The sequence below is a fragment of the Arachis stenosperma genome, chromosome 1 (assembly GCF_014773155.1).
Source record: "Arachis stenosperma cultivar V10309 chromosome 1, arast.V10309.gnm1.PFL2, whole genome shotgun sequence".
Classification (NCBI taxonomy): domain Eukaryota; kingdom Viridiplantae; phylum Streptophyta; class Magnoliopsida; order Fabales; family Fabaceae; genus Arachis; species Arachis stenosperma.
In genome coordinates this window covers 3611557-3755018 of record NC_080377.1, presented here as the reverse complement: position 1 = coordinate 3755018, position 143462 = coordinate 3611557, and the positions used below count along the sequence as shown (strand labels likewise).

The 143462-nt window shown below is 33.6% G+C and overlaps 13 protein-coding genes and 1 pseudogene across 16 annotated transcripts in view; 9 read left to right on the top strand and 5 right to left on the bottom strand.

The window, feature by feature from the left end:
• Nucleotides 1-3989, bottom strand: part of LOC130940159 (uncharacterized) — a 4296-nt gene extending 307 nt beyond the window's left edge. Inside the window, exons 1-2 of the mRNA XM_057868218.1 lie at nucleotides 3477-3989; nucleotides 1-628 (exon numbers count right to left, since the gene is read on the bottom strand). The exon at nucleotides 1-628 is cut by the window's left edge and continues 307 nt beyond it. Coding sequence (XP_057724201.1) covers nucleotides 1-628; nucleotides 3477-3814 — 966 coding nt within the window. The 5' untranslated portion in view covers nucleotides 3815-3989. The remainder of the gene's footprint in view (nucleotides 629-3476) is intronic.
• A 9906-nt stretch (nucleotides 3990-13895) lies between these two features.
• LOC130941399 (cytochrome P450 71D11-like) lies at nucleotides 13896-16838 on the bottom strand. Its single transcript, XM_057869887.1, has 2 exons — nucleotides 15910-16838; nucleotides 13896-14823 (listed from the first exon to the last, which is right to left on the bottom strand). Exons 1-2 carry the CDS (start codon nucleotides 16798-16800, stop codon nucleotides 14197-14199), a joined length of 1518 nt encoding a protein of 505 aa, XP_057725870.1. The 5' UTR covers nucleotides 16801-16838; the 3' UTR covers nucleotides 13896-14196.
• Nucleotides 16839-32873: 16035 nt separating this feature from the next.
• Nucleotides 32874-37499, top strand: LOC130980004 (cytochrome P450 71D9-like). Its single transcript, XM_057903625.1, has 3 exons — nucleotides 32874-33578; nucleotides 33989-34307; nucleotides 36706-37499. The coding sequence occupies exons 1-3, from the start codon at nucleotides 32893-32895 to the stop codon at nucleotides 37315-37317; spliced, it is 1617 nt and encodes a 538-aa protein (XP_057759608.1). The 5' UTR covers nucleotides 32874-32892; the 3' UTR covers nucleotides 37318-37499.
• A 1837-nt stretch (nucleotides 37500-39336) lies between these two features.
• On the top strand, nucleotides 39337-41698 carry LOC130956052 (cytochrome P450 71D10-like; annotated as a pseudogene).
• Nucleotides 41699-44705: 3007 nt separating this feature from the next.
• Nucleotides 44706-48862, top strand: LOC130962081 (serine/threonine-protein phosphatase 7 long form homolog). The gene is made up of 5 exons (XM_057888177.1): nucleotides 44706-45710; nucleotides 46311-46399; nucleotides 46479-47212; nucleotides 47299-47386; nucleotides 47463-48862. The coding sequence occupies exons 1-5, from the start codon at nucleotides 44816-44818 to the stop codon at nucleotides 47919-47921; spliced, it is 2265 nt and encodes a 754-aa protein (XP_057744160.1). The 5' UTR covers nucleotides 44706-44815; the 3' UTR covers nucleotides 47922-48862.
• A 1455-nt stretch (nucleotides 48863-50317) lies between these two features.
• Nucleotides 50318-57513, top strand: LOC130963299 (rRNA-processing protein EFG1-like). Of its 2 annotated transcripts, none has more exons than XM_057889434.1 (2): nucleotides 50318-51457; nucleotides 56695-57513. In XM_057889434.1, exons 1-2 carry the CDS (start codon nucleotides 50518-50520, stop codon nucleotides 57051-57053), a joined length of 1299 nt encoding a protein of 432 aa, XP_057745417.1. In that variant the 5' UTR covers nucleotides 50318-50517; the 3' UTR covers nucleotides 57054-57513. The 2 variants fall into 2 exon arrangements, with proteins under 2 accessions (XP_057745417.1, XP_057745421.1); XM_057889438.1 differs by lacking the exon at nucleotides 50318-51457 and adding an exon at nucleotides 54105-55475.
• A 763-nt stretch (nucleotides 57514-58276) lies between these two features.
• LOC130962123 (uncharacterized) lies at nucleotides 58277-62005 on the top strand. Its single transcript, XM_057888221.1, has 4 exons — nucleotides 58277-58510; nucleotides 58914-59063; nucleotides 59169-59245; nucleotides 60215-62005. The coding sequence occupies exons 2-4, from the start codon at nucleotides 58978-58980 to the stop codon at nucleotides 61006-61008; spliced, it is 957 nt and encodes a 318-aa protein (XP_057744204.1). The 5' UTR covers nucleotides 58277-58510; nucleotides 58914-58977; the 3' UTR covers nucleotides 61009-62005.
• A 1200-nt stretch (nucleotides 62006-63205) lies between these two features.
• Nucleotides 63206-66239, bottom strand: LOC130973838 (cation/H(+) antiporter 15-like). The gene is made up of 2 exons (XM_057898519.1): nucleotides 65352-66239; nucleotides 63206-64477 (listed from the first exon to the last, which is right to left on the bottom strand). The coding sequence occupies exons 1-2, from the start codon at nucleotides 66237-66239 to the stop codon at nucleotides 63206-63208; spliced, it is 2160 nt and encodes a 719-aa protein (XP_057754502.1).
• A 2857-nt stretch (nucleotides 66240-69096) lies between these two features.
• On the top strand, nucleotides 69097-98079 carry LOC130973830 (cucurbitadienol 11-hydroxylase-like). Its single transcript, XM_057898508.1, has 8 exons — nucleotides 69097-69293; nucleotides 93926-94250; nucleotides 94629-94790; nucleotides 96467-96715; nucleotides 96806-96898; nucleotides 97413-97491; nucleotides 97577-97685; nucleotides 97980-98079. Exons 1-8 carry the CDS (start codon nucleotides 69097-69099, stop codon nucleotides 98077-98079), a joined length of 1314 nt encoding a protein of 437 aa, XP_057754491.1.
• A 1165-nt stretch (nucleotides 98080-99244) lies between these two features.
• LOC130965946 (uncharacterized) lies at nucleotides 99245-104133 on the bottom strand. 2 transcript variants are annotated; one of them, XM_057890706.1, is made up of 9 exons: nucleotides 103526-104133; nucleotides 103186-103231; nucleotides 102928-103006; nucleotides 102778-102823; nucleotides 102591-102689; nucleotides 102021-102089; nucleotides 101590-101923; nucleotides 101309-101454; nucleotides 99245-101221 (listed from the first exon to the last, which is right to left on the bottom strand). In XM_057890706.1, the coding sequence occupies exons 1-9, from the start codon at nucleotides 103958-103960 to the stop codon at nucleotides 99827-99829; spliced, it is 2649 nt and encodes an 882-aa protein (XP_057746689.1). In that variant the 5' UTR covers nucleotides 103961-104133; the 3' UTR covers nucleotides 99245-99826. The 2 variants fall into 2 exon arrangements, with proteins under 2 accessions (XP_057746689.1, XP_057746693.1); XM_057890710.1 differs by lacking the exon at nucleotides 103526-104133 and adding an exon at nucleotides 103327-103494 and having other exon boundaries at nucleotides 99247-101221.
• A 9566-nt stretch (nucleotides 104134-113699) lies between these two features.
• On the top strand, nucleotides 113700-118338 carry LOC130965961 (uncharacterized). The gene is made up of 5 exons (XM_057890718.1): nucleotides 113700-113919; nucleotides 114117-114161; nucleotides 114261-114349; nucleotides 114650-114724; nucleotides 117675-118338. Exons 1-5 carry the CDS (start codon nucleotides 113820-113822, stop codon nucleotides 117735-117737), a joined length of 372 nt encoding a protein of 123 aa, XP_057746701.1. The 5' UTR covers nucleotides 113700-113819; the 3' UTR covers nucleotides 117738-118338.
• A 2755-nt stretch (nucleotides 118339-121093) lies between these two features.
• On the top strand, nucleotides 121094-127985 carry LOC130965172 (ABC transporter C family member 3-like). The gene is made up of 10 exons (XM_057889924.1): nucleotides 121094-123777; nucleotides 123994-124080; nucleotides 124189-124890; nucleotides 125054-125218; nucleotides 125462-125753; nucleotides 125852-126066; nucleotides 126485-126790; nucleotides 126869-126932; nucleotides 127296-127535; nucleotides 127637-127985. The coding sequence occupies exons 1-10, from the start codon at nucleotides 121417-121419 to the stop codon at nucleotides 127747-127749; spliced, it is 4545 nt and encodes a 1514-aa protein (XP_057745907.1). The 5' UTR covers nucleotides 121094-121416; the 3' UTR covers nucleotides 127750-127985.
• A 626-nt stretch (nucleotides 127986-128611) lies between these two features.
• LOC130965188 (protein spotted leaf 11) lies at nucleotides 128612-130853 on the bottom strand. Of its 2 annotated transcripts, XM_057889929.1 has the most exons (3): nucleotides 130671-130853; nucleotides 129847-130562; nucleotides 128612-129674 (listed from the first exon to the last, which is right to left on the bottom strand). In XM_057889929.1, the coding sequence occupies exons 2-3, from the start codon at nucleotides 130493-130495 to the stop codon at nucleotides 128926-128928; spliced, it is 1398 nt and encodes a 465-aa protein (XP_057745912.1). In that variant the 5' UTR covers nucleotides 130496-130562; nucleotides 130671-130853; the 3' UTR covers nucleotides 128612-128925. The 2 variants fall into 2 exon arrangements, with proteins under 2 accessions (XP_057745912.1, XP_057745908.1); XM_057889925.1 differs by having other exon boundaries at nucleotides 129847-130847.
• A 7639-nt stretch (nucleotides 130854-138492) lies between these two features.
• On the top strand, nucleotides 138493-142503 carry LOC130975068 (zinc finger CCCH domain-containing protein 18-like). The gene is made up of 7 exons (XM_057899919.1): nucleotides 138493-139241; nucleotides 140298-140453; nucleotides 140537-140713; nucleotides 141259-141350; nucleotides 141749-141919; nucleotides 141999-142098; nucleotides 142206-142503. The coding sequence occupies exons 1-7, from the start codon at nucleotides 138493-138495 to the stop codon at nucleotides 142276-142278; spliced, it is 1518 nt and encodes a 505-aa protein (XP_057755902.1). The 3' UTR covers nucleotides 142279-142503.
• The last annotated feature ends 959 nt before the right edge of the window (nucleotides 142504-143462 follow it).

The following is a 143462-nucleotide window of genomic DNA, read 5'->3' as shown; positions in this document are numbered from 1 at the left end:
AATAACCAAATTCAATCCAACACTAACCTCTCTTCCCACACTAAACCAAACCACTCCATCAACACCATTCCCTTCACCCCAATCAGCTTCCTTTCCACCCACCATAGCAAATTCTGTTTCAACAACAACATCCACTAACACCCCATCATTACCTTTACTACCAATAACACTACTATTCTTCACTGACAAAACCTTCTCCCATCTTTGCTCAAGTGTCAATGTGTAAAACATAGATTTTTCCATTTGGTCCTTGAGTTCCATTCCTTCCTTCACAAACATAAAGGGACAGTACCAATTCCCAATGACCACAGAACCAGAACTATCATTAGACAATGGGAAATCAAATGCCGGTAATTGACCGCGCAACAATTGATTTAGGCCAAGAGCTTCTTCCAAATTGTAATTCTTGGGTGTAGAAGCTGCAACATTCCAACCTTCCCTCCTTAAGAATAAAGGAGGGAACCCATCAGGAGCAACAGACTTTGCATGGAAACCAGAACTCTTCTTGATTATCTCGAATTGTTGATATTCGTTAAAAGGGTCCAAAGGTCTTGGTTTAACATCTTTCACAAAATTGAAGCATAAACAAGTTCCCATATCCTCTTCATTTGAACTTGTACATGCCTCCCTGCTCGTCGACATAACAAAACAGTTTGTTAGAATAGAATAATAATATAGCCCTTACTCATATACATAATAAAATAATGATTCCATCGTTAAATATGTCTAGTATCTACATAGTCCTATCAGTTTTTGTTTCAATAAAATAATGATTCCATCGTTATATATATATATATATATATATATATATATATATATATATATAGGTGAGGTCTCTGGTGGCCTAACAATAGGTGGCTAAGCATGGCCAAAAAGTTGACTAGCCCTTCAATAGATGACACATGGCGAAGAGTTTACTTATCATACATTTAAGGGGAATGTTGAGTGTAGTAAGTGCCATAAATTACTGATGGCAAAAAGAGAAATGCAATACAAAAAGCTATTTTTGTCTCTTGAGCCTTATAGTAATTAAATCAAAAAAATTTCTGCTACTTTTTATTTAAAAAAAATTGATAATAATAAAAGAGAGAGATAGTTTACAAAAAGAAAAAAAAACATATAAGATGATGAATTATTTTTTTAATATATTATATTTGTAAAATATATTAATTTAATTACACATTTTCATTCATTTAAGAGTAATTTTATCTATCCATAATAAATTTAAATGTTACTAAAATTTAATTTTTTTATATTATTATATTATAATTATTTGAAAATAAAGAGATTATAATATATTAAAATATTATACCTTCATTGCTTTTTGTTATTAATTATTTTAAGTTTTTTCTTTTTGTTTTATAATTTCGTCCGCTTTCAATTTTTTTCCAACGTAGATGTAATTATTGGTTTTGGAAAATTATTTTAAAAACAAAAACATTAATATTTTAAATGTGTAATATATATTCGATTTGTTCCTTTTATCTAGTCAGTTTAATATTTTTTTTAAAGTATTACTTAAAACTAAAGTGACTAATTTAAAAGGAATAAATCAAATATATATTATACATTTGAGATAGAAAAAGTCTAAAAAATTAATTCCACTATAAGTTAACTAAGTTAATTTTTTTTATTTTTAATTTTAAAATTTTAAAAATTAGAATAGTAGAATTTTTTTTCTATAACAGACCTGTTTTTCAATTAGTTAGTTTAAATTGGTTTTCTCCTAATTAATTTCCTAGCAAAACTGTTTGAGATATAATTTCATGTCTTTGTTTTAAAATAATTATCCAAAACCAATAACTAGACCTATGTTAAAAAAAATAAAAGAAGACAAAATTTAAAAAAAAATAAATAATTGATAACAAAAACAATGAAAGTATACCTTTTTTAGTATAATCTAATCTATTTATTTAAAAAAAATGTCCAAATAATATAATAATATAAAAATAAATCTTAGTAACATTTAAATTTATTATGAATAGATAAAGTTACTCTTAAGTAAATAAAAATATGTAAATAATTAGTATTTAATTATATTAATTAAATTTTTAATATAAAATCATATTTTTTATATTTTTATTTATAATTTTTATAATATATATTTCACAAATATAAAATATTTAAATAAAATAGATTCATCATCATCGTATCTCTCTAATTATTATTTTTTTAGACATTTTATTATTCTTTAAACAAGAAGTTACAAAGATTTTTGTTTCTATTTGCTCACGATACATAAGTTTTTTGGTTTGCCATTCTTAGATAATTAATTTTCAGTTTTTGTTCTATCACTGCAAAGACCCACAAGAAAAAATAAAATATTGCATTTTTCCTTTTGCTCTAACAATAAACTTTTTTTATTCATACATTCCTTTAAATATATAATAATAAGTTTACTTACTACATATCCACATGTTATCCTTTAAATGGTTAGTCAACCTTTAGTCATGCTTAGCCATTTTTTATTGAGCAACCATAGACATCACCATATATATATATACTAGGTAGCAGCAATTTTGGTGTTTTGTAACTATCAATTGGTCATCAATTATATTTTTAATAGTGTGAGATTATATCTAGTAGTGGGAGATCACTCACTTTTATTTTGATGGTTAAGTGCTGACTAGAAAACACAAAAATTGCTGGCTCCTTAGACTTTTCCAAAAAAATATAGTGACGTGACGAAAGCAAATCAATCATTTATTTATATAAAATATATATTAAAAATAAATTAAATAATATATTATATTTATATATAAATAAATTGATAATTAATTTTAGAATATAAATAATATTTTTAAAAACCAATACTTATGTGGCAATCTTACATATAGTGTCACATCAACTTTTTTTATCAACAGAAATTAAACTACTTAATTATTAATTATTTTTTGCAAATATTTTTTTAATTCTTAGAGACTAATGCTAATGCATTCTATATAAAATAAAAAGTACAGTGTTTTTTAAACTTTAAAATTTAACTCTTAAATTTTAAATTATATATCATAAAATTTAAATTTTAAATTCTAAATTCTGAATAATTATAAATTCTAAATCTTAAATTTAAATAATTAATATAAAAATAATAAATTAAAAATTAAAATTTATTTAATAAACAAAGAATACAACACTGTACTTCTTACTTAATAAAAAAACTAATCATCTTTAAAAAATATTTTTATTATTTTTCATATTTAAAATATTTTTGTCGGTGCCTCAATCTTTCGAAATAGTTTTAGTAATTTAAAAAAATTTCACACCCTAAATAACATATGTGCCAGTATGAACACTTCTCTCTAATTTCAAATTCATATATTCTTATGTGCTCCTATTGAGCAGAGAACATGATATACCGTTTTAAATTCGCAAGAAAAATTCATCGATATCCATAAAACTAGAACATATCAATTTCAAGTCAAGATCATTTTGTGGATTCAAGCATGAAGGGATCGGACAAAGATTAGCATACATACCCTTGATGGTTTCCTTTCCTCCATATAACATAGTAGCGGTTGGAAGACAAGGGCTGATTAAGAACTGGAATGAACATAACTTCGTCGTAATCCGTTGTGGACACTTGATGAACTTGATCTCCTGTTCTATGAACAGTATAACTGACGGTTAGATTCTTGCTCTGAGGAAAAGGGAAATGATTGATGTTACTGTTCTTCAACAAACCAAAGAACCAGTAGCTTTGTGCTTCTTCATCTTGGAGAACAAGATAACCTGAATTTGGACCCTCTGAAGAAGGTGTCTCAGAAAGGGCATTAACGTCTTTCTTTAACAATGAACGAGGCCTTGTTGAATACATTCTTGATTCTTATTAACTTCTACTTTCTCTTCTTATTCTTCAAGCTTCGTCTCATATATTAAAGCGTTGTATGGAATATATAATAGATGCCTACTTCTCATTAGTACCGAAAGTAAATCAAGCAAACATGAGTTATCTCAAGCTTGAGCTCAATTCTTTAATAGTTTATTAAGCTGAATTTGTGAATTTGTGAACCGAGCTTAAACTTAAAATTGAGCTCACAAATTAAATGAATCGGACTTAAACTTTGATAAACTCAGCTCATTAGTTTATGAACTAATTTGATTATATATAATTATTAATATACATATTTTATATAAATCTATATTTTTAATATTATATATATATATATTTATTGATTCCACTGTTAGTCAATAAAAAAAATGGTTCATTTTCAACGTGAATCCTTGTCAAGTTTTAATCCCAATTTCTATTTGCTAGTCAATAGAAAATATAATTAATTGATATTATTTACTCATTTAGATTTTAATGTATAAAATTAATCTTTTAAATATTTTTTAGTATGTATAAGCTATAATTTATTGATATAAAATTATAGATTATGTTTCTGTTATTTGAGACAATTTGTGAGTTCGAGCTCGCTTGTGAGTTTTTGGCGAGTTGAGCTTGAGTTTAAGAAATATGCTCGATTGTTAATGAGTCGAGTCGTGAGCCAAGCTCAATTTTTGTGAGCCGAACTTGAACTTAGTCTAACTAGACTCAACTCGACTCACTTTCAACCCTATCTGTCACTTAATGACGTACAATAAATTTTAAAGAGTAATACAACTTAATTAACAAATATTATTATTTTTTGTCAATATTTAATTAGTAATAATTTACACACATATTTATAAAAATTTTATACAAAAAAATATATAATTTATCTAGATATTTATTATTAGAGTTTGTATATATGAATTAATATAATTTATATTCGTATTTTTTAGAATTTATATACATAAATTAATAAAATTTATTTGTTAAAGATAATTTAATTTTTATGTTGGTCAAATAATAATAAAAAATATTTAAAATTATTGATTTCAAAAAGTTTTTTAATTTTAAATTCACATTAAATTAAAGAATATTCCTGAATAAAAAATCAAATGTGACAATAATTATCAACAATTTATTGTTGAACTATAAGGATTAAAATGTATAGATTTTTTTTTGTTTTTTAAAATGTATAATTTTTTTATATTATTGATGATAATATCCAAAATAATAATCGAATAGATTTATTTTTTTTATTTATTTGTCTCTTATTGTTATATTTTATTGTATTGAGTTTTTTTGTTAAAATAAATAAACAATAATATGGACGGCCAGAAAACTTTTAGACTATTCAACTATTTTTGCCAAATCCGAAAGCCAAAATGTAAAATATCCTAACAAATTCAAAGTTGGGAAATTTCTTATTGGTTGAGTAGTTGACTTTGACAAGTTGACATCCTATTGTGATTATCCTTACAATAGTGGTAGTAAATTAACGAAGCTACAAGTTAGTAAATATGGCTAGAATTTTTGTGCGGTACGATAGGGTGTAGATTTAGTCTTAGTTAGAGATGGTAATGGATAGAGTATAGTAGAATTTGGATCTAACTTTAATTTTATTTATAGGTTGAAATTTTAATTTGTGAGTATCTGACTCTATTTACGAGTTACAAAAAATAACAACATTATTATATAATTTGATGATAATTTAAAATAGAACTTATTTTTATGTAAAAAAAATATTAAATTATCAATTAATACTTTTTTTAGTGGTTAAGGATCTTTTGTATTTAGTGAGAGATCTTTGATTCAACATTCATTTAAAACATATTTTTATATAAATATATAACATAAACATATATAGAATGCGAGTTAGTCGGATAGAGTTGAGACTCAACTCACATCCTACTCAACTCACACGAAAATTCTACCCTACCAATTGCGAATCGGATTGACAACCCTACCCAATCGGATGGGATCAAATTAAGTACCCGAATAGGTACATATTACCACCACTAGTCTTAACTTTATTTGATCAATTCGCATTATATATATATATTATATATATATACTTGGAAACAAATAGGTCGTCCGGTGATCGGATTCTACTTTTTCCGTGGCGGTTCATCCATAAGTAAATGTTTCTCTTTCTTCCTTTATCTCTTTTCTGAGGACCCCTCTTGCTCCATCTCGAGTTTCCAATGGAGAAACTTCCCTTGCAACAAATGGAATGCAAGGAAAGCCATTTCTTTGGTTAATCTTCTCGGACTTTTCATCCACAAGATCGGAAAAACTAATCGAGTGTTTTGGATTCGGCTACGTTTACATTTTTAAAAGTCCACTTGACCTTCCAGAAGCTTCTTTTTCTATTGGAATTAATGCTGCACATGAAGGTGCAGGTTGATGATGTTGATGGAGTAGGATCGGGTCACCACACATTTTGGGTTTTGTCAAAGATCAATTATTCAATTGTCATTGCTTTGGCTGTTTTTCTTTTGGATTTATTTTATTATTTTATAAAATAATTTCAATACAAAATTACGATGACAACCTTGGTCTAATTACAAAGTGGGATATATTATTGAGCATTTGAGCTTATATTCCAGGTCAACATTGAAATAATAATAATCCACATGTCGGTGATTACATTCCTTGAATAATCTTAGGCACCAATAGCCATGCAAAACACCGCCACTACAGATTGAGACCTATGCATGTGTATATCTTGGTCCACAATTTAATGAGACCTAAAATGATTTAGAGTTTAGTTTATATAGTAAGAATTTAGACTATATTCTAAGACTTATCACTTATTCATTTACATTGTGTTTGAAATTTGAATGAGAAGAATTTGGAAAAAAAAAATAAAAGAAAAAATTGGATAAAAAATTTAATTTTTTATTGTTTAGATCACAAAAAAAATTGAATGAAAAATAAAAAAAAATATGTGAGACTTATGTAAAAATTTTATCCTAAACGTTGCCAAGAAAATTAATAGAAAAGGATAAACATAATTAAAATTTTATATTTATCCTTTTAGTTTTAATAGTTTTAATATATTATTATAATAAAAATTTATATTTAAACATTATATATATATATATATATATATTAGATAAATAATTTTAAATTAAATATATGAAATTATAATATTTTATAATATTTATAAAATACAACAAAATATAAATAAACAAAAATATTTATATTTTATTTTATTATAAGGGTATTAATATAATTTTATACTATTATAATTTTTTCTTCTTATTTTTCTTTCTATTCAAACAAATAAATTTTTTTTCTATTTTCTTTTTATCTATTTTCTCTTCATCCAAATAACACACAAATAACTCTATTTTTTCTTTTATTTTCTCTCTTTTTATTTTTTTCTTTTTATTTTCTTTCCTATATCCAAACAAAACCTTAGAAAAAGAGATTTTAATAACTTCCTTAACAAGAAAAAAATGGTTATCCACTTTTAAAGATAAAATTATATACTCTAAAAAATAATTATCTATTATACTATAAATACATTAATACTGTTAAGTATATTCAAAACTCAATCTATTAAAAAAATCTATTTAAAATTTTTATTAACTTAAGCATCGGAGCTTGCAGGTATCACCTCCACCTCCTCACAGAAAATTCAGATGACAACATTTCAATACCAAAAGAAATTGGACACTGTCTTAAAAGAAGTCTAGACTTCACATTTAAATTAGAAATCAACCCAGTTTTAAATAACTCTTAAATAAAACAGTCATTATATATAGCTTTTATTAATTTTCAATTTTGTATACATACTAAATTTAGTCTGTACACAACAAAATATTCTTAAGTTAATCTCCATGCATACTAATACTAATATATAGTTGAATGGTAAATACATTTTCTTTTTCTTTTTTACTTTTGAATTTAAGTTCAAGAAGGAAGTGAAAAAAGAAAAATAGGGCGACATCATAGGTTTTTCTGAAAATAAATTTTCAGTTTATTTGTTAAATAATTTGTGTCGTTGATAGAGTATAATCTTTTGACATATAACGAAGTGAGATGCGCGAATTTTGTATGAATTTTGAGGATTTACGCGTCCATATTTAATCCTTATTCTTGCTAGTAAATAGTAAAAAATTTACATATTTCTGTTAGTTATATTCCTTAGAGCTAATATATGTATGAACTATTCCTATTAATTCATAATAATTCATTATTATTCTATTCTTTGTCATTTGTATGTTTTGCAGTAATGGATATCGAAATATGTATTACCTGATATTTGATATAAGTTTAAGTTGAGACACACCAAGCTACTGTGATCCTTTTTTTTTTATCGATTGTTATAGTAATTTTTTTTTTATTAAAAGAAAAATTCGAACTCACAATCTCTTAGATGAATATAAAAACATTATGTCATTTAAATTATAACTTACTGCTAATAATTGTTATAGTATTTTCAACCACCAAAATAATGAAAAATAAATTCAATCTAATTACATTATTAAAAATTAATTAAAATATTACTATCACACGTACTTAAATACTTAAATACATTTAAATAAGTCATTTTTGTTGGTATTGTCGTTAAAAACTAATAAATTTAAACACATACACTTATTACATTATTATCAATTCACTAATATTATATTTAAATAATTTTATTATAATGCACGTTATTAATTATATTTTTCTAATTATTCATGTATCTAGATTGACCTCATAAAAATTGGCCATAACGACATAATTAAACGTGACTCTACTCAGAGGCGGAGCTACATTGTAGTCAAAGGGGGCAATGGCCCCCTCTAATTTTAATTTTTTATATATAAATTATATATAAATTTCAGTTTAGTCCCCTTAAAATTTTATTTTAGCGTTATTTTATTATATAAATATTTTTTGCCCCTCTTTAATCTTTCATCTAGCTCCGCCCCTGACCCTACTTATCTAAATAAGTATCGACTCCTACTATCTCTTCCACTCTTTTAAAAAGAAAATTTTAACAAACTCCCTGTTAAAAAGGGAATAACCAACCCACTATTAAAGGTATAACTACTCAAAAGATGGTTATCGACTCTGCACTATGTATATAAACACATTGGCACTCTCAAGTATTTTTTAAATCTAATCTACTGAAAAATCTGCTTAAATCCTTACTAACTTAAGCATTGGAGTCCCTTGCAGGTACCAACCCCCACCTCCTCACAAGGAACTCGAACGGCAGCACCTCGCCATCAGAAGATGTTGAACGCTACCACAAAAAGGAGCTTGGACCTCACGTTCAGGTCCAAACTCATCCGTTTCAAGTAACCCTCAGAACATTGGCGCTGTTGTCGAAAACCTGAAAATCAAGACCGTATGATGGCGCACGACAACCTAGAAGATGGACACACAACTTTCAGTTTGAAAATACACCGACCTGAAACATTCGGGTCAAGAGATTCCACAGATATCATAAGACTTGTCCACGGACATCAAGGTCGGCTGAAACAACTCTACCAGGAGTTAGAGCGACAATGAGAATCTGAAAAAGCCCTGAGAAGGGAAGTTCGACGACAAAGAGAATTAGAAGAAAAGCTATTGAAATTGGAGTCTGACTTCAAGGGTAGAAGAACCCGAGCTGACCGAGAAGAAACACCTCTAACGGATAAAGATTCATTCATAGAAGAAATCATGCAGGTTAAAGTCCTTAGAAATTTTAAAAACCCAGATATGGATCTTTATGATAGAATCACCGTTCCGAGACATCATTTGAGTAATTTCAAAAGTCGCATGTACTTGGCAGACACATTGGACGCAATTTGTTGTAAAGCCTTCCTGACTATATTAACTATGGTGACTATGAAGTGATTTAATAGTTTACCTCCTAGATTGGTCACATGCTTCAATGATTTGACAAAAAGCTTCTTTATCTAATTTTTAATGCAAAAGGATAAGGTCAAATATACGCCAAGTCTCGTAGGGGTAAAGCAAAAAGTCGGAGAATCTCTATATGTTTATATAAAAAGTTCCAATAAAGCATGCCTTGAGATTCAGAGTCTACCTACGAAAGCAGTTATCATGGAACTGGTCAACGACCTCAGTGAAGGACCCTTCTCTCAATCCATATCTAAGAGGCACCCGACTTCTTTGTTGTATGAGGTATAAGAGCTAGCTAAAAAATACATTAATATGGAAGAAACAATCATTTAAGGAAACCTGTCTCAAAATAACACAGTCAATATATCCCCCTCGAGATAAAGAGAATGAACCAAAGAAAAAAGAAGAATACAACTCGGACAAAACTCAAAAGTATCACAACTACACTCCCATTACGAGTTTACTTTGTTGATGTCTACACAGAGATCTGCCACACAGAAAAGATTCAATTTTTCATAACGATAAAAAATAAAAAATATGAAAACAGTCAAAATATTGCGAGTGCTGCAAAATCTACGATTATTCTGTTAATGATTGCTATGATTTAAAAAATGAGAAATTGGCTAGAAGGTCGGTTGAATAGGTATTTAGCAGACGGGTTGGACAATCAGAACAAAAAAAAGAGATAGGATGACAGAGTTTGCCAAAACTGACTTTCATGAACTTCTGAGAATCACATCCACACGATTGTTGAAGGATTCGCAGGAGGAAGAGTACTAAAATCCTTCCGCAAAAGACATTTAAAAAAGTCTACCCAGCCGGTAAAAAAATCGAGGTGTCTGACCTTTCAGTTATTGCCTTCACAAAAAAAAAATGCTCAAAGGGTAGTGTCTGGTAGGGGTGTACATAGCTTGATCCGGCCTGATCCCAAATATTTTAGGGCTAATTTGGTATGATTTCACCAAGTTTATGGTCGGGTAAGGGTCTCAAAAATAGATCTTGTCATTATTTCGAGTCGGATCCGGGCCAAGACGAACCCGACTTCACCCGACCCATATACACCCTAAGAGAACTAAAAAAGATATATATTTTAAATTAATTTTAATATTATGATATATTAATTATAAGCTTATTGTTTTATTTTTTAATCACACTTGTTAAATTAGAAAATAGATCAAAGAAGCATCAAATTAGAATTTATAAACAAATTCAAGTTCAAATATGAATATCAATTTTTCGGTAATAAATTTTTTCTTTATAAATAAGTACTCATAAATAGATTTTTTTATAAATAAATTTTTTTTTTATAAATTATTGTTAAAATTTTAAAAACCCAATTTTTATTCGATTTAGACTCGATATAGTTATGGCTCAAAAATATTTAAGTTTTATCAAATTTAAAATCGAATTAAAATCTAAATAATAGACTCCATATATATTTAAAGTTGAGTCTAAGTGAAAACAAACTCGAATTTACCCAACTTATAAACACCGTTAGTATTTGGACATGAGGATTCTGTAGTGATCACAATTATACTTCTCAATATAAAACCTCAAAGAGTTGTATGGAATAATATATGCCTACCTGTCAGTCAATAAAGTAATGTAAATTTTAAATTCACATTAAATCAAATAATAATAATATGGACAGCCATAAAACTTTCAGACTATTCAACTAGTTTTAAGTTTTAACAAATCTGAAAGCCAAAATGTAAAATATCCTAATAAATTTGAAGTTGGGAAATTTTTTATTGCTTGAGTTGTTGACTTGACATCTATCCTATTTGTGATTATCCCCTGCAATAGTGGTAGTAAATTAACGAGGCTCATTTTTTAGGTATAGATTTTTTTGAATGTATTATTTATAGTTATAGAAAATTTGTGTGTTTTTAATCAATATAAAATCAAATTTTTTTAAATTTCAAAACACAAATTGAAAGCACTGAATTGGGAGGAAAAAAAATAATGGTCGGATTTGAGGAGAGTTAAATTTAAATTTTGGAAATTCATAAATTGAAAGGTCAATTTTATAAAAGTTCACAAATCAAAAAGTCAGTTTTATACTTTAAAATTTTAAAAAAATTAAAATTTACATATTGGATAGTCAATTTTATAAAAGTTCACAAATCAAAAAAATTGATTTTGTATTTAAAAATTTTTAAAAATATTAAACTTCACAAATCAAAAAATTAAATTTATAATTTTTATATATAAAAAATATACCAAGTTTTACACATTATTAAAAATATTACTATAAACTCAATATCAAAATTAAAAATGAATTAAGGAAGCTACAAGTTAGTTATATGTGATCCTGAATTTTAAAATAAATTGTTTGATTTGCTTATTTGTTTGTTTCTTTTTTCTTGGAATTAAAGCGGAAACTACTAGGAAGTTGGATGCGATCTACTTGCTATTTAGAAGAAATAAAGAGAGCTAATGATGAGTTTGGAAGATGGAATATATAAATTTTGAAAATTTTTTAAATAAATAAAAATTATTTTATATTTGAATAATATTTTTTAAAAAAATTTAAAAATTAAAAATATCTTCTATTTTTATTTTTTTAAATAAAATATTGTTAACTTAAAAAAATATTTTTTAATAAAAATATATTTTTTAAAAATATATTTAAATATATTTAAAATTAAAAAATACTTTATTCAAAAAAAAATTTTCACTTAAAAAATCAATTCAACCCTTATTCTATTTTCCTGTCATTGATGATGATCTGTATCATCCTATCAAACGCGGCCATTAAAGAAATCGAAAATATTAATGATATAACTTCTTGACTAAGATTGATAAGTGATCCTTCTTGGGAAGCAATTCGTTTGATGAGGTTGTAGATAGAGTTAGAAGTGAGTAAAAGTAATTTATGAGAGAGTTTAAATTCTATTTATTAATAGGTTGTTGTAAATTTGTGAGCGAACTTAAATTTAAAATTTAGCTCATAAATTAAACGAGATTAGCTTGAGTTCATTAGTTCGTAAGTTAATTATATATATATAATATTATATAATTAAATTATTAATATATATATATTTTTTATATGTATTTAATTTATATTTTTAATAGAAGCAAGTATTATTTTGATTCTTAAAATTTAAGGTCAAAATTAAATTCGTCTCCAATATTATTTTTTATTTAAAATTATTTCCACGTCTTATTTAGTATTAAAATTGTCATTTTGAATTTTTACGAACAAAAATACTATTCACCACCACTACTTTTACCACCACCACCACTACCACCTTCTTTACTCCCACCAAATACCAATAATCATATTCAAGCGGAGCAGAGGCGAGAAGAGGCAGGAGCGACGAAGCGGCTGCAGTGAAAAATTAGAGGTGTTGAAAGGTGAATTAAGGTAAAGAGAAGGTAAATAAATTAAGATGTTTTTTTTTATTGTAGTAGATTTTGTGGTATGTACAACCTAATAATAATCGGCTAGAATTGGGTAAATCTCTATTAATTACCTAGCAAAATTCAATTTAAATATAGTTAAAAAAAATTAACCATTAAACATGCTTCTCTCGTTAATATAATCTAAAAAAATTAAGTCCAATATAAAATTTAAAAAATTAAATATAGTTAGAAATTAAAGAATTAACCTCGACTCTAAACAATACAAAAAAATATCACAATAACAAAATATATGCACCTAATCATTGAAAGAAATTGATAAATTAATTTTAAAATATAAAGCAAAATACAGAAATTCTTGAATTATATCTCCATTATTATTACCATTAATAACATAGAAACAGACATCATTAATTAAGTTCATATCTTTAAAAATTTTCACAAAAAAATCAGCAGAATTTTTCTTTAAATTAGAGGTCTCTATCAAATAATATTCTCATTTTTTCAAATTAAACAATTACATTATGATTTTAAACAATCAAACAATCAGTCAAATATCCAATTCTAATTGTTTCAATGCATATTTCTTTATTATTCTGCAATTTTCAACAAACAAAGTGTCGATAAAAAATTACTAGACATTCTTCTCTCATTTTGATCCTATAAATGTATTCTTGAAAAAAAAATAATCAAATCCATCATATAACTCAAATATTTAAATGTAGTTAGAAAGAACCAACTTCAAATTCCAAACTGACAAACTACACAAAAGAAAACAGCACAATCAAGGTAAATATGCACCTAATCATAGAAAGAAGTTGATAAATTAATCTTATAACATAAAATATAAAGCAAACCATTGCCATTAATGATTTGCGCGCGGCATTTCATACATCCAAAGCTATTCAATAGTCATCATATGGAAACATATTGCTGGAAAATTCAAAGATGAAAAAGTCCAAGGGCAGTAATTTTGTGTTTTGTGGCCAACACTCAACCATCAAAAGAAAAGTGAGTAATCTTTTATTATTAAATATAATCTCACACCATTAAAAACAATATTGATGGCCAATTGATGGTTACAAAACACAAAAATTACTGGCGTCCTAGTACTCCTCTTTAAAGATTACATTACATAATTTGTTGAGTATATGTTATTCATGATGCAATTAGATCACAGAACGAGAAACCACAGGAATCAAGAACAAGTCAGATTTTTTTACAACAGATGCTCCAAATAACTCAGACATATCCAAATCCTCACTTTTAATCCCACTAGGAAGCTTCCAATCAAAGTGATACAACAGCAACGCAAGGATTAACTCAACACTTGTAACACCATAGTTCATTCCGGGGCAAATTCTTCGTCCAGCACCAAACGGAATGAACTCAAAATTGTTACCTTTGAAATCAATTGAGCTATCAATAAACCTCTCAGGAAAAAACCTCTCCGGTTCAGTCCAGTAGTTAGGATCCGTTGCAATGGCCCATGCATTGATTACCATCTTGCTTTTGGTTGGTATGTGATATCCATTGATTTCGCAAGCTTGTCCGCATTCCCGTGGAAGCAAAAGGGGACCGGCAGGGTGTAATCTCAAAGTCTCTTTGATAACTGCTTTCAAGTATTTCATTTCTTCAATGCAAGTTTCATCAATAAACTCCGCTCCTACTCTTGTGTCTAATACCTCTCTTACTTCGGATTCTGCTTTCTTCAATATTTTTGGATTCTTCATCATCTCAGCCATCGCCCAGTTAATGGTAGTTGCTGCTGTGTCACTTCCGCCGGTGAAGACATCCTAGAAGGAGAGGGAGAAACATGTCATACCATTTAGTTGATTATCTATTTGGTTAAACCACTCCAAGAATGATAATGCATCTAAATTAAGGTGAATGCTATTATGTCTATCACATTGTACTTAAATTATTAAAAAGAGAAAATAAATAATATTTAATAAATTTTACATAATTTATTTTTTATTTTAAATATTTTATTTTTTATTTTAAAAGATAAATTAGACAATTTAGATATTATAACAAAAACACCATAAAACTCGTCCTAAATTAAATACGATTTTTTCTTAAACATAATGTGAAAATTTTAAAAGAAAACTGAATTTATATATATATTTTTTGGTAGTTCAATTTTTTTTCTAATAATTTAATAATATATTTTTAATTTATATTTTTAAAGAATATTAATTATTAGAATAAAAAACAATAAATTTTGCTGACTATTTAACATTTCTCAATTATAAAAGTATTGTCTACTTTCATTAGTAATTTACTTTTATTAAACCAAATTATCCTAATATTAAAAAAATCAGAATATATATATATATATATATATATATATATATATTTTTTTTTTCATAGTTATTAGAATAAATGACGTCTAAAGATTCAAAATTTATTTATCCAACACACATTAAAATTTTGATTAAAAGTAATATATCCCCTAGCTAAACGCCTAAACCTTTTATTGTTGGACAAAAATATCTACTTTGTTTTTAGTTATTTGGATAACAACATCTAAAACAAACACTAAGTAAAAATAAATAAATAAATAAATAAATAAACTAAAGACATTTTTTTTTTTTCGATGAGTACTAGGGCTAGTAGAATTTGTGATATGGGTAATGTTAGGTAGACAAAAAATAAATGCTAAATAAGGCAAGTTATGATTGTTTTTGGTTAATTTTCTTTGGTTACCAAATATTTCCATTGTGATATTTAACCATCAATTAACCATCATTAATATTTTTAATGGTATAAAATTAATCATTTTTCTTTTGATGATTAAATACTGGCCAAATTTCAACAAAAATACTGGTCCTAGGTCCTAGACTTTCTCTTCTCTACATGCAAGAAAGTGAATATACTACAAAGATGATAGCCTTGATATTGTTGTTGGTTAAGGGAAGATCCACATCACTACTACTATTCCCCTCAAATTTCAACAGAACATCAACAAGATCCTCCACTTCTTTATCAGTTCTTGATTGTCTATGATCATCGATGATGATCTGTAGTATCCTATCAACTCTCCAATGCAAATCCTCAAGCTTAGGCCTCATCCCAGTGAGGTTCTGAATCCATTTAGCCGATGGAAACAAGTCTCCAATGTAAAAACCTCCAGCCAGCTTCAAAACCTCTCTAACAACTTTAATGAACTCTTCTTGTTCATTGTACTTCTTGCCAAAAGCGGCCATGGAAGTAATAGAAAACATCAATGATATAATTTTTTGACTAAGATTGATAACGGATCCTTCCTCGGAAGCAATAATCCCTTTGATGAGGTTGTTGACCTCTTTCAGTTTCATTGGCAACTGTGATTGCACGCGTTTCGCGCTTAAAATTTCCGTAGTACATATCTTGCGTAGCAGTCTCCAGTATTCGCCATATGGCGAAAATGCTATGTTCGTGGAACCATAGAACACCACATCTGATGCTAGAGAGTACGGCCGTGATGCGAAATTCGCATCATGGGTTTTCAGTATCTCTCTAGCATACGCTGGTGAAGAAACAACAACGAAAAAGATTTCACCAAGTTGAAGATGCATTAAAGGTCCATATTTTTGTGCTAAGTCTCTTAGTTTTCTATGTGGTGCAGAACCAACAAGGTTGAGCATGTTTCCTATGATAGGTAACTTCCATGGTGATGGGGGTATATTTGGAATTTTGTGGGTTTTCTTGGCATTGTTTTGTTTGAGTGCGGCAATGATGGAGAGGAACAAAGAGAAAAGGGCTAGCAAGTGATAAATCTGAACTTCCATGGATGGATATGAAACAAAGGAGTAAATAAGGAGTGAAGTTTTTGAGGTTTGCTGAACGCGGCAATTCCAAATCTATGTATATATAAGGGTGGAAGCTACACTCCATTTGATGTGAAGTTGATAATCGAAATTAGTTAAATATAATTTGATTTATTTGACTAAAATTTTATTTAATAGCTCTCAACTATCAATTTTACGTGAAATTGACTGCACTTAAATTTTCACTATATATAAGAAAAATTAGGTGTCCATTAAAATTAGTAATTAGTGTAAAATATATTAAAATATAAATATATATTAAAAATAATTAAATAATATATTTATTTATGTATAAATATATTAGTAGTTGATTTTAATATTAGTTTTAGTGTAAACAAATCTTTTTAAAAAATGTTAATCATCTAATATTTATAAATTAATTTTTAAGAAAATAATAAGATAAATATTGAAAAATTAATTAATTTTAAAAAAATTTAGATCGAATAATTTGTTTTAAAAATATTTATTCTTTGAATTTTTTGATATTTTTTCCAATATTAGTCTTTCTCTCATTTTGAAGAAAGACTTGTTTTAATTATATTTTTTTAAAATTTAATTATCTTGTAATAATAACATAGAGATTAATATGTCTCACGAAAGTAATTTTTAAAAATGTTAAGAATAATAAAAATTTATTATAAAATAAAATATTTAATCTTAGACCAAATTAGATATTTACTCAAAATTATCTTGTAGGTTTTTTAAAATATTATGAATTAATTATTTCAAATATTTTTTATTATAAAATATTTGTTTTTTTTTTGTCTTAATAAAATTTAGAATATCTCTATTTTAGTGTCCATTTTAATTTGTTCTTTAAATACCGGCATAGAGTATTAATGTTGATATTACAAACTAACTTTTTTTTTTGTTGACTAACTAAAATACTAATTTGTTAGATCTAATTAATTTATCATTTTTATTAATTTTTCTAATTAAGTTGGTATCAAATCGAGAATAAGAACTCAAGCTAAGAAATCAGCCTTTGAGTGGACTAATATTATTGGTTCAACATCCAAATTGGTTTTAAGATCATTTTAAATTAAATAATTTATTTTTAATAAATTTTTATTCTCTTGTTGTCTTCAAAAATTATTTTAATAAAAAAGATTCATCTTTTTATCGTTTTAAAGAGAAACTAATTTGTCTTATAATGATATTATGGAACACAAGTGGAGGAGGTAAGACAACGACTGACAGTGAGAAGCGAGAAAATACGAGCGGCGACTGGTGGTAAATAGCAAAAAGAGGTGACGGAGACATATAAAGCCAATAAGTGAGATGTTACTGCTATATATGTCTGTTTTTATACCTAACCACAAGAAAGAAAGCGAGCCATTGTAAAACACAGACCGACGAGGTGATATTGAGGAGACAACAGCAAAAGTGTAGAGACGACGAATAGTGAATTTAGACAAGGCAATAGCGGTCAAAGTGCACAGACAACATGACGCTGACGGAGGAGACAGACAATAAAAGAGCTGACGGATACAGAATATTCGGCGACAGGATAGCGACCATGCGATGTTAATGATAGCGGTTTTGTAAGACTGAGAAAGTTGAGCTCCATTGCCGTTTTGAGAAGAATGCATTGAGAATACGTTGGAGGTGGAGAGGATTAGAGTTCAGAAGAAGAAAAGAAGAGGATTAGGATTTAGAAGAGAGATTTTGAATTTTTCGAGTTGGACTGGATAATTAATTAAAATTTTACTTGAATTTTTCGGTGGCAAAAAATTATTAATTTTAAAATTTCTAAAAACTGTTCCCGTCAATCAGATCTCTATTGCTTTTAATAAAATATTTTTAATATATTTGTTGGATAAATAAAATCTTAAAAATTTTTTACTATAAGACTATTAGGTTCTCTCACAATCTCACTTCTAAGTTTTAACCATATCTGTAATGTACGTTCGATCGATCCACAAAATAAAAAATAAATTAAAGAAAATTATATATAGTGCATGAATATGAGATGTGTGATTCCATTTTCATGGATATATGAATAATGAGATATATAATTCCATATTTTAAGATATTATTTGTCAGTCGAAAACTTTCTTTTGGACAACTACAAAGTAATAATATTTTAATTGGATAAAATAACGTTATATAATCCTAAATTTTAAATTCTAAATTAAAATGACTTTCTACAACCACCCCCCTTTACAACTAGAACCAAATCTAAAATTCAAGTCGTCAAATAATTCTATATGTGATTTTACCTAGGTCGTGTCACGAAACCTAAATAATTGTTTGAATAGAAGTGGTTTAATTTCTAATAATTGTTGAAATATTAAAACGTCAAATACAATGATCCAAGAAGAGAAAAAAGATGAAAAATCCCCTGTTGAAACAACCAATTTTATGATTCTTTTCTTATCATTCTTGACACTTTCTAATAAGATTCGATCAACTCAAAGACAAGGATCAAAATTATGTCTATATTAATTTGTATTTTCTTATTGTTACTGTTTTATTTACTTGAATATCGATGCAGTATAGTGTTTGTTTCGTAATGCATCATCAACAATGTTGTCAGTGTCTTCATCCCATGCTTTTAGAAGTATAAGACAAGAATCAAGATGGCATTGTTATTGCATTGTAACATTTGGAAAGGATTTAACTTTATATATTGAAACAAACAACAGTTGGGGATACAATCAATGTTATTATATTTTGGCATTTCTCTCAACTTCAAAATACCGTCCCTGGTTTTGTCTACATATATAATTTTAGAGTTAATAGCTTATTTATACAATATGTATAATAAGTTATATGAGTTATAAAATGAACAATATCTATAATATTCAGAATAACTATCTAGATATTAGGGATAATAAACATCTCTAATATAATGTCATGATACCACTCATCTCAGAGATTTACGCTGATGAAAAAAGATAACACTAATGGTTATATCTCTAATACTCTTTAAACCTCCATTATACGCATTGTATAAATATTCCATTGACTCCCTTTACTTTCCTATAATTTTATTGTATATAGCTATGGGTGCTTTACTTTTTTTTCTTTCAATAATTAAATTAAGACTAAATTTTCAGCATTTTATTTTTAACATAAATTATTAAATTATCTGTGAGAAAATTATTTTTTATCTTATTTTTTAATCTTGTCTTCATATTTTCATAGTTGAAAATGATCGTTATATAATAATTATAAAAATTAATATAATTAATATCAGACGAACCAACCTATTGATCAAGTAATATATTTTTTACTTTGTTGATTTTGCTAAAAATCTACGTAGATTCATGAATGTTTTTTAATATTGAACATTAAGAATAAAATATCCATGTTAAAAAAATAAATTAATCTTCTCTTATTTAATAAAATTTTTGAGATAATAATTGTCAATAGAAATTTTAGCAATGTAAAATTTTTGTAAGCATCCATAAATTATCGCAAAACTCAAACTTATTAGTAAATTCATTACTTGATTATTGAAATTTTGGATAAAGTATATTTTTTGTTCTTAAAGTTTGTTAAAATTTTTTAAAATATTTCTAATTTTTATTTTATTTTAATTTTGTTTCAAAAGTTTTCGATTTGCATTGAATATACTCTCGACGGCTAAATTTTCAAAAAATTTAAGACCAATCTAACAATAATGCATAAAAATTATGTTTGATTTGCTAGTGTTGAGAATTGTTCTTATGAAATTGTTGTTGAATTAGACTTAAATTTTTAAAAAAATTAGCCATCAATAGTATATTTGATGCAAATCGAAAACTTATAAGACAAAATTGAAACAAAATAAAACTTAAGAGTATTTTTAAAATTTTTGTCAAACTTTAAGGACAAAAAGTATACTTTACCGTTAAATCTTTTATGCAACTCTTGTAATTTCTTATAATTGTGACAAAGAAAAATTTCACCCTGAAATAATACTCAATTATAATTTGTCCCTGTACTTGTTTTAAATTCATCAATCTCTACATAAACGAGCAATTTCATATTTTGTTAGCATGTAACTCATTATGTCATTTACTAGAGGAACAAATGATATCGAGAATAAAAATTAATTTTGAGAAAAAGACATCAGATATAATAAGCATAATAACAATTTTTAAAAAATAATGTTTGTAACTCGTTCTATTTTTCTCTTATGTTGTTGGCACCATCATATTCCTAACCATGAATATTAGAGACATTAACACCATATCGAAAAAGAATATTACACAATTCTCATTTCAAAGTTAATACTTAAGTATCTTTTAACATATGGTTTTCATGGTGAATGGATGTACAATAAGTGGAATAACAACCTCAGAGAACATTCCGTTTTGCTCTTTTTTCAACTGTTTCACAAGTAAAGTTCATAAAAATAACAGAATATAGAGGCAAAAGTTAAAACATGATGATGTGGCATAGCTATAAGTATAAAGCGGCCAAAGAGCACCCATGCACATGTTTGTAATTAACATGGTTAGAGATTCATGCACTTGACAAGTCATGTATACCCTGTTACATTCTCAATTGTCTTCAACTTATCTTATTGCAAAATTTCAAAGTAGATCAGAGCTTATCTGCATTAAGCTTTTAGAGTTTTAAAGTTGGTGAAATTGAATACATGCACTCTTCTGAATTAGCGCAACAATTATTTTTTTTTTTCGGAGAAATTGGACGATCACAATTTTGGATCAGCCCCGGTTTTTGTGGTAACAAGAACATCTGTGTTGTGAAATATCGTATTTTTTGCTGAATTCAAAGCCCATATATGTTGGTTGGTTTATCTCCTTTTGTTGCACATTTCTTGGGCGGGCTGTTTACTCCTAATACATATCATGGATTTGGGTCTATCGTTATTAGGGTTGTACCAAAAATATTAAAATTTTCGATTTTAAACCCAATCTAAATTAGACCATTTTTAATAAAAATAATTCAAATTAAATTATATCTTTTAATTTTTTAATTTAAACCATTTCAATAATTTTAAATCATCCAGATCCATTTAAATAATAACTTTTCAGTGCACGTACAATTAAATGCTATACGCATATTATAAAAATTGTTCTCAAGCGAAAAAATATCCCCCATACAATTATTTTTATTGAATTACTCTTATCACTCAATTATTTTTTGAATAAGTGCCGACATAATAACTCGACTAAACTTGGGACTCACCATATCATTATTCACTTATCTTTTAACGAGTTATAACTCATTTTATTTTCTAAGCTTAACTTGAATCATATGATCAACAGACAAAGTTTGGAGATTGTGATCCGTCATCCTATAGCTCTCGGTCTTTATTGTGAATTATGAGTCATAACTCGACTTATTTGCCTTCATTCTAAATTTGTAACAGAAGATCTTAATAACTATTATTCTAACTTAATGACCAATAGTCATAACATCAATTCTATTCATCAACCATATGCCTATAAAGACACCAATTTCAATATCTCAAAGGAAACCATATGATAAGTTTTATTTCATATCTAACATTCTATATTCATAGAATTATTATATACACACACGATAAGTTTTATTTCATATCTAACATTCTATATTCATAGAATTATTATTATAGACCACAAGATAAGTTTATTTCAAGTTTAACATTCTATAATCATAAAATTTTTATACATCTTAAATATTTACTGACTTGAGTATCGGAGTGTCTTTTGTAAATATCCATTATCTGTGTTCTTCTTATTGAAGTATACATTCTTTAAGAACGAAGAAACAAGTTAAATTTTTTCTAAAACAAGATATACTTCAAAATTCATCCACACAATAACAAATTTTATCCTTTAAAAAATACTATCGATTCTTTTATGAAACATGTTGGGAATAGCCCTGTTATGGTGGGTAACCGGAGATTAGTCCAATGGATGGCGTTTGGCGGCCCAAGTGTATGGTGGAGGAGAACTCCGGGTATGTCCGCAGCTCGGGAGGCTCCGTCCGACTTGTGCTCGCGTGTGAATGGGGGGTGGTACCTGCAAGGACACTCCGATGCCTAAGTTAGCAAGGGTGTAAGTAGGTCTTAGAGAGTATTGGACTTAGGAATACCTGAGGTGTGTCAGTGTACTTATAGTGGTGAGCCAATAACCACCGTTGGAGTAGTGCCGTATCTTTAGGATAATAACCGTCCCATTATCTTAGGGAGGTTAAGATATGGCTTTATGAAGTGGTTAGAGAGATTTCAGGGGCGGTTACCCATTGAATGAGTATTTATCTGCCAGCTAATCTCACAACCGACTTCTTCGTACCAAGTCGGGGTTGACACCGACCTCTTGAATGGAGGTGGGTGCTTTGCTAGGCTTAATCTATTGGATCAGGCCTTTCGATTGGACCTGGGCCCTTAACATTGGGCCAGGGTATGAACAGTGCCCCTACTTGAGCCCAAATTTTCTTTAAAGTTTGGGTTCAAGTATTCAACTCGGGTTCGTAGTCGACTTGTTTGAAAGAATACGGATGGTGAGAACCGACGTGATTTTCGCGACTTTTGGTTTCTGACAGTTACGTCAATTCAAGCGTCGTGTCCGTTGAGGGATCATTTAGGGATTGAGGACTTTGGTAACGGTGCAGTCGCATTAATGACTGCCTCGTTTTTACCATTATGCCCCTTAGCCTATTTATAAATACTTTCCCTCTCTTTCCATTTTCCGTTTCTGCAATCTTTCAAACTTCTCCTTATCCTATTTGTGTTGCATTTTTGTGTTTGAAGACTTCAGTTCTCTCCAACCTTCATTTTCGGCTAAAGGTTAGTTCTGCTTTTCGCATGTCATTTTTGTTTGCATGATTTGTTTGGCGAGTAGATAGGTTGACCCGTAGATTCTAGTTTCGAATCTTTCTTCTTTAGTGGCCTTGTTTTTTGATTTTCTTTTTTCCTTTTTCCCTTTTGTAGGTTTTCTGCCACTTTTCTTTACATAAAAAATGGCTTCCGTAGACATTCTTTCTCAGTGGGTTGACGATACGGTCCTTGGGGAGGAACCGTTGGTCGACGCTGAGTTCGTCACCCACCTTCGTACTCACCATAGGCTCTGTACTTCGGACGAGGACGAGCCCAAATATGAATTGATAATCCCGGGTCCTGAAGACCGGGTCTGCTTTGGGAGAGTTGATGAGGCGACCCCTCACTTTTTCTTTATGTATGAATGCATGATCACCCGTTTGGGTGTTTTTCTTCCTTTCTCGGATTTTGAGATATCCGTTCTGCACCACTGTAAGGTTGCCCCTACTCAACTCCATCCCAATTCCTGGGGTTTCTTGAAGATCTACCAGTTTATAAGCCACGCTCTGGACTTCCCGACTTCCTTGAGAATCTTCTTTTATCTTTTCCATATGACTAAGCCCTTTAGTGGGCTAAATAATAAGCAACAATGGGTATCCTTCCGAGCCATTCAAGGTCGGAGGATTTTCACCCTTTTTGATGAATCCTTCCACGACTTCAAAAACTTCTTCTTCAAGGTTCAAGCTGTAGAGGGTCACCACCCCTTTTTTTTGGACGAGCATTCCTCCCCCCGCTTTCCCCTTTATTGGCTGCCGGCCACCCCTTGTGAAAAAATTGGTCTAGATGACCTAGACGAGGTGGAGGCGGCCATTGTAGGGTTTTTCCGCGAAGCATGGGGGAAGGCCCCATACTTGGATACGAGAAAAATCCTCCAGGGGACGTCGGTATTTGTTCAATCTTGCATAGGTAGCGCATGCATTTCCTATTTCCGAGTTGTATTTCACCGACTTGTATTTTACCGACTTGTATTTTACCGACTTGTAACTTGGTTGTTTCTTTTGTAGATATGGCAAAGAAAAATGCTCAAGAGTCCTACCAGAGGGTGCAGGAAGCCAAGGCCAAGTCTCGGGCCAGGTCCGGGGGTTCCAAGGCGGTCGTCTCTCCTCCTCCTCTTCCTCCTCCTCCTAGGAATGTGGGTACTCCGTCTCAACCTATTGTTATTTCCTCCTCCTCAAATTTGGCTCGACCACTCCCTTCTGCCCAACCGTTCTCCGAGCCAGAGAGTAAGAAGCGCAAGACTTCAGAGTCTGGCCCTTCTTGGGAAGGTGGTGTTAGGGCGGAGGCTCTTGCCTTTGTCCGAAAGAACATCTATCCACTTATCAATATGGATGATGTTTCTGTTCGGAAACACCTTGCCACTCTGGCCGAAGAAAGTTTAAGGGCGGCGGGAGTTTGTGGCAAACTTTTGGACATGTTTGAGAAGACTCCTCTTAGCTCTCTGGGGACTTCCCCAAAGGTCGAGGAGCTGGAGGAGAGGCTTCTTATGTTTGAAAAACATCAGAAGGAGTTAAAGGAGGAGAGGGATAAGTTGAGGAAGGAGAGAGACGACCTCCGGAAGAAGGAGAGCGAGCTGCGAGCCCAATGTACTATGGAGGTAAATTTGAGGAAGGTGGCCCAGGAGAGTTACCAAAGCCTATTTAAAGATATGGTGGAGGTGAAGAAGGATTTGCTGAACTCTCGGACTGCTTATGCTGACTTGGAGGACTCTATCGCCGATGGCGCCGAGGAGTCTTGGAGAATTTTCCTAGAACAGGTCAGGGTTATAGCCCCCGACTTGGATCTTTCTCCATTACATCCTGACAAAGTGGTGATTGATGGCGCCATTGTTGATCCTCCTGTTCCCGAGGTCCTTTCAGAGTCAGACCTAAAGACTCGGGGGCAGAGGATTATAGAGTCTCCTCCTCCTTCCAAAGATGATCCGAGTCCTTCCACTCCTGCTCCGACTTCCTCTTTGGCTCCTCCTCCCGGTCCTGGTGACGTTCCTCCTGGTGGTGGTGATTCCTCTGCAGCTTCCAAGAAATGACTTCTTTTTATTTTGTGGCTATATGGGGGCCCGGCCTGTGGGTCCCCCCTTTTTTAAACTTCTATTTATTTGCTGGTGGTGTTGAACAATTTGCTTCTTGGCCTTTTGAGGCCGTCAACAAAGTATTCTGTTTGTTGCCCTTTTTTGGGATAAGGGTTTAAACAAAATAAATTCCCTTTTTTGGATAAGGGTTTTCTAATCAAAGTGGGTGCCCCTTTTTGAATAAGGGTTTACGTTACTTTGCGCGTATGCATGCTTTTCTGTTTTGGATATGTTTGATCTTTTCGGAAAAAACCTTTTGTTAGCTTGCATTGTTTTCTCGAGCCTTTTCGTGCAAAGGCTCGTATGCAACCTTTAAACTTCTTCTAGGTTTCTCAATCTCTTTTGTTTATCCTTTATACTCAACTTTGCTTTGGTGAGTTTTATGACTTAGGTTATTTTTGCGATGCATTTTTCTTCTACTCGGTGTTATGTTCCGATCTGTGGATCGAAGCTTTCCGAGTTTCTCCACTCGGGATCACTTTCCGACTTATGAGTCGGGTTAGTTCACGAGTTTTTACGATCGACTTGTATAACCTCTTTACACCGACTTGTACCTCGTCGTTTTATCCTGACGACCATCTAGGTCGATTCATGGGATTTTCACGCTTTGTCGAGCTTAAGTCGGCGCGTTTCGTAGAAAGACTTATATAAAAATAGAGAAGGATATTTAAGAGAAATATATTAATGAAAAAGATCTTTATTAATCGGGAAGGTACCTTTTTGCTACTAAGGGTCTTGACAGTATATTTCCCTTAGCCTCTACTATGATGCCTCGTTAAAAACCCCTCTCCAGAAAAAACCCTTTTTTGGGAAAAAATCATGAAGCTGGGAAAAGAGTACATCAGGGAGTAGAGTTCGCTTCTAGCTGTAGTACCTTTTCATATTACAAGCATGCCACGACCTTGGTAACTCAGTGCCATCCAGGTCGGTTATTTTATAATAACCTTTCCCTAACACTTCTTTGATTTTGTATGGCCCTTTCCAATTGGCGGCGAGCTTTCCTTCCCCCGACTTGTTGACTCCAATGTCGTTTCTGATTAGGACCAAGTCGTCTACAGCAAATGTTCTTCGAATGACTTTTTTGTTGTATCTGGTAGCCATTCTTTGCTTTAATGCTGCTTCTCTTATCTGGGCGTTCTCTCGGACTTCGGGGAGCAAGTCGAGCTCCTCTTTGTGCCCCTGTACATTTCCGACCTCATCATGGAGAATTACCCTTGGGCTTTGCTCACTGATTTCTATAGGAATCATGGCTTCTACGCCGTACACTAGTCGAAAAGGTGTTTCTCCTGTGGCGGATTGGGGAGTTGTCCTATAAGCCCACAGTACTTGAGGGAGGTCTTCGGCCCAAGCTCCCTTTGCTTCCTGTAATCTTTTCTTCAAACCTGCCAGTATGACCTTGTTAGCTGCCTCGGCTTGCCCATTGGCTTGTGGGTGTTCTACCGAGGTGAATTTATGCTTGATTTTCATGCTGGCTACCAGGTTTCTGAAGGTGGCGTCGGTGAATTGGGTTCCATTATCTGTGGTGATGGAATAAGGTATCCCATACCTTGTGATGATGTTTTTGTAGAGGAACCTGCGACTTCTTTGAGCAGTGATAGTGGCTAATGGTTCTGCTTCTATCCACTTTGTGAAGTAATCTATTCCCACGATTAAGTATTTAACTTGCACTGGTGCTTGGGGAAAAGGACCTAACAGATCCATCCCCCATTTTGCAAAGGGCCAGGGGGAAGTTATACTAATGAGCTCTTCTGGTGGGGCTACGTGAAAATTTGCATGCATCTGGCATGGCTGGCATTTTTTCACAAAGTCGGTAGCATCTTTCTGCAAGGTCGGCCAATAGAATCCTGCTCGGATTACTTTTCTGGCTAGCGACCTTGCTCCGAGATGATTTTCGCAAATCCCATTGTGTACTTCTTCCAACACCTCGGTGGTTCTTGAGGTCGGTACGCACTTCAACAATGGTGTTGATATTCCTCTTCTGTAAAGGACATTTCTCACCAAAGTATAATGTTGTGCTTCCCTTCGGATCTTTTTAGCCTCTTTCTCCTCTTTGGGGAGGATGTCGAATTTTAGGTATTCGACTAAGGGATTCATCCATCCGAGGTTTAGGCCGAGTACCTCAAGAACCTCTCGTTCATCTTCTGCTTTTGATACCGAGGGCTCTTGTAGGGTCTCTTGAATCAGGCTTCTGTTGTTCCCTCCGGGTTTGGTACTTGCTAACTTGGACAGGGCGTCAGCTCTGCTATTTAGATCCCGAGTTATGTGCTTGATCTCGGTTTCCGCAAAGTGCCCAAGGTGTTCCAAGGTTTTTTCCAAGTATTTCTTCATATTGGGGTCCTTTGCCTGATATTCCCCACTTATTTGGGAAGTCACCACTTGTGAGTCGCTATAGATTGTCACCTTTGTGGCGCCAACTTCTTCTGCTAGCTTTAATCCTGCAATCAAGGCTTCATATTCTGCCTGATTGTTTGAAGCTGGAAATTCAAATTTTAAGGAGACCTCTAACTGGGTTCCTTTTCCATCTACCAATATTATGCCTGCGCCGCTCCCTGTTTTGTTGGAGGACCCGTCTACATAGAGTTCCCATGTAGTTGGTTTTTCCTCTTGTTCACCTGCGTATTCTGCAATGAAGTCGGCGAGGCACTGGGCTTTAATTGCAGTCCGAGTTTCGTATCTCAAATCGAACTCAGAGAGCTCTATCGCCCATTGAACCATTCTCCCTGCGACATCCGTCTTTTGAGGGATTTGCTTCATGGGCTGGTTCGTACGGACTCTTATTGTGTGAGCCTGGAAATAAGGTCTTAGCCTTCTTAAGGCTATTACTAAGGAGTAAGCAAACTTCTCTAGTTTGTGGTACCTTAGTTCAAGACCTTGTAGAACCTTGCTGGTAAAATAGACCGGGTGTTGCCCGACCTCGTCTTCTCTGATCAGGGCTGATGAGACAGCCCTGTTTGTGACGGATAAGTATAGGACGAGGTCTTTTCCCGGTGCTGGTCGGGTTAAGATGGGAGGTTGGCTCAAGAATTTTTTGAACTCTTGGAACGCCTCCTCACATTCCGGAGTCCATTCAAACTGGCATCCCTTCCTTAATAGGGAGAATAATGGAAGGGATTTTAGTGCTGATCCTGCCAAAAACCTGGAGAGGGCTGCAAGTCGGCCGTTGAGCTGTTGAACCTCTCTCAAACAAGTCGGACTTTTCATTTCTAGGATGGCTCTGCACTTGTCGGGATTGGCCTCAATCCCTCTTTGTGTTAGCATGAACCCTAGAAATTTTCCTGCTTCTACTGCGAAGGCGCATTTTGCGGGATTTAGTCTCATCCCATGCAACCTTATAGTGTTGAAGACTTGTGAGAGGTCGGTTAAGAGGTCGACTTCTTGCTTGGTTTTTACTAACATGTCGTCGACGTACACCTCCATTAAGCTCCCTAGATGGGGGGAAAACACTTTGTTCATCAGCCTTTGGTACGTGGCTCCTGCATTCTTTAATCCGAATGGCATGACCACGTAACAATAGTTGGCTTTTGGTGTGATGAACGATGTTTTCTCTTGGTCGGGTTCATGCATCGGGATTTGGTTATATCCCGAGTAGGCGTCCATGAATGATAAGTATTGGTACCCTGAGCTGGAGTCTACCAGGGTGTCAATACTCGGTAGAGGATAAGGGTCCTTAGGACAGGCCTTATTCAAGTCGGTGTAGTCGACGCACATTCTCCATTTACCATTTTGCTTTTTGACTAGCACCACATTTGCTAGCCATGTTGGGTATTTGACCTCTCTGATAAAGCCGGCTTCCAGGAGCGCCTGTACTTGCTCTTCTACTATGGAGGCCCTCTCTGGGCTGAGTTTGCGCCTTCTTTGCTGTACAGGTCGGGATCCTGGATAAACCGAGAGCCTATGGGACATGAGCTCGGAATCAATCACGGGCATGTCGGAGGCCTTCCAGGCGAAGAGGTCGGAATTGGCTCTTAGGAGTTCACCCAACCTTTGTTTCAGGGTTTCCCCTAGGTTGGCTCCTATGTAGGTATTCTTTCCTTCCTCCTCCCCGATTTGTATCTCCTCGGTTTTTCCCCCGGTTGAGGTCGTAGCTCTTCTCTGGTTCTTGTGCCGCCTAGCTCTATGGTGTGGACTTCTTTGCCCTTCCCTCTCAGATTCAGACTTTCATTATAGCACTTCCTTGCCAATTTTTGATCTCCCCTCACCGTGGCTATTCCTCCTGGAGTTGGGAATTTCATGCAGAGGTGAGGAGTTGATACCACTGCTCCAAGACGATTAAGGGTAGTCCTGCCAATTAGGGCATTGTAGGCTGACCCTTCATCGATGACTATGAAGTCTATGCTTAGAGTTCTCGATTTTTCCCCTTTTCCAAAAGTTGTGTGAAGGGATAAAAATCCTAGTGGCTTTATTGGCGTATCCCCTAACCCATATAGGGTGTCGGGGTAGGCTCTCAGCTCTTTCTCGTCTAACCCTAGTTTGTCGAAGGCGGGCTTGAATAGGATGTCCGCCGAGCTCCCTTGGTCTACTAGGGTTCTGTGGAGGTTGGCGTTGGCTAGGATCATGGTTATCACCACGGGATCGTCGTGCCCGGGGATTATCCCTTGCCCATCCTCTTTTGTGAATGATATTGTGGGGAGGTCGGGCGTCTCATCCCCGACCTGATAGACTCTTTTGAGATGTCTTTTGCGAGAAGATTTGGTGACTCCACCTCCCGCAAATCCTCCTGAGATCATGTGGATGTGTCTCTCAGGGGTCTGTGGTGGCGGATCTCTTCTGTCCATGTCATCTCGCTTTCTCTTTCCATGGGTGTCCGACCTCTCCATGAGATATCTATCAAGCCGACCTTCTCTAGCCAGCTTTTCTATCACATTTTTGAGGTCGTAACAATCGTTGGTGGAGTGACCATATATCTTATGGTACTCGCAATATTCGCTGCGACTTCTCCCTTTTTTATTTTTAATAGGTCTTGGGGGTGGCAGCCTTTCAGTGTTGCAGATCTCTCTGTATACATCCACTATAGAAGTCTTTAGAGGAGTATAAGAGTGATACTTTCTGGGCCTTTCGAGACCGGGTTCTTCCTTCTTCCTGACTTCCCTTTCCCTCTCTCTAGAGGAGGAAGCAGGTCCAGGTCGTGAACTCGGGTCTCTTAACTTTGCATTCTCTTCCATGTTGATGTACTTTTCAGCCCTTTCTTGTACATCACTCAGAGAAACGGGGTGTCTTTTGGATATGGACTGTGAGAAGGGGCCTTCTCTAAGTCCATTGACTAACCCCATTATTACTGCCTCTGTGGGCAGGTCTTGGATTTCTAAACATGCCTTATTGAACCTTTCCATATAGGCTCGTAAAGACTCTCCGACCTCCTGTTTCACTCCCAGGAGGCTCGGTGCATGTTTTACTTTATCCTTCTGAATTGAGAACCTCATCAAGAATTTCCTTGAGAGGTCTTCAAAACTAGTAATGGATCTCGGGGGGAGGCTATCGAACCACTTCATTGCTGCTTTCGATAAAGTGGTCGGGAAGGCCTTGCATCTCGTAGCGTCGGAGGCATCAGCCAGATACATCCGACTTTTGAAGTTGCTAAGATGATGCTTTGGATCCGTAGTTCCATCATAGAGGTCCATATCAGGGCTTTTAAAGTTCCCTGGAACTTTCGCCCTCATTATGTCCTTACTGAAGGGATCTTCTCCTCCCGGGAGTCGATCTTCTCCTTCATCGCGGGAGTTTTTGAGGGAGGATTCTAGCTGTAAGAGTTTTCTTTCTAACTCTTTTCGTCGTTCCATCTCCTCTTTAAGGTACCTTTCGGTTTCCTTTTGCCTCTCCCGCTCTTGTTCCAATTGTTCCAGGCGACTATGAACCAAACTCATTAGTTCGGTTACATGAGACGGTCCGCCTTTTTCTGATTCACGTCCATCTGAGGAATTTACCTTCGGATTCTTTACTCCGGAGGTACCCTCTCGGTGTTGATCATTGTCTTCATTGCATGGCCTACGTCTAGATTCTCTTGCTCAGAATCTGTTTCCGCATGGCCTTCTTCGTGGGATTTATCCGCCATCGTTGAATGATCTCTCGGGTCCCCGGCAACGGCGCCAATGTTACGGTGGGTAACCGGAGATTAGTCCAATGGATGGCGTTTGGCGGCCCAAGTGTATGGTGGAGGAGAACTCCGGGTATGTCCGCAGCTCGGGAGGCTCCGTCCGACTTGTGCTCGCGTGTGAATGGGGGGTGGTACCTGCAAGGACACTCCGATGCCTAAGTTAGCAAGGGTGTAAGCAGGTCTTAGAGAGTATTGGACTTAGGAATACCTGAGGTGTGTCAGTGTACTTATAGTGGTGAGCCAATAACCACCGTTGGAGTAGTGCCGTATCTTTAGGATAATAACCGTCCCATTATCTTAGGGAGGTTAAGATATGGCTTTATGAAGTGGTTAGAGAGATTTCAGGGGCGGTTACCCATTTGAATGAGTATTTATCTGCCAGCTAATCTCACAACCGACTTCTTCGTACCAAGTCGGGGTTGACACCGACCTCTTGAATGGAGGTGGGTGCTTTGCTAGGCTTAATCTATTGGATCAGGCCTTTCGATTGGACCTGGGCCCTTAACATTGGGCCAGGGTATGAACAAGCCCCATTGACAAAGAAAAGATCCGCCACCGGGCGATAATTTATCTTGAACCATCAAGCTCGTCCACAGCTATCATGGGTTGTATGATTTGCCACTCTCCATGTTGAATGTTTGTGGCTCTATTTTGACCACGGAAGACACAAGTCTTATTAATTACATGGCTCCAGCTTACACATATTACTCTAGAAATATCTAAGTCTATGGCGTTTCTTGTCTTTAATTAATTTTTTGTATATCCACACACATTATCATAAAGTATATATTTTAATATAGAGTGTATATTTAAATAGATCCTTAACAAATTTTGTATAAGACATTTTTGTTTTTAAAAAAATTTTATTATATTAAAATTTTTAAATTTTACAAAAATAAAACATATAAATTTTTATCTTAATTAAATCTGTTGTTTTTATTTAGATAAATAAATATTTAAAAATAACGTAAAAATTTATATACTTTATTTTTAAAAAGTTTAAAAATCTTAACGTAATTAAATTTTTCTAGAGACAAAAATTTTTTTAGAGACAAAAATATTTGATACAAACTTTTTCAGGGATTTAATACATTTGAGATGCATCCAAGTTAATTTGTCCCCTCACAAACCAATTATATGTCACGTTTTCATTATACATGTGCTTTTTCACTATTGAACCTTATCTTTCTTAAAACAATGGCCATTTTCTCTTCTCTTCCAACAATGGATTCTCCAATCCCTACTATTAGCTTTACATCAATGATTATCTCCCTTCTCCTTTTCATGATCATGGCATACAAAATAATAATGAAAAACCCTAACAATAAATCTCTCAAGTTACCACCAGGGCCAAACAAGCTACCAATAATTGGGAACATACACAACCTTTTTGGCTCACCACTTCCCCACCATACATTGAGAGATTTATCCACAAAATATGGACCCTTGATGCATCTTAAGCTAGGTGAAGTTTCAACTATAGTGGTATCTTCACCTGAATATGCCAAGGAGTTCTTGAAAACCCATGACCTAAATTTTTCATCAAGAACTCCTATTCTAGCTTCAAAGATAATGTCCTATGGTTCTAAGGGTTTATCTTTTTCACCATATGGTGACTATTATAGACACTTAAGAAAGATTTGTGTGTTGGAGCTTTTAAGCTCTAAACGTGTCCAATCTTTCCAACCAATCAGAGTTGAAGAGCTCAACAATCTCATCAAATTGATTGCTTCAAAAGAAGGGTCGCCTATCAATCTTTCCAAACAAGTGTTCTCAACAATATCTACTATTGCTTCAAGGTCTGCTTATGGCACCAAGTGCAGGTACTGTTGAAATTTCAAGTGTGAGTTGTTAAATTTAGATTAATAAAGAATATATATTTGAGAAGATTCATAAATTTAATTGTTTAAGATTTTGGGTTACACAATAATGTCAAATCTGCTCTGTTGTTTTTCATTTAAAAGCAAATATCTAAATTGATTCCGAAAAAAATTCAATTCAGACACTTGGTTTTTGAAAAATTTGTTTTTTAGAAATTCCTAAGAATTATTTTTTACAGATAACTAGTCCAGATCAAATTATCTTAAACTTAAATTTGTTAAAAATTTATTTATCTAGTATATATATTAAGAATTTGATTGAAAGCGCCAAAAAACCAATCAATTTACAGGAGTAATTGATTTTTAGAATAATAAAAATTTATTAAAAATTAAAGTGTTTTTGTGGCGGACAGGTACCACAAGGAATTCATATCAGTTGTTAGAGAAGCTACATTGATTTCAGGAGGTTTTGAGATTGGAGATTTGTACCCTTCTATTACATGGCTTCAATATGTCTCTGGGTTGAAGCCCAAGCTTGAGAAATTGCACCGAGAAGCTGATCAAATAATGCAAAACATTTTCAGTGACCATAGAGAGATGAAAGCATCACAAGAACAGAGTGATGATGTAGAAGCAAATGAGTACCTCTTAGATGTGCTCTTGAAATTCCAGGATAGTAGTAATCAGCAAGAGTTTCAATTAACAGATGATAGTATCAAGGCTGTGATACTGGTAAGCAAGTCTATCCCACTCCACCAATTATTATTATTGTTGTTGTATGCTATGAAAAGTTTTCATCTTCTCCTTTATAAATTAGACTTATTTTGGGCTACAATTTTTAGATATGGATAATTTTAATGTAAAATACGATAATATTTGTTCATTTTAGTATTTTACACTGCTATGATGGTAATATAAAATGTCATTAACATTTTATAAAATAAATTTTTTTAAATATAAAAAGACAAAATGTCATCAATATTTTATTAAAAAAATATTTTTTAATTATAAAATAAAAAAATATTAGACATTTTGTAAAAAAAATATTATTTTAATTATATAAAAAGCAATAATCTTTAACACTTAATTTAGATTATTTTTAAAGACTTCACCACTTATAATTCAATATACAAAAATAAAAATTTTAATTTGGAATTTCTATTTATGTTTTCGATTAAAAAAAATATAAATGAAACTTTTGAATTTTGATAGACACAAGATGATATATTGTGATAGATAAACTTTAAAAGAATTGATTCTGAAAAGTTATGGCCAATGATTGAGACACATCAGCAATACGGTTAACGAACTCCTAATTCTTTCATCAGTTCACAACTTGCATTAATGACTCCTCTGATAAGGGATTCTATATATGAATTGGAATTCTGTCGTATTTTGACATGTATGTTGAGTTGTGCCTGAGCCTTGATTGAGGATGTTTTATTTTTTAAAACATACAAAGGATACTAAGTCAAACAGATATCATTGATTTTAATATCTATAGTGTATTTTCGGTACGAGAATAGATCCTTTTCAATAAAAAAAATTAGATGATGTTAAATGTTTAATTTAATTATTTATTTTTTTTTATTTTTTGTCTTATTTATAAAATTAAAGATAATAAATCATACTTTATTCTCTCAAATGTTATAAAAAATAAAAAGAATCTATTTTCGATACGTACAAAAAAACATTTCAATGTAGTATTTATAAATGTAACTTGTGCATAAACATAATGTTATTTATACGAGTTAAGGTCCACAGTGCCACAGTGGTCCTAACCACATGTATTAAAATGGTTCAAAAAAAATTTAATTACATTAGTTATATTATTAAAATTGACAAAAATATACTATGTTCATTATTATGGTAGCCTTAAATCCATGTGCACACCAAAATAAATAAATAATTAAACAAAATTAAAAAAAAAAAGAGTAATATGAGTATATATTACAATGAAAAATGCTAAAAAGATTATTCAAATTTATTATTTATGTATCACTTTTAGCTATTAATCTAATTTTTTAATTTAATAATTTAATATGATATTTTAACTTTTTAAATATCAATGAGTAACTCATTGTCAAGAATATTAAATTCTAATAATTCTATAGGATTCCTTTGTTATTATCTTTTGTGTCAGGTGCTTTGATATTTTATTTCTCCTTATGAATGAGGACCACAGTAGTACCTAGTCCCTACTACTAAATTTTGTGATAAATTTGGACCACTTCCCCCAAAATTATGGAAGGGACCTCAACACTGCATTGAATATTTGATTCCAATTATAAGATAGATCGATCTAATATCTTTGCTTGTTTCTTTCAGCCAGGCTATGTTATTTTTATTTGGTGATATGCAACATCAACTATATATTAAAATATAAATTAATTTTTTAATTATATAAAATATTTAAAATATTTTTATTTTAATAAATATATATTATTTCTAAATTTATTTTAAAAATCCATATTAAAAACAAGAAAATTTAGTTTTTTTATTAAGACACACATGTCAAACGAATGTCGTGTTTAAAATGTGTCTCATACATAAACATGACAATTCAGTAAAGTGTTCGTGATTCATGAGATAAAAGTACCAATGTAATTAATAGTTATAAATTAAATATTTAGAAGTGACACACTAGTTTAAATAAAAATATTCTCTCTCTCTGAAGAATTATAATAACATGAACAGAAAATTGTGTAACTCATTAAGAAATACAAGTTGTTAACCAGTGTTTAAAATTAAAATTGCTCTGTTATGAAAGTAGCAATGCTCCCTTGGAATTTTAAGTCAGTTGTAAACGGTAAATTAGTCAATAATATATTAATATATATATCGAAGACTGATTTGATAATTTAAATTTATTGAGGTCTAAAATGTTCGATTAAATTTCTTAGAAACTTTTTTAGAAGGAAAAGTCTAATGGACCAGCAATTTTATTAAATTCTGATTAGAATATAATCAGCAAAGAAAAGTGAGTCATTAAATGAAATCTCACATCAATCTCACACCATTAAAATCATCATTGATAATTATTTGATGGCTACAAATCACAAAATTGTTAGCCCTAACATTCTTCTTTTTAGAATATTACTAGTTAGTTTAACTTGATCTATGGTTGTAGGACATTTTTGCAGCCGGAACAGAGACATCAGCTACAACCGTATTGTGGGCAATGGCAGAGATGATTAAGAATCCATTGATAATGAAGAAGGCACAAGCTGAAGTAAGAGAAGTACTTGACAAAGAAGGAATAAGTGGCATTGAAAAACTAAAATACTTGAAATCAGTTGTGAAAGAGACACTGAGATTGCACCCTCCTGGTGCATTTTTACTTCCAAGAGAATGTGGAAAAGATTGCGAGATCAATGGATATCACATACCTTCCAAAAGCAAAGTAATAATCAATGCTTGGGCGATTGGGAGAGACCCAAATCATTGGGTTGAGGCTGAAAGGTTCAACCCTGAAAGGTTCATGAATAGCACTATTGATTACATAGGAAACAACTTGGAACTAATTCCTTTTGGTGCTGGAAGAAGAATGTGCCCAGGAATCACATTTGGGGTGGCGAGCACTGAGTCTACACTTGCAATGTTGTTGTATCATTTTGATTGGAAGCTTCCCAATGGAATGAAGATTCAGGACTTGGATATGTCGGAAATTTTTGGAGTGGCAGTAATGAGAAAAGAAAATCTATGCCTTGTTCCCATTACTTCTCGTCCTATACGCAACTGAAGGTTTATGACAACAAAAACTATGGCAAAGATAAAATCAAGTTGTTAATTGTTGTAAGATCAAATAAGTGTAGTGTGTGTTTGTTTGGTAGGTAGAGATGTTCATCTTATTTCCATAACTGGTCTTGTATGTTGAATACATTATTTCTTATCATATTTTCATTATTTATTTTTATTGAGAAACTTTCAAGCAAAGTAGTAATATAACAAATATTATAGTGCTATATTGTTGTTGCATTATGTTCGGTTGCTCGAGATCCGGACGAGTCGGAGGTGTCTCCTGAGTAGGAAGATGGGGATCAGGCTTGGTCCGGGTCCGTGGAGTGAGTTGTGGGCGTAGTCGACTTCACGAGTTCTTGGTAATGTGAGGGGGTGCCACATGCAAGGACACTCCGACGCTCAAGTCAGAAAATGTGTAGGCGGTTATGAGGGTAAAAGTTATGGTGACGTACTTTGGAGAAGGGGTAGGACCCTCCCCTTATATACCCTGTCAGTAAGACGGGGCCCTACAAGGAGAGGCCTCCTTCCTGAAAGCTTCGTTCCCTACAACTGTCATGCAGCTGGTAGCGGGTATGCATTTTCCAGGCACAGACCGAATGGGTTATGTGCGCTGACCCGACTGCACAGATCGAGTTGTCCACGGGCCAGGTCGGTCATCATGTCCAGCTGGACTGGGCCGCAATACATTATTAATAAATAATAATAATAAAAAGAATTGAGCTAAAAAAGATAAAAGAAATATCTAGTGACTTAGTTAACTAGAATTGAATATTAAATCTAACAAATAAATTATTAAAATGGTATCTAAAAATTTATTATCCGCCCCAAATAGGTAGGGTCGAGATGAGTACTCACAAATTCAGGTGATATTGTCATCCTACTAATATCCCCTTTAAATTCCCATTGTAAGTTGTAACCAAAAACAAAAAATAAATCCTTACTTTCCCAACGTTAGGCAATTGTTTGGTTTGGGAAAAAATAAAAAAATAAAAAATATAAAAAATATTTTCTTTTACTTAAATATTAAAAAAATAAAAAAAAAATTATTTTTTTAGTCTCACAAAAAAATGTTGTCTTTTATATAAAATATTACTCTTAGTTATATTGTTATTATTAATTATGATAAAGTATTATTTTAATTTTTAATAGTTGGATAAAGTCTTAATTCTTTTATACGTTATATTTTAATACTAAAAAATTTTAAATATCTTATTTTAATCGAAATTTTTTTTAAATAAGTTCAATGTTATTCCGTTATTAAATTTGACACAAATAATTAGTATATTTAAAAAATAATAACGTTTGATTTCGGTAGTAAGTGACGTAAAACTTTTTTCTTTGATTCTCTGAGCGTTATAGGATTTAAGAATTTTTTTTTACCAGAAAGAAATTAAGAAGACAGTGTTATGAAAAAATTTTAATTATATTCTTCTAACACAAATGTTGTTAACGTTCACATTATTTACTCTTTAACTATTCATATAAATTTAACAATAGGACAACATCAAATTTATTTAAAACTTTTAATACAAAAATAAAACGTTTAAAATGTTAATGATTAAATTATGATTTAGTCTAAAAATTATGAACTAAAATAATATTTTATTCTACTAATTATTAATATAAACTTGATTTTAATAGTTCTAATATATTATTGTAATATAGATTTATATTTAAATATTATATTTATTAGATAAATAATTTAAATCAAATATATAAAATTATAATCTTTTGTAATATTTATAAAATACAATAAAAATAAATAAATAACAATATTTATATTTTATTTTATGACAAAAATAAATTTATTATTTTATACATTAATTATTTTCTCTCTTATTTTTTTCATCCAAACAATAAAACAAATAATTTTCTATTTATTTTCTATTTTTTTCATTTTTTTCTATTTTCTTTACTCTTGTTTCCTCTTCTTATCCAAACAAAACTTAAATGCCCACATATACTTCATCAGTACCATAATCTGACATATCTAACCAAAAGCTATTCTTCCTTTCCAATCATGGAGTTTATTCTCCACTATCTTTCTTCAAATTCAACCTTGTCCTTCTTTCTTTTCTTGTTCACGGCGGTGTTTATCATATTTTCAAGATCAAAACCGAAGCCACAAAACTCAAAATTGCCACCAGGACCATCTAAACTACCCTTCATAGGAAACATACACCAACTTAGTTCTATGCCTCACCGTGGCCTAACAAAATTATCACAAGAATATGGCCCTCTCATGCACATAAAACTAGGCTCACTCTCAACCATAGTTGTTTCTTCACCTGAAATGGCCAAAGAAGTTATGAGAACTCATGACATAATATTTGCAAATAGGCCTCACAATCTAGCTATTGATGTTATAACATATGGTTCTAAGGGGATGAGTTTTTCACCTTATGGAAGCTATTGGAGGCAGATGAGGAAGATTTGTACTTTTGAGCTATTAACACCGAAGCGAGTCGAATCGTTTCGATCAATCAGGGAACAAGAAGCTCGAATCTTGTTAAGGATTTAAGTTCCAATCATGGGTCTATCATTAATTTCAGCGAAGTTATATATTCTGTGTCATATGGATTAACGTCAAGAGTGGCCTTTGGGGAAAAGTCAACGGATCAAGAAGCGTTCATACAAGTTATGAAGGATGTGTTGAAAGTTGTTTCTGGTTTCTCTTTGGCTGATTTGTATCCTTCAATTGGAGTGCTTAGTGTTGTGACAGGGTTAAGATCAAAAGCAGAGAGGATTCATCAAGAAGTGGATAGGATCCTTGAGAAGATTGTGAGAAATCACAAGGAAAGAAAGGAAATGAATGAAAAGTCAACGGAGGATATTGTTGATGTCTTATTAAAGCTTCAGAAGCATAGCAACCTTGAGCACCCTCTATCTGACAATGTTATCAAAGCAACAATTTTGGTTAGTATTTTCTATTTTGAGATAAGAGTTTACATTATATGTATGTTTTAATTTTTTTTAGTAAAGATATTAATTTCTAAGAGTTAAAAAAAGTCGACACATGTGATAAAGACTCGAAAAATATTCTAAAAATGTCTGGATTTTAGTTAATTTTGATTCTATAAAAACTTTTTTTTTGATGTTTTAAATCTAAAGATAAAACTTATGGATTGACTAATATTAAATCCATCTAAATTTTAAGAAAAAAATTATTAAAATTAAGAATTCTTCTTACCTGCTAGAGAGTATTTATTAGAGGAATATTTGTGGAACTTCAGTGATCATATGTTAGTTTAGTTAGAAAAGTTGTGGGTTTATTTTTTTTTTTTGGATATGAGAAGCATGTGTGTTGTGCATTATTGCGAAGAATGTAGGTGTTAGATAAGGATGTGGGACAATTTTTTCTAATATAAGAGATAAAGAGATCGGACTATTCGATTTCTTTATAAAAAAACTTAAGTCTACTAATCGGACGGTCCGATTAATGTGGAAGAGAAAATTTAAATTTTGACAAAAGTAATCGGACCTTTTGATTTGTGTACTAAAAAATCAGACGGTCCAATTTTTACTCCTGACACCACAGTTGCATAAAACACGTATATACTCATTCTACACCATTCTTCCTTCCATATCTAAATTAAAAAGTGAAAGTTGTGCAATGAAAAAGTTGAATTTCTTTTTTTCTTTTTCCAGGACATCTTTGCTGCCGGAAGCGGCACCTCAGCGAAAACATTAGAGTGGTCGATGTCAGAACTTATCAAGAACCCAAGCGTGATGGAAAGAGCACAAGCTGAGGTAAGAAGAGTCTTTGATTCAAGAGGGTGTGTCGACGAAGCCAACCTCCATGAACTCCACTACTTAAAATCAGTAATCAAAGAAACACTACGCCTCCATGCTCCTGTTCCTTTATTACTTCCAAGAGAATGCAGCGAGAGATGTGAAATCAATGGTTATGAAATCCCGGCTAAGAGCAGGGTCGTTGTTAATGCTTGGGGAATTGGGAGGGACCCAAGATACTGGAAGGAAGGTGAGAAGTTTGATCCAGAAAGGTTCATTGATGGTTCTGTTGATTTCAAAGGTGCAGATTTTGAGTTCATTCCATTTGGTGCTGGGAGAAGGATTTGTCCTGGAATCACATTTGGGGTTGCTAGTGTTGAACTCATACTTGCAAATTTGCTTTTTCATTTTGATTGGAAGCTTCCAAATGGCGAGAAGCATGAAGATCTTGACATGTCTGAATCATTTGGATTGTCCATTAGAAGAAAACATGATTTGTACTTGATTCCTTCTGTTATGAAACCACTCATCTTAAAAACTTAAGCTAAGAGAAGAAGGTAATATTAATGGTTTGGGTTTGTTTAATTTTTGTATAGGCTTTTTTTGTTCGCTTTTATTTGCTTTATGCTGTTTTTTATTTTTGGGATTCACAAAGATCGAACTCTAATACCATATTATAAAATTACTTATTTTAAAAACTTAAACTGATAGAAAAAAATAACATTAATAATTATATCTCTAATACCTTCTGTGTATCATTACTCTTCTACTAATTAGGATCACAATGCAATGAAATAATATTCTTATGATTTGTGTAAGTCACATCTTATACATGGTTGGTCATATATGTACAGAGGCTTAGTATGTATCTAATTTTATTTTAAAAGAATATATGAAAATTTTTAGTTCCTCACGTTCACTTTGATAGTCTTGGAAAATACAGAAATAGTCATTATATTGGATTGGATTGGATGAAATTTAAGTTAAGTTTAGTCTTTGATAACATTAAATTAAGAGAGAATTTAGATTTTTTAAAACGAAGAAAGTTATAAAGTAGTAGAATGAAGTACTAATTACTATTGATTTTGTAATTTTTATAAAATATGTGTTTTATTATTTTAATTTTAAAGTGATTAACTCGTTATTTTATCATTTTACTAACTTGTTCATTTAAAAAAAATTTAAACTATTAAGATAAGTAATGTTAAAGATAAGAAATTAAAATAGAAAAATATTAAATAAAAATACTAGTAAATATACTTGAAAATCAATTATAGCATCAAATTAAGGTAAGTGGTATTGAAAATAACGAAATAGAAAAATATTAAATAGGATTACTGGGAAAGATACTTAAAAATCAATTTATATTTGATTTTACTTGCATATGAATTTTGTTTATTAGGAGTTGTTTAGTAATACGTTTCTTTATATTTTTCTTAATTTTAAGTTACTTTATGGTTTGTGTTCAACAAATTGAAAGATATAAGTAGATAGTGTATATCAATTATAATTTTAATTTATAAAAGAATAAAAATGTATTCTATTCTTTTTTATTCATTAACTGAACATTGTTTAATATACTGGCTCTTCAGAATAATTGATTCTTCTATTTTTTATATTTATTAATTTGAAATAAATATCAATTCGATATTTAAAAGATTTTAACACTGATAAAATGGTTTCGAATTTTTGATATCGATAAAATAGCTTTTAAAAAATTTTAAAAATTGATAAGCGTATCTCTAGACTCGCTGGAACACATTTCTAATGACAAAGATGCCGAAGTGGCCACTAAATTTTGATTATATGACATATTTCTTTAACTAATTATTGAATTGTCTTTTATAATTAATTAAACAATTACAAGCTGAAAAATTTTCCAATTCTTTTGTCCTAAACTACTCTCCTCAATGTCAACCACTGCAAAATAGTTTATCTTGCATTCTTTTACAGCTCCTCTCCCTACTTTTTTATTGTTGTTTTAGGCATCACCATTATTACCACCACCAGTCTGAAAACCAGAATCATATCCTTCTCAATCTATGATCTTCTCAATGATTGTATTTCTATTATACAATCTGATCAGCTAAACAACAAAACAAAAAATTTAGAAAGAGAAACAAAAAACAAAAATTGAAGAATAACAAAAAAATAAGTTCAGCAACAACTCTAGGAATACAAATTATGTTCATCAGACATTAGCATTCATTAACTCCATTAATTAAAAAAAATTCAGCATAAGCTATTTTTAATTTTGTTCACATTCAAAAGATGAAATGCGAAGAGGTTGACTTACCAAAAAGAAGAGTGGCCGATGGCGACGAAGAACGATTTTGTTGGAGGTGGCGACAATTCTCCTCTCGACTGCAACTAAGACAATTCTCCTCTGACGCGACGAAGGTGATGCTTCTACCTATGATACGACGATTCTGCCTCTAACGATTCTTCTCAGGCGCGCTTAAAGACGACGTTCTCCTTAGGCTTAGTCAGGTAGACGATGATGATGTTCTCCTCGGTTGGTCAAGCGCGCGAAGACGACGTTCTCCTGGACTGGGTCAGGCACGCGACAACGATCTCCTTAGGTTGGGTGACAAATGCGCGACAATGGTTTCTGCGGTGACCTTGAGAGTGAGAAGGGAAAGCAGTGAGAGAGGATGAGCTCGGCAGTGAGAGGGGAGGAAGGTGGCAGACAACCGTAAAATGGGATGAAGGTGACAAACAGTAGTGACAGAAGAGGTCGAGGCATATTTTCTAGCTTAATAAAACTTAGAACAAAAGATTGGAGATTTTCAATTTTTAAATTAATTACCTAAAGAGACATGCCATATCAGCAAAATTTGATGGCCATCTCAACGTTCTTCTTGTTGAAAATATGTTTTGGCGAAGTTGGGACACACTTGTCAAATTTTAAAATTATTCAATGATTATTTTGTTAATAATAAAAATCAAGTATCATTTTATCAGCGTCAGATTCTTTCAAACACCAAATTTATATTGACCTCTTATTTAATTTATTTAGATAATTTTTAAAAAACAACATTAAATTACCGATTAAACTAAGAGGCAAAAGAATCAAATACTATGAAGGAGAAGATTTAATTTATTTTAAAAATCATTCTTAATTTTAAGTTTTTTTAATAATCGTTAATTACCGTGAAATAAATTGTTAATCAGCAGTTGTAAATTGTAGTCAAAGCACAATATCCCTCCATCAAGAAAAGTTTATATTCTGGTATAAGTGTTATATTTTAAAAATTTATAATTGAATTTTGATATGAAATTAAAATTTTTAATTAAATTTTTTTAAAATACATTTTTTTTAAAAAATATTCGTTTATGTATTTAATATAAGATAAAATATAAAATATTTTTAAAGTAAATATTTTAGAATTAAAGTATTTTATAAAAAAAACTAATAAAAAATTAATTATAAAATACATAATTACTTGAAAAGCATAATTCGTGGCTTCCAGCTAATTATAATGCCAGTGTCTTCAGGGCATCCCAAGTAATTCCGTGCAACTTCCACCAGACCAGATTATCATGTGTCTTCATAGTTGATAATTTACTTTTCACTAAGCTAAAAAAAAAAAAAAAAAAAAATTATTATAAAAAAAAATACAACTTTTCCCACACTATTCCCATTTCCCAGTTGCCACTTCCCTTTCACAATTGAAAACAATTCTCCACCACCCTTAACCTCCCTGGCTCCCTTCTCATTCTCAATAAATCTTTGTTCTCAAGCTTCGTCTTTTCCGGGTTCCCACATGTCTCTCCGATCCCAAACCCCAAAACCCGTTTCGGTCTCATTGCGAGGGGCTTCGGCTGCTCAAACCAACAAAAACGACACTCATAACAACCAAAACGACACCCCCATTACCACCCTCGTGTCCGAGTTGCGAGCCACCCTCACTCGCGATTTTGACCGAGTTGAACGCGCCTTGCTCGAAAGGGAATCACGTCTCATCGTGGCGATTCAACAGAAGGAAAAGGAAATCGCGTCCCTCAAAGTGAAAGACTGTATCCAAAGCTTGGATAAGTTGAACCCCGAATCACATCTCAGGGAGTTCAGAAATGGAGGAGCAAAGGTTAAGAAAGAGGAGAATGTCGGTTCTGATTCGAGCGTTGCTGGAAAGTGCATGCATTGTTTGGAGATGAAGGACGAATTGGAGAAAGAAAAGGTTGTGAGTGAGTCTCTTAGGGATAGGAACATGCAGTTGGAGTTTGAAAAGTCTGAGCTCTTAGAAGAGAAGAAGAAATGGGATGATCAGAGAGGTGTTGTTGAGGATCTTATGAAGAGGATCATTGAATTGGAAGCTGAGAAGTGCGGATTATTGGAAGAGAAAAAGAAATGGGATGCTGACAAGAGTGGGATTGATGGATTGAGGAAGGAGGAGAGCCATGGCGCCCATGAGGCGTATAGGAAGAGGAAGTTCATTGAATTGTGTGAGAGGGTTTCGAGGTTGAAGAGAGAGACTGCTGAGGATGATAAGTTGATATCTTTGGATGACAATGGAGGTGCTGATGACGGTGATGGGAGCAACACTGAAGAGAATAAAACGGTTCAGATTGATGATAGTGTTGAGAAAGATGCTGTGGAAAGGAATGAAAATGTTGGTCATTCTTCAAGCAAAGATGGTGTTGGTGTAACTGTTGCTTCAGGTAATTGGATATATATACGCCTTGATTTTAATTGCAAGTTTACTGAATTGGTTGGAATGAATGTAAATTGCAAAGCTTTGTGCATAGTATATGGTATAATTTATAGGAAGTCTATTTGTATCTCTTCTTAGAAAATGAATCATGCTAGGTGGACACTCAAATTAGATACTTTCTCTTCATAAAATTTAGTATACATATAGTATTTGTGTTAGAAAATTCAACTAAAGGAAGTTGAGAAAACCTTGTTGGGTTTAGGATTTAGGATGGGCCAAATCCAATCTGCAACAGATCGGTACAGGTCTCTTCAACCCGGGAGGAGATCGCCAGGACCTTTCCTGATGTGATCTGGTTGCATGGTCCCTCCTATAAATAGCAAAGCAGTTTTTCCTTTACTGCACCAACCACTTCTTACTACTCTCACTCTCCTTCTCTCTTTTCACCTACGCCCGTTGCTTCTTCACTCATTTGAAATGTTTTTCATCCTTCTTCTATTTAAATTTCTCAGTTTAGGATTATTATGCTTTAAATATTTAGTCGTTGAATTGTGGACATTATTTGTTATTTTTTCTTTTCATTTTTGAAGTTGTACATTGTGTGCAGAGATAGAACCCGATTTGCGAAGAGATTACGAAGACACCTTGTACAGACTAGACAGGGTAGAGCACATTGCAGGAAGGCTTGAGCAATTGGTATAGAACTTATATTTTGTTTTATTGTGTTTTCTGCTTTGCAACATTTAATCTAATTGACTATTCTTTTTTTTTATAGCCTGCCAGAGTCTTACGGACGCGACGACGCATACCCACGCGGCCGAGCGAGCTAGTCAGGCCGCTCCTTAGACGAGCAGGTTTTGAACATGTGGCCTTTATCCTTCAGTTCGAGCATGATTATGCGTTGGTCTCTGCATTAGTTGAGAGGTGGCGACCTGAGACACACACCTTTCATTTGCCGTGTGGGGAGATGAGTATCACTCTTCAAGACGTGGCTTATCAGTTGGGGCTTCGGATTAGTGGAGATCCTGTTAGTGGTTGCATGGCAGGCTGGGAGCTTTTTTATGAAGGACGGAGCATTGTTGACATATGTCAGCAGTTACTAGGAGCTGTACCAGGACCTGCTGATAGACAGAAATGGAACATCAATTTGTCCTGGTTCAGAGAGACTGTGTGCGGGAATTTGGAAGAGGAAGCAACGCCTGAGCGACTTCTTCAGTACACCAGAGGGTATATTAGGCAACTTATCGGGGGATTCTTATTTCCGGATCAGTCCAACACCCGAGTTCACCTCAGGTGGCTGCCTCTTTTGGAAGACCTGGATCAATGTGGTCAGCTGAGTTGGGGTTCTGCTGTGCTTGCCTTTTTGTACCGCATGTTGTGCCGGGGAACATGTTACACGCAGCATAACATGCGTGGTTGCATGAGCTTGTTGTTATCGTGGGCTTACCATCGTATCCCCTCATGTCGCCCACAGGGATTTGACCAGCGGAGGTTTCCGTTGGTTGAGAGGTAATAATGCGATCTGTTTTTTTGTTTTTATTATTTAAACTTATGGTGTACGGATGTATAATTCTTGATGGCTCATTACATTGCAGGTGGGTTGGTTATGAGCAGCGCAATGACTCTGAAGAGTTTAGACTTCGGTGGTGGAGACGGCTTCTCAACAACCTTGATATTCATAATGTATGTGTTCCTTGCATTTGTCATTTTGTATACCAGTTGCCTTGTTATTTACTGTGTTAATGTGGATATTGCGTAGGTTGAGTGGACCCCGTATGCTGACCCGGATATCCAGCATATTCTGCCACCGATTGTGTTTGAAGGTGAGGAGTCATGGAATGCCGTCTGTCCACTGTTGTGCTTTTCGATTGTAGAGTGGCATCAAGTAGATCGTGTTGTGAGGCAACTGAGTGGTTTGCAGCACATTCCTACACGTCCACTGAACATTGATGAGATGCACGTGCACGATGGACGATTTGGTAGGAACGAGTGGTACCCTGACTACTTGAGTGGTTGGTACGACATGTGGCAGGACAGGAGGCTCAGTCGGGTGCGTATTTATCACAGCATTGATCTGCGTCCCTCGCAGAAGTACATACAATGGTACCTCGGGTGGGCACATTTAGTCTTGGTTGGGCAAGGTGACCAGCAGGATCCTATAGCTGGACACATACCACCTGATCTGTCAGATTACACGCCCCACGCTCCTGAGCTTTGACAACCAAAGGATGGGGATTTACCAGAGTTACATCCTGGAGGAGGACGACGGCTTAAGAGAGTCAGATGCAATGCTAAACACAGACACGAGGCTCACCCGAGAGAATAGAAGCCTAGAGATGATGATATCGGGGTTTTGCGATTCACAAGTGCTATCCCTGAGGATTGCCTAACTCTTGAACCACCATGTCCAACACTGTCTTTACAGGCCATCGTAGATGGACTCGCCAATCCAAGTCATCAGATGATCCACCTATATAGCTGTCATGCTTGAGACAGCCTACTCATGATTAGCCTGATCCATCCTATTGTTGTGTGCCTCAATTCTAGTCACCGGATCTAGTATCGGCATTTGTGAATCAAGGATTTGGCATTCAACCGGGACCTATGATGGATCAGTTTTAGATTATGGTCGGATGGTCGTTTTCAGGTGCAGCAGGACCATCGCTTCCACAGGTAGAGCATACCCCGTTGTAACGTCTGGGGGTAGCCCGGCGTATTATGTTCAGGAATGTGCACTGATGCATGCCTCTCCCCCACCCTCAATTTATGCCTCACGACATGTGAATGATCCTCGTCCTGAGATACTTCCTCACTTGTGGGTCTTACGGATTTCATGATACCATATTTTAAAGACTCTAGTGTTGATGCACCACGCGGCAGAGGGCAGAGGGACATCCGACCCCTCCGTCCCCTATGTGGGACAGGAGGCTGCCTCGAGCCACCACTTCCTAGGCGTGGTGGACACGGAGCCAAGTGGTGGTTGTTATTACGCTTATTTATTTATGACTAGATCCTTTTATGAGGCATGTACACCTAATGTTAGATAAATAGATAGTTTGATGAACTTTTGTTATTTTTTTGGTATAGTTTAATATCTGTATAATTCATTATAAATGTCATAATTGATGGATAAGATCGCATAATAATATAGGAAAATTATCACCTGTGCAGCACCTGAAGTGCGGAAGCGGAACATGATATTCATTGTACGAAAGTGTAGCCCGCTAAATGTTTGTCGTATAGTGATAAGATAATTACGCAAATGACGTTTGTGAATGGCGGAACTAACTCATAAACAGAAACAAATTAAACAAGCTGGTTGTGGTTTGATGGCTTAAGTAAGGGTCTTGCTAAAAGGAGTTTGGAGCTGTTGGGCCCTTGTTGTTGGGGATTAATTTTCTGTACAAGGATAAAATAAAAGTTGTGTCAATATGTGTAAATAATTTTTGGTCATAAGGATCATGAATTCTTTTTTTCAGTTGGATTTTGGTGGGTTTGGAAGCACCGAAACAATTATGTTTTCAATTTGAATAACCGTTGAAACAAGAAAAAGATAGTTTATCTTATACGTAACTCAACTCAGTGATTTTCTTCAACTTCAAATCAGTTAAAAGAATTTGATTCCCTCTTCTCTTTTGAGTGTATAACAACCCTCCTTTAAATATGACAAAAGTAAATTATGATGCAAGCTTGAGAATTGAAGACCATCTTGAAGGGTGTGAATCTCTAATTTGAAAAAATTTGGACAATTGATTACTAGGTCATTTGGGCTCTATTATTTGTGATTGCATTCTTAGAGCTTTTTGCTATTTAGTATGGTCTTTTATTAGTTTGAAAATATAATTATAAAAATGTCATCTGTAAAATGGTCGATCTAAAAATTTTTCTTCTAGATTAGTAGGTGTTGGTTTGGATTAAATTTTTTTAATGAATTTTTTAAATAAAATATTTTTATTTAATTTAAAATCTATTTGGTTAAGTCTTTTAGAAAAAGTACTTTTATTGTAAAAACAAATTATTTACTTTTTTTTAAAACTAATAATACTTTACTTTTAAAAGAAATAAAAGTAAAGACGTTTTTAATATTTAAATTTCTTTAAAAGTCTATTTAAATATAAAATAATTTTTATCTGTTAAAAAAAATATTCTTTTTTAAAATAATAAAAAATATAAATACTTTTTTTAAAAGCTAAGTTAAGTTATCCTAAAAAGCATTCTTGGTGGTCAGAGAATATAAATACTTGTTCATGAAAATTAGAGATACTTTCAAGAAATTGCATTGCAAATGAAATGCATATTCTACGCATTGCAGTGCAAATGGCACTGTAAATCTTATTGACAAACCAAACTGCTTGGAATTGTATTTCTCAAACGGAGTGACTTTATTCTTAAAAAATCTCATTCTCCTTAACTTTCTTTCCCGTTATTCAGAAAAAAGAAAAAAAATTCTTGTTATCAAAATATCCGAGACAGAGAATGAGAGAAAAGAAAAGGAAAAAGATTGTGTAAACTGTAAAGTAGTGGAAAAGATTAGTAAACGATGACTTATTGACTTAATCCCAATCTAAATGCGTAGTTTTAGCATGCAATTTTAGTAATCACTAATCAGTAATCAGGGATCAACAGTCACCTTCCCACTATTCCCATTTCTCAGTGCCATGAAATAAAATTGAAACATTTCTCCACCACTACCACCTCCACGACGCTTAACCTTCCTGCTAATTCTCAGTACATTTCTTTTCTTAGGCTTTACAACACACTCTCTCTCTCTCTCTCTCTGTTTTTCAAGCTTCGTCATTTTACCGGGTTTCCACATGTCCCTCCGTTCGCAAACCCCCAAAACCGTTCCCGTCTCACTGCGAGGGGCTTCGGCTGCTCACACCAGCCAAAATGAAACTACCATCCCCGGCCTCGTGTCCGAGTTGCGAGCCACCTTCCTCACTCGTGATTTTGACCGAGTCGAACGCGCCTTGCTCGAAAGGGAATCACGCCTCGTCGCGGCGATTCAAGAGAAGGATCAGGAAATTGCGTCCCTCAAAGTGAAAGACAGTATCCACAGCTTGGATAAGTTGAACCTCGAATCGCAGCTCAAGGAGTTCAGAAATGGAGGATCAAAGGTCTTCGTTGAGGTTAAGAAGGAGGAGAATGTTGATTCTGATTCGAGCGGTGCTGGAAGGTGCATGCATTGTTTGGAGATGAAGAACGAATTGGAAAAAGAGAAGGGTGTGAGTGAGTCTCTTAGGGATAGGAACATGCAGTTGGAATTTGAAAAGTCTGAGCTCTTGGAAGAGAAGAAGAAATGGGATGATCAGAGATGTGTTGTTGATGATCTTAAGAAAAGGAACATTGAATTGGAAGCTGAAAAGTGTGGGTTATTGGAGGAGAAGAAGAAATGGGATGATGCTAAGGGTGGGATTGATGGGTTGAGGGAGGAGGAGAGACATGGTGCCGATGAGGCATCGATTGAGTATTGGAAGAGGAAGTTCATTGAATTGAGTGAGAGGGTTTCGAGGTTGGAGAGAGAGACTGCTGAGAATGATGATGATGATGATGATGATGATGATGATGACGATGATGATGATGGAGGTGGTGGTGGTGGCGGCGATGATGGTGATGGGAGCAACAGTGAAGAGAATAAAACGGGTGTTGAGAAAGATGCTTTGGAAAGGAATGAAAATGTTGGTCTTTCTTCAAGGGATTCGGCTACACTAATCATACCAAGCAAAGATGGTGCTGGTGTTACTGCTGCTTCAGGTAATTGGATATATAATCTTGATTTTAATTGGAAATTTACTGAATTGGTAGAACTGGATGGAATGCATGTAATTTGCAAAGCTTTGTGGATAGTGTATGGTATAATTTATTGGAAGAATCTATTTGTATATCTTTTTTTTTGTTTCATCTGTTTTTTGTTTCTTGAAAAAAATGGTGGAAAATTATACTAAAGGATGTTGAGAAGCTTGTGGGGTATAAAATCTGAGGATCAAAATTGAGTGTTCATATAGCGATACTAATTTTTTGTGTGAGGTTTAGGTCATGACTCTGATTTGTTTTGTAAAATGTAAAACAATGGCGTTTTTGGTGATTGATTGTGTCAATATGAAACATAGAACTATATCAATTGATGATTGTTTTTTCTTTTGTATTTTGGGAATTTCATGTTGAGATAGTTCAAAGAAGGGAAAGTAAAGGGAAGGTTTAAATATTAAGGAAGGAGAGTTTAGTTAATTATTTGCCTCCCCGTCGGTTGCCCCGTCGGTTGCCGTTGATCTCAACTGTAGTGGCGGCGGAGAGGTTGGTATCGTTGATAGGGTGCTAATTTCTTTACCGTGTGGGGCACCGGCTGGTATGGATGATGTATTGCCGGATGATGATGACGATGATGATGTGGAGCTGGACATCATTGCTGATGATAGTGGCGATGACATTACAACGAGTAATCCAGTTGGGGCTGGCGGTGGTTCTTGCTCTGGGTCTCAACAGTACCCTTCGCACTTTTCATTTTTGGACTTGGATGCCATGAGACAGGAGGGGGTTCCTGGGGAGCCCACCGGATTTGGTGCCAGAGATACCCAGGGTACCGGAGGTCTTATAGAGTTCCAGGTTGGTCAGCAATTTCAGGATAAAGAGGAGGTTGTGTTAAGCGTGAAGACGTATAGCATCCGACGCGGGGTACAGTACAAAGTGGTGGAGTCCGATTATCGCTGATACGTTGGTAAGTGTATCGAATTTGGGAATGGGTGCGCATGGTTGATTAGGTTAAGTCTCCGACAACGCAAGGGTATTTGGGAGGTAAAACGGTACAACGGACCTCATACTTGTCTTGCAACGTCGATCTCGAGCAATCACAGGAGTCTTGATTATCATATGATATTGGCCTTCATCATGCCAATGGTTAGAGCTTATGCATCTGTCTGCATCAAGGTACTGTTGAATGCGACATAGACATATTTTGGGTTCAGGTCGACTTATAGGAGGGTTTGGTTGGCTAAACAGAAGGCTGTGACATAGATTTACGGAAATTGGAATGAGTCGTACAACAAGCTGCCGCGATGGGTCTTAGGTGTGCAGCTGACGATACCTGGTAATGTTGCAGTGCTAAGGACGAGTCCTGTTCGAGGGGGGGCAGGTGGACGGCTCGCAAGCCTATTTTCACCGGCTTTTTTGGACGTTCCCACCATGTATTGAGGCATTCCGGCATTGCAAACTGTTGGTGAGTATTAATGGGACCCACCTGTATGGTAAATACGGGGATACACTACTCGTTGTAATTGCACAGGACAAGAACTCCAACATCCTGCCGGTGGCATTTGCACTCTTGGAGGGTGAGAATGCGGAGTCCTGATCGTTTTTTCTATCCCATCTCCGCTAGCACGTGACCCCGTAGCCGGGTATCCTGGTGATATCAGATAGGCACAATGGAATCAAGGCTGCACTTGAGGCTTCCGACAGAGGTTGGCTACCACCTGCTGCATATTGTGCATTCTGTATTCAACATGTGGCTGCAAATTTTGTCCTCACTTTTAAGGGCAAGGATTCAAGGAGGCTTCTTGTGAATGCGATCAGACGCATACCCTGCTACCGTCACATGCTCGTAATACATCGGTGGGGCTGCAACAAGAATGTACCACAATGTCTCTCAGTTCGGAACATATTCATACAACATCATTCACTAATGCACACTACCAAGTAATGTAACGCCTTAACATGGAAAATAACACCATATATCGATCAAACTGGGCCTATCGAGCAAATATCTTTAAATCATATTTCTTAAAAAAAAAGAAAAATATTACGATACAAAAATTTGGATTACCGATTACTATTCATGTTAAAAAATAATCTTACTTTTATAAAGTTTGATCAGTTGTTGTCCTTACTTCTGACACTATCCTATTTATTTGTGATCACTAATAAATTACTAGCAAAAACCACTTATATAACAATCCTATCTAACTTAACGACCCTATATAATGACTATCATTCTAACATATAAAAGGCAAGAATATGAAAAAAAACACATTAAATCCTAAATTAAAGGAAAAAGTTCGCACTAACCTCCTCATTGATGACAACGGTTATATGGGCTACTCCATCCAAACGATAAAATCTGTCCGGGTTATCCCCCATCAACTGAATATTCTGTTCAACCCTTTCTTGGAGTCGTTTGGAAACACTTTTTTCTGGGATTTGGTAGGTCAGGGGGTTTAAAATAGTGGTTTGAATGAGGTTGTCTCGAACACTATTTATAGGCAAAACCATTGTAATTCGAATTGGGTTGTTTCGAAATACCATAGGTAACTAATTTGTGGGTAATTCGAATCAGCATGCTTTGAATTACTATGTGAGTTGAAACCGGGTGCTAGTTCGAAACATACCAATTCGAATTAGTATGTAATTCGAATAAGGGTGATTTGAATTACTATGATGATTTGATCGATGCCTAATTTGAATTGCATTCAAACTACAGAAAAACATACTCCTGGTAAATCCTTGTGACATTTTTCTCTTCTACAGACTTGTGTAAAATCTATCTCAACTTGGTTGATATGCGTGTTTTGCCCTAGTTTTAGCATGCAATTTTAGTAATCACTGATCACCTTCCCACTATTCCCATTTCTCAGTTGCCAGTTCCTTTTCACAAGCGTCTTTTTGAGCGCCATGAAATAAAATTGAAACATTTCTCCACCACTACCACCTCCACGACGCTTAACCTCCCTGCTAATTCTCAATACATTTCTTTTCTTAGGCTTTACAACACACTCTCATTTTCTCTCTCTCTCTCTCTCTCTCTCTCTCTCTCTCTGTTTTTCAAGCTTCGTCATTTTCCCGGGTTTCCACATGACCCTCCGTTCGCTAACCCTCAAAACTGTTCCCGTCTCACTGCGAGGGGCTTCGGCTGCTCACACCAACCAAAATGAAACTACCATCCCCAGCCTCGTGTCCGAGTTGCGAGCCACCTTCCTCACTCGTGATTTTGACCGAGTCGAACGCGCCTTGCTTGAGAGGGAATCACGCCTCGTCGCGGCGATTCAAGAGAAGGATCAGGAAATCGCCTCCCTCAAAGTGAAAGACAGTATCCACAGCTTGGATAAGTTGAACCTCGAATCGCAGCTCAAGGAGTTCAGAAATGGAGGATCAAAGGTCTTCGTTGAGGTTAAGAAGGAGGAGAATGTTGATTCTGATTTGAGCGCTGCTGGAAAGTGCATGCATTGTTTGGAGATGAAGAACGAATTGGAAAAAGAGAAGGGTGTAAGTGAGTCTCTTAGGGATAGGAACATGCAGTTGGAATTTGAAAAGTCTGAGCTCTTGGAAGAGAGGAAGAAATGGGATGATCAAAGATGTGTTGTTGATGATCTTAAGAAAAGGAACATCGAATTGGAAGCTGAAAAGTTTGGGTTATTGGAGGAGAAGAAGAAATGGGATGATGCTAAGGGTGGGATTGATGGGTTGAGCGAGGAGGAGAGAAATGGTGCCGATGAGGCATCGGTTGAGTATTGGAAGAGGAAGTTCATTGAATTGAGTGAGAGGTTGGAGAGAGAGGCTGCAGAGGATGATGATGAAGATGATGATGATAATGATGATGATGATGATGATGGAGGTGGTGGTGGTGGTGGTGGCGATGATGGTGATGGGAGCAACATTGAAGAGAATAAAACGGGTGCTGAGAAAGTTGCTCTGGAAAGGAATGAAAATGTTGGTCTTTCTTCAAGGGATTCGGCTACACTAATCATACCAAGCAAAGATGGTGCTGGTGTTACTGCTGCTTCAGGTAATTGGATATATAATCTTGATTTTAATTGGAAATTTACTGAATTGGTAGAACTGGATGGAATGCATGTAATTTGCAAAGCTTTGTGGATAGTGTATGGTATAATTTCTAGGAAGAATCTATTTGTATATCTTTTTTTTTTTTTTCATCTTTTTTTTTTTTCTTGAAAAAAATGGTGGAAAATTTTACTAAAGGAAGTTGAGAACCTTGTGGGGTATAAAATCTGGGGATCAAAATTGAGTGTTCATATAGCGATACTAATTTTTTGTGTGAGGTTTAGGTCATGACTGTGATTTGTTTTGTAAATAGTAGAACAATGGCGTTTTTGGTGATTGATTTTGTCAATATGAAACATAGAACTATATCAATTGATGATTATTTATTCTTTTGTATTTTGGGAATTTCATGTTGTAACTTAACTCTGTAATTGAGATAGTTCAAAGAAGGGAAAGTAAAGGGAAGGTTTAGATATTAAGGAAGGAGAGTTTAGTTAATTATTTGCATCATGGTTCTTTTGATATTAGATGAGAATCTAAGTTTGCATTTTTGTTTTGGATGTAAGCTTATGCTGGTGTCTTCAGTTGGGTTAGACCTTTGTAACCATTTTTGTTGTATACTGCTTTTTCTGTTAGGCATGTTATTGAGTGCATGATATCCACATTTACTTGAATTAGATACGGCATTACCTTCTATTCCATGGCATTAACATTTGCATTCAGTTTAAATCTTTTTGGAAGTTCATTTACTGTGATTATGAAATTACAAGCTCCAATATTTTCTGGTTGGCCACTTAGATTTTGTGAATTTTGTTTAACGCAGAGTTTTTGTCGGTGATCAATGTAGCATTAATCTCATTAGTAGATCAATCCATTTTGTGTTAGAACTGGTATCACATAGGGATAATGAACAATAAGCCATAACCCAATTGAGCAGAGGATATGAAACATGTAACTGGTTTCTGTTTTATTTGAGTCATGTTGCCTTAAGTACTTTCGTTATGTTAAAGAAATGCCTATTCTCATATGTATGTCTAACTATGGTGGAAAGTGGAACTAAATGTGCTCAATTACCAAATTTACTAGATGCTGGATCTTCATGAATTCTGTAATAATAAATTAACAATTTGGCTTCAGAGTATTTCTTTTCATTTTCATAGCTTGCATATTCTGTTGGCAAATGTAATATCATGGCACTCTAACATATATCACTTTGTTTCCAGCAAAGGGAAGTTTGGGGACGGCAGGTTTCATCTACATAGACAGTGATGAAGATGAGTGTAATTCACAGCGAACATTGCAGAGGAAAGACACTAAGACGAAGGTTATGGCGGATAATGAGATTCTGAGTTCTTCAGGTGCTGTCAAGCGAAAGCAGCGTCCAAGTGCTTCTATAAGTGATGTCGGTAGGAACAACGACGTCTTGGATGGCTCAGATTGTGATACTGCCAGTAACAGTTGCAGTTCTTCTGGTTCATTATATGATATGGATCAGCTTCCTTTGAGTTCACTTACAAGTAAAAAGAGAATGAGAACTGAGCCAGACACTCTTTTGGTTCGAACTCTTCACCAAAGTAAGTGACAAGCGTGTGCATAAGAAATAATGTCTTGAATACATTCGCTTTTGCTGGGCATTTCGTGTTTTGTCTATATCAAAATGTAATGAAACGTTCCCTTTGAAAAGAAAATGTCCAAAAGTACTTAATTTTGTTTCAATTTTAATAGCCTTCCCCTAGTCTCTTGGATCAATTCTTCTGGGAAAGCAAGAACTATATTTTCCACTATATGAGTATATGTTGCTTAAGATGTAGTCATGTAGATTATTTTATTTTTTGTTACATAAAGATCTATATTTTCTTCATAGGATTTCGATATAGTTATTGATCATGTGCTTTATTATTTAGTGTCTTTCTCTTTCCTAAACATGGACGTGTATTTATCAGTTCACTTCACTTCACTTCACAAGCTATCTTGTTGAAGATCTTGTACTAAAGTATCTAGTCATAGATGTAAAAACAACCTAAAAAACCACCTCCTTGATATTCTAGTCTGTTTCTGATGTGATAGCTAAAAGCTTACATTTATAATGATCTCATACTAGTTTGCAAGTGCTTTCAATTGAGAACCCTTGTTTTCTTGCCCCCATTGTGAACTGAGTTCATAATTCATTTATGCGTTTTATACTAACAAATTTATATCCTTATGTGATATTTTCAAGTTATTTAACGTTAACGTTAAAAAGTTAACCGCGAAAATATCATTAAAATATTTTCAAATGGTACAAAATAAGCAAAAAATATAAATTCTTTATAAGCAAATTGTTAGTGTATTTGATTCGAAATTTTGTAAGAGTGGTTATATAATTAATTAATTATTTAGAAAGCACATACAAAAATTAGAACTAAAATTTTGATCTTTATATTTTTTTTTGATCAATTTTAAAAATGTTTTTGACCATTCACAAAAATATTTACTTAATATAAAATTACCAAAGTATAAAGATAAAAATATTTTATTTTTCGATCATAGTTACGAAAAATAAAAAATCACATCAAAATTCAACTTCTAGAGTTTTATTTGAGAATATTTAACGACTTAATATTTTTCTTGATTTTTAAATTATTTTAAGATTATTTGGAGAGTTATTTTTTGTCTCCAATTTGATAATTGGTGACATGTTTGTGGTTTACTCTCAAATTTTTCATTGAACCAAATCACACTAAACCGAACCGGACCGAACCGCCAATACAAATGAAATGAATATCCCATGACCGATCCCCCTGCATATACCCAAGCAGTAACACTGTCACACACAAACCTGGTGATTCTCAATCCGCTGAACAGGGTTGGCTCTCTCAATCATTGGGTCAAGAGTATTTGTGCATGAAAACAGCTTTACATTGAACCACAACTACGGAATTATATTTAGCTTGCAAAATTTCGAACTACTTAATGATAAAGCTTTTCATTGATAGGAGGGGGATATTCTAATTACCATCCTTTCCAACTACATGGTAGACCTTGACTTGTTTGTTCCGGGTGAGTTATTTGCTCCAATCGTTCTGATTCCTCTTTGTTTTTTCCTTGCCCTTCGTTTTCCCAATTTGCTTTGTTTGCATTATTACTCACGCTTCCTTGTCTCTGTCTTTATTATTGTTTTTGGTTTTAATTTTTATGCCCTCAAACTGTTTGATGAAATGCCACATTTATGCTTCCAAATAACGATGGGTCTGGTCTGGTGAATGATAGAATGCACTCATGTTTTCCCTTCCTTTTGATGCCTTGCATATATCTAGCTCAGTGATGTTGATTGTTCTTCTAATTTTTTTAGAAAGAAAATAGTTGTAAGAACATTGTAGTTTGGTATGCTTGAGACCTATGTATATATAGCACCAAATTGTGTAGTAGAGTAATAGAAATTGTTAATTTTTGTTAACATCAGGAGAAGCATTATTAAGAACTTGGAAAAAGAGGCGGTAATGCGTTAGAGCAGTTAGTTTGTTCCGATGGGGTGGAGATCACGATCCTACACTGGCCTCTTTCTGTCAGTAGTAAGGGTTGCGAAGTCACATTCGGTGCCGGTCTCTCAAAGGTGGGTTTTATTCTGACTTTTTTGATGGATAATTATTTATACATTTGTGTTTCGGTGAAATATTGGTTGAGTGTCACATATGTGTTGCTCTTTTGGTCTTTCCAGGTCCAAAGTATTTTATGATTCAGCTCCAGGTGTTTTAAAAGGTTGTTTTAGTAGTGGCTATGTGATGAATTTTCAAGGTTAGATTCACAATCTCCCACTGATAAAATTCTTAATTCCTGTTCACTTCGACTGGATGGCAGTAGTTAATTACTATATGTAGCAATTTGTATATTCATGATTAAATTTTTGAAAGAATGTAGAAGTTCTGGCTTACAATTTTTAAATTTGTATTTGGAGGATCACTAACTAAATGCTTCTTTATTTTCTTCAGTTTTAGAATTTTGTGATTAAGAACATATCTCATTGATTTCCATGGAAGATTTGCATTGTTTTGCTATATATTGTGCATCTTTTAAGGTTTTTTCTTTTGGTAGAAAGTCGATAAATTGTGGACTAAAAAATTCAGGTATTGTGCAAACATAACGAATAAAAAGGGACTGCCCTAAAACATTGATTTTCTTTTCTTTACTTCACTGAAATTGTTTAGAAGACTCAATTTGATCTCGAACTTGTTTAAATGACCTACTAAGTCACTAGAAAATGTTGAAGAGCTTCTTAATTCTTGACTATAAGTTATTATTGAAAGTTCCTATAATAGCTTATAATAATTATGTAAGAGTGACAAAGAGATAATAGATAATACTGTATGCATTTATATACTTTTTCTTTGGCAACGTGTCTACCATATTTAATGATAGAAATCCCAAATAATTTGTAAGCAGGATTAAACTTGATCCCTTGCCTAGGAATTTGTTTTCCTCCTCAGACCATGATATTATCTTGTCCCTAAATAAAAGATGACAAAGCATGAATATCCATATACCTTTCGTGTTATGGAAAACAAAGACAAATAATTCCTCAAGAGGGGTCCTCCTTGGACCTTGATACTGGTTCTGGTTGTACTATGAAAGATGAGATTTTATGAAAGATGAAATGAGTTCCTTTTTTTTATCCATGATTATTTATTTATTATTCTTTTTTGTTGTGTTACATTGATAAATCTATTCACTATTTTGTTCTGTTTAACTAATGATCTGTATTTCCAGCAATTAGAACATATGCTCGAGGTGGACGCAAAGGTTATGATCTCTTTAGCAGCAGAAAACCAGGGAGTGCAGATTTCAGGAAAGCCTGGGCGAAGGAGATGGATGAAGATAACACTCTATGGACAGGAAGCGAAGATGAAACTGATGAAGAAAATGACTCAAAGAGTCATCTTGATAAAGAGATTAGGAAGGCAAGACAGCAAGCTAAAGAACACGCAGATCTGATCGATGCCGATGACAGTGATGAGTTAAGAAGTGTTTGGTCTGACACCGATGAAGAGAAGACGCTGTGGACTGGTGATGAAATGGACAGTGATGATGACATTCCTACAGAAGCTTATCCAAATGAAAAAAGTGATAAGTACATAGATAAATTGTTTGAGTTTGATGAAATGCCGAAATATAGAACCATCTCAGAGATGTTGAAAGCCGAACAAGAACCGGAAGAGTTGTCACCAGGAAAGCAAGCTCGGAAGATCGCTGTTGAGAATGCTCTCAAGAAACTAAAGAAAGGTCCCGATGGGAGGTACACCAATGTATGGGAAGTAATGAGTGACTTGGACATTCTTATTGGAGCATTTGAGAATGTCGTTTCAGGTCCAGAGTATGCAGAGCTTCGACAAGGAGGGCCTAAACAATTGAATATGCAGTTTTTCAAGGACATACAAGCACGTATGAGAGATCCAAATTACAAATTTTCACCTGAGTTGAAATTGAGACCAAAGAGTAAACTGGTTCCGAGAAAAAAATGGCAAAAAGCACAGGCTAGAAGGAGAAAAGCACAAAAGAGGTAAAAGCCAATGGGCTTACATTGTGGTTTACCTTTGTACTACTTTGCTACTTTTTTAAGGTAGTATTTGTTTCCAGAGACTGGGATTGGGACTTAGTATTGTGTTTGGTGGCCCAAGACTGGAACTAAAATTTAAGTTCCAGAATACAAAATTCCCTTTAGTACTTCCAGAAAATGGGAACACAGGGGGCTGAAATTTTTGGGAATGGAGATAGAAACTTTAATAACATTTCCTCTCAAAAATACCTTTATTTAACTTTTCAAATTTCAAATCTACCTTTTAATCTCCGTATTTATGTTAAACTAAATATAATATGGAGACAAAACTCAGTTCAGTACATTTTACATCAAACACAGTACAAAGACTTAATTTAGTCTCTGTTTTCGAGTCTTAGTTTCCCTTCCAAATGTAGCCTAATAGATTAGAATACAACAACAACAAAGGCTTATCCTATTAGGGTTGTTTCTGAGTTGGGGTTTTGCGGGAAAAAGGGAAGGAAAGGAAAGGCTTGTAGTGTTAAACTTTAAATTTTTTACATTACAATCCCCTTCTTTTCCTACTCTTCCCATCCCTCCAAAATGCCAGCTCGCAAACAACCCTCTTAGGGTCGGCTACATAATTAAATGCATAGTTTAGTCAATTTATAGTTAAACCTTTTTAATATTGGATGAGAATGATGTATACCAATGGATTAGATATTTCACTATTTAATCCATGCATGAATATTCTTAGTATACATATATACAGTGATGCAGAATTCTAGTAGTCATATTTAGTATGTATTATGTGTTTATTTGATTAGTCTTAGGTCATGTCTCTCTTAGTTTTTAGCTCTTTGGAGTATATAATTTTATGGTTTCCAATGCTATGAAATTGAAATTCTAACCTATAGTACGGATGCTAGGAAAAGTATGTAGTCAAAACTGAAACAAATGTTAGTAGTGTGCCTAGTCTAGACTATAGCAAATGTCTAGGATAATAATTGATGTATTCTACTATATTAAGGACTTTTATTAATAGCAGCTTATAAATAAGTTATTTTGTGTTTGAATTTTTAGTTATAGAAGTACTTATTTTAAAGTTATAACATTTGGATAAATAACTCAAAAAATATAATTTTTTTATACAAAAAAATAGATATTAAAATAATGATGATAACAAATACTTTTCAATATTGAATGTTGATTTTACCTAACCTAATCACTAAGATTACAATCAATTAGGCAATTGATTTTTTATTTGTTCTCTGATTAATTCCATTTTTCTAGCACTTTCAACATTAGGTTTCCCACGTAATATTATTAAAAACTGGTTTTTCTACTTTACCTCACCCATAAGGGTGTTTTTGTATGTGGTGAATAGTAATAAAATTCTAATTCACAATAATCTTGATGGCAATGCTAAAGAAATTATTGTGTATAATATGGTAGTGAAAATAAAAACAAATGTAAAAATGTGTGTCAATGTATATTTTGTTGCTGTTTTTTATTTTTTTTTAACTCCTATTAGAACTCCCTCCTCCTTTATTGGGGTCAATAACTTGCTATAATTAACTATAAAAATAATAGCAAGCTATATAAAAATAAAATCATATGTGAAAAAATAAAATTAAAACTGAGATTTCATACCACGTTAAATACAAATTTAATAATAAAAATAGAGTGATAAAATGATAAAAAAAAATACTGGAGGGTCAATACTTTCAGCAGATGAATCATTACGTGAAAATAGTGGTAGAAGGCTAGTACTCCTAGCAGGTGAAAATAGTGGTAGAAGGCCAGTATTTCAAGCAGAAAGAGAAAATATTTTTTTACGAGAGTGATATAATGACTCATCGAGGAGAAGTCGTATATTTCTACTTCTTTAAAAAGTTATGAATTAATTTTTTAGGATAATTCAAAAGTAAAACAAAATAGCTTCTACTACTTTCCAAATGGGCTCTAAATATATTAGGTGCATTTGGTGATTGTTGAACACAAATCATTGGGAGTGAAGTAAAATTTCAATAAAAACAAATCAATTAGTAAGTCAGTATTTACTTAGATTTTGCTCTAAAAATGGTATGGTCATGCATGTAAGCAAGAAACTGGGTTGGTTTGTATACATGCTTAGCAGTACAAGCAATTAGTCCACACAAATCAATCTCTCTCACTTCCAAATCAGAATTCAGAACCTATACATACTTGATGTTATTCTTTCTTCAAAACATTCTACTTAATGATCTTGTCCTTGAAGGTGGTTTGCAAATAGGAGGATGACAACTAGGGTTGTTCACATAATTTTTACCAAATTCCATTCCTCCATACCCATATTGCTGTACAACAAGCACAGAAGAGTAGGAACCAAAGCTATTTGATGCCACTAAGTCCCCAATAACACCTAGTTCAGGGAAATCAGTCCAATCCAACATTTCAGACAACACCCTTGAGTGCCTACCTTTCCCTTGTCCCAAAACATATAAATCATAACGCCTTTGATCAAATTCATTAACCACTCTAGGGATATCATCATCACTTTCCACATATCTCTCTTCATACTTTATTGTATCCTTATTGTTCACTCCCATAATCCTAAAATTATTCACACAGCTATCATCCAACTCTCGTTCCTTATTCTTATCTAGCACTGCTGATAGTAGTTCCTCATGGCCAGATTCCTTTTTTTGATCCTCCATTGCAGCCTTGCCACACAAAATAATCCTCACCATAGTGAGTTGTATCCTATGGTGTCCTGCCATCCTCCACGCAATCGCCAAGGCTTCGCGATCATCAGGACCCCCAATGAATAACATGATGATGTGCAAATTGGCATTCAACAATGAATTAAGGCCGCGATCAACGAAGATCCCCACGGAGCATGGCGCATCTTTCATCACATTCTGGTTTATCTCGCTAAACACTTCTTTGGTTACTTCTAGGTTGCCTTCGGAGCTCCAGTGCTTGTGAAAAGGAAGGAGTACCAATGATGCTTGTTTCTCCATTGCTAGATTGTATATGTCACGGTTAATTGTTGCGAAAGGTGACATGATCATGCTGGTTTCAGCATGGTTGCCGCTATGCACTTGTGCAAAGAAATGGAAATGACCTGCTATCGTTTCCATGTCCTCAAATGATTGTGATTGTGATTGTGATTGTGAGAATCCGAGCGAGCTTTGATGCTCGAGTTGAGCAGAGACAAGGCTAGTGACACGACCTTTGAGCTCAACGAGTTGAACTGCTGTCACTCGCAAAGAGGAGACACTGATACCACTTAAGGCTTCTAGGATATTCACCATTCCGCTGGCATGGCGAGGATTGTGCACACAAACCAAGATTCGAACTTCTGTTTGAAATCCTAGGTTTTGTATGGTCCTTAGCAGGTTCATCCTATAGGCCGTTTTTGGCCTGTAAATGACGTTGATTATTGGAGACACCATGAAAGTCATTATCAGAATATTAAGTGTCATGATTGAGAATGCATATGCACTTATAAGCTGAAATGGGAAAAAAAGAATAAATGCATCAGTGTATTGATCAATAGAAAGTGAAAGTCTTATAAAAATATAAAAAATGATAAAAATAAGTGTCATTTCTAAAGTATACTGTTATTTACATATGACCATGATAATAGAAAGTGATAAAATTATCTCTATCTAGTTTCAAATAACTAAAATAGTAATGGGAGATAATTTATCTGATATAGAGGAGAAGATAAACTATGAAGTATTTACAGAGCACATTAATCTTTTATGCTCTCGCCATTAATCAAGTGGTGTTTTAGATGAGCATACAAGATAACAATGAATTGATGATATTATTAAGTGTGTTATATGGGTTGATCCAAATTTAGATCTTGTCACATCCAATATCAGTCTTTGGCGTCATTAAATGAAATGGATTAATTTTGATTACAACTGTGATTCCATATATTTGAAAACATTAATCTCAGATACCATTTGTCATTTATACATTGAGTTAGACAAAAAACCACAAGAGTTATATATATACTTAGAATAAACTACCGTTTCTTACTATAAAAGATTTAAGCACTGAAAATTTTAATAATAAAAGATATAAATTGACTTGAGATCTATTAAAAAATAGATGAGTTCAACAAATTAATTTAAAATAGATAATTTGTTGGGTAGTTTTGTCAAATGATTTAGATAGTTTTGTTGAACTAGCTCAATTATCAAAATGAATCAGTTTATAGTTTTCATGATTAGAGTCATTAATATTTGAATTTTTCATGATAAGAAACAATAATTTATAGTCTAAGTTATTCAAACTATGTCTAACAATGCTATATATACTCAAGAATAGATGAACAGAAAAAATATGTAGCATTTTTCTAATCAATTTAACCACCTTATTATCCCATGCAATGTTGAGCACTATGAGTGACAAGACGCCTTTGGTGTTCATAAGCAACCCAAAAGCCAAACTCTCTCTGAAAGGCATACCATAGTAGCGAGTAACTGCAAATGTTGTAACAATCTTTGTGAAGATAGACAAGATCACTATAACAACAAAACCCAAATCTACAGTCTGCAAAACCTTAACTATATTGCACCTCAAGCCACCACTGAAAAAGAACAAGGGTGCTAAGTATCTAGATCCAAAATCATCCGATCTCTCCATCAACATCTCGGTGAAGCTTCCTCGTGGGATGGCAAGTCCGTAGATCAACGCCCCGACAAGGGGATTCACGCCGAGGATGTCGGTAAGCCCCGTGGAAGCGAAAAGCCCCATGATCACAAATGACAACTGGTAATTGGTCCAGTCATGCTTGTTTGGTTTCTTGGCCACTATCTTCTCTAGCAAAGGGCGTAACACAAAGTGGCTTAAGAGAATAAAAGCTATGACACATAGCATTGAGAAAATTGCTCTATAACCATTAACAAGAAATGGAAACACCAATGCAAACATAATCCAGTTATAGAAGTCATTGTGTGTTGCTACTGTTAATGCCAATTTTCCAAGCCTAGTGTAGAGAAGTTTAAGGTCCACAAGAATGTTTGCAAGAACAGGGAACCCTGTGATACTAAGAACCATAGACCATATAAAATAGCATTGGGGTCTATTATACTCATATGTTTCAACATAATTTTTTAAGAATTTCTTGTCCACTATTATTACCAAAGAATAAATTCCAGTTCCCAATATCATTGGAATCAGAGTGCTGCAAATTGCAATGATTGTGGGCTTCTTAGGTGCTCTTAAAACAAAATCTAAGTTCATCTCAAGCCCAGCCATGAAGACATAGAAGATGAGACCCACTTGTGCTATGGTTGAAGCAGCAAGTAGAATTTGTATAGGGAGAAAATCTTGAAATAACTTATTACTCCCTCCCAATTGAAATATTGAACTTAGCAACATACCTGCCTATTGCAATAAAATATACATTAGTTTGGCCTAATAAGTACAAGGCAAATAAGGTTTTTTTCTTTTCTTTTCTCTTTATAATGGGAAAAAAAATTATGTAGTGATACAAATGCATTAGGGTTTTTAGGTGGATGCATGCTATAATGTCAATGCTGTGGTTGTTATAGTGGCTATGTTACCTTAAAAACTGTTATACTAAAATTAAAATAACATTTTTTACTGATTAACAATGTATTTTAATTTAGAAATAAAAGAAAAAATATTATCCAAAATATAATGTTGTTACTTTAATTTTTTAACATTATTTGTATAAACTTTTATACACACTTTAGCTATAGACACCATAAACTCCACCTTTCTAGTGAATTCAAGTTCTAATTTTTAGTCATAGTATAATAGACACGGAAATAGACATGAATAAGGTAAACCTCATATATTTTTTTTCTATTATATTATTATTTAATGGTTTTTGTTATCTGTACCCAAATCTTACTATCAAGATCTCTAGTCTCATTACTGAAATAAGAAAGATGATAAATGCTAGTTTTTTTATTTTTAAATTCATTTGTTGAATTTCATTAAAATGCATTTGTATTCTCCAATATTTATGTTTCCTTTCCATGGTTTTGTGCTACTCTTATAATGTCACAAAATAAATTAACATGTAACTGAATAATACCCAAAAAAGAATAGAAAATAAGTTTTATAATGCCACTTACAAGAAGATCAGAAACGAGATGAGGCTGACTTAAGGGTCTGAGGAGGTAGTATACCAAACGCGAGCTAAAAACAACGGTAATGGTTTCATAGATAAATATAGGTAAATAATTCTTTAACAGGTCCTGTGATTTCCATATAGAATTGGGATAATTCACGGTTTCATTGTAGCAAATTGGAAAACAATCATCATTGTTACCCATAATAACTTCAATTCTGTTGATGTGTCAACTTCTTATTTTGATGGATTTTGATGGCAGGGAAAAGGAATAAAAGCAATTGAGATGGAAAATTGTTAGGAAAATTAAATGTAATTGCTTTGTTTTTTTGCTGGAATAATTTTTCTCGGTACCCTTCTCTTCATCAAGCATTGTGTGTAGATTCCTAATAACTTTCTCTACTTTTGTTTCTCTGTCTCACAAGTTCACAAATCCGTAACTAGTTTTGTTCCTCATTATTTTGTCTATTATTAGAATACTTCAATCTAGTTCTTAAAATTAGCTCATTACTATTATTGGGGTTCTAATCTAATTTGTCTTTTTTTTTTAACCATAAACATAATTATTATTTTCATTTTAAATCACGTGCTGCTAAATTTTCATACGCAATCATTTTAAATTGGTTTTTTATTCGTCAGAATTTTAACATCTGCATGTAACTTTTTTTTCCCGATAGAAATACCAATATAATGAAATCTTAGAAAAGTTATTACCATATAAATTAGTTAACAACTTAACATGACAACTCAAAATTTTATAAAATTTTTTTTCAAATTTTAATACTCTAGTGTAGGACTTGTTTTCTTGTCTATTTCTTTCTTGAATCCCGTTACGTAAAAGATTAGCCACCTATATAAAACTAAAAAAATGAACTATCTTTATATTTTTAATTAAATTTATACATAATATGATTAATTAAATTAAATTTATACTTATGAAAAATATAATTATAAGAACAAAAAATAAAATACGCATTAGTTGAATAATGAAGGATAATTTTTGTTATTCATAAATAATTAATTATGTAGCTGCAAAAATTTGATTATTTTGATGATTAATTATTCTTTTAAAATATATGTGAAATATATATAAATATAGACAGATTTATAATTGCTAATTTGATGGTTGATTTTTAATGTTAGCATAGTATTTTTGCTTTTACAAAAAAATTAAATATTTTAATTTTTTAGTTTCTTTTATTCAATATTTTTAAACTACTTTTTAGCTTACTCTTATGCTTATAAATTAGATGATGTTAGTCTTTATGTTGTTTATGAGAAAATAAACTTTTTTATCATAAAAATTAAATACAAACAATTTTAATTATAAAAATATTAAATTAATTTATATTTTTACTATTAAAATTATCAATATTAAATTTTTTATGATCAGAAATAATTTAGACAAAAATAATAATTTAGCAAATTTGGATGATTAACTATTTAACTACTCTTGGATGATCTGTCATTGTGAGCACTCTTTGATGAATTTAGTTAAAAAGTGCTTTAAAAATATTCGATAAAAGAGTAAAGAAAAAAGACTTTTTTTTAATACATTGAGTAGATAAAAATTTAAAAGTCTTGTTAACAAATATTCTAAAGAGATTAAAAAACTAATATTACATGACTAATAAAATTAATAAAATATTTTTATATTAAATTTTAAAATTCTAAAATTTAATAATATAAAAATAAAATATTAAACTAAAATATTGATAAATATTTATAAGAAGTATCTCTCCCCTAACCTTTATTTTCTCTTTATTATTGTCCTTTTCAAACACGCATGCATTTATAGCTATTAATCTAACGGTTGGCACCTAGGATTGATTACTAATAATGGTGTTTGTTGCAGTACTATAGTAGAAGAGTATATATTTAAGAGATTTAATTTTTAGCACATGTATGTTGGTCCATATTTTTTCACTTACAAGTTATAAATACAAGTGCAATTAAATCTTCTAAAAAAGCATCACATACTATAACACAAATCAAGGAATAATGTGGATACTGATGGGATTGTGTATTGTGGCTGTGTTAGTGATGTATGTATTTCATTGGATTATTATTCTTAAAGACCCAAAATTCAGAAACAGATCTTCTCTTCCTCCTGGTTCATTGGGTATTCCATTCATTGGAGAGACCCTTCAGTTCATGATTCCAAGTTATTCTTTGGACATTCACCCTTTCATCACAAAGAGAATCCAGAGGTATGTACTAACTTATTCAGAACAAAACTCAACTTAATGAAATGTAGATTGGCTAAAGTTTTTATTTTATATTTTTATAATAATGTCAAAAAGTTTGGATTTAGTTTTTAGGCAGTATGAATGTAAAAACTAATGTTCAGTCATATACAAATTTATAAAGTAGCTATTTTTCGAACTTATTACTTGAATTGTAATTTAAATACATAAATTTAATTATTAGATGATGTTTTAAGGTTTCTTACCAACGCATTTTATATGTCTTATTAGACTCCTACAGTTTTTACTTTTATATATATACCGCTATCATTATAAAGATGAAGGGAAAAAAAACAACTTTTTTTCATGTTGATTGAGAGGTATTTTTGCGGGCAGCGAAAATAGTAAGTTACATTAATTCAAAAAGCGTCTTCATTAAAGAAGGTGCTGAATATGCTGTCTGCAACCTCTCACGAAGTACACAACTAATAATAATAATAATAATAATAATAATAATAATAATAATAAACCAAATGGTGGTGGCAGCGACAATGACGACGAACAACAACAAATAACAAATGAGAAAAATATACTTGAAAGCAAATGTATCTAGGTACGTACAAAAGAAAAAAAGTACGTGATAATTTGATTAAAAATTTGGTTTAAAATATGTTTAGATGCCTAATTTTATTGTTTAAATAAATAATTTCAAAAGAATGACATTTTAGTATTGAATTTCGAAAAGGATGGTACATTTGTAAGAAAATCTAAAAAAAAGCTAATATGTTAATATTTGAGTTTACTTTTTTTCCCATAAAAACAATTGAGCATCTCTCCTCTATTTTCACCCAATAGAATATAAAAAAGGTAACATTCTACCACACAAAGTCTTACGTTATAGTCACAAATCAGAAATAGTAAAGTATTACAACCTCTAGAACAAAAAAGTACATATATATATTTAGAAGATAATAATATAGCTAGGAGCCTATAAAAAAAGATGACAAAACAAATAATCGCATTACACTCAAAACGTTAAAGTTATAAAGTGTCAGTAAACAAAAACAATAAGACATATATATAAGATTCAAAAGGAGATACATAACAATACTAGTCTCAATTTGTGAAGAAAAGACCAGTTAAAAAATATATTATAGAACCAGAAGTTAAACAAAACATAATCCTGTTTCTCTAAAGATTAATATCTAAGAAGGATATACATATACATATATCAAAAGTGGAGAAAAGTATTAGATAAATATAAATAAATCCAAAAGTAAAGTCTTCGCTTCATCAAGATTTCAGTGCACTCAGAAAGGAGCATCATGTCCTGCATGACTGCATCTGAAACAAAATCCGACAATGGGTGAGAACTCGAAGATTCTCAATAGGGTAATTCTGAATAGAGAGTATATAAAAAGATATGAACCCACTAGACAATCCTAAACTCCAATAAACACAAACCTAGAGTTCTTTTCTAAACCAAATAGAAAAAACTCTAACAAATACTTTTAGTTTATTCTTTACTTGTCTCTTCACTTATAAAGTTCTTTAATACAATAATAATTCTCTCATAGTTACAGACTAAGAATTTTAAGTTAAACAATGTATTCATTGGTCTTAAATCGACACCGCCATAATCTCTTTTCTATCTGTTAATCATCTCAATCTTTAACGATTATCAACTCACCAAACTTGGCTATGATTCAAAATTATAATGATTTTCAAAATTATTTTCTATATTTGGTCTCAATCCGGAGCAAGTAGGACAAACCACAATCCTTGCATCTATTCAGGAAGTACCAATCTCAATTAAATTTATTTTCATCATCAAGCCATATCAATACATCGCATCAATAACAACCCTCAGCGTCACCACCGCCAGCATAAGAGATCTATCAGTTATTCAAACACATACAAAGTAATACAAGGAATACACAAGTAGAGAGAATAGATAAAACAATTAGTTCAAGTAGCATATAGATATAATTAACCAACAAGTCAAGCCAAATACAAGATGCACACCCAATCAAATACACATAAATACAAATTATGCATGCCTGTTCTACTGGCCATGAGCTCACGTGTCGGTTAAACTGCCAGAACCCGACACACCCGATAGCTAATCCGGATATCGTCTCTCTACACAAAGGAAATTCTCAACCTTTCAGGAGGGAATCCGTAACCTCTCCAATCGGAGAGAGACTGTGATGTAACAATAGAAAATTATCAACCTAACTTGTTCATGCCACAGCCAGAAATTAAATCGAAGGGAAGTATTGACAAACCCCGTTTTGACGGTTTATCTTGTATTGATTTTAGGGGATTTTATAACCTTTTACCCACATTTATCCATTGAAATAGCATGGTTTTATAACTTCTCCTTTAATTGTGCTTAAGAGTGAAAACATGCTTTTTAGGTCTTAAAATAGCTAATTCTAATTCTCCTTGATTCCATTAGATGCCTTGATATGTTTGTTAAGTAAATTAAGGTTTAGGAGGCAAAGATTGGGTCAAGGGAATGAAGAAAGCAGCATGAAAAGTTGGAGAACTCATGAAGAAATGAAAGAACCGGAAAGCTGTCAAGCCGACCTCTTCGCACTTAAACGACCATAACTTGAGCTACAGAGGTCCAAATGATGCGGTTCCAGTTGGGTTAGAAAGCTAACATCCGGGGCTTCGAAACGATATAAGATTTGCCATAGTTGCTACACGTATGGTGGCGCGCACGCGCATAGTACGCGTACACGCCGTTGCTGCCACCTGGTTCACTTAAAGCACAACGTGGCCAGCGATTTTAGAAGCCTTGTGGGCCCAATCCAACTCATTTCTAATGCTATTTAAGCCAAGGATTAAAGGGGGAATGGACATACTTTTCATACTTTTACCATATGTTAGTTACCAATTAGTTTTAGTTTAGCTTTTAGTTAGTTTCTAGAGAGAGAAGCTCTCTCTTCTCTCTAGAATTAGGATTAGGTTAGTTCTTAGATCTAGATCTATTTCTTCTTCTTCTCTCTTCCAATTTTCGTTCCTCTCTTCTATTGTAGTTGTAGAATTCTTCTTCTAATGTAATTCCTTTGTTTTTAGTTTGTGAATTCTCTTTTGTAGATCTACATTTCTCCTTCAATGCAATTGGTAAGTTCTTTGTTGTTTCATGATTAATTTGGTTTTCTATTGTGGACCTCTTGCCTTTGTAGTTAGATCTCTCTTTAATTCTTGCAATTTATGTTGTTCACTTTTATTGCCTTTTATGTGTTTGTTGAAATGCCTCTTCTAGATATAGTATAGATTTTGTTCCTCTTGGCCTAGGTAGAGTAATTAGTGACACTTGAGTTATCTAATTCCTTTGTTGATTGATAATTGGAGAGATTGCTAATTGGTTTGGAGTGCACTAAAGCTAGTCTATCCTTGGGAGTTGGCTAGGACTTGTGGCTCAAGTCAATTCATCCACTTGACTTTCCTTTATTTAGTAAGGGTTAACTAAGTGGTAGCAATGAACAATTCTCATCACAATTGAGGAGGATAACTAGGATAGGACTTCTAATTTTCATACCTTGCCAAGAGCCTTTTATAGTTGTTAGTTTACTTTCTTGCCATTTATCTTTCATGCCTCTTATCAAAACCCCAAATATAACTCAACCAATAACAAGACACTTCATTACAATTCCTAGGGAGAACGACCCGAGGTTTGAATACTTTGGTTTATAAATTTTAGGGGTTTGTTTTAGTGACAAACAATCTTTTGTATGAAAGGATTAGTGATTGGTTTAGAAACTATACTTGCAACGAGAATTCATTTGTGAATTCTAAACCGTCAAAAATTCGTTCATCAAAATGGCGCCATTGCCGAGAAATTACAATGGTGTTGTGTTATTGGTTATTGTATATATGTGAATATTGTGAATAGCTTGATTTTTTTTGATTGATTGTTTGTTTTTGCTAGTCTTAGTATTTTGTTTCATTATTTCTTATTAGTTTTTGTTTCTTATTTGCTCTTGCTATCATGAATTCTCACCTTGGCTATGAGTTTGGTTATAAACATGTTGTAGGAAATGAGGACTATAATGAAGATGTGTATCAAGAATGGGATAACCAAAGGTGGGAGGAGCCATATGCTTATGATCAATCCTCTTGGCAACAACCTCCACCAATGCACTATGAAGAAGAGCCATTCTATGATACATATCAATCCAATGGCCATGGTGAATCACCTTGTGATTTTCAAGAACCACCATCATATGCCTATGAACCATGTCATCAACATAACTCTCAACCATACTCACAAGCCCCTTCTTACCAACCACCTTCTAACCCATATCCATCCTACCAACAACCATATGAACCATATGAACCACATATAGAGCCACCACCATTCCAACATCAATATTTTCAAGAGCCACCTCCTCCATATTATTACCAAGATGAACCACCTCCAATAAATGAAAATTTTCAACCACAAGATAAATACTACTTTCCACCACAACCTCCCATGGAAGAATACTCATATCCATTGATCCAAGAGCCACATGATCCTAATCATATTATCCAAGAGGAACAAGAGTCAAGGGATCATCTCAAGGAAGCATTGGATCAATTTCAAGCAACCATGGAGTGTGTTGTGCAACAAGTGGAAAGAATGGAAAATATTGAACCACCACAACTCTACCAAGAAGAACCACCTTCCTACTATGAACCCTTCCCCCAAAATAATGAATCCTTCCAACCACCCCAATCTCTAATGGATGAAACCCTTGGTGTTCTTGTTCAAGGGCAAGAAGAGATGAAAAGGGATGTGCAAAATTTCATGGCCGCCTTGGATGCGGTAACAAATCAATTAGCCTCCCAATGCTTGAACACTCAAGGAACTCCCACGGCTACATGTGGAGAATCAAATGAAGAACATAGTATGAAGGAGAGATTGGAAACTCCGGTGGGAAATGAGGGAAGTTGCTTTGTATTGGAACAATTGGAGGAAGCTTTAATTGTTGAAGACAAGGAAGAAGTGGTAGAAGACTTAGGAGATGCGGAGCCTCCATGGGAACATAAAGTTGAAGAAAACCCTACAAGATGATTGAAATTGATGCTAGGGTGGAAAGTGCACACCTTCCAAGGCATATTCCATATGAAGACTTGGATGGGATAGAGAAAGAATTGAGTTCCCTTGGTGATGAAGATCAAGCATCAAGTCTTAGTGGTGAAGAATCCTTTGAGCATGAAGAACCTTCTCCAGTTGGATTTAAAAGCGTTGAGGAGGTAAATTTTTCTCACACTCCCTATTATGATTTGAGTAAGGGAAAAGGTTTAGATAAAGTTGTTGAACAAAGAATTGAATTAGAGAAATCTTGTGAAGAGGTGGAAGTCCCTAGAAATAGAAGAACGGGAGTGGAATATGCTTTGTTAAGATTGTTGGAAGCATCTTTGCCTAGGTTGTCATCTACTCCTTCATTTGAGTGGGTAAAATTCATTTCTATTAGCTTCATTATCCCACTTGAGTATGGCTTGCTCGAAACGGATGGTCAACTTAGGATGCTTTGTGGGATGAAGCGTAAGCGAAAGATGTTTCGTGGTTGGCGTTGCAAATCAAGGCTCATTTTGGTCGATACTTCAAGAGTTGAATACAAAGGTGGGAATAGTGCTCAATTAGATGGGTCTAGGAGGATTGTTGGGCACTTCATAGAGGATTCTTCTTGTTCACCACCCGGTTGGACTAATAATGATGATCAACCTCAAGACGGGTGTGAAAACAAAGTGTGGGATCCCAGATTGCAAGAAGAGGATCAAATTTGGGAGCCCCAAGCTTGTGAAGAACTCCATCAATGCTTGGCTCAATCTATAAGAAATCTCGGGGCACAATGGAGAACCAAGCATTGGTGGGAGTTCCAAGATGAATACAAGCACAAGCCACCTTGATGAGGAGCTCCCCATAAGTCCAACTTAAGGACAATAAACAAAAGTGCTAGGTGGGAGACAACCCACCATGGTAAATTCTTTTCATTTTCCCTTTTTGTACATATTGATAGAATTAGTTTAATTTCATGTTTTGTTTAGATAGTTGAGTTTGATTAGTAGTATAATATGATAAATAAGGTTTTGGGGCGTTTTGGTAGCTGTTTGGAGGATTGAAAGGCTTGGATTGGTGTAAGAACTTAGAAAAATATTTTTTGAAAAACAGAACACCATCCACGCGTTCGCGCACATGACGCGTACGCGCACCTGAGCATTTTCGACCACCCACGCGGACGCGCACTGTACTCGTACGCGTGGATGCAAAAAAAATTTCGACCCCAGCCAAAAACCTGAGAGTTAGGCCTGCGCTGTGCGAACATTGGGCCTAAGGCACAAGTCTATGCACGCGTGCGCGCACCTGGCGCGTACGCGCACATGATCTTAAATTCGCAATGCATGCGCACGCACACTGTGCGCGCGCGCGTTGATTGCACAATCTGCACTCCCGGTACTTCTACCCGAGAGTTGTGCCACTTTTGGGCCGACATTATGCCTCCGGCCTAATGATGAGCGGATAATTTATACGCTTTTTGGCATTGTTTTTAGTATGTTTTTAGTATGATTTAGTTAGTTTTTAGTATATTTTTATTAGTTTTTAATTAAAATTCACTTTTCTGGACTTTACTATGAGTTTGTGTGTTTTTCTGTGATTTCAGGTATTTTCTGGCTGAAATTGAGGGTCCTGAGCAAAAATCTGATCCAGAGACCAAAAAGGACTGCAGATGCTGTTGGATTCTGACCTCCCTGCACTCGAAGTGGATTTTCTGGAGCTACAGAAGCCCAATTGGCGCGATCTCAACGGCATTGGAAAGTAGACATCCTGGGCTTTCCAGCAATATATGATAGTCCATACTTTTCCTAAGATTTGATGGCCCAAACCGGCGTAGCAATTCGGCCTCAGAAATTCCAGCGTTAAACGCCGAAACTGGCATGAAACTTGGAGTTAAACGCCCAAACTGGCATGAAAGCTGGCGTTTAACTCCAGAAAAGGTCTCTACACGAAAATGCTTCATTGTTCAGCCCAAGCACACACCAAGTGGGCCCGGAAGTAGATTTTTCTGTCATTTACTCATTTCTGTAAACCTTAGGATACTAGTTTACTATTAATAGGACATTTTGACATTGTTCCTGTACCTCATGACACTTTACACGTTTCTTTGTGTACCTTCCAAAGTATGAGTCTCTAAACCCCATGGTTGGGGGTGAGGAGCTCTGCTGTGTCTTGATGGATTAATGCAATTACTACTGTTTCTTATTCAATCATGCTTGCTTCCATTCTAAGATATCACTTGCTCTTAACCCGGATGAATGTGATGATCTGTGACACTCATCATCATTCTCAACTATGAACATGTGCCTGACAACCACCTCTGTTCTACTTTAGATTGAGTAGATATCTCTTGGATTCCTTAACCAGAATCTTCGTGGTATAAGCTAGAACTGATGGCGGCATTCAAGAGAATTCGGAAGGTCTAAACCTTGTCTGTGGTATTCTGAGTAGGATTCAATGATTGAATGACTGTGACGTGCTTCAAACTCCTGAAGGCGGGGCGTTAGTGACAGACGCAAAAGAATCACTGGATTCTATTCTGGCCTGATTGAGAACCGACAGATGGATAGCCGTGCCGTGACAGGGTGCGTTGAACATTTCCAATGAGAGGATGGGAGGTAGCCACTGACAACGGTGAAACCCTACATACAGCTTGCCATGGAAAGAGCCTTGCGTGTTTGATGAAGAAGACAGTAGGAAAGCAGAGATTCAGAAGATGAAGCATCTCCAAAACCTCAACCTATTCTCCATTACTGCATAACAAGTACTTATTTCATGTTCTTTTGCTTTTTACAATCAATCCTGATAATTTCTGATATCCTGACTAAGATTTACAAGATAACCATAGCTTGCTTCAAGCCGACAATCTCCGTGGGATCGACCCTTGCTCACGCAAGGTATTACTTGGACGACCCAGTGCACTTGCTGGTTAGTTGTGCGGGATTGCAAAAGTGTGATTGCAATTTCGTGCACCAAGTTTTTGGCGCCGTTGCCGGGGATTGTTCGAGTTTGGACAACTGACGGCTTATCTTGTTGCTTAGATTAGGACTGTTTTGTTGGTTTAGAGTCTTTTAGTTGAGTCTAGTTTCATATTCTAAGTTTGGTGTCAATTGCATGCTTTTGTTTTTCTTTTGACTTTCGAATTTGCATGTTTTTAATCCCTTTTTGATTCATAAAAATTCTAAGTTTGGTGTCCCCTTTGTGTTTTTCTTTTAAAATTTTCGAAAATTAGTGTTTGATTTTCTAAAAATTTTAAGTTTGGTGTCTTTTTGTTGTTTTTCTCTTTCCTCTTCTCAAAAATCAAATCTTTTTCAAAAAAAAAAATTTTCAATCATATCTTTTTAATTGCTGTTTTCAAAATCTTTTTGACTAGCTAATTGATTTAGTTCTCAATTTGCTTTGATCTTATTTTACTTTTAATTTTCGAATTGTTATTTTAGTTTTCTTTTGTTTTATTTTATTTTATTTTATTTTCGGTTAATTCAAAAAAAAAAAAAACAAAATTTATCTACTTGCAATCATTATCATTTCCCTCTTGTCCAGTATGGACCTAAGGGGGATTGATCAGTCCAAAAGGACTCTGGGGTCATATGCTAACCCCATTACAGCTGCATATGGGAGTAGCATCTGCACACCTCCCATTAAAGCAAGCAGCTTTGAGCTAAATCCTCAACTCATTATCATAGTGCAGCAAAATTGCCAGTATTCCGGTCTTCCACAGGAAGAACCTACTGAGTTTCTGGCACAGTTCTTACAAATTGCTGACACAGTACATGATAAAGAGGTAGATCAGGATGTCTACAGACTATTACTGTTTCCATTTGCTGTAAAGGATCAAGCTAAAAGGTGGTTGAATAACCAACCTACAGCAAGCATAAAGACATGGAAACAGTTGTCAGACAAATTCCTGAATCATTTTTACCCTCCAAGGAGGATGACACAGCTAAGGCTGGACATCCAAGGCTTTAAACAAGAGGATAATGAATCCCTTTACAATGCCTGGGAGAGGTATAGAGGTATGCTAAGAAAATGTCCCTCTGAAATATTTTCAGAGTGGGTACAGTTAGACATTTTCTACTATGGGCTTACAGAAAAAGCTCAGATGTCTTTAGACCACTCAGCTGGTGGATCTATACATATGAGAAAGACAATTGAAGAAGCTCAAGAGCTTATAGACACTGTTGCTAGAAACCAATATTTGTACTCTAGCAATGAGTTCTCTCCAAAAGAGGAAGTTATGACAGCAGTCACTGATCCTAATCCTCAAGAACAGATGAATGAGCTTAATCAACAATTGCTCCTGATGACTGAACAGTTAGCAGAATTTAAAGAAATGCTCCATGATACTAAGGTTGCTAACAAGAGCATAGAACTGCAATTGAATCAAGCAAAACAGCAAATATCTAAACAGATAACAGAGGAATGTCAAGCAGTTCAACTGAGGAGTGGGAAGACACTGAATAACACTGTTCAAAAGAGCAAAAAGTCAAACAAGGAACAATTGACAGAGGACAACCAAACCACTGTTCAAAATCCCTCTGAGGACAGTAAGAGCCCAGAGAGGAATATTATTGGCGTTCAAACGCCAGAAAGGGAAGGAAAGTTGGCGTTAAACGCCCATTCCTTGCCCAGTTCTGGCGTTCAAACGCCAGAAAAGGAAGAGAAGTTGGCGTTTAACGCCCAAACTTCACCCTTTTCTGGCGTTCAAACGCCAAGGGAGGATCAGACACCTGAGAGTGCTGACAGTAATCCCTCTAAAAAGGCTTCTTCAACCACTTCTGTAAGGAATAAACCTGCAGCATCTAAGGTTGAAGAATATCAAGCCAAGATGCCTTATCCTCAGAAACTCCGTAAAGCGGAACAGGATAAGTAATTTGCCCGCTTTGCAGACTATCTAAGGACTCTTGAAATAAAGATTCCGTTTGCAGAGGCACTTGAGCAAATACCTTCTTATGCCAAGTTCATGAAGGAAATCTTAAGTCATAAGAAGGATTGGAGAGAAACTGAAAAAGTGTTTCTCATTGAAGAATGCAGTGCAGTCATTCTGAAAAGCTTACCAGAAAAGCTTCAAGATCCTGGAAGCTTCCTGATACCATGCACATTAGAAGGCACTTGCACCAAGACAGCTCTATGTGATCTTGGAGCAAGCATCAATCTAATACCTGCATCCACTATCAGAAAGCTTGGGTTGATTGGAGAAGTCAAACCAACCAGGATATGCCTCCAACTTGCTGATGGCTCCATTAAACACCCATCAGGCATAATAGAGGACATGATTGTCAAGGTTGGGCCATTTGCCTTTCCAACTGACTTTGTAGTGCTGGAAATGGAGGAGCACAAGAGTGCAACTCTCATTCTAGGAAGACCTTTCCTAGCAACTGGACGAACTCTCATTGATGTACAAAAAGGGGAAGTGACTTTGAGAGTCAATGAGGATGAGTTCAAGTTGAATGCTGTAAAAGCTATGCAGCATCCGGACACACCAAATGACTGCATGGGCGCTGACATTATTGACTCTCTGGTAGAAGAGATCAATATGGCTGAAAGCCTAGAAGCAGAGCTTGAAGACATCTTCAAAGATGCTCAACCTGATCAAGAAGAACCAGAGGAGGCAAGGGAATTTTCGAAAATTCCTCAGGAAGAGGATAAGCCTCCTAAGCCTGAACTCAAACCACTACCACCATCCCTAAAATATGCATTTCTGGGAGAGGGTGACACTTTTTCAGTGATTATAAGCTCTGCTTTAAATTCACAGGAAGAGGAAGCACTGATTCAAGTGCTAAGGACACACAAGACAGCTCTTGGGTGGTCCATAAGTGATCTTAAGGGCATTAGCCCAGCTAGATGCATGCACAAGATCCTATTGGAGGATAATGCCAAACCAGTGGTCCAACCACAGAGGAGGCTAAATCCTACCATGAAGGAGGTGGTACAGAAAGAGGTCACTAAATTACTAGAGGCTGGGATTATTTATCCTATTTCTGATAGCCCCTGGGTGAGCCCTGGGTGAGCCCTGTCCAAGTTGTCCCTAAAAAGGGAGGCATGACAGTGGTTCATAATGAAAAAAATGAACTGGTTCCTACAAGGACAGTCACAGGGTGGCGTATGTGTATTGACTACAGAAGGCTCAATACAGCTACCAGAAAGGATCATTTTCCTTTACCATTCATAGACCAAATGCTAGAAAGACTGGCTGGTCATGATTACTATTGCTTTTTGGATGGCTATTCAGGCTAGAACCAAATTGCAGTAGATCCTCAGGACCAAGAAAAGACAGCATTTACTTGCCCTTCTGGCGTGTTTGCCTACAGAAGGATGCCTTTTGGTCTGTGCAATGCACCTGCAACCTTTCAGAGGTGCATGCTCTCTATCTTCTCAGATATGGTAGAGAAATTTCTGGAAGTCTTCATGGATGACTTCTCAGTGTATGGAGACTCATTCAGCTCCTGTCTTAACCACCTATCACTTGTCCTGAAAAGGTGCCAAGAGACTAACCTGGTTTTAAACTGGGAGAAATATCACTTTATGGTGACTGAAGGAATTGTTCTTGGGCATAAAATTTCAAGCAAGGGAATAGAGGTAGATAAGGCAAAGGTAGAGGTAATTGAAAAATTACCACCACCTGCCAATGTTAAGGCAATCAGAAGCTTTCTGGGGCATGCAGGATTCTACAGAAGGTTTATAAAGGATTTTTCGAAAATTACAAAACCTCTGAGTAATCTGCTAGCTGCTGACACACCATTTGTGTTTGACACACAGTGTCTGCAGGCATTTGAGACCCTGAAAGCTAAACTGGTCACAGCACCAGTCATCTCTGCACCAGATTGGGCATTACCATTTGAATTAATGTGTGATGCCAGTGACCATGCCATTGGTGTAGTGTTGGGACAGAGGCATAACAAACTTCTGCATGTCATTTACTATGCTAGCCGTGTTCTAAATGATGCACAGAAGAATTACACAACCACAGAAAAAGAATTACTTGCAGTGGTTTATGCCATTGACAAGTTTAGATCCTACCTAGTGGGATCAAAGGTGATTGTGTACACTGACCATGCTGCTCTTAAATACTTACTCACAAAGCAGGATTCAAAACCCAGGCTTATAAGATGGGTGTTGCTTCTGCAAGAGTTTGATATAGAAATAAGAGACAGAAAAGGGACAGAGAACCAAGTAGCTGATCATCTGTCCCGAATAGAACCAGTAGCTGGGGCGTCCCTCCCTTCTACTGAGATCTCTGAGACTTTCCCAGATGAACAACTCTTTGCCATTCAGGAAGCTCCATGGTTCGCAGATATTGCAAACTATAAAGCTGTGAGGTTCATACCCAAGGAGTACAGCAGAGTGCAAAGAAAGAAATTAATTTCAGATGCCAAGTACTACCTCTGGGATGAACCATATCTCTTTAAGAGATGTGCTGACGGAGTGATCCCGCAGATGTGTACCCAGAGAAGAAGCACAAAAGATCCTATGGCATTGCCATGGATCACAGTATGGAGGGCATTTTGGAAGTGAGCGAACAGCCACTAAAGTCCTCCAGTGTGGCTTCTACTGGCCTACTCTCTATAAAGATTCCCGAGAGTTTGTGCGTAACTGTGACAGCTGCCAAAGAGCTGGTAACCTACCTCACGGATATGCCATGCCTCAACAAGGGATATTAGAGATTGAATTGTTTGATGTATGGGGGATTGACTTCATGGGGCCATTCCCACCATCATACTCAAACACTTACATTCTGGTGGCGGTAGACTATGTATCTAAGTGGGTAGAAGCAATTGCTACACCCACTAATGATACCAAGACCGTGCTCAAATTTCTCCAGAAACACATCTTCAGCAGATTTGGTGTTCCCAGAGTACTAATCAGTGATGGGGGCTCTCATTTCTGCAACAAACAGCTATACGCTGCTATGGTTAGATATGGAATTAGCCATAAAGTGGCAACTGCGTATCATCCACAGACAAATGGGCAAGCTGAGGTCTCTAACAGAGAGCTAAAAAGAATCCTAGAACGGACTGTGCTAGCCCGAAGAAAGGATTGAGCAAAGAGCTTGGATGATGCTCTGTGGGCATACAGAACAGCATTCAAGACTCCTATAGGAACCTCTCCATACCAACTGGTGTATGGGAAGGCCTGTCATTTGCCTGTGGAACTGGAACATAAAGCCTACTGGGCAACCAGATTCCTAAACATGGATGCACAGTTAGCTGGAGAAAAGAGATTACTTCAGCTAAATGAGCTAGAGGAGTTCAGACTCAATGCCTTTGAAAATGCAAAAATTTATAAGGAAAAGGCAAAGAAATGGCATGACAAGAAATTGTCAACCAGAGTCTTTGAGCCAGGACAAAAAGTTCTGCTCTTCAACTCTAGGCTCAAATTGTTTCCAGGAAAACTCAAATCCCGGTGGAGGGGTCCGTATGTGATCACAGGAGTGTCACCATATGGATATGTTGAGCTTCAAGATATTGATTCTGACAAAAAGTTCATTGTTAATGGACAGAGAATCAAGCATTATCTTGAGAGCAATTTTGAGCAGGAATGCTCAAAACTGAGACTTGAGTGATTCTCAGTAAAGGTCCAGCTAAAGACAGTAAAGAAGTGCTTGCTGGGAGGCAACCCAGTAATTAGGAAGTTATATGATTAGTTCTTACAGAGGCAAGTATCAAAAATGAAGGAATTCACAGAGTTACAGAAGGATTCAGCTCAAAAAGCAGAGAAAATGAGCTTACTGGCGAAAAAACGCCAGTAAGGGACATTTTGGGCGTTAAACGCCAGAATGGGTACCATTCTGGGCGTTTAACGCCAGGAATGGTGCCATTTTGGGCGTTAAACGCCAGAATGGGCACCATTCTGGGCGTTTAACGCCAGGTGTGCAGCATCCTGGGCGTTCAGAAAAACGCCCAGTGATAAAGGATTTCTGGCGTTTAATGCCAGCCAGAGCACCTGGCTGGGCGTTAAACGCCCAAAAGGGGCAACAAATGGGCGTTAAACGCCAGAATGGGTGCCATTCTGGGCGTTTAACGCCAGCAAGGTGGGGGGACCACAATTTTGTTTTCAAATCAAATTTTTTTCAAACTTTCCTTTTCTCACCCATACTTTTCTACAAAATCACACTTCAATCATTCATCATTCACTTTCAAATCTTCAAAAATCAAAACCATTCTTCAAATTTATTTCAAATCAATTACAAACATTGTTCAAAAATTTCACCCTTCTCTCAATTTCTTTCCAAATCTTCTCAAATCTTCTTTCAAATTTCTCTTTTTTTTCGAAAACTCCCCTCCCCACCTTATAAATACACGTTTGGCTCCCTCATTCCACCACACCATTCGAATTTTCTCTTCCTCCCCCTCTATTCTCTCTTTTCTTTTGCTTGAGGACAAGCAAACCTCTAAGTTTGGTGTGCTTTTCCGTGATCACTAAGCCAAGATTCATCAAGATCATGGCTCCTAAAGGAAAACAAACCAATTTAAGAGGAAAGAAAGAGACTAATCCAAAGAATCTTTGGAATCAAGAGAAGTTCTTAACTAAAGAACATGAAGACCATTATCACAAAATAATGGGTCTGAGGTCAGTGATCCCGGAAGTTAAATTTGATCTGAAAGAAGATGAATATCCGGGGATCCAAGAGCAAATTCGAAACAGAGGATGGGAAGTTCTAACCAATCCTGAGACAAAGGTTGGAAGGAACATGGTTCAGGAATTCTACTCAAATCTGTGGCTGACAAATAAGCAGAGAATGACTGGAACCGCTTACCATACCTACAGAACTATGGTCAGAGGGAAAGTTATGTACTTTCATCTGGACAAAATAAGAGAAATCTTCAAGTTACCTCAACTTGAAGATTATCCTGACTCCTTTAATAGGAGGATGGTGAGAGTAGATAAAGGGTTGGATCAAATTCTAGAGGACATATGCCTCCCTGGAACTAAGTGGATAACCAATTCAAAGGGTGTCCCAAACCAACTCAAGAGGGGAGACCTCAAGCCAATTGCAAGAGGTTGGCTAGACTTTATTGGGCGTTCCATATTGCCCACTAGCAACCGTTCAGAGGTCACCATCAAGAGAGCGGTGATGATTCATTGCATTATGCTTGGGAAAGAAGTAGAGGTCCATCATGTGATTGCTTGTGAGATCTACACAATTGCAAATAAGAATTCCACTGAAGCCAAACTGGCTTACCCAAGCTTGATCTCCTTGCTCTGTAAAGAGGCTGGGGTGAAGATGGGAGTAGATGAGTTCATACCCATTGAATACCCAATCACCAAGAAGTCAATGGAAGGACAAGTGCAAGACAACTCTATCAAGAGGAGGGCGCAGGAATTCCTCCCTGAATTCCCAAGAATTGACTACTGGACCAGCCTAGAAGCATCTATCTCCAAGTTGCAAAAAACTATGGAGCAACTGAAGGAAGAACAGCAGAATCAGAACTGCATGCTCTGCAAATTGCTGAAGGAACAAGAGAAGCAAGGGCGTGAACTCCAAGAGATGAAACGCCAAAAGCTCTCCTCCCAAGCTGAGGGAGCATCCACTTCTCAAAATCAAGGTTGTTGAGTCCTAACTCTGTGAAAACCTCTATCATTAGGAGCCTATTTTTCGTTTTTGTTCTTGTTTTTCTATTTCTAGTCTCATCTTATATCTATATTTGAGTCTTGTTCTTAATTAATAAAATTTAAAGTTTATGCCTTAAAAGCTATGAATGTCCTATGAATCCATCACCTCTCTTAAATGAAAAATGCTTTAATCACAAAAGAACAAGAAGTACAGGATTTCGAAATTTATCTCTGAAACTAGTTGAATTAGTTTGATGTGGTGACAATACTTTTTGTTTTCTGAATGAATGCTTGAACTGTGCATATGTCTTTGAATTTGTTGTTTTAAGAATGTTAAAATTGTTGGCTCTTGAAAGAATGAGGAGAAAGAGAACTGTTATTGAGGATCTGAAAAATCATCAAATTGATTCTTGAAGCAAGAAAAAGCAGTGAAAAAAAAAGTATTGAAAAAAAAAATTTCGAAAAAAAAAAGAGAAGAAAAAAAGAAAGAAAAAGAAAGAAATAAAGTTGTGAACCAAGGCAAAAAGAGTGTGCTTAAGAACCCTGGACACCTCTAATTGGGGACTCTAGCAAAGCTGAGTCACAATCTAAAAAGGTTCACCCAATTATGTGTCTGTGGCATGTATGTATCCGGTGGTAATACTGGAAGACAGAGTGCTTTGGGCCACAGCCAAGACTCATACACTAGCTATGTTCAAGAATCATTATACTTAACTAGGAGAATCAATAACACTATCTGAGTTCTGAGTTCTCATAGATGCCAATCATTCTGAACTTCAAAGGATAGAGTAAGATGCCAAAACTGTTCGGAGGCAAAAAGCTACTAGTCCCGCTCATCTAATTGGAACTGTGTTTCTTTGATATTTTGGAGTCTTTAGTATATTCTCTTCTTTTTATTCTATTTTGATTTTCAGTTGCTTGGGGACAAGCAACAATTTAAGTTTGGTGTTGTGATGAGCGGATAATTTATACGCTTTTTGGCATTGTTTTTAGTATGTTTTTAGTATGATTTAGTTAGTTTTTAGTATATTTTTATTAGTTTTTAATTAAAATTCACTTTTCTAGACTTTACTATGAGTTTGTGTGTTTTTCTGTGATTTCAGGTATTTTCTGGCTGAAATTGAGGGTCCTGAGCAAAAATCTGATCCAGAGACCAAAAAGGACTGCAGATGCTGTTGGATTCTGACCTCCCTGCACTTGAAGTGGATTTTCTGGAGCTACAGAAGCCCAATTGGCGCGCTCTCAATGGCATTGGAAAGTAGACATCCTGGGCTTTCCAGCAATATATGATAGTCCATACTTTGCCCAAGATTTCATGGCCCAAACCGGCGTAGCAATTCGGCCTCAGAAATTCCAGCGTTAAACGCCGGAACTGGCATGAAAGCTGGCGTTTAACTCCAGAAAAGGTCTCTACACGAAAATGCTTCATTGTTCAGCCCAAGCACACACCAAGTGGGCCCGGAAGTGGATTTTTCTGTAAACCTTAGGATACTAGTTTACTATTAATAGGACATTTTGACATTGTTCCTGTACCTCATGACACTTTACACGTTTCTTTGTGTACCTTCCACAGTATGAGTCTCTAAACCCCATGGTTGGGGGTGAGGAGCTCTGCTGTGTCTTGATGGATTAATGCAATTACTACTGTTTCTTATTTAATCATGCTTGCTTCCATTCTAAGATATCACTTGCTCTTAACCCGGATGAATGTGATGATCTGTGACACTCATCATCATTCTCAACTATGAACATGTGCCTGACAACCACCTCTGTTCTACTTTAGATTGAGTAGATATCTCTTGGATTCCTTAACCAGAATCTTCGTGGTATAAGCTAGAACTGATGGCGGCATTCAAGAGAATCCGGAAGGTCTAAACCTTGTCTGTGGTATTCTGAGTAGGATTCAATGATTGAATGACTGTGACGTGCTTCAAACTCCTGAAGGCGGGGCGTTAGTGACAGACGCAAAAGAATCACTGGATTCTATTCCGGCCTGATTGAGAACCGACAGATGGATAGCCGTGCCGTGACAGGGTGCGTTGAACATTTCCAATGAGAGGATGGGAGGTAGCCACTGACAACGGTGAAACTCTACATACAGCTTGCCATGGAAGGAGCCTTGCGTGTTTGATGAAGAAGACAGTAGGAAAGCAGAGATTCAGAAGATGGAGCATCTCCAAAACCTCAACCTATTCTCCATTACTGCATAACAAGTACTTATTTCATGTTCTTTTGCTTTTTACAATCAATCCTGATAATTTCTGATATCCTGACTAAGATTTACAAGATAACCATAGCTTGCTTCAAGCCGACAATCTCCGTGGGATCGACCCTTGCTCACGCAAGGTATTACTTGGACGACCCAGTGCACTTGCTGGTTAGTTGTGCGGGATTGCAAAAGTGTGATTGCAATTTCGTGCACCACCTAACTCGATGCACGCGTGCGCGCACCTGGCGCGTACGCATCCTTCAACCAATATGCACATCGACGCGTAAGCACGCATGACGCGCACGCGTCAGTAAAAAAAAAAAGAAGAGTTTTTTTTTCTCCCCTTCCATTTTCTTTTGCTTATCACATTCGTATACTTCTACTCTTCCCATTTTCATTTAGTTTTTGTAGCATGTTTTCATTTTTTTTTTAGTCATTTTAATAATGGTGTTGCATCTTCCCACTCAATTGTTGAGGATTCCTTGCATTACTTTGGTGCTTCTTGACTTGTTTGATATTGTTGGGTGATGAAAATTTTAAATCAATGCTTCATCTTGAATGACTCTTGTGTCTTTGTGCATTGATATGACCTCATATTGTCTTTCATGACCCACTTCTTCTCATTTGAACTTGATGCTCAATACACTCTTCATGCTTTAACTTTACTCTTGCATCGAGCTTAATGATATGCCTTAGCTTACATTGTTTTCTCACTCACATGCTTAGCTAACATGTAGTAGGGAATCATACTCTTATTTGGCATTAGCCCCCGCCTATGTTCTAATTGCCTTGATATCTTTGTTATAGGCTTAATTTTCTTTCTTTCTTTCATTTTGGGTTGGCCACCAATACGGAAGGAAAGGAAAGTTTCTAAATGGGGCAACAAACAAGTCATCCGCATAACCTTTTGAAGGAGCTCATCAATTGTAGCAACCCGTCCACCTAGCTCTCCTTTGCGTGCACCGAGGACGGTGCAAATTTTTAAGTGTGGGGAGGTCGTCCGACCGTTCGGCGATTTTGGGTGACAAACTTCTAATCCCAACACTTTTGCATTTCATTTTAGGTTTTTAGGATTCTTATTGCATATATATACACAATAAGCTTAGTCAAAATAATGAATTTTTCAAGATTTCTATCTATAGGGCACATTAATTGATTTGAGTGAAAACTTTTCATAGAACTTGCTTGAATCATATATATTGTGGAACATGAATTTATGAGCTAAGAACACAAGCAAGTGAGATTTGAGCCTAATGGTGTGGTTACATCCTATAACCACTTATTTTCCTTCTTGTGTGCATTATTCTCTTTCTATGAATGTAATCTTTGATTTGTTTGATTCTTTATGTCCATTATTTTGTGTATACATGCATTTATATAATTGAGGCCATCATTTCATTGAGCTTACTTACCCAAATAGCCTTACCTTTTATCTTCCATTGTTAGCCAATTTGAGCCTACGATTAACCCACTTGTTCTTAATTTTAGCACATTACAAGCCTTAAAGCGAAAAACATAAATGTCCTTATTTGGATCTTTGATTAGCTTAGGCTAGAGTGTGTGAGTATCATTCAAGTGTGAGAACCTTGGGACATTGGGTGAATAAAAGGGTAGTTTTGTATTATTAGTATAAATATTGGGAATTTGGTACATACTCATATATTAATCAAATGTATAGACCTTATGCATTGATACTCTTGTATATAAAAAAAAATGAGAAAAACAAAAGAAAAAGAAAAGAAAAATAATATGGAAAAGAAAAAAATAGAAAAAGAAGAAAAAGAAAGAAATAAAAAGGGGGCAAAATGCCCCAAAGCAACCTGAAGCTCAATAAAGATCAATGCATAAGTGTTGTGAAATGAAAAGGAAATGCATGAGTATGTGAAAAAGTGAGAAATGGGTAGTTAGGTTAGCTTTGAATTTGTATAGGATGTCATAGGCTAGGTGGGAAGTTTAGGCTTATCAAAGATTCAAATTCCAAGCTCACTTAACCAAATATGCATCCTACCTTGACCCTAACCCCATTACAACCTATGAAAAGACCTCATGATATATGTATGCATGCATGAAATATTTGTTGATTGTTAGAAGAAGAACAAATATTGGAAAGCATGATTAGGAGAGAATTGAGTGAATCAACCCTAAACACTTGAGCAAATAGAGTGCAAACACTACCGGTGAGGATTTGATGCTCAATTACATGTTTTCACCTATGATCATAATTTTCATGCAAGTTTGTAAAAATATTTAATAACTCAATTCAATTGCGGATTAGACTTGCTAGTCCTTAGCCCTTGTGCATATATGCTTCTTGGAAATTGATCTATTTTGACCAAGCAATTGCATTCATGTAGATAGTTGCATATAGGTAGATTGCATTTAGTTAGTTCCATTGAATAAATGCCATACCCTTACTTCATTCTTGGTTTAAGCATGAGGACATGCTTGGTTTAAGTGTGGGGAGGTTGACAAACCCCGTTTTGACGGTTTATCTTGTATTGATTTTAGGAGATTTTATAACCTTTTACCCACATTTATCCATTGAAATAGCATGGTTTTATAACTTCTCCTTTAATTGTGCTTAAGAGTGAAAACATGCTTTTTAGGTCTTAAAATAGCTAATTCTAATTCTCCTTGATTCCATTAGATGCCTTGATATATTTGTTAAGTGATTTAAGGTTTATGAGGCAAAGATTGGATCAAGAGAATGAAGAAAGAAGCATGAAAAGTTGGAGAACTCATGAAGAAATGAAAGAACCGGAAAGCTGTCAAGCCGACCTCTTCGCACTTAAACGACCATAACTTGAGCTACAGAGGTCCAAATGATGCGGTTCCAGTTGGGTTAGAAAGCTAACATCCGGGGCTTCGAAACGATATAATATTTGTCATAGTTGCTACACGTATGGTGGCGCGCACGCGCATAGTACGCGCACACGCCGTTGCTGCCACCTGGTTCACTTAAAGCACAACGTGGCCAGCGATTTTAGAAGTCTTGTGGGCCCAATCCAACTCATTTCTAATGCTATTTAAGCCAAGGATTAAAGGGGGAATGGACATACTTTTCATACTTTTACCATATGTTAGTTACCAATTAGTTTTAGTTTAGCTTTTAGTTAGTTTCTAGAGAGAGAAGCTCTCTCTTCTCTCTAGGATTAGGTTAGTTCTTAGGATTTCTTCTTCTTCTCTCTTCCAATTTTCGTTCCTCTCTTCTATTGTAGTTGTAGAATTCTTCTTCTAATGTAATTCCTTTGTTTTTAGTTTGTGAATTCTCTTTTGTAGATCTACATTTCTCCTTCATGCAATTGGTAAGTTCTTTGTTTTTCATGATTAATTTGGTTTTCTATTGTGGACCTCTTGCCTTGTAGTTAGATCTCTCTTTCTTGCAATTTATGTTGTTCACTTTTATTGCCTTTTGTTTGTTGAAATGCCTCTTCTAGATATAGTATATTTTGTTCCTCTTGGCCTAGGTAGAGTAATTAGTGACACTTTATCTAATTCCTTGTTGATTGATAATTGGAGAGATTGCTAATTGGTTTGGAGTGCACTAAGCTAGTCTATCCTTGGGAGTTGGCTAGGACTTGTGGCTCAAGTCAATTCATCCACTTGACTTTCCTTTATTTAGTAAGGGTTAACTAAGTAGCAATGAACATTCTCACACAATTGAGGAGGATAACTAGGATTCTAATTTTCATACCTTGCCAAGAGCCTTTTATAGTTGTTTTTACTTTCTTGCCATTTATCTTTCATGCCTCTTATCAAAACCCCAAATATAACTCAACCAATAACAAGACACTTCATTACAATTCCTAGGGAGAACCCGAGGTTTGAATACTTCGGTTTATAAATTTTAGGGGTTTGTTTTAGTGACAAACAATCTTTTGTATGAAAGGATTAGTGATTGGTTTAGAAACTATACTTGCAACGAGAATTCATTTGTGAATTCTAAACCGTCAAAAATCCGTTCATCAAGTATCAACCTTCTCTATTCAATTTTTAGATGTAACAAGTGAGGGAATCCTCAACCCTGCTTGCCCACCACAACAAGAGAGGGAATCCTCAACCTCAGCTTGTCTATCATAGCAAGAGAAAGAATCTTCAATCTCAACTTGCCTATATGTGAGTGGGGCAAAGCCACTGTCATCACCATATCAATCCAAAACTTATTTCAATTCAACATAATCAAACATAGCCAAAATTCAAATTAATAATACAGAATTGAATAAAATGGAATCATCAACCTTCTATCTAACTCTCCGGTGCAACAAGAGAGGGAATCCTCAACCTCAAATTTTTTCACCACAACAAGAGAGGAAATCTTCAACCTCAGCTTGTCTATCACAATAACAGAGAGAATTTTCAATCTCAACTCACCTTTACGTGAGCAAGACGACGCCATTGTTCTCACAATGTCAACCATAATGCCTTCTCAATTATAATCGCAACACGAGAGAAAAAATCCTCAACCTCAACTCGCATATTCATTCCAGGATATAGTCCTCACCATACTCTTGGGATATAGTACTTGTCACACTTTTCAGTCATGATCTCATCATAATCCCCATTCACATATATAAACGTATAAATCAAAGGAAATCTTCAACCTTCCTAATTTGTTATCAATTTATCAAGTTTAGGTTCATTAATCCCTATCTTTTATCAATTATCAACTCCATTAACTCGTGAGCAAGATAATATCACTATCCTCATCATGGGTGGAATGAATCACCATCCCCACAATCATGTTATCCGATTTAACCAAGCATTTACCCGAGAATAATTCAAGTTAATACCTATACTCTCACTCATTCCAGGGCCTAAAAACTAGTTATCGGATCTTAATTAGGGGTTACAGAAAGCTACAAGCTTGCTGGAAAAGCCAAACAATAAAAAAAGAGTTTAATTGAGAAAACAAGACTTGTGGTACGCATCACCCTTGTGCGTACGCACAACTTGAAAAATTTCTGCGCGTGCATACGCATACCTATCATGCCTACACACGAGCATTTTTCCTTGCTCTGTCCTGTGCGCATGCACCATACTGTGCGTGGGCTGGGCACCCATACCAGAAATTCTGGTTTTCTGCATAATCTCAAAATTCATCTTAAACCATCAATTTTTAATCATTCATAACTTCCTCTACAAAATTTAGTTTTTCACTATTCTTAAACCATTTTAAAGCTCTCATCACCACCTTTAATTTAAGATAAATTTTATTGAAATTCAAACTCCGAACGCCAAGTTATGACATGTCGAAATTAGTCAAAAACTCATTTTTACCAAGTTTTACAAAAGGCTTGTTTCAACAAATTTGCAAATCCAACTTGGTTCAAACCATTCTAGAACCTCTTCTATGCATTTCAACACTCATCCATCATCTTATAACCATTGAACACCTAATCAAGTAATTAAGTTCTAACATAATCATTCCAATTTCACAAATTTTCTATCAATAATCAAATTGACAATTCATCGTATAACCAACTCCTCATTATTCAAATCAACAATTCACTCCAATACCATTTCAAAATACTTCAAACACTCACTTATCAATCCCTATCCATTTCAAGCCTAATCGATCCAATCATAACACATTTAGCACATTCCTTCAAATACACTCACTCACAACAATAACATACAACACTCTCAATTCATCCAAAACTCATTAGTTTAGCAATCAATTCACACATAACAATCACCACTTACCATGACTTACCTAATAGGGGATATCTCACCCTATCTCGACGCCCGGTCCAATTCTCATCACTTAGCTTTTCATAGGCGAACATACCACAATACTTTTTAATTCAACCATACATATGCATCATTACTCAAATTCATGCTAATACACGTCATCATTTCAATCATCAACCAACACAAAATCCACACTATGCATCAATCATTCACAACAATTATTTTCATTCAATGCTATCTAGGGACAATTAACCTAGGTTTTTATAAAGTGTTACATAGTGTCTATCCGAAATTAAGACCTGTACCTTAATGATGGCGGTTTTAACCTAAAAAAACTCGTCTCTAGCAATTCCAACCTCCACCAAAATCTCCCCACTGCAATCCATAACTCAACTCCGTACCAAATCAATTCCAAGGCCAATTCCAACAAGGCAAGATAATCCACACAATCTAATCACAATAATTATTCAATATTTATGTTAGGGTTTTACTTAAAATTATTGATAATGAAGGGAGTTAAGCTTTCTTACCGTATCTCACGCAATCTTTGACTGAAACTCCATCAAAACTCAAGGTTGAATCTTCCCTAAACATTTAAAAAATCGAAATTCTTCAACAACTCAATCCAAAAATGCGAATTGAAAGGGAATGGAAAACTGGACAGTCATTTCATGTTTACTTATCATAATACCTAGATAGAATTAAAGAGGGATTCGAGACAAACAGACGCAAACGGCTCGTCAATCGAAACTCCAGATCAAAAGTTATGGACAAATGAAGATGATGATAAATAGTGCTAAGGATTTTGAGCTCTCACCTCTCTTCTCTCTTCCTCTACTGTGTCTCTCTCTATTAAATGGGATAGAGCTGAATTCACTAAATTTGAGCATTATATACCTTGGGCTTGGGCTCAACATAGGTCCAATTCAATTGTTTTAGCTCGTTGATCCAATTTTGAGTCAAAACCTTTAAAATTAGTCTTTTTAATTCGTATTCTAAATGTTTTCACTTTTCCAAATTATAAAATTTAAATTCTTAATTTTTTTACTCATATTTAGTTTATTAATAAATTATTTATTATTATTTTAAATTTTACAGAGGACATCTACCATTTACAACAATTATTTATTATTTTTTTGTCAACAGATTTGGTCCCATATTTCGAACTAGTTTATTTGGTCAATCAATTGTGATATCAACAGATTCTGAATTCAATAGTTACTTGATGCAGCAAGAAGGTAAATTAGTTGAATTATGGGCAGGTCCTGCTACTAAGATTTTTCGACAATCTGATGGATCTGGAATACCTTTTTCTAATATCCACAAGTACATTCGAAGCATCACTCTAAATCATATTGGTGCTGAATGCATAAGAGAAAAGTTGATTTCTCAATTTGAAGAAATGTTTATAAAGACTTTGCATCAATGGACAACTCAAACATCAATTGATGTTAAACAATCTCTAACAAAGGTATATACATTATTGAGCAATTCTTTCAAAATAAAATAAAAAAAAATTAAAACAAATTAATTCAACTTTATTTATCAAAATATTTTTTATAATTATATGAAAAATCAAAATACTCTAGGTTGATCTACATACAAAATAAAAGCAGATTGAAAAAGAGTACTCTAATTTGCATACAGAGATTGTCTTAATTAGAGTATTCCGATTTTGCAGACAACTCCAAAAAAATATATTTAGATAAATAAAATAAAATAAATTTATTTTAAGATTTAAAATTTTTATTTTTTATTTTAGAAATTTTTTCAAATATATTGTTTTGCTAGCTAACACTATTTCGAAAAAACTAAATTATTGATCTATCTTATTATTCTTGTGTTGCAGATGAACTTTCGCTTCTTTGCAAAGCATTATTTTGGATATGATATTGAAAATTTATCTAGCAATCTTGAAAGAATATCAGAAGAATTATTCACAGATTTTACAGAAGGGTTGAAGACAATTCCATTAAATATTCCAAGAACAAATTACCACAAATGTTTAAAGGTATGGAATCCTAAAAATTAAAATATTAAATTTGACTTCTATATCCTATCCACTTTATATATATATTATATATATATATAATATATATATATTATATATATCACTAAAAGTGAGCTTTTAACTAAGTCTATTATATGAATAAAGTGACATCCTCTTTTTTACACATTTTTCCCCAACATAGAACATCTTAATTATAAGATAATCAAAAAAATAATTACAATGTATTATTATTAATTAAGTCTAATTCTTATTAAAAAATGTTAATTTTTTGTTTATTCAATTTTTCATGTAATCAAATTAAAATTATTTTTTTAAATTGACATGTATTTTAATTTTTAGGTTTAATTATTCTGTTGGTCTTTATAATTTTATCAAATTTTTAATTAGATCCTTATACTTTATTTTCCTTTTAATTAGATTTCTACACTACTTTAATTTTATAATTAATTAATTAGGTTCTTTCTAATATAAAAAAATATTAGAGTTAACTGAATATTTCTTCGTAAATTAAAAGTATTCATAATTAAAAACTAACTAAATTTTTTACTGCAAGGTATTTTAAAAAAATATTCTATTAATTTTAACATCTTTAATATGAAAATAATCTAATTACAAAATTTAATAAAACTATAATAATAATCAACAAGAATAATTAAACCAATTAGTATTACTTATTTCGTAGCCAGTAACTATAAATCGGCTTCCTTAGTGAATTTTACAACTTAAAAGTACAACTAGCGAAATAAAGTTGACTGTGAAATTGTAGTATACTATGTAAAAACGTAAATATTTCTATTATTATATTATCTAACATGGAAGATAAGTAATTTTAGTTATTAAAAAGAACCAACCATAATATTTTACAAAATATATTATTATAGAGTGAGGGTATGAGAATGATTGTGTGCAAGTAAAATTAATATGTAACATTGCTCTTATGGTAGAAAGGTAAAATCAAACATGAATAATTTTGTAGGTTTAGGTAATATATGCCTTAAAGACATATGTTAAAATTATTATTGGTAGTAGAAGTTTTAAAATTTTTGCTTTAATAAATGAATAATAAATATATTAAAATTTTAAATTTTGTATAATTTTTATATAATTTTTTAATTAATAATATTAATATATATTCTTAGAGCATAATAATACTTTATTTTAATTTAATTTAATTTTAGTCTCACAAAATACAATATTAAAATCTGTGAAATCATATGTTATGAATAGTAATTTAAGATTAAATTTAAAATTTGTCATTTTAATATTTAATTTTATTTTAATTTAAACTTTATACAAGGTTGCAAAATTTAATTGGTGTTTTACACCTTTACTGAAGTAAAACCGTCTCTTTATACTGAAATCATTATCATTTCTTTAATAATTTTCAATACAAAATAAAATTTTAAAACAAACACTTTCTATGATATTATATTTAGAAAAAGTATAAGAATCAACATTTTTATTAAAATTTGCTCAACATTTAACCAACAAAAGAAAAGTGAATAATCTCACACTATTAAATGTAATCTTATATCATTAAAAATATTAATGATAATTAATTGATGGCTACAAATCACAAACCTGCTGTCTCTAGCAATTTTCTTTTTTTTCCTTAAACATCCAAGTAGAAAGGTTAAAATGTTACTTATGTTTTCTTTGAAACTGAGTTTATTCAGGAATGGAGAAAAGCATTTAAAATTATCAAGAATATTTTAGAGGAAAGGCGCAATTTGTCAGAAAAATATGGAGGAGATTTTCTTAACCAGGCAATTAATGACATGGAAAAGGACAAAATTATGAATGATGACCAAATTGTGTACCTCGTATTAGGGATATGGTTTGCTAATTCTGCATCAATTTCATCAATGGCACAATTAATCTTCAAGTTTTTATCAGAGTATCCTTCGGTCGTGGAAGAACTAAGAGTATGCAATTATATATAAGTTCATACCAAATGTCTCTATCTACTATCAAGTACAGTTTCTCACTAACCATTTTTTTTCTATGTATCTTAGGTAGAACATGAGCAAATTCTAAGAAGCAGAGACAAATCAAGAACTTCATCATTGACATGGAATGAATACAAATCCATGAAATTTACACAACATGTAGTTTAAAAAATACCAATCTTAATTGCTTCTTTTTAATTTTAACTTAATGAAATTTTGTTTGAGTGATATTAAATTGATAAAAAATAGTTTTTTAATGAATTTTTTATTTTTAATGTATTTGATAAATTTTTAATAGTAAAAATAAAAATATTAAAAAAAAAAACATTTTTCTAGAGCTATAATTTATAACTTTTTAAAAGATCTATTTAAGTTAAAAAAATATTTTAACATGATAAATAAACAAAAAAAATTATTTTTATTTGTTGTATCCAACATAATTGATAAATAAAAAGACATTTTTGCATGAGATATTTAAACATCAAATTACTTTTACTTTTTTTTAAAAAAAATTAATTTTTTTAAAAAAAAAATTAAATTTTTTTTTAGAAACTCACTCAAACAAATTTGAAAATAAAGAAGGAACTTTAATCATTTATATTTATCTAAAGAAAACATTAATTGGTTTGTTTTATTCTTTGTAAATAAGTAATTCTTACTATGCATATTTCAGGTAATGAATGAGACCCTTAGGTTCTCAATTTTGCTTCCTGGAATATTAAGGAAAACATTGAAAGATATTCACTTTAAAGGTATACTACTACCTACAGTTCTCTCTAAATATCCCAAGTTCTGTAAGATAATGATATAATATGTTTAACTTTTATAATTTTACAGAATATATAATTCCTGCTAATTGGATCATCCTGGCTTTTACACCAAATCTTCATATGAATTCAGAAATATATGAGGATCCACTTACTTTCAACCCATGGCGCTGGAAAATGTGTATGAAATTTTCATTTCCTTTATTTATCTTATTACTTGATCACTAACAAATTTGTTACAATTTTTTGAATGCAATGAAGGAGCTTGACTCCTTCACTGTGTCCAAAAATTTCAAGCCTTTTGGTGGAGGATTGACACAATGTCCAGGAGCTGAGTTAAGTAGAGCTTTCATAGCCACCTTTCTTCATGTTTTGGTCACAAAATATAGGTAACACATTAAACAATAATTCTCATAAATGTTCATAAAGCTATGCACAAACATATATATAAACTTTTTGTTAATTATCAACAGGTGGACAAAAATCAAGGGAGGAAAAGTTGTTCGGAATCCTATTTTGGAATTTAGTGATAGAATTCACATCAAGATTTGGGAGAACCGTGAGAAAACTTAAAGCTTTATTCAAGTTCAAAAAGAAGAGATATCAATAATTCAATATGCTAAATTAAATAAATAAACTATGAGCTTTGAATTGTCAACTCAATGCTTAAAAAGATCTCTCTTTCTATTTGTAATTGTGATGTTTTTTTTCACGGTATTTCTCAATTTGGTAAGATAAGAATTAATCCGTCGAGCTCCATTTAAGAGTTTGTTATTGGTTAAAGGATTGCTGTACGTACAATGCGAGATTCGAAACCCTGACTATCAATGTTCGTAAAAGTACTATATATATGAGAGGTTTTAAGTTGTAGTTTAATTTGTACAATCATTGTTGTGGTTGTTGCAATGCAAATCTCTTAAATTGTTTTTATAACTTCAAATTAATTTTGTCTATTGTGAACCATTGTAGCCTTGATCTGGTTAGTTAAGGGCCTGATACACTTAGATTGCAATCAAGTTATGTAAATTTAAACGGACTAAACAATAGAAACAACATTAAAAGATAAAATATGATGTTTTTTACTTCACACAAGCTTAGTTAATAATCCCTTCATAGTCTTAGGCCTTATAATAAAACCGGTTACGATCAAAGTAAAAACACACTTTGTACAAGAATATTTAAAGGGGGGTTTGCTAATATATGTTATAAGAACATATTTTAAGAGTACCGAATATGCTGGGATGAAAGTGAGCACATAATGCAGATGAAAAAACATCCCTATATACTTTGTTAGACTTGGTTATAAAAATGACTTATTCGTCTAGCATTTCTGTAAATATTTTACTAAAGGTTATTAAAAAGATATATTTTTTTATATTTTCAATACATTCAAAAGATCAAAATTTAAACATTTTTATTATTATACTATTAAAATAACTTTTTAGCAAAAAAAAAAAGGCTAAATCCATATTTAAATTTTAGAAAATATTTTAGTAATTTGATTTTTGAATTTTAAATATGTTCAGTTCAGTTTTTGTATTTTATAACTATAAATAAATTGATTCTTTTGTCATTAATATAATTAACATAATATTTATGTGCACAGGTAATTATCATTATATAATAGTTTAATATTTAAGGACATTGGTCACAACACATCCCAATATAAATACCAACCATGCAATATAATAAAAAGTTAAAATTTGTTCATTCAAACCTATATATGGAGGGAAAAAAATTTCTTTCTATAAAACTCTTTCAAAAAGTAACACACAAGACAGGAAGAATGAAAATGCACTTAACCTAAATCTATTCAAAGAAGTGACCATATCAAGTTAAGGAAAACGAAGCAGCTGTTTTGCCTAAATAACATGTAACTTTCATTGCACAAAAATAATAGAGAAACTAAGAAGATGCCCTACCATCAATTCAGATACATTTTGCATAAGCAATCAGATGACCTAATATCTACCCAATTGGATCTCATTTGTAAACAATTTACAAAGGCAACAATAGGATTTTTCGCCTACTTTCTTAATTAATCACCAGCAGATTTTCTTTTGTGGCTCCAACAACGTGGAACAGAGACCTGCCACAATAAGTTCTGAAGTTATTTAATCCACTATGAGTCTTCCGAACTTGCAAGCACATTTTTGAATCAGCACTACCTTGCAGTATTGCTCCAAATCGTAACCAAGGTAGACCTTTGGCTCTCTCACATGTATGCAGGCCTTCTGGGATGAAAATTCAACATCCAATGATAGGAACCGAGTTCAAATAAGTTCAATTCCTTCGGAAACACCAAGACAGCAATGCCACATCATAGCTGCAAAGCTAGGTCTGGTTGCTGTGAGTCAACGACCCCTGAAGATTGCTTTGCAGGCGATCCTGGAGATTGGAAGCCAATATTCAAGTCAGGAGGAAGTGTTTCCTGCTTTTGTCTTGGTTGGGTAGGAGGACTTAGACCTTGCCAATGGGACTGCATTTGGAATCTAGATAGGTCAGCCGATGCCAATTGAGGGATGACCATAGGTCTGTTTGGAAAATGTAAGGCAGCAGGTTGCGGTGCAAGTGCTTGAAATGGAAAATTGTTCTTGTCAGATTGGAAAGGCAATGATCCAGAAGGAAAGTTCCCCCGAATCTGGGATGTATGCTGCTGCAACTCTCTTGACGAATTGTACAATGAATATGCAGATATCTGATTTTTGGGTGAGCTTGAATTGTCAGGTACTTGCTTAAAGCCTCCTGCCCCTACAGACATCCATGCACGAGCAGCAGCAGCTGCTGCTGAAGCATTGGCCGAATCATCTCTCTGTCCAGGTCGATCCGATGGTATGACTGGCTGAGTATTAGCCCGGGAATGATTTGAAGCTTGTTGTTTTTGAGCCCTTTCAGCAAACATTCTCATCAACTGAACTGGGTCACTGACACTCTGCTCCTTGCCATGGACAGGAGGAGCTGCTCTCCCTGCTTGGTTTGATGTACTTTCGGATGATGGACCAGTCACCTCTCTATTAGAACTGGTATTCATGACTTTTCCATTCGACAATTCTCCACTAACAACTCCATTAGTGTCCGGCTGTTTGAACAATACAGATGGAGCAGCATTCAAGTTCCTTGATACCATTTCTCTGGGCTTAGACAAAGTTGGAGGAGCATTACTTGGAAACTTAGCAACTGAATTGGAATTATTTTGATTAGCTGAAAGTGCAGAGTTCAACTCCACTTGTTTGAAACCTTGAGTCTCAGACTTGCTGAAACTCTTTGATTGGACACTCTGTTTCTGATTATCAAGATTGTCAAGGTCAGCAGAAGTATTGGGCCTTATCCCTGCAGAACCAAACAAAAAGGGTTTTCCCTCTGATGCAAGTCCATTGGGAGGACAAATTGAAGACTGCTTTCCCTGAAAAACTTGCCCATCGCCATGGTGTTCAACGGTGGGTTCCACAATCTTACAATTTCTATCACCCTTTATAAATTCACTCCTAGAATGCAACTTCCTAACCAGACTATCATCCTTTTGGATACGGTTGTTAAACATTAATACTGGGGTTGAAAGTGGTTCATACTCTCCAACCCAACCACGACCAAATTTATAGCCATCTGGCAGCGTCTGCTGAATCTTCTGGGAAGCAACTTTCCAAGCAATAAGCCCTAGACTAGCACTAAATCGAGCCAAACTCCTAGCATAGGAATAATCTGCATGAAGTCCAACCTATATCCAAAAAGAAAAGAATGATATGAGAATTATGAGTTGAAGAAATTAATTCAAAAATAAGAAATCAGTGCTATTGATACATACAGTGACCAGATGCTTTGGTTCAGTCTCAAAAGTCATAAATATTGAATCTGATCGTGTGATTGATTGATTTGACATATTATAAGATGCACGACGATCCTCATCAAGCGCTAACGACCTCCTTCCCATCTTAGAGAGAAGACCTCTCCCTGAAATAAATACAGCAATAGACTTAAGCGAAAACAACATAATTTTGACCCCATTATCCTTCTCTCAGAAAGCATAGATGAAGGCATAACATATGAGTGCAGACAGATGAGAACAAGATCCCCTGTTTGAGATACCTGAAAAAACATCTTCAGCTTTCTCTTGAGTTGCATCAATCATGAAAGCATTAGCCTCTAGAATTCCATCAATGATTCCAGGCCTCTCACAGCTACCCCCTTGCACTGGATAAGATGTTGGCTGTAGATCAACAGTAGTAGCAAGAGTTGCCCCTGAGGAGAAATCAGAGCCAATAGGTTCCTGTGAGGGTCGACCTGGTGGCCTCTTTCCTGGCTTCTTAACCAAAGCATTAGATCTTGATTTTTGTTCCAGTTTCAGCTCAGCCTGAGAGCGTTCAAAGGCTATCCTTAACTTCTCAAACTTTTTCCCCCCTTGTTCTTGTATTGCTCGTGCCTGAAACAGATACAGGTCATAAAGTTCACACAAAAATGGTTAGTGATGCAGTGATGCCACACTTGTTGGTAGAGAAAACAAGTATTGCGCTCTTTACCTGTTTGTGGTATATAGTCTCTGGTGCATTGTATTGCATTGCATTTGAGCAGATTAAGAATACATCATTCTGCATCCAACAATTTCATGCACAAGTAAGCGAAGTCACAGTATTTTTTGTCTTGCAATTTTTACTCATTCAGGAAAAAAAAAATCAAGATTTTCATGCACTAGATCCTAGAGGGATCTCATAGTAGAAAAGTAAGTTCATTATCATGTTTCTTGAATATCATGTATAACCATTGTAATTGATTATGAAAAAGCCAGTCCAAAGGGTTTACATTCTAATTTCAAACACCGAATACTTTTTACCGACGCATTGTTGACAAGCTCCCCAATCTTACAGAATCCACTAAATGAAAAGAGAGAGAATGTAACCAAATAAAAAAAGAAACCGAGAGAGAAAGCAGTCTACCAGTCCCTGATGTTCAATTTCAATTCTCACTCAATTCCGGGAATTGTAAGCAGGCTCATGATTACACAACATTGCAAAACAATAAAAATCTCAAACAAAAGACAAAAGCTCCTCTAATAACAAATTCACAAACAATCAAGAAAAGTTCTTATGCACCTCAAATTGCTCCAAAGTAGAATAGGATCCATTTGCCAACTTCTTCCTTACAGTGGCAAAGTCCATGGGATGCTCAATCACATCATGATAATCGGGGAGCTGCATGACAAACAAAAATTGAGCTTCCAACCCAGGGGTGTCTTCCAAAAGCAAGAGTACCAATTCAAAGAAAGAAAATCTCACACACCTCTTCTGGATCAACGGGCTCTGCAAACACACCATAAGTGTCCTTCCTGCCATCATACAGACCCAAAATTAGGATCACCACACAATCATATGATAAAGCAAAACACAGACAAAAGATCAAGCGCGAAGTGGGAACACCGAGAACCCATACTTTTGAAGCTTGTCAAGGATCAATTCTAGTGTCCTCTTATCAGGCAAGGGAATCCCAGATGTATAATTCGTTGGAGTTCCTAACAACGAAGACCGGAAAAAACAAAGCAAAGTCAAGAGAGAAACAGAAGCATGTGTATCATCGAACCCTTTTTATTACCCAATCCTACCATCCCTTAAACTTTGAAACTAAAAAAGAAAAAGAAATTAACAAATGCACCCTCCAACAACAACATTACCCAATTGAAATCACACAAACCTGAAGCACTGTGGAGCCCTTTCAAACCCACTTTTCTGCCTTTTGCCTGTCATCATAACAAAGAAACACAAATACCAAACACAATTAATAATGTAATTCAAAAAACGTACTGCAAAGGACCAAAAAAACGCACACTCTTACATAATTGCCGTGGGAGTTCGAGTAGACACAGACAGAGACAGTCATAGCCCTATCTGTGAGAGAGAGAGAGAGAGAGAGAGAGAGAGATATATAAGGTTTTGTGGATGGTAGTTTTGACAGTTAACTTGTTAGTTTCTCTCTCTCTCTCTCTCTTTCTCTCTCTCTCCGACTTTGACTTTTACTTTCACATTATACTCACCATTTCTTCTTCGTCTTCTGCATCCTCGTTCTCTTCCCGTCCTTCAATTTCATCACAATCACCTCTTTCTTCTTCTTCTTCTTCTTCAAGCGCGTGTTCAGCACGTGAATAGGCGCGAGTGTCCTCTTCCTCTTCTTCTTCTCCGGCTTCTTCTTCAGCGTCATCTTCTCCTTCACCTCGAGCTGCTGCTTCTTCTTCGTCGTCGTCACTGTTGAGCTTCTCAACGAGCTTAAGCTTCTTCTTCTCGCGCCTCCTCTCGTCCTCATCCTCGTCGAGGTAATCGTCATCGTACTCAATGATGTTGTACCTCACATTCCGGCGCCGGAGGCTTCGCCGGATATCGGACTGCTCGGCCGATTGAGACTCGGCGGAGCGCCGCGCCAGATCCGCCTTCGATGGCCTTCCCTTCTTCTTTCTCTTCCCGATCTGACCCATCAGAAACCCGCTCCCTTGTCCCCCACTTTCTCTCTCTAGTTTCTCTCTCTAGAAGGTGCTACTTTCTCTCTCTTGGTTGGCCTTGTCCTCCTCCATTTCCCATTTTCCTTTGCTTTTTTTCTTCGATGGAGGCGCAGGTTTGCTAGCTCCGAACCTGAGGCTCGGGTCAGTCAAAAGAAGTTGAGTGAATTATTAATTATTTAATTTTCAGCAGATAGGCTCGGATCAAAGAATAAGAAAAAGAAAGAAAAGTTAACATTTTTTTATTCCTTGAGTTTGAATAAAAACTAAAAAGTAAAACAATCTACTTAAAATCACCGGCTACTAATCACTACAGGATGGGTCTTCTAGTGTTTTTTTTTTTTTTAATCAAAGAAACTCGAATTCAAAATCATTATGAAAAATTATATTATTTAAACTATAATTTATTGATGAATGAGTCTTATAATTTACAAATAATATAAATTATAATAAAAAATACTTTTAATTATTAAATAACTTACAAAAACATTTTTTAATTTTTTAATAAAAATACTTTTAAAATATTTGAAAACACGACAAACCTATAGGTAAATCTATAATAAATAATTATCTATCAAGCTTAAAACGTGTACTCAACAAACCTTATAATAATGAATACTTTATACACTTATAAATTTTTCACTAATATTGTATCAAATCCCAACTTTTAGGAATGTATGCTCTAAGTAATTCTTAAAGCAAGGAAATGATATCACACTATTTCTTCACAACAATGAGCACTATTAAGACACATGCAATATTCTTCTCCAAATGTGTATTAACATCCTAATTTTTTAGAGATACCGATTATAATTATACATTGAAGTAATTTTATCTTCAATAATCAATAAAGAGTTACACAACTCTTTTTTTATAATTTGTTATACTCAGAGAGAAAAAAAATCAAAATTTTCTAAAAAGTATCTATTTATAGGTATTTTATCTTTGCGAATGTCACAAAATTAGTGATAACGGATTATTTTATCAACTAGTTGTTGTAAGTTTTTTAATACTTATCTAATTAATTGTATTATATATCGAATCGATACGTGTTTTTTAGTCATTGTATAAAATATTTACATTTTTATTCTTCCAATCATTTGGTCTAACCGATTGATATAACCCACTAACAGAATCATTACACATTAACATATATAAAAAATCTGTTATAAAAATAGATTGTAACTAACAGAATTAAGCAGCTTTTATTTAATAACTCCGTTGTAAAGAGTAAAATTAGTTACTTAGGGGTGTTAGTAGTGGAAACGCATATATATATTTCACTCTAATGTGCTAATGATCAATGAATAATATTTTCTAATCCTTTTGTATAGTTTCATTCTTCAGTTTAATTTTTTTTGTTTATTTTGCATGCTAACACAGAGCGATAAAAATTTTTAAAAGAAGAAATCATCAACAACCCATCACTTTTTATTTCCCAAATATTTTATATACCCACTGCAATAATTGTAAAACTACTTTTTATTTCTTCACTTGAAAAATTGAACAATGATCTTTTTTTAACTGGCGATATTCTACAATCCTTATAATTTCAGATCAAAAATCTGAAGATCACTTAGGTATTGTTTGGGTGTAATATGAAAAATAAAAAGAAAGAAAATAGAAGAAAAATAAATATTTTTTGTGGGGTTAAATATGATTTTGATTTTTAAGGTATATGGTAAAAAAAAATTATTTTAAATTTTTTTGTATAATAAATTGTCCCTAAAGTTTAAAATCATTATTTTTACTTAAATTTAAAAATTTTGAACCAAATTATTCATAATAAAAAAAATTATAAAATAAAAAAAGAGAAGAAGAGTGTTTCTACTCTTGAGAAGAGGGAAGGGAAGAAGAAGGGAGAAAGGAAGAGGAAGAAGAAAAAGCTGTTCACGATCTACCTTTGCCTCTGCTTCTGCTGCCAAAAATTTAAAACCAAATTAAATTTTAGGGACGATTTTAAAATTAAGTTAAGCCTTATGGACCATTTTGTATGCAAAAAAAAGGTTGGAAAGGAAAAAAAATTTTCGACCTATAATTTAGGGACCAAAATTATACTAACCTTTCTTTGTGTGATGTTTGGATGAAGAGAAAATAGATGAAAAGAAAAAAAAATTTTGTTTGAATGAAAGAAAAAATAAGAAAAGAGAAAATTATAATAAAATAAAATTATATTAACACCCTTACCTATATTATATATAAAAAATATAATTTATTATTGCTTTTTCTATGCTACATAAAGGGTAAATTTATAATTTGCTAACTTTTTATCAATTTTATTTGTACGGTTGAGAAAAAAAAATTGACATGGATCCCACATCATTTTTTTCTCTTCCACTTAATTTCTCTTCTCATCCAACCAAAGAAAAACTTATTTTTTCATTCATTTTTTTCTCTATATTTTCTTTCTTCCCAAATTCTTTTGATCCATACATAGTACTAGAAAAAAGAAATATTCCAATTCGCTATGTCTCAACAGCAAATGCACAAACTCAAAAAGAATCAAAGACATATAGAGAATGAAGACTTGATGACTACAATGTTGTTTTATGGTTATTTTTATCAATGGATCCCTCCTTTAAACATCGAGTTATTGACTGTCACTTTACTCATGAAATTTAGAGCCGCCTTCATACACATTTTGCATTCTAAATCACGGCACGTATTAGACAACTTCAATTACAATTGAAGTCAATAAAAAAAGTGGGATCAACATCAAATTACCTTATTGAAATCAAGAAAGTGGTTGATTTTCTTGCTACTGTTGGAGCTCCCTTAACTGGTGTAGAATACACCAATGTGTATTCTTAGGGCATCAGGAATGAAGAAAAAATTCGAAACCTTACCTACATAAGTGGAATAGAATTAATGGGCTCGGCAAGAGCTTTGCGTAGCTGCCGACAGCACGCAAATCGGAGTACCATAGTTCAAGATATGGTGGATTGAAGTTTGACGTGAATAGTGTTAATGGGTTTCTCTTCTTTCTCTTGTGTTTTGTGGCTGAGTGTGTGTTTGGTAACCACGTTTAAAGGGAAAAAAGCACGTTAGAGCTTCTTGAAAGCTTCACTTTTTTGTTTGGCTAATTTTGTTCATAAAATCACGTTTACAAAAAGTAATAATTTCTAGCTTCTCCGTTGCACTAACGTGCTTTTAGCCAATACCTTCAATATTTATTTTTCTTTTACCAACTTTATCCTTTATACATGTTATTGCATTATTTATAGAATTCTTATTATTCTTTTCTATATGAACTCTTTTTTTATTATTTATATTTTTTATTAATTTTTTATTTGATATTATATATTTTTATAGTTATAATTTTTGTGTATTATATTTATTATTATCTTTTTATAATAGAATTTATTGATCTCATTAGGTAAAATAAATTAAATAAAAAAATAATCATAAATAATAATAATAATAGTTAAAATTTATAATGTACTAAAAAAGAGTACTAAGAGTATTAAAAATATACTATATAAAAAATATATAAGAAAAAAGTATAAAAAAATTAAACATATATAAAAAAATAATATTATAATTTAATGTCATGTTCTTTTAAGTAATTATCTATCTAAAAGTGATTTTAACTAATATTATCCAAACAATATTTATTTTATCAAAATCAATTTTGGTAAAGAGTTGCCAAACATAAATTATGTTGACACAAACTTACATCTATCCAAAATCAATTCTATAAAATCACTTTTATTCAAACTCCAGTTTGCCAACCACAATCCAAACACATACACTGAGTGTGGTTCATTAATTGGGTTATATATGTTGGGCTTAGGTCCAACTTGGACCCGATCTAACCCATTAGCGTTTTCAACCCGTTTGGCCCAATTTTGGGCCAAACCTTTAAAATTAATGTATGAATTTTAATTTCTAATATTTTTATGAGATTTTTTACTGTTTTTATTTATTCTCGCCCAGTACCGAACAGACCTAATTTTCATTCTAAATGTTTGGAATTTACTTTGGGCAATTTAATTATTTAATTAGATGGTTAATTAGTCTCGATTCTTACAAACACTACCTGAAATAACAATGCAATCACAAAGTTAGCCATCATTAAATCTGCAAAAAATTGAAGCATTGCATTCATTTGTTCTTGTTAACCAAGCGAGGATCATCATTCTTTGGCAATATCCTTTGAACGGGTTCTGCAGTAGGAGTGTCTGAGTCCTAGATAACAGCACATATCAAAAGCATTAGAAATATAAAATTCTGAAGCAACACTCGTTCGTCACGACAAAAACAAATACACAGTTTACATGAAAATGAGATTATTATAATGTTATTATCCTAACAACAGCAGAAAAAAATCGGCGCTTAGCAGGAGGTTAACCTTCTAGTTCATTCCTGTCTCCCTGTATGCCAAATTACACTCTTTAACCAAATTTCTAAACTCAGATTACAAGAAAGATAATATTTTCTTCTCTAGAAAAGAAGGGAGAGAAGAAGTGAGACTGATATGGGGAGGAAAGAGTTGTTAGTAAAGAGCTGAGAAGGGACCCCTTTGAAGGCCTCGAGGATCACGAAGTCGCTCCGTAATCTGAGAAAATTGAACAAAAAAGAAACAGAATATATAAAAAATTGATAATTTATTGAGAGATACAGACAGTGACGGATCCAGAAAAATTTGTTAGTGGGGGCAATAATATGATAATAATGTTTATAATTATATTTTATTATGGTAAAATATAATTAATTTTCAAATTGTCTAACAAATAAATTTAAACACTAAAATAATAAGTTAAATAGGTTTTATATTTTCTTCGATTGTCAATACAATCAAATATTTTTCTTTTTATATATGTTATTAAACAATTATTTAAAAATTCATCTCCCATATAATAACGAAGTCGACTTTTTATAATATTTATAGCTGAAGAGATTTTTTTAAATAATGTTGTGGTTATTGGCAAACCTAAAAACTAATTTAAAAAAATACCAATAAAAAAAATATTTTTTCGGGTCTATGTAAATTTTTTTATTTTAGAAACAAAGCTATTTAATTTCAGACAACATTTTTGTTAGAATTTGGTTGAATTAGTCCCACATTGCTTAAGATAGCAAATGGAGTGGGTGGCCTAGGCTATAAATATGAGGCTAAGTTCTCCATTTGTTTTTGCACCAGTCGAAAACACTTTAAGCTTGTATCTGATTTTTTCTTTTCCTCTGTACTCTTTGATTAGAGAGTGTTGTTAGGTGTAGTTAGATATTTGCTTTGAGAGAGTGTGGGTGTACTGGGGTGCCGGTGAGAGAAAGAAGTCTATGTGTTGTAACAATTTTCACATAGTGATATTCTCTGGTTGTCATTTGACAACGGCCGTGGTTTTTTCTCCGGTAATTGGAGTTTTCACGTTAAATTCTTGTGTTGTGATTGTGTCTATTTTATTTCTCTGTCAAAGGTGTTTTCTCAAGGGGGATTTGGTGTATTATTCCCAACAAGTGGTATCAGAGCTTCGGTTCGGTGGGATTTATTCTTAGTATGCTCTGTGGTTGCAGCCTAGTCTGACCTTTCACATCAGAAAAGAATTTTGTCATGTGGCTTGAGGTTGACTTTTGGTTGCTGTTGTTGTTGCTGAAAGGCAGTGTGACACTGTGAGAGTGCAGTTTGGATAGGTTCTGGCTAAGAAAAGACTTGGTATTTAAGTGTGTCCATTGTGACCCACCTCTCTTTCTTGGGGACCCTTTCTAGTGCACGGTCTACAGTTGAGTTATACTATTCCAGTATACGGTTGCAATAATGTCAGGATATTCAAGTGCTGTGAAGCTTGAAATAGAGAAATTTGATGGAAGAATCAATTTTGGCTTGTGGCAAATACAAGTCAATGATGTGTTGATACAATCAGGTTTGCACAAGGCGTTGAAGGAGAAGATCTCTGGTTGCTCTCTCTATGAGAAAAGATGATGTTCTCTAGAAGACAAGAAGTATCCTCATGGTATTACCGCACTGCCATGGATAAGGATAAGTTGTGGCAATCGGGTCCACAATTGCACACGGGCATTGATTGGCGTTAAGATGCAAGGTGTGTGGCGGAGTTAGGTCGATGGCTGAAGAACTTCCAGGAAAAGCCAATTTGGAAGTTACACCATGAATTTTCAGCAAGGTTTCGATCTGTACCAAGGCGAAATGCTTGGAGTGGTCTAATTCCAAGTGAGTATACTTTCAAGGTGGAGTATGATAGTTCTCTGAACTATGATTGTCGGTATAGACAATGGCAGCAAAGAATTGTCGGTGTTGACAATGGAAGCTGAAGATGTGTGACTATTTCAATCAAGGTGGAGATTGTTAGAATTTGGTTGAATTAGTCCCACATTGCTTAAGATAGCAAATGGAGTGGGTGGCCTAGGCTATAAATATGAGGCTAAGTTCTCCATTTGTTTTTGCACCAGTCGGAAACACTTTAAGCTTGTATCTGATTTTTTCTTTTCCTCTGTACTCTTTGATTAGAGAGTGTTGTGAGGTATAGTTAGATATTTGCTTTGAGAGAGTGTGGGTGTACTGGGGTGCCGGTGAGAGAAAGAAGTCTATGTGTTGTAACAATTTTCACATAGTGATATTCTCTGGTTGTCATTTGACAACGGCCGTGGTTTTTTCTCCGGTAATTGGAGTTTTCACGTTAAATTATTGTGTTGTGATTGTGTCTATTTTATTTCTCTGTCAAAGGTGTTTTCTTAAGGGGGATTTGGTGTATTATTCCCAACAATTTTTTTGTTTTATTTTCAATTTGTTTTAGTCTTTTATTGATTAGATTTTAAAATTTTGCTACAAATTTTGATATAGGCAATTTATAAAAAAAAATTCTTTAATAATATTTATTTACATAAACATACAAAAAATCTAAAATTATTTTTAAATATTCAAATAATTTAGATATTAACTTTTTATTAATATTAAGCAAACTAAATATATTTTTCTTGGATAAATTTTTAATATTTTATAATAAAAAATATTTAATGGAGTCAAATTTTGGCTCTTCATTATATTTATTTAATTTATTTAATTTGTTAAGCACTAAATTAACGAAGAAAAAATAATTTTATTTTAACATTGCTACAGTATATTAACTTTTAATGATAATAAATTTATTTACTAAAATTGAATTGATGTATTTTATTAGTGTTTTTATATATTCATTATTGATTAATATTTATATTTGGTATTTTTTTTTCATTTCTATACGGTGAGAAGTGTCTGAATCAACAAAAAAAAATTAGTGGGGTCAAATTTATTTTTTGAGTGGGGGCAATATATTATTTTTATATATTCTACATGAAGTTTCATAAAAATTTAATGGGGGCACTTGCCCCCACATAGTTAAAGGTAGATCCGTCCCTGGATACAGAATATATAAAATTGAACTTTTAAATATTTTTTAAAATATATAAGTTATAATTTATTGATATAGAATTATAGACTATGTTCTTATTATTTGAGCCAGTCGGCTCGTGAGTTTTCGATGAGTCGAGCTTGAGTTTAAGAAATATGCTTGATTGTTAATGAGTTGTGTCGTGAATCAAGCTCAATTTTCATGAGTCGAGCTTGAACTTGGTTTAGCTCGACTCACTTCTAACCCTAATAACAATTGTTATTACTATAACATAATAGTTTTAAAACATATTTAGTATATATTTTTAAATATTTATAAAAGCTTTTTTTAATTTATAATATTTAATATTTAAAATAAAATATAAAATAAAAATTAATCGATATTGAAATTTTTAGAACAGTTATTAAACTGTTCCGAAAACATACTATAATTTCCTATAAAGTAGACCTTATATAACTCAATATAAAAATATTATGAGAGATGCTATATATACAAGTCTTTTTGGTATATAAATTGGCCCAAATTTAACAAAACGACTTTCAGTTTAGATTTCGTGTAAACACACGTTTCCCTAATTCTTGAATAACATAAACGGTTATTTTCCCTCAATCAAAACCGCAATGCTCAAAATTCAAATAAGGATCAAAATATCTCAAAATCGTCGTGAAAAGTGAAAGAAATTGCAAAGTTGAATTCGAAAAGAATTATGAGAAGACGAAAAAGAAGAAGCAGCAGAATATGAGGAGGAGGAAAAGAAAGAACTTTGAATTATGCAGAACTTATCAACACATATACACCGAAAACTTTTAAACAATATACTAAAATATCTTTTTGTTACACCCAAATTTGTTGCAAATACATAAAAATATTTTCTCTAATGCTGCATTTTTTTCTTATTTATTTCTTTCTTTTAGTTGAATGAATGTAAGTTCATCCTCTTCCAAGTAATTTTACAGCATTATGTGTTTCTTCTTCTTCTTTGTTTGATATTTTTTATTTTTATTATTGTTAAGAGAGTAAAACATAAGAAACTTGAGAAGATAAAACAAAAAGGAAAAGATGAATGAGAAAAAAAGAAGAAGATGGTGATGTTGATGAAAAAAAAAAGAAGAAGAAGCAGCAGAAGATGAGGAGGAGAAAGATGAAGAGTTTTAAATTATGCAGAACTTATTAGCACACATACACCGAAAATTTTTAAACAATACACTCAAATATCTTCGTGTTACGCCTAAATTTACTGCAAATATAGGAAAATATTTTCTTCTAATGCTGTATTTTTTTTCCTTCTTCTTTTCCTTATTTCTTTCTTTCTTTTAGTTGAATGAATGTAAGTTCATTCTCTTCCAAGTAATTTTGTACCATTATGTGTTTCTTCTTCTTCTTTGTTTGATTTTTTTTTCTTATTAATAGAGTAAATCAAGAAGAAACTTGAGAAGATAAAACAAGAAAAAAAAGAAGATGATGATGATGATTAAAAAGAAGAAGAAAAAGCAGTAGAATATGAGGAGGAGGGAGACGAAGAGTTTTGAATTATGCAGAACTTATCAACACACATACACCGAAAATTTTTAAATAATACACTCAAATATCTTTGTGTTACGCCAAAATTTGCTGCAAATACAGAAAAATATTTTCTTTAATGCAGAACTTTTACATTACATTCAATTCAAACTATCAACGATGAACAACAATTTTCACAAACAAAAATAACATTATTCATCTACAGAATCATAAACTACTAACGAAAACATTAACTAGAATCGAACCACACCTCAGCTACTTGATTGGATTCAAAACAATAATAAACTTCGTTCTAGTTCAATTGACAATCTCAATTTGAATTATTCATTATCTTCAACAACGAGATAACTATTCAAAACTGATTTTAGAACTTGATTTCAAAAATGTAGAGAACGAACGAAGAGAAATGCAGAGAACGTAGAGATGGAAGAAAACGTAAATTGAAAATGTTGAGAATATTCGAACAAAAACGAAATCATTTTGAAAAAGGCAGTTATATTTATATATTCACGCGTTAATTGAAAATTTAATTAGATTAAGAGGCATATGAGGTGAATTAGAGTAAAATGATTTGTATAAAAAAATGACTTTTACGTAGAGAATAATTAAAATATTATTTATATATTAAAATTAATTATCACATATTAATATATATTATTTAATTTATTTTTAATATATATATATATATATTTTATAATAATAATTAATTTTAGTATATGTAAACAAAGCAATCAAATGAGGCCAGATAAGCATAAACACCACAAATCTCGTACCCTTCAAATAAGCTTACCCTTTCATTAAAAGCTTTGTTTAATCTCTACCTAAAATAAATAAATAAAGGAAAAAACAAAAAACAAAAACTTTATCACTTACAGCATAGAACACACCGCTTGTATTCTATAGTGTTCTGGGTGTGGAACCTCTGAAGCTTCTTCCTCAGTTTCAGAATTACAAGCTCCTATCTTTCTAAAATAATGGCTTCACTTTCTCTCAACATGGTTTCAGTTCCACCAAGAACAACAACAATCTCATGCACAAGAACAAGGGTGCCTTCACTTCCTTTCTCATTCACTAGTAGGTTGACTCACCACAGCACTTTCTGGTTTTCTTGGTTGTTGAAAGAGTACAACATTGGGTTTTGCAAAGTACCATTTTGAGTGTTCTTATGTAACATGCACTAATTTGCTTAGGTTTAGTTTTTCATGAATCAAATGACACTCAATTTTGTTATTTTTATGCTTTTTTGGTGCTTGTGTGAAAATTGATTTCAGGGAGGAGATTAACTATTAGAGCAACAGAAACCGATACAAATAATGGTAATTTGTGCTTTCTTGAGTTACCATTTTGATGTTCCTTTTTCAATTGGTCATGTTTTTCTTTCTTTGTTGGGGAGGTGGGGGGTTGGGATTGAGCAGTTAAGTCTCAGGCACCGGATAAGGCTCCGTCGAAAGACGGTTCATGCATCAACCAGCTTCTTGGTATTAAAGGAGCTGCTCAAGAATCAGTGAGTTAATCAACTGTGTGTTTTTTGTTGAGTTGTGATGGTTAGAAATTTGGGTTTAAATTAGATTTAATAAATAAAGCTTGATTAGCACCACAATTTCATGCACATTTTGCTTATATAATATTTGTACATTATGAGTTATATAGTTTTAACTCATAACCTGATTTAGTTAATTCATTGGCTTGGTTATGTCTATCTGCTGATCTTGATTCATGATTTGATCATGTTTGATTTGTTTCTAAATCATCATTCTATGATTGAACTGTCTTTGACAAGTTCTTAATCATTTTATTGCTGCAGGTGGGCTGGTCAGGCTTTGTTTGGGACACTCACATCCGACATTATTGTCCTGACGTTGCTATACAGCATTCGAAGGTTCTTTTTCGTTTCAATGTACATTGTACTCTCTCTGGAAATTATTCATCATACTAAACCATTATTGTGTATCTTTATTATTTGTGTGTTGTAACCTTGATGACAGTTAAATTTAGTTTTGCAAGATAGAGTTAAAATAAAAATGCATTTAAAACTATAACGTCGATATTACAATAGGTCTAAATCATATTAAGAGACCACTTTGATAAAAGATACTAAAAATATCTTTTTAAAAGATGTTTATATATGTAATAATATTATTGGATATCTTTATTAAATCGGTTAATATTTTATTTTTTAATAAATCAGAACAAAATTGGATTATTATAGCAGTAATACTAAACCTAATTGTCCGCATTCGATTTGATCCGATCGATTTACGCAATTTGAACTGAATTATGTTTAAATTTTTTGATAAAAAGATAAATATATCCTTAATTTTTGTTTAAAAAAAAAAAAACTATAATCTAGTGAATTTTGTAAATTGGTCGATTCGAACGAATCTAATAGCAATTCGGTTTATTATTATTGTTATAAAAAAATTAATTTTATTTTAATTTGTTAATAAATTTAAAAATAATCGATTCATTAATACGTTCAATAATAATATAATACATAAATATCTTTAAAAAAAAGTTTTACGTGTCTTAGCTTCCTCTGTCGTATTAAGCCATGCTTTTGTCAACAATAGTGTCTACTCTCTACATTCCAGATGGTCCTTTTGACATTTTTGGTACACTCACAAATCAATGTATATAAGAATTGGATTTATTAGGGTAACAGAATTGTTAAAAGTCAAACTGCCATTTATATGAAATTGACGGTCTAGAAGGTGGCTGATGATTTATAATTTAAAAACGTAAATATCTAAAATCCCGCCTCTCTCACTATCCGATCCCCGCTCTTTCCCTATCTTCCCTCACTCCTTTCCCGCCTCTCCCACTCTTTCTCTCTCTTCCCCATTTTCTTCCTTAAAATCCCTAATCCCTCCATTTCTTCACATCTCTCTCTCTCTCTCTCTCTCTCACAGCCGTTGCCATGAACCGAAGGGTTAGAACAACCATTTCTCAACACCACCACAACTTCCACAAGTACCTAAAACCGGGTGCCCTAGCTCGACTCCGCGATTCGCGCATCATCAGCGCCAGATCTCACCGGATCGGCTCCATCTGCCAGATCCCTCTCCGTCGCACTTCTCCTTCCTCCCCGTTGCATACTCCGCAGGACACCGCCGCCGCTCAGCCTCAGGCCAACGCTGCTGCTTCCTTTGACGGTTTCCCGTTCTTCGTTGCCAGAATCTACGGACCTCGCTGTCCGCAGCGGAAGAAGCTCATGGCCGCCAAGTCCGTTATGTTCGTTCCCGTCAGTCCCGCCGCCGACTCTTCCGATCTGGTCATTGACTCCTTCGGCAGTGACTTCATCGTGGCCAATTGAAAACGTTGTTTCGTTTCTGATTTTTTTGTTTCTCGGCTATAGTATGTAGAGTGGTTTAGATGTGTAGATCGACGTGCTCTTTGTAGTACTTCTGTTCGATTATATGTGCAAAAGAATTGTTTAGATAGGGTTCAAACTCAAATTAATAAAGTGCGATCATGATGATTGAATTTGAATGGTCGATAGATTCGATTCTGAGGAAAATTGGAATTGCAATCTCTGATTTCGGTATTTTCTTTATAATGCAGATCCTCGTAAGGGGTTTAAGATCTCAACAGTATGCTTCTTTATAAGCATTTACTAATATTTGTTTGATGATCAATTGACTTATGATAGGTTCATGTTGAATTTATTATGTTCTGATGCCACTAGTAATTAGCGATAATAGTTGTATTTATTTTGCCACTTGTCCGTGACGGTTTTCTCGTGTTTATTAATGTGATAGAGTTATTACTGTTATAATAATGTTGAATTTACTGCTATTTATGTTGACCTAGGGAGTTTATATGTTATTTTAACTTTTTCTTTTCTCCATCGTGAAATGACATTCTGATTTCTCTGAAAAAGCTGGTATGATATAACTTGATTAACTTTACTCTTGTCCTGCTATTACATGAAAGCTTTACTCAGGTTAGAATTCTAGGGTTCTTTTTTTCTGAGAATTTTTTCCCTTTCCCCTAATCTGTTTTTTGTTTTTTGTTTTTGTTTTTAATTTATACTGCATTATTTGTGTTAAAAATCCTATATATTTGAACCATTGTAAATTTGTAATAATGTGTCTTCCGTGGTCTGCATTTCTACTACAGTCTTCAGTTATGGAAGAAATTTAACTATATATGCCTGGAGATTGTAGAGATTTTGCTTGAACATGAATTGCACAAGGGTAGAAGCAATAACTCTCACATTGAGGTACATGAAAATTTGATCCTAACTTAATACGTTATTTCACTAAGATGTTTGATACGTTAATATACTGTGTAATCAATAAAACCAGGACATGTAAACCAATTATACGAACAGGGGTTTCTTTACAACTAATTTAGCAAGAGCTGAAGATTTCTTCTTTAAGTAGTTTCTTTGGTGAATCATATTCCCTAACAAGCTTACAGGATCAAATGAAAAGAAATCATATTAAGATTTAAAAGAAACACAATGAAGGGCTGCAGGCTACAAAGATAAAAGAAAAGACATACCTGCGTTGGTTAAGAACCAGAGCTATGTCACCATTGAGGATTAAAGTTATTCTATGAGCAATGTAATAACTGTGCATTTTTGAATCTTGCTTTGCTATTTTATTTCAGGTGTGAATTCTTGTTAGAGTGAACATTTTGTGTGTCTGTGCATCTTTTGCTGGCTTCAGTACATGAATACGAGAATATATTCTGTATGCATATATCATTTTTATGGGAGTATTCTCTCCATTTTGCTTGAATTTCTTGGGTGAATACATCTAGGTGGTAAAATGGTACATAATATATACATGGTGAACCTATAACATTTTTTTTTCACATCTCAGATATACTGGCATGCTATCTTAAGTATACAACAGGTGATCTTTATACTTTTTTGCCTCAACTAAGCAACAAAATCCACAGCTAATGAATGTGGGAAGGATGGAAAACTCTACATGATGGTGCATAGCTTGCTAATGTTGTTGGTTCTGTGAGTTGTATTTAGTTGTAGAGGAGGAGCCTTGAAGAAACAGTTATGTTTTCTCTGTGGAATCTCAAGGTCATAGGTTCAAGTTACGGAATCAGTCATTGACGGTTAGATCAAGTCAGATTGCCTACATTACACTCATTGCCTTCCCAGATCTTGTCTAACGCGGGATTCTTGTTTTTTTTGCAATTTGTATTCAGAAGGTGCGATCTGTGTATTAGTTTCTAATTTATGCTGTTTTCAATTGTGAACTTCGACCCCCACAATGTTAGTTTTTAAACTAACAAGTTTGGTTTTGATAGGTTTGTACAGTACAGAGGGTATAGAAAATGTGGATGTTTTGGTGCGCAAAGCATGTAATATTGTAATGTATCACTGATGATCTTCATAGCAATATTAGAGTGGTGACTCAAGAAGTATAAAAGGATATATGTAATGTGTGTTTGTTATGGGTATTGTATTGTATTAAGGACAGGCGAAGTCTATGGTGTAGATGCCAAAAGACATTCACACATGTAGAAGTAACGTGTTTTGCTTAAGTGATATTTGGCGTCTTTTTTTGGGACTATTAAAATTTGATGTTTGCTATTGGTGTTCTCTTTCATGATGTACAGTAAGAATACTGCAACTTTCAGCTTTTGTCTAATTAAATATAATAATTATATTGTTAAATTTTAATAACATTCATTTTTTTGTCACATAATAGGCCGAATAAAAAATTGAACAATGCATTCAGTTGGGCTAATAAATCTGCCCAAGCATAGCTTTCTCTGTTTTTCTTTTTTCTTTTTTCTAATTATGCACAGTAACAGTATCAAGTGCAAAATAAAACCATGAAACATATTGTTTGGTTCCTTTATTAAATTTACTCATCTAACAATTATTTTTCTGATTATAAAAATAGACTTTATAATGTCACGACTCCTTTCAAGAAATATATAACGGTCATAAAGTTGTTAAATTTTAAAGATAAAAAATTTTAATTTTCTAATCATACTTATAAAAAATTATATTAAAATCAGAGAAAACATAGAAGAAAATATAGAATTTTAGTTGAATAATATAAAATTGTACGACCTTGAAAACATAGGTTATATCATCATAAAATGTGTGTGTTTGCTTCTCATGTTTTATTTATCTTAGTAAAATTTAGATTAAATTTTCATACCATGATTTTCACCGTATTAGTTCTTCAAAATCAAAATTCACTAAATTAATTTTTGAGATTAAGCTCTAAGCATTATATTAGTTCCTGGTGTTGAGTCAATGAACAAAATATTTAGTTAGCTCTGATTTTCTATGTCAGACATGAGACTAAATCTTGGTTTAGTAAAAAGGTTTTTAAGAGGTGACAAGCTCCTCTGTGTTTGGTAAATAAAAAAGACCATGTGCTTGTGCAGTTTTTAAAAGATCGAAATATTTTTAAAAGCAATTAAGTTAGAATTTTTTAAAGTTGGCTTGTACTTTTCAAAATTTAAAAATTTAATATAACCTCATATATTAACTAATTTTTAAATTTAACGCTTAAATTTATGTCTTTTATAATATTTTTAAATTTTAAAAGTTATTTTACCAAACATAATTGTTATTATTTGTGTTTATTAAAAATTATTTTTAATTTGATTTACCAAACATAAATGCTACAATTTTTAAAAGTAAAAGTTTTATCAAACTAAGCCTAAATGATGTTGTTTCTTTTTGGCACTTAAACAAGACAAAAACGAGGGATTTTATGAGAATAAGGAGAGATTAAATGGTTTTCACATCGTATAAATTCTTTTTCATCTTCACACTTTTACTTTGTTTAAGTGACAAAACGAAATGACTTGATTTAGGGTTTGTTTGGGTGAACTTATAAGAAAAGATCTTTTTTTTGAGTTATCTTCTTTTAAAGATCTTATGGAAAAATAAAAGCAATTTTATGTTTAGGTATTTCATGCAAAAGATCTTTTTATTTATCAATTATGTTTTGGTATAATAATATAAAAGTACTTTTTTGTTTATTTATTATATGAAATATTTTTTTTAAGAAATTTTTTTTTAAAAAAGATGTAAATTATAGGTTTTTAAAAAAGATGTTCTTTTTTTTTATTTTTCTAGTGTTTTTATTTTTACTACTAAAAATTTTTCAAACACGCTAAAGAATAAAAAAAGATCTTTTTTATTGAATTTTTTTAATCAAAATAATAGTATAATCAAAAAGTACTTTGTTAATTTAGTGCTAGAAAGAATCTAAGAATTAATATAATGTCTAAAATTAGATTTTGGAAACTAGTATAATAAATTTTAGATTTAAGAAACTAAAATGGTAAAAGCTATTTGAAAATCATTCTAGAGATTTAGTATAAAATATTTATGTATTTCTCTTTAAAGTTCAAGTAATTATTGTTAAAAAATTTTATGTGTTTGATTTTTTTGTCTTTTAAAAAATTTAAGTGTTTATTTAAAAAAAATTGTGTTTATCGTTAAAATTTTTTTAATTTCTGCTTTAACATAAATAAATTTTATGCTTATTTTTTTATAAAATTTATGTATTTATTATTAATAAATCTTTATATTTGCTTCTTATTTTTCTTTTAAAAAATGTATGTTTATTTTAAAACAAAATTTTTGTATTTATGTCACAAAAAAAAGATATTTCTTTCAAGTAAGTAATAATAAATAGGATAGAATAGAATAAAATTTAAACTGAACTTTAATTTTACCTATGGGTTTAAGCTCCTTAATCCAAATGCTACATGTATTTAAATTTTTTCAATCTAATTCTATTTAACTTAATGTGTAAAAAATTTATTTTCATTCAAACAGAATGTCTAGTCTTTTCATATTTCATAATATTAAATATTTTTTTCTAAAGATAATAGGTTAAATAAAAGGTAAAAAATTTTCAAAAATACTACACTGAAGGTATTCATCTAATGGTACATAGTTGAAAATGATGGCAAGTAATTGAGAATTACGATCAGTTGTTGATGCAGTTCACTATGTTCAAAAGTCGTTAAGACTAAGACAATCACGAAGATAACTCTAAGACTATGCGTCTTTAATTTTAGAATAATCGATCAAACAATGAGTGACTGTTTCCGTTACTTTATAATATTAAATATTATTTATGTATAATTAGCAAATTAAATTATTAGTTTATTAGCGCTAAGTATTTGTGAAAAAAACTTTCCATTTTATGAATTTTCCAACACATGGAAGACTTTCCTTCTCTTTTTCTTTAAGGAGAAGAAAGAAAGAAAGAAAGATAGAAAACGCAACCTACAAAGTTGGCGCTACTCTCCTGGAGTGAAGAGTAATGCGGAAATGTATTGCGTTGAAAGCAACGTGATCATCTTCCCATCATTGCTTCATTCATCTCCAACGGCATTCATCAATTTTCTGACGTCATCTTTTCCTTGTCTTCAGTATTTCCTTCCAAACTCAAACCTCTCTTTACTCGTCACTTCTCTCTTTAATAACTTCCACTCTTCCATTTTGGACCAAAAGTCAACAAGTCAACCATTTCCACTGAAAAATCTTCTCCTCCTTCTTCGTTTTGCTTCACAGTAAGCTTAGGTACTCAGTTTCTCTAATCTCACTATTCCTCCATAATCATGCACCTTGCAACTGTTGATGATTTTCTCCTCCAACCGCTTTTCACGCGTTATGTATCTGCTTCGTTGAACCTAATTCTGTTAATTGCGCTGCTTCTGTCATGGATATGGGAGAAAGTTCATGCGAATGTGAACCATAGAGAAAACAATGAAAGAATTCGATTACGTAGTGGTGGATTCTTGTACTTCAAACAAGGTCCACTTTTTAGCTTAGCTATTTGTGTGTTCAACCTTGTGCTGTGCTTGCTAACCTACTTTTACTTGTATAAAAATGATGGTGGTACTGGTTCCTCAAACGAAGTTATTGTTGCAATTTCTGATTTTGCTCTTAGATTACTTGCTTGGGCTGTTGTTTATGGTTATTTGCAATTTGGAAGCTCCGGTTCTTGGGGACATTTCCCCTCAAGTTTCTTGAGGATTTGTTGCTGGGTATATGCTGTTGTTTCCTTTTGTTGCATTATAATAGACTTTATAATCTATGAAAAGCAAGCTTTCTTGCCGATTATGTATCTTGTTTCCGATATAAGTGCTTTTATTAGTGCTTTATTTCTGTGTTATTTGGGGTTTCCCCGAAACCATGTTGTTAAGAATGCCCCTCTTGAAGAAGCCCTTTTGAATGATGAATCTTTGGTGAGGAACGGTTGTAATCGCAATGAAACCAGAGGAGATGGAAATTCATTGAGCTATTACAATGCTGGATTCTTTAGTTTTCTTACATTCTCTTGGTTGAGTCCATTGATATCTCTAGGCAATAACAAGGCTTTAGATATCGAGGATCTTCCTGTTCTTCATATCAATGATAGTGCCTATGGGGCTTTTCCAAATCTTAGAGACAAGCTTGAGTCACAATGTGGTGATGATGGGAAAGTAACCACTTTTAAGTTGGTTAAGGCAATGTTCTTGTCAACATGGCAGCTGATCTTACTGTCAGCCTTATTTGCATTCGTGTACACTTGTGCTTCTTATGTTGGTCCTTATTTGATTGATTTCCTTGTTCAATACCTCAATGGGGAGCAAATGTTTGAAAACGAAGGCTATGTTTTGGTATTGGCATTTGCTGTTGGTAAGTTTGTGGAGTGCCTCTCGCAGAGACATTGGATGTTCAGGTTCCAGCAGATTGGGGTTAGGATACAATCAATGTTGGTGGGGACGATCTATGCTAAAGGTTTGAAGCTTTCGTGTAAATCGAAGGATGCTCATAGTAGCGGAGAAATCGTGAACTTGTTGACTGTTGATGCTTCAAGGGTTGGTGAATTTTGTTGGTACATGCATGATCCATGGGTGGCTGTTTTGCAAGTTGCTTTGGCCTTGTTGATTCTGTATCGGAGTGTTGGGCTTGCTTCGATTGCTGCTTTTGTTGCCACCGTAATTGTGATGTTGCTAAACATGCCAGTGGCATCATTGCAAGAAAAATACCAAAATAAGTTAATGGAGTTCAAAGACAAACGAATGAAGTCAACGTCTGAGATCTTAAAGAATATGAGGATTCTGAAACTGCAAGCTTGGGAGATGAAGTTCTTAGAGAAGATCATTCAGCTTAGGAAGGCTGAGGAGATATGGCTAAAGAAATTTGTCATTGGTTCAGTGATTATTAGATTTCTCTTCTTTAATGCCCCAACTTTTGTTGCTGTGGTTACTTTTGGTACATGTGTTCTTATGGGCATACCACTTGAATCAGGGAAGATCTTATCTGCACTCGCAACTTTCCGAATTCTTCAAATTCCCATATATAGCCTCCCTGACACAATTTCAATGATAGCACAAACTAAGGTCTCACTTGATAGGATCACATCATTTCTTTGTCTAGATGACTTGCAAGCCAATGCAGTAGAGAAACTTCCGCATGGTAGTTCTGATTTAGCAGTTGAAGTTATAGATGGAAATTTCTCATGGGATTCCTCTTTCTCTAGTACTACTCTGGCGAACCTAAATCTCAAAGTTTTTCATGGCATGAGGGTTGCTGTTTGTGGCACTGTTGGATCTGGAAAGTCAAGTTTACTTTCTTGTGTGATTGGTGAAGTCCCAAAGCTATCTGGGACCATTAAAGTGTGTGGAACAAAGGCTTATGTTTCTCAGTCGCCATGGATACAAAGTGGTAAGATAGAAGATAACATACTATTTGGCAAAGAGATGGACAGGGAAAAGTATGAGAAGGTACTAGAAGCATGTTCCTTAACAAAAGACCTAGAGGTTCTATCATTTGGTGACCAGACTATTGTTGGTGAGAAAGGAATCAATTTGAGTGGTGGACAGAAGCAAAGATTACAAATAGCTCGCGCTCTTTACCAAGATGCTGATATATACCTGTTTGATGACCCTTTCAGTGCTGTGGATGCTCATACAGGATCTCATCTTTTTAAGGTCTTATTTTTCTATACTTTGAATTCTTTTGCTTTTAGTGCAATTATTTCTAATCCCCGTATAAATTCTGTCATTGTTGCTTGCATTGTTGATCAAGTAGAAATTTCTGAAATATTGATCATATGTTTATTGTTAATTAAGTACAAATTTTTGAAATATTGATAATATGTTTGCACAAACGTTATCTGATTTTACATTACTGCTTTATTGCTTTAGGAGTGTATACTCGGCCTTTTACAAACAAAAACTGTGATATACATTACTCATCAGATAGAGTTCTTACCTGATGCTGATCTAATATTGGTGAGTTATTATTATTATTATTTTCTTTTACAGGTTCTCATGTTCATGAATTCACATTTAATTTACTTCTCTCTGACTTTTTGTCTGTCTTGCTTATAATTTATTTAGGTCATGAAAGATGGAAGGATAACTCAGTCTGGAAAATACAATGACATTCTCAAGTCAGGCACTGATTTTATGGAACTCGTAGGGGCACATCAGGAAGCTTTGTCTTCAATTAAATCTTTAGAGAGAAGGACTTCAAGTAAATCTTTAGAGAGAAGGCTTTCGAGTAAATCTTTTGAGAGAAGTCCCACGTCTAAGACATTAGGTCTCACCGTGGAGGATAGTGATTCACTAAGTTCTTTTGGAGAGCAAGACTTGGAAAACATTGATGATCAAAATGGTAAACCAGACGAAATAGTTGATAAAAAAGGCCAACTTGTTCAAGACGAAGAACGAGAAAAGGGTAGAGTTGAGTTTAAAGTCTACTGGAAATACATGACAACAGCATATGGAGGTGTTCTTGTACCCTTCATATTACTTTCACAAATACTTACTGTAGCTTTGAATGTTGCGAGTAATTACTGGATGACTTTGGCAACTCCAGTTTCTGCAACTGCAGAAGCTGCTGTTGGAAGTGTTACGCTTATGGCTGTCTATGCTGCTTTAGCAATTGGAAGTTCCATTGGCAACCTTGTCAGATCAATGCTTACTGTGATATCTGGATATGTGACTGCAACCATACTCTTCAATAAATTGCATATGTGCCTTTTTCGAGCACCAATGTCATTTTTTGATGCCACCCCAAGTGGGCGAATCCTTAATAGAGTATGTCCTAATAATTGATAATGCTTTGCTTGCTATTTTTGAGGAGACAAGTTCTTTGCTATATCAGAGTTTTGTTGATTACCTTACCTTTTTGATGTATCTCTTCTTTTTAATTCTTGAATAGAATTGTTTGTCTAAACTTTAGTTCTGATTTTTGTTGTAGGCTTCAACAGACCAAAGTGCAATAGATATTAACATTCCAAATATATTATGGGCAGTTACCTTCAATCTGGCTTTCGTCTTGGGAAGTATTGCAGTGATGTCTCAAGCTGCATGGCAAGTGTTTATTGTATTTATTCCGGTGGTCGCAGCATGCATTTGGTACCAGGTAGTTTTCTAAATTAGCTCAAAACAAACCTGATGTTTATTTTTATTCTTATTCCTCCTCCATGTTTTTCTGATGTACGTTTACATCATGAATCAAATGTTTAAAAGTGCATTGAATTTTATTGCTTGTTCTCGAAAGTTCTTAGACGTAGAAAAAGAAAAATGCATATGAATCTTACTGATGATATTGTACAAAACATAGCAGTATGTATGGTAAAAATATAAGTAAGTTGATATTGTGCAGCAATACTATTCAGCATCGGCACGGGAATTGGCACGGTTAGTTGGTATATGCCAAGCTCCAGTAATACAACATTTTTCTGAAACCATTTCTGGATCAACAACCATAAGAGCTTTTGAGCAAGAATCAAGATTCGGTGACATAAACATGAAATTGACGGATAGATATTCCCTACCAAAGATGTTTTCTGCTATAGCAATGGAATGGTTGTGTTTCAGATTGGATATTTTATCCTCCATCACATTTGCGTTCTGTTTGATTTTCTTGGTATCTTTTCCAAATGCAATTACTCCTGGTGAGTTGTTCAAAATTCAAAGTACATACATACAACAATCCTTGTGACACTTTGGAAGGAAACCTCATTTTACTAATTCACCTTTATCTTTTGTCAAGGCATTGCGGGGTTGGCTGTGACGTATGGGCTCAATTTAAATTCACAAGTGGTTAATATAGTTTGGTTTCTTTGCCAATTGGAGAACAAAATTATATCTGTAGAAAGAATTTTTCAATACACCTCCATCCCAAGTGAACCTCCTCTTGTCATAGAAGACAACCAACCTGATCCTTCATGGCCACCATTCGGGGAGGTTCATATCCAAGATCTACAGGTACCCACAAAGAGTTACTCACTTGTTTTGTTTCAAAGCGACTGCAACTACTCGTCATGAATCATCTCTCTTAAAAGTTTTAAAATTTTTTGTAGAAGCATATGAATGAGTTTATATCTTAACAACATGTGCTCTTACACATGTCCCTTATGGCTTGATGCACTGGCAATGTACAGTTCCTCCTATTTTGTGATGAAATTCGACCTTTTTTTATCTATAAAAATCAGTTTAATAAGGATGGGTATTTAGATTACTTGGCTGTAGAGAACTAGGATCATGCTCTTGACTGTTTCTCTCAAAAACTTAAGCTATTATTGCGGGGTCACATGGATGACTTTTTGTGTTGACTATACTGTTATTTGGTTCATGACTTTTATGTGGTAGAGTGAGATCATTAATTAGACTTTGTGTGATTTAGGTCAGGTATGCTCCTCACTTACCACTTGTATTACGTGGACTTACTTGCACTTTCGCTGCTGGAGCAAAAAATGGCATTGTGGGAAGAACTGGAAGCGGGAAAACAACTCTAGTGCAAACACTTTTCCGGCTTGTTGAGCCAGTTGCTGGAAAAATATTGATTGATAGCATCAATATATCTTCAATTGGAATTCATGATTTAAGATCCAAACTAAGCATTATTCCACAGGATCCAACAATGTTTGAAGGGACTATAAGGAACAACTTAGATCCACTGGAAGAATACACAGATGAACAAATTTGGGAGGTAATATGGTTTGCCTTTGACACTTTGAAGAACTGATCTTTTTATTAACATACTAATATGCTTCGGAAAATATTTTAGGCTTTAGATATGTGCCAACTTGGAGATGAAGTAAGGAAGAAAGAAGAGAAGCTGGACTCCATAGGTTTGACTTCTCAAAACCTAAAAGATGAATATGATCTTACAAGTCAAATTGTTATGTATATTTATAGCAAGAATATATTATAATCCTTTCTGTTGTTAATATTTGTCACGGTATATGCACATTGATTATGAAGCACATTATCAATATTTGACTATAAATTTGTTTACTTAATAACTAGTTTATGGTGTAAATGCTTTGTTGTTTATTGTGCTTAACATTGTGTGCAGGGTACATTTGGAAAATGCTTAATAGATGTGACATTGAAATATGAGAACAATGGATATATTGAACTAAGTTACAGATATTGTGAATCAAAATAATTATTATATTATATTATATTGCATAACATTATGAATTCTACAGTTACCGAGAATGGCGAAAATTGGAGTATGGGTCAAAGACAGTTGGTCTGCCTTGGCCGCGTCTTACTAAAGAAAAGCAAGATCCTAGTGCTTGACGAGGCTACGGCATCAGTTGATACAGCCACAGATAATATTATTCAGCAAACAGTTAAGCAGAATTTTTCAGGCTGCACAATAATTACAATTGCTCATAGAATAACTTCAATCCTTGACAGTGACATGGTTCTGTTTCTTAACCAAGGCAAGAATCACTTCCCTTCTCTTTCGTTGCCTTTCTCTTTTTTGTTTGCCATACTTTTTCTCTTGCCGGGAACATGAGTTATGTTAATATTGATCCTTCAGGACTTATTGAGGAATATGATTCACCAAAAAAGTTGCTTAAGAACAAATCTTCAGCTCTTGCTCAACTAGTTGAAGAATACACTCGAAGGTCAAACTCTGGTTTTGAAAGTTGAGACACCAGTGAGTTGAACCTTGTGTGGAACCAAATGTCCTGTGGCCTATATTTTAGTGATCTTCACATATTTCATTGTTGTTGAGACTTGTATAGGAATGGATCAATGGAACTTATGTCATGGAATGAATGCTTATGGCTGTAGTAGAAATGTGGAATGAGTAAAAATTCTATTTTATGGATTGTTAATTAATAATAAATTTATAATAGTGACATATGTTAAACCATATACACGTTCATCACATATGTATGGAGAATGAAAAATTGAACTAAGATCATAGCAAAGCTAAGTAAAATGACTATCGGTTCCAACTCTTCTTGATCACAAAAATTCTGACCGAGTTTATGAAAATCCTTAATACAATACAATACCCATAACAAACACAATATAGGACATTACATATATCCTTCTATACTTCTTGAGTCACCACTCTAATATTGCTATGAAGATCATCAGTGATACATTACAATATTACATGCTTTGCGCACCAAAACATCCACATATTCTATACCCTCTGTACTATACAAACCTATCAAAACCAAATTTGTTAGTATAAAAACTAACATTGTGGGGGGTCGAAGTTCACAACTAAAACCAAACTCCTGTTCATATAATTGGTTTACATGTCCTGGTTTTATTGATTACACAGTATATTAATGTATCAAACATCTTAGTGAAATGACATATTAAGTTAGGATCAAATTTTCATGTACCTCAATGTGAGAGTTCTACAATGTTGTTCTGTCATTAAAACTGCTTGATTCTTACGATAACTACCTTAAAAGATAATATTTATTTAGTTTGATCCATCATTGAAATAACAAGAAAGCACCAGCTTTCCTCATCCTTAGACAATAGCAGGTGAAATTTTGGCATCAAAACTATACAAATTCATGCATTTTACCATAAGTACATGGTTCTACAATCATCTTTGTTTGTTTATTCTTTCATAAACATCTTGAAATGTACAGTAGCAAGATATAAAGTTTGTCTTCTTTCTAGTCTATACATGGAAATTTCTATCTTGAAAATGCAGGGGAAAAATAACCCTTGCAGGGGAAAAATAACCCCTCTCCTCATTCTCATGACAATATACATCTATACCATACTATATAATTTATATTTATACAACTAGAGATTCAAACTACTATGAAACACAGAGATCAAAACAAAACCTTAGGTTATTTGATCTGAATTCCAAGCGGGAAGATCAATATTCATTCTTTCAACAGGAGCACGCTCATTCGTTTCACGAAGTTGAGCCAGCCGATTCTGCATGCTTCTGAATGAAGGAACATCAATTATATGAGATACACTATCATGGTACAATGGATCTTCATAAAAATTGACAAGAGCCTCAGCTGCATTATCCCTTAGTTCCTCAAAATCGTCATGCAACAAGTCAATGAAGATTGGAACCACCCCAGCATCGGAAAGTGCAATTCTATTCACCCTATCATAGCTCATCTGAGAAAATGCACCAGAAACATTCTCCTTTACGTCATTGCTTCCACTCCCCAAAAGCTCAACAAGTACCGGAATCACGCCTGAATCGCGCACCACTGGTATTGAGTGGTTGTAAGTTGATAGATCCCACACCACATTAGCAGCTGCAGCCTTCGCCTCATTATCACCATCTCTCATAATCCTTACTAAGTGCCCAACAATTTCGATGGCGTTAGCCTCATCAACAGCCAACACGCAAAATGCATCCTCCGCGATGTCCTTACCAGAAGGATCGCCTCCTTCAAGAAGCTCGGAATAAAGGGGGACAGCCCCAGCTTGAGCAATTGACCTAATGCAATCAACATGAGCAGAGATCACACCAAGGGTATTCCCAGCCACAAGCTTCGTGGTGTGATCTCCGCTGCAAAATAGCTCCACAACTGGGAGTATTGCACCCAATTCAACAACAGCCCGCCTACCTATGTTGCACAAACACAGACAATTATTTAATACAACACAATACGTTGCGTAAATACAACAATTTAATGATAGCATCAGTCACAAATTTAGCAAGTATTTGATGCAGACACAAAAAGTGCACAACTGAATACAAATGAAGTATTTGTAATTTGTGCAATCATAGTCGCCTACCTTCTCTTGTAACTCCAAACATTCCAATTGCTTGACATGCCCTCTCTCTGGAGACCATACTACCAACACCAACAGCCTCCACAACATAGTGAAGAGCATCAAGCCTAACTATTTCCCTCCTAACATTGCGCCGCAGCGCCAACAAACTCAGAATCTCCAACAAATACCTTCGAATTCCCCGATCCTCACAAGAACTCAACTTATTTACAATGATACCTAACCCACCAGCAGTAGCAACAACAGCCCTACTTGTGTTACAAAAACCAACCACAACCAACAAGCATTTCACAAGAACTTTCAGAAACATCCCATCAGAATGAGGCAACAAATTCAGAAGCAATTGCGCAGCACCGTTTGCACCCATTTGAGTTACCAACTCGTCACTCCTGCAAGCTATGCACTTCAAGCAATAAGCTGAAGCCATTTGAAGAGAGAAATTGGCAGAATCAATTGAACGGTTATTGTGGCCAAGGATCTCCATAAGAAAGGGTATGGTGCGAGCCAATACATGTTCAGGGGCGTGTTTGGAGTAACGAGCAAGCATGGACATGGCTTTGATTCTCTTGGACTTGGTCCCTGTGGCTATTGCATTCTGAAACTTTCTCAGTTCATTTTCCCAATCAATGTCACCACTTTCACTTTCATCCATTTTTCTTCTCTCTCTTGTTTTTTTCCCCAAAATGACTTGGAACTTCAAGCCCAAATTAATTGTGGGACTAATAGAAAAAGTAGCGATGAAATAACACAATCAAAACCTTCATAAAGTTCTAAAGATAGAGAAGGGCCTGAATTGAAGAGCGATGAATTGAATTTAGGTATCATACCTCTGGAAAATCGAAATTGCGATAAAAAATAATGGTTGGTGCTAAGGAAATCCAACTGAAGCAACGCTTCAGGAAAAGAAGAGGTTCGGTGAGCCATTCTCGGACTCTCAGCAGTGTTGAAAGGGAAAACTCACGTGCAGTTTCCGTCGAGTTGTTTGCTGTGAATCTTGATTTGACATGTTGGGACCAAATTTTTTTGGACTAAATTCTTGTATTACACGTCTATTTAACCAATATAAAAAAAATTAGCCGGTTTTAATTGTATTAGTTATATTTTTTATATTGAAAAATTGTATTATATTAGTCTTTGACATATTTTTTGATGATGTGAATCTTTGGTAACACATGTTACCTTATGGTTTGGTCACGTGTAACGGTATAATAATGTGTCGATTAACGACACGTAGCATGCTGACGTGGATAGTTATGTCACATATCACAATACTATTTTGTCACGTGTTGGATTATGGCATGTGTCACAATGTTATTTGTCTACGTATTATCCACTATGTCATTACTACATATGCACTAAATTGGTCTCTTACTTTGCATCAAACGATTTATTTTAATCCCTAAAATTGAATGTCGTGCATCAAATTAGTCCCTTTATCAATTTTTTCTCTTTTTTTATAAATTCAATTGTTCACAGCACAAGTGCATTAAAGAACGAGTGCTTGACCCAATCTGGTACTGTTATTGAGCCGAACGACCACAGAGGAAGCAGAATCAAAGTTGTCATGGTTCCGAATCCTAAAGTGGCGCCAATATTTGACTGATCGAGTAAGTAGGAAAATTTATGTGAAATGTCACATAATGTGTCTATTTAGTACGACGTTATTTAGTGACAAGTATGGAATAAGTTTGGCATTTATACAAGCCTCAGCCTCAACTCTCTTCCTTGTGAACAACGCATTTAACCTGTAAAAAGTTGCCTTAATAAGGGCTAGCTGTGACGGAAAGATTGTGTTCCTCTTTCAATACTTTGTTAATGCACTCTACTAGGTTGGTGGTCATATGGCCCCAGTGATATCCACCATCATATGCCAAGGAATACTGTTGTCGAGGGATATTGTCCAGCTAGTGCTTGTAAGCTTCTTCCCGCTCACATAATCTCTGGTAATACATATTGAATTCATTGATTGTTTTAGAATAGCCTATGTTGACAATTAGCTTTTGCATAAGTGGCGCATTGAACCTCCTCAAAAAGTTGGATGTTATGTGTCTGATGCAAAACATATGAATAGTTCTCGGATATTGCCATGGTCAATTATTATGACCTACCGCTGATGTAATTGACTCGTGTCGATCAGAGATAAGGGCAACACCATCTCGATTAACCACATGTGTTCGCAAATGGCTAAGAAAAAAGTGTTAGGCATCGGCAGTCTCACCCTCGACTATGACAAATGCAAGAGGCACGATATTCCCATTGCCATTTTGTGATACTGCAACTAAAATAGCTCCTTTATACTTTTCATATAAATGTGTGTCGTCAACGTATACCAGTGGCTTGCAACTTCTGAATGCTCTAATACACGGGTAGAAAGTCCAGAAGACTCGCGTCATAATCCGGAGATCAGCCACTAACTCATCTCCTCGGTAGCCATATGCAGTTTCGAACTCAACAGTTGCTGATGGTTCTTTTGTAACCATTGCTTCAAACAATGTGGGCAAAGCTTCATAAGAAGCTTCCCACCCACAAAATATTTTCTCAACTGTCTTTTGCTTGGCCAATCATACTTTGCGATAACTTATCGTGTAGTTGAACTTCGATTGCACTTCAGCAATGATGGATTTCACCTCTATGGACGGGTCGGCTTCAACTAATGGTTTTATCGCTTCTGCAATTGTATCCGAGTCCAGTTTAGCATGATCTTGAGATATGGTACTTCTGGTGCACGTGTGACTACTATTATACCTTTTTATCACCCAACAATACTATCTTTTCATAAGGCTAACTCTAAGAAGTCAATCACAGCTTGTTCCTTACTGTACGCATTTAGCATAGAATGTTGTCGGTTCTGATTCATACACCCTATAATCAACTCCTCTTTGAATGGTATACTCTTTAAACTGATGCAATAACAACCTTTCAAGAGTTAAACTTCATTCTAACAATGAATTCACCATTAATAACAACAGCAAAAATTACACCAATAATAACACAAAAATAAATCTAAATATTATTCTATTAAAAAGTAATAATAACAATAATATTAGTAATAATAATATAAATATAAAACAAACAACAATAATAATAATATTAAAAAAGCGACTAATAATAATACTAATATTAATTTTTATAATCATCATCATCACCACCGTTGTTACTCGTAACTATAACAACAACAACAATAATAATAAACAATGACTAATAATAATTATACTAATTATAACTTTTTTAATAATAATAATAATAATAATAATAATAATAATAACAATAATAATCACAAAATTACCTATATTAACGTATTCAAAAAATTTTGGTGCATGTATGGCATCAAGATTTAAAGTATGTATAAAAGATGGCTTTTCAAATGGATGATGGCCTGCTAGTGCATTTGCAATATCAGTCACGTCTCCACCACCTATTATCTCATCTTCTTTCACATCTTCATGTGGACTAACAATTTCATAAGTACCTTCAAATTCTTCATCGCTTTCAGTATTATAACCCATCTAGTCTATATTGAATTTCGGAAAACCAACATCATCGATTTTCTCAAACTCAATACACAACTCGGTAAGTGAGGCCTATACTATAGTTTGATTATACGTCAAAAATATTTCTTGCATACTAGTTTCATCAGCCACATGCATTACTTGAGATTGAACGAAACCACCAAATACTAGCTAGCACATGCTGCTTGTACAAAATATTTATAGCTCTCTTTTACATTTGATGATCTACACTTTGAGAAAGTATACTTGTAAAACCCGTAAAATTAATAAATAAATGACCAATAAATTAATTATTATTTAAAAAAATTAGAAGATTAAATTTTATAGTTTACAATGAAAAATAATTAAACTACGAATTTTGACACTAATCATAGTTGTAAGAACCGAACTGGTGATCAAATCGATCAGGTTACTGGTTCACTGGTTTACTAGTTCAACTGATAAAGCACTGGTTGAACCGGTAAAACCGATTCTACGTAAATAAAAGATATAAAATAATCATAAACTTAAAAAATTCAAAATACATATCTTCAGTTCTTCACCAACATTTTAAAAACAACAAAGTCTCAAATTCTAAAGATAACTAATACAAAGATAGACATGAAATTAGTTAGTGCTACTATAATAGAATTTTAATTAGACACAACAAGGATAACAATTCATAAACTATATCCAAGGAGTTGATCCTTGTTCTTGCAAAGATGGTGTTTGTGATAGTGTATTCGCTGAAGCCATTCTAAAACAATATGGAGTAGCAAAAGTATAAAACAACAGCAACCCTAAATTCCCTATTCCCTATTCAGCAACCTTAAATTCATAGAACAAGCAGATTCATACTAAACAGATTACTTCAACAAGCAGATTCATACTAAATAGATTTATAATTTCAACAAGCAGATTCAAGCAGAACAAACCAGAAATTTCAACAAACAGATTTAAGCAGATTCAACAACCTTAAATTCCCTATTCAACATCACCTATTTCAACAAGCAAATTCATACTACACAAATTCATAAATTCAACAAGCAGATTCAAGCAGAACAAACCAAAAATTTCAACAAATAGATTCAAGCAGATTCAACAACCTTAAATTCCCTATTCAACAAGCAGATTCATACTAAACAGATTCATAATTTTATCAAGCAGATTCAAGCACCAAACAGAGCAGAACAAGAGCATTAGAAGAAAAACATGTTCGACAGAGCAATAGAAGAACAGAACAACTTCATAATTCAAAACAAGAACAAAACAAGAGCATTAAAAGAAGAGCACCAACATGTTTGATAGAGCAGAGGACACAGACGACGACAACTGCCAACGTGTCCGAGAGCGCAGACGACGGAGATGGCGCAACGACGGCGACGACGAAGCCGAGCAAGGAGAAGCAACGAAAAAGAAGACGGAGTCGCGGTGAGGTGAGGTGACGTCGTCAGAGGCTTGAGAGTTGAGACTAGGTATCGCGGTGAGGTGAGGTGAGGTGAGGTGAGACGAAGAAGACGATATAGACCGACAGGCAGCGGTGTTGTGGTGAGTGACAGAGTGAGGTGAGGTGAGGTGAGGTGAGGGGGGAGTAAGGTTGGGGGAACAGGGATGGGGGTGGGTAAGGTTCGAGTGTTACATTTTTTTAAAAAAAAAGAGCTAGCATATATGTGCCCAACTTCTTCTTTATTCTGAAACTGTGCCCAATGTGGAACTCCCCTAGACCTGGCTCTCCTGTGAATCTCTCACACCAAAATTGGATTCTACATCCGGTAACCCCCCGGTCACATAGCATCCAAGTCTAGAGTCGAAAAGTGCGTCAAGGTACTATTGAGTTTCCGAACTCGATGCTCTACCAGTCCCAACAGGAATACTCCTCCCTAAATCATCATCGATGTCATCAGCAATCATGGTAGACTCTACATCATCCTCGTCCCTTAAGACATCTTCTACCGCATCCAGTTCTCCAACTGCCCTAGAAATCGGAATCATAACAGGGGTATTCATGTTAGCACCTAGTTTCACGATCTTATCGGGGTGTAAATTAGCTACGAAAGACAGAGATGCCACCAAATCTCCCCCAGATGCAATTAAGGCATAGATGAAGACGCAACAACAGGGGGTTGAATTAGAAGCTGGTGCCGTTGGTAACGATGGATGATTCCAGTTCGATCCTCCTGAGCTAGAGACCACATCCACAAGCTTGGCTAATAGTTCAGGGATTCTCACCTCCGGAAGCTACCGCCGACAGTGAAATAAAACTTGCAAATCCTCATCACTGCCTATCACAAACGAGTCATACTTCACCCCATCGCGGATAATAGAGATCGGAATTCGATAGTATAGTTTCTCAATCCGTTTTATTCCATGCATTCCCAATTTCTGTAGTACAGTGTTCTGAAATCAACAAGGCTCATAGAAGGTCTGATAAAGATGCTCAACGGATCCTTATCAGTGAACTTTATTCTCAATTACTTTTTTTCTTAATCGTGCATTTGTAGTGCACAAGAACTAAAAAACTCTCCTCACTAGCCATTATCAATTTACCCACAACTAAACCAAAATTGTTATGACCCTATTTATATAGAACACGCATCCTAAGTAAATCGAATTTACCCAATTTGATTTAATCACATGCACTTGTTCCCTATTAAATCGAATCAGATAGATTTGAATTATAACTCTAGCCCTACCATGTAAATTGAATCACCCTCATTCGAATTGCATGCATGAATGTCCCCCATTATAAATCGACACAACCTATTTCGAATTACATAGATTTATGTTTTTCAACGTAAATCGAATCATGTTGATTCGAATATCATGCAAACGTGGCAAATCAAACTAGATTGTTTCGATATACATTAACTGAAAATAAGTCGAAATAGCTTGCTTCGATTTACATAAAATTAGGATATTCACATAATGTTTTTCATTTTAGGAGATTCATATAATTTTCTACCTCAATTCATTTCTTTATGTGATTTGTCCTTTTATAAATTTTGAAAAATTGATAAAAAAAAATTAACTGATAAGTTTAACTTGTGTTCTTACTCTTAAGGTATATGTTACCTAAATCCATAAAATTAACAAAATATTTAGAAGATAAAAAAATCAACCCAAAGCAACTCAGATATATCTTATTTTATGTTTCTTAATTAACACTTATCTTATTTTATATCTCTTGTTACTGTTGAAATAATTGAATAATATTCTATATAATAAACGTATAATTATAAATATTATAAGTATAAAATTATAAATGTTAAATTAAATAAAATAACATTAAATTAGTTTTTGCCCGTAAAATTAATTTAGATCAAAGAAAAATATGTATTTTTGTCTAAATAAAAATATGGAGGAGAATATCATTGTTCTTAATTGATTGTTGTATTTAGATTTTTTTTAATTAATAAAATCCAAAGAACAGATATAGTCACTGTTAATAAAATATTAGTGTCAAAATAATATTTATGAAAAATATATCTGTTGTAATAATAATAATAATAATAATAATAATAATAATAATAATAATAATAATAATATAATGATGATGATAACAACGTAATGTTGAAACTTACTAAAATTCATGGCTGTTTTGGTAATCGGGGTAATTCTTAGAAGCAGTAAAGGTCATCGAGGATTATGCAGATAATATTGCCTGAAATCTGTGATCACTTTACAACTGTTTGTATTTACAAAGAGGGATTCAAGGAACCAAATTTAGAATAGTGATTAGACTGCAGAAAGTAATGATGAGTTTCACATAACACATGCATCAACTAAAAGTGTTAATTCTTAGTCTCCTTTTTTTTCCCCTTAATTTTTACTATCATCAACTATTTTACTTTCACACAAAAAATATATATATAATATGGGTGTTTGCATGTCTCTGGATTTTAATAATTTTTAATCATCCTTGTGTTTGCCTTTTTTTGGTAGCATGATATCTCTCTACGAAATTTAACTATAAATAAAGGTCATTTCTTACTTTCTTCATTCAGAGAGAAAACATTCGTTCAAAAGATTTGTGTTTGGACCTCTTTGCATACGGTTTATCTCATTCTGCTGTTTGATGGGTATGTAGATTAAAAGATTTTGGTTATTTACATGCTTTTTTTTTTCCTTTTGCTCAGGATGCTTTTCTTATGAAGGGTGTGTTATGATTGATGTGTTATTGAGTTGTAAATGTTGTGATTTGCTATGTAAAATTGACTATTCACTTGGAGGGAACATATATGTTTGATGTATAAATTTTTCTAATTTTTGCCATTTGATTAATCCTCAGTATGCGTTCTACTTATTTCCAAATTAGCAGAAAAAAAAAAAAATCCTTTCTTCTGCTCCGATGGCAAACAAAATAATGAGACAAATCTGTTTGTTTGAATATCTTAGTTAGGAAATAGATATCTATTTTGATAAAAATATTTGTTTTATTATGCTTGGTTAAAATATTTTAATAAACATAAAATAATTCTTATTTTTCATTAAAAAAATCTTTATAAAAAGAATTTAAAAAAAAATCTTTTAAAAAATATGATTAAAAAGAGTAACTAAAATCTCAATTTAATGCTTATCATTTTTGAATAAAGGAATGCTGGTTGTCTTTTTAACTTTTAGTTTTTAGTAAATATTTTTTATTATTTAATTAATTTAAATATTCACTTTTATTAAAAAAGGAAAAGTATGAGGAGTCAATAGAATATTTGTATAATGTGTACAATGGAGATTTAGGGAGTATTAGAGATATAACCATTAGTGTTACCTTTTTTTATCAGCTGAAACTTTTGGGATGAGTGGTATCATGACATGGTATTAGAGCTCTAGATCTGAAAGATCAACAATTTGATCCTTGGTAAATTCGAAAATAATTTTTAAATTTTTGGGAATATGTTTATTATGTTCATTTTGTAACTCGTATAGTCCATTGTACATATTGTACAAATAAGCCATTATTTCCCTAGCAGAACTCATTAAAAAAATCAGAGAATTATTTATTTTTTAATTTCTCTTTTTTTGTAAAGATTAAATAAAATACAATATTTAGAAGATACTTAATTGTCCCGGAATTAATTTACTTTTACAATTTCTTGTAGAATGTATTGTTGCAGAATTGTTCATATTTTGTTCCAAAATTGTTGCAGTGAAAATGCTACAAGGAATGGATATATCAGAGTACACGAGAATTGTTTTCGACAAACTTCAAAAATTCGAACCAGAGCATGCCACAAAGATAATTGGATACCTGCTTGTTCAAGAACATGGCGAGGAACAGATGATCAAATTGGCTTCATACCCGGACCACCTGATCCGTGAAGTCGCTTTCAAAGCCAAAACCGAATTCCAAAGACTAACCACACTTCCAGATCTAAGGCACTTAATCACCCTCCAACTTTCCTCTCCTTCTTGGGATCATCACTCTTTCTCGGAGCTTCAGAAGCAGTTCGAGATCTTCGAAACAAGAATGGCAAATGATTACTACATTGCAGATGCCTTGCCTTGCAAGTTAAGAGGCGGAAGGAGGTTTTCGAACGAGTTTCCGGTGAAAAGCTGTCACTATTTCAACAAAGGCTATTGCAAGCATGGAGCCAGCTGTCGCTATTATCACGGACAGGCTGGCCACGAGATGTACGGAAGCTACGACTATTCATCTTCTTCTTCGGTTCAGGGGGATCAAGTGATTTCGGCAGGGTCTTTGGCGAATTTGGAGTCGGAAATCGTGGAGCTGTTGAAATCAAGAAAAGGAAGCCCGATATCGATTGCTTCGCTTCCAATGGCGTACTATGAGAAGTATAACAAGGTACTGCAGGCTGAAGGTTATCTTACTGAGAGCCAGAGACATGGTAAATCTGGTTATAGTTTGACCAAGCTTCTTGCAAGATGGAAGAATTGCATTCGCGTATTTGACAGGTCAATTCTTATTCTACAAACTCTTTTCATGTGTAAACCTTTAACATCTACTCCAATAGCATTGTTAGTCACATTAAAAAGTCTAAATGGTGAACCTTGTTTTAAAAGGGATAAATATATTCTTTGTTTATGAAATTTGTTAAAAATTTTAAAAATATTTTTAAATTTTATTTTATTTTAATTTTGTTTTTGATATTTTCAATTTACATTAAATATATCTTAACAATCAATTACTTATTTGGACGTCATTAAATTAATAAAAAAAAAATTTTCATTGAAACAAATTATTTTTTTATTTTTTAGTGTATTTGACAAATTTATAATAGTAAAGTAAAAATATTAGAAAAATAAAAAATATTTTTTTTGAGAAGTTACAATTTGTATCTTTTTAAAGATCTTTTTTTTAAAAGAAAAAGATGCTTTTCACATAATAAATGAACGAAAAGTACTTTTATTTTATTTTACCCAAACATAATTGATAGATAAAAAGATCTTTTTACATAAAATATTCAAATATAAAATTACTTTTACTTTTGTAAAAGATCTTTAAAAAAAGAATCATTAAAAAAAAGATATTTTCTAAAAATGGTGTTCAAATAAGCCCTAAATTTTCAAAAAATTTAAGACTAATTCAACAATAATACATAACAACTATGTCTGATTTATTTATGTTGAAAGTTATTCTTGTAAAATTGTTATTGAATTAGTCCTAAATTTTTTTAAAAATTAGCTATCCATAATATATTTGATGTAAATTGAATTTTTTTTGGACAAAATTAAAACAAAATAAAATTTAGAAGTATTTTTAAAACTTTTAACAAATTTTAAGAACAAATTATATACTTTACCCTTTAATCAATAATGTATTATGTTTTTCTTTACTTGATCCGTTTTTGTTTTTTGACAAGAGTTCTATTAGGTGGCTAGTAGTTTTTTTTGGGTAATATGTAGCCAACATTATAAAAGATTTGCAAATATAATGATCGGAAAAATGATATTGTCACTGATATATTGACTATATAATTTAATTTAATTTTGTTGATGGTTGATTAATAGGCCTCATGGGCAGCACGCAGTGGTTTTGGCAGAAGATGCTCCAAAATACGTTGGAAAGGGAGAGTTTGGTCAAAATATTAGTGCGTCAAGACAAATATATTTGACATTTCCAGCTGATAGCACTTTCACAGAGGAAGATGTTTCAAACTACTTCAAGTAAATTGAATTTTAGGATGTGTCCGTTTTTCTCACATCTATCTGTTTTGTGTGGTTAATACTGTTTCTCCTTTTATTAGCAGCACCTTTGGGAGTGTTGAAGATGTAAGGATTCCATGCCAACAGAGAAGAATGTTTGGATTTGTGACCTTTGTTGAACCAGAAACTGTTAAAATGATTTTGGAAAAGGGAAATCCCCATTATGTTCGTGGCTCTAGGGTGCTTATAAAACCTTACAAGGAGAAGCCAAAAGTTGATAGGTCTTTTCCTTCTGTCTACTCTTTCTCTCATTTCATTATCTTCAATTTATCTAAACTTTATAGCATGTGCACTTAAGTTCTTAAATTTTAAAAATTGCAAATTGTTCATAGAATCACTTTACACATTGTTAAAATTTAAAGGCTAACATGCAAATTATCGAAAGTTTAGGGATGTAAAATGCAACCAATCCCTTTTTTATTAGAAGTTGATTTTAGTTTTATGCCTTTAAATTCTCTTCTTGCAAATGACAACTTGTTACTTTTCTATAAAATCTTTATTTGATTGTATAATTATATATAAATTTCACTTAAGAAGATTCTCCATGCCATTCATTTCATATTCTAGTTCTCCCTACCATAATCTCGAACCAAAAATTGAGTTATTCACATTTTTATGTTCTTAGAGCAGAATGTGACATTGACAATGATAGTTACTACTATTAGTATTATCTATTATGTATCAATATTTAACCATGAATATTACCTTAATTAAGTAGTGTTAATTTCATCACTTGAATGCAATATGCGTTTCATTTTGAATGCAGGAAGTACGTAGAGAGGATTGAGCACCCTGATTGTTATTCGTCTCGCTATGTAGGTCTGGATGCAGAGCTTACAAGTGAGTATGATATTTTCAGTTTGGTTCACACAATAAACTCGCCTCTTCTTGTACTTGATTTATGGTCATAGTGAAACAATTTAGCCACGAAAGTGTACGGAACAAAAATGGGTCTATAGTCCAATTACAAAATGGAAAAGTCTAGGGACAGTAACTTTATTAAATACTGACCAATATGTAACCAGCAAAAAAAAGTGAGCTATTGGATGAAATTTCATACTAATCTCACACCATTAAAATCATAATTGATGGCTATTTGATGGTTACAAATAACAAAAGTTGATGTCCCCTAACACTCCTCCCTAACAAAAATTTTTTAATTAGACTATAAATCTATTTTTACTCCTTACAAGTAAAATTTTTAATTAGACTATAGAAAGCTCCTACATTGCATCTAATACAAGATCTTTTGATAGTTCCAAGGAGATGCGGTAACCCTCAAGGCCTGAGGAGATTCCTCATTGAAGAGCAGGAGCATGCTCTTGAATTCCAAAGAAGACGAGTTGCAGAGTTACAGCTAGGCCGAAAATGGATGTCGAATTCACCCCATTTTGGCTTTGACATGGAGGAGCTAAAGGTTCCTGATGGTCTGTATTAACTTGCTTTTCATATTTGCTTAATTCTTTCATTTCATATTATTTGAAATGAATTCATACTTGCTTGCAGATCATTTCAATCATCAGTCCACTGGATCCTCCAGTAGTTATGCTTCAACTGACAAATCTGGATATACAAAAACAGAACCTAACTATACTGATCAGGACAGGTACGTTTCAATTTGTCAAATATTTATCATACATCTTTTGCACTTATTAATATTAACTATTAACATTTATACCTTAGTTTTATTTTTTATTTTTTAATTTTGTGCAGCTGTGAAGGATTGAATCTCCCAGAAAGTCCATTTGCATTTCCGGTAGATAATGAAATTTCAGCCATGGTATAAGTTTGGAACACATTACATGGAAATAGAGTTAAAATAATTCTAGGCAAAAGACAACCTGTGTAGCTTGAAGAGACAGTTTGAATGGTGGAACTAACAAGTAAAAATAACTTAGTAACAAATATTATAAGACGGCTATAAATTTTACTCATAGAAAGATGCCAAAAGGTTTGTTTTTTAGATGATTTAGATGGGGTTATTTAAAATTAATCCCTGGGTTAAAAGTAATTAGGTATCATGTACACTCTCTGTTATACTTTTTATCACTGGTCTAATAATTATTGTTTATACTAAGGCCATAATTATTTGGTCAGGTTTGGTTTGGTTTTTTTGAGTGGCTTTTTGGATATTACTATTTTGTATTGTTACACCACTCAATAAATTTTTATTAATTTCTTTTAGAGTAAAATAACAATTAGATTTTAAAAATTTTTAATTTTGGACTAATTAGTCTTTGAAAAAAATAAATATTATTAGGTCCTTCACAATAGTAACAATGGATTTTGAAAGAAAAGAAAATATTAATTAGGTTTTTTACAATAATAACAGTGGACATGTATGTTCCAGCAATAGATAGTATGAAACAAAAGGGAATTACTCATATATTTCATTATCTACGATATAGTTTTATAGTTTTGAACAATGAATTCTTTTGAATTTTTATATAGCATTTATTTGCTGGTTTTTGTTTGTCACAAATAGCATTAAAACAGGTAAAATTTTATTCTAAAAATTATTATCTACATAACAATTTTTTATAAATAAACACATCATAGTAATTAATGATAGATACATCATAGTGTCATACTAATTAACGGTACATACAAGTATACCGTTAAATTTTACCTAATAAATTGATAAGAATACATAATGTGTCTATTGTTTGATATAGCGAAAAATTAAATTAATATTTTTTTTCTTCAAAAAAATTGAAACTTTTAGAAATCTAATTGTCATTGTATTTTTATTTTTTTTTTATAAAATTAACCCTATTGTTCTTTTATGCATGGCTGAATAAATTCTGATCATATATTTGCTATGTTTTTGGCAAAACTTGAGGTTTTGTTTGTTTTACCAAATTTTTTGGCTTTTTTATTTGAATCTTTGATAAATATTAACCTATAGAAGATAAAATCCAAAATATAAATAAATATATAAAAGTTACAAGAACAACATTAGGTTTAGAC

Excerpts from the sequence above, each read along its gene's own strand:
- LOC130941399 (XM_057869887.1), bottom strand. The coding sequence starts at position 16,800 with ATGGAAGTTCAGATTTATCACTTGCTAGCCCTTTTCTCTTTGTTCCTC. Across the intron at positions 14,824-15,909 it reads ATATCAAGGCTATCATCTTT|GATGTCTTCACCGGCGGAAG; the intron begins GTAGTATATTCA and ends CTCTCCTTCTAG.
- LOC130980004 (XM_057903625.1), top strand. The coding sequence starts at position 32,893 with ATGTCACGTTTTCATTATACATGTGCTTTTTCACTATTGAACCTTATC. Across the intron at positions 33,579-33,988 it reads GCTTATGGCACCAAGTGCAG|GTACCACAAGGAATTCATAT; the intron begins GTACTGTTGAAA and ends TGTGGCGGACAG. Across the intron at positions 34,308-36,705 it reads GTATCAAGGCTGTGATACTG|GACATTTTTGCAGCCGGAAC; the intron begins GTAAGCAAGTCT and ends CTATGGTTGTAG.
- LOC130962081 (XM_057888177.1), top strand. The coding sequence starts at position 44,816 with ATGTCTCTCCGATCCCAAACCCCAAAACCCGTTTCGGTCTCATTGCGA. Across the intron at positions 45,711-46,310 it reads TGGTGTAACTGTTGCTTCAG|AGATAGAACCCGATTTGCGA; the intron begins GTAATTGGATAT and ends CATTGTGTGCAG. Across the intron at positions 47,213-47,298 it reads AGGTTTCCGTTGGTTGAGAG|GTGGGTTGGTTATGAGCAGC; the intron begins GTAATAATGCGA and ends ATTACATTGCAG.
- LOC130963299 (XM_057889434.1), top strand. The coding sequence starts at position 50,518 with ATGTCCCTCCGTTCGCAAACCCCCAAAACCGTTCCCGTCTCACTGCGA. Across the intron at positions 51,458-56,694 it reads TGGTGTTACTGCTGCTTCAG|CAAAGGGAAGTTTGGGGACG; the intron begins GTAATTGGATAT and ends CTTTGTTTCCAG.
- LOC130962123 (XM_057888221.1), top strand. The coding sequence starts at position 58,978 with ATGGGGTGGAGATCACGATCCTACACTGGCCTCTTTCTGTCAGTAGTA. Across the intron at positions 59,064-59,168 it reads TCGGTGCCGGTCTCTCAAAG|GTCCAAAGTATTTTATGATT; the intron begins GTGGGTTTTATT and ends TGGTCTTTCCAG. Across the intron at positions 59,246-60,214 it reads CTATGTGATGAATTTTCAAG|CAATTAGAACATATGCTCGA; the intron begins GTTAGATTCACA and ends CTGTATTTCCAG.
- LOC130973838 (XM_057898519.1), bottom strand. The coding sequence starts at position 66,239 with ATGGCTGGGCTTGAGATGAACTTAGATTTTGTTTTAAGAGCACCTAAG. Across the intron at positions 64,478-65,351 it reads ACATTGCATGGGATAATAAG|CTTATAAGTGCATATGCATT; the intron begins GTGGTTAAATTG and ends TTCCCATTTCAG.
- LOC130973830 (XM_057898508.1), top strand. The coding sequence starts at position 69,097 with ATGGGATTGTGTATTGTGGCTGTGTTAGTGATGTATGTATTTCATTGG. Across the intron at positions 94,791-96,466 it reads ATTACCACAAATGTTTAAAG|GAATGGAGAAAAGCATTTAA; the intron begins GTATGGAATCCT and ends GAGTTTATTCAG. Across the intron at positions 96,716-96,805 it reads CGGTCGTGGAAGAACTAAGA|GTAGAACATGAGCAAATTCT; the intron begins GTATGCAATTAT and ends TATGTATCTTAG.
- LOC130965946 (XM_057890706.1), bottom strand. The coding sequence starts at position 103,960 with ATGGGTCAGATCGGGAAGAGAAAGAAGAAGGGAAGGCCATCGAAGGCG. Across the intron at positions 103,007-103,185 it reads AGGGCTCCACAGTGCTTCAG|GAACTCCAACGAATTATACA; the intron begins GTTTGTGTGATT and ends CTTCGTTGTTAG. Across the intron at positions 101,222-101,308 it reads AACCAAAGCATCTGGTCACT|GTTGGACTTCATGCAGATTA; the intron begins GTATGTATCAAT and ends TTTTGGATATAG.
- LOC130965961 (XM_057890718.1), top strand. The coding sequence starts at position 113,820 with ATGGCTTCACTTTCTCTCAACATGGTTTCAGTTCCACCAAGAACAACA. Across the intron at positions 114,162-114,260 it reads AGAAACCGATACAAATAATG|TTAAGTCTCAGGCACCGGAT; the intron begins GTAATTTGTGCT and ends GGGATTGAGCAG. Across the intron at positions 114,725-117,674 it reads TTGCTATACAGCATTCGAAG|ATATACTGGCATGCTATCTT; the intron begins GTTCTTTTTCGT and ends TTCACATCTCAG.
- LOC130965172 (XM_057889924.1), top strand. The coding sequence starts at position 121,417 with ATGCACCTTGCAACTGTTGATGATTTTCTCCTCCAACCGCTTTTCACG. Across the intron at positions 126,791-126,868 it reads CAGATGAACAAATTTGGGAG|GCTTTAGATATGTGCCAACT; the intron begins GTAATATGGTTT and ends AAAATATTTTAG. Across the intron at positions 127,536-127,636 it reads GGTTCTGTTTCTTAACCAAG|GACTTATTGAGGAATATGAT; the intron begins GCAAGAATCACT and ends TTGATCCTTCAG.
- LOC130965188 (XM_057889929.1), bottom strand. The coding sequence starts at position 130,495 with ATGGATGAAAGTGAAAGTGGTGACATTGATTGGGAAAATGAACTGAGA. Across the intron at positions 129,675-129,846 it reads GTTTGGAGTTACAAGAGAAG|GTAGGCGGGCTGTTGTTGAA; the intron begins GTAGGCGACTAT and ends TGTGCAACATAG.
- LOC130975068 (XM_057899919.1), top strand. The coding sequence starts at position 138,493 with ATGGATATATCAGAGTACACGAGAATTGTTTTCGACAAACTTCAAAAA. Across the intron at positions 140,714-141,258 it reads GAGAAGCCAAAAGTTGATAG|GAAGTACGTAGAGAGGATTG; the intron begins GTCTTTTCCTTC and ends TTTTGAATGCAG. Across the intron at positions 141,351-141,748 it reads AAGTGAGTATGATATTTTCA|TTCCAAGGAGATGCGGTAAC; the intron begins GTTTGGTTCACA and ends ATCTTTTGATAG.